We start from the raw sequence: 144179 nt of genomic DNA on the forward strand, positions 1-144179 counted from the left end.
CTGTGTAAACACACCCTGTGGCCGTTTTAAGTTAGGAGATTAAGTCCCCTTGAATCCTGAGGGTCCCTAGGGGCAAAATAGCCCACTAGGTAGGTCCAGTAAGCGCCATTGCAGAGAGGTGTAAAAAGGGGCACGGCCTGCACCACCTCTCTTCAACGCAGAGCAGTGGCGCTTACTGAAAGCACCTGGTGAGCTAGTTGGCCCCCAGGGTCCCTCAGGATTGAAAGAGAATTATTTCCCCAACTTAAAACGCGCCACAGGGCGTGTTTGCACACGTCACCTCAGGCCCCGCCCCCTCCCTTCACCACTGTGTAAACACACCCTGTGGCTGTTTTAAGTTGGGAGATTAAGTCCCCTTCAATCCTGAGGGTCCCTAGGGGCAAAATAGCCCACTAGGTAGGTCCAATAAGCGCCATTGCAGAGAGGTGTAAAAAGGGGCACGGCCTGCACCACCTCTCTGCAACGCAGAGCAGTGGCGCTTATTGAAAGCACCTGGTGGGCTAGTTGGCCCCCAGGGTCCCTCAGGATTGAAAGGGAATTATTTCCCCAACTTAAAACGCGCCATAGGGTGTGTTTGCACACGTCACCTCAGGCCCCGTCCCCTCCCTTCACCACTGTGTAAACGCACCCTGTGGCCATTTTAAGTTGAGAGATTAAGTCCCCTTGAATCCTAAGGGTCCCTAGGGTCAAACTAGCCCACTAGGTACCTCCAGTAAGCGCCACAGAGCTGTGTTGCATAGAGGTGTAAAAAGGGGCGTGGCCTCAGAACACCTGTCTGCAACACAGCTCCCTGGTGCATACTGGAGAAACCTGTTGGGCTAGTTGGCCCTCAGGGACCCTCAGTATTGAAGGGGAATTAATTCCCCAACTTACAACTGGCCAGGGGGCGCGTTTGCAGAGTGCTGCAAGGAGGGGGCATGGCCTCCGGCGCGATGCCGGTCTTTTATTTATTTAATTTTTTTAAGAAGGAGGGCTGTGTGGCCCCACTTCTTTTTCAAATTTATTGGCCCTGGGGACCCCAGGGCCTGCACCCTAATGTTTTTTGTTGAAAAAAATAAATTTGGAAGGGGGCCGCATGGCCCCCCTCCCAAGGCCTTAATAGGCCCCGGGGACCCCAACCCCCGGGTCATGGCCTTTTTTTTTCTTTTTTATTCTTTAGGAGGGGGGCTGTGTTGCCCCCCTCCTCAGGTCACTTATAGCCCCGGGGACCCCATCCCCCGGGGCCGGCCTTTGTTTTTTAATATTTTAAAAAATATATATTCATAGAAACACCTAGGACATGCTGGACAAACCGTATGTACCTATCACCATGACGATTTGTGTGATATTCATTAAAAGGCAACTATGCATACAATGAATCCACGTGGAATGTATTTACACCGCTAGTGAAGCTCTGACGTGTCTGACGCCCTACCGTGCCTAATCCCGGCGCCCCCGCCGATGGGTACTCTCCAAGTAGACACCCTTGTTGTTTATTTATACAAACATGGGTAGCTATTGACGGGCACATTTAATACACACGCACACCAAGCCATTCAAAGGGGATTCGACAAAAATGTGACCAAACTATGCAAGAAACCCCCCTCATGGTTAATAAAACACACATCCACCGCCGGATGTGTAATACTTTTTATTTTACTCTCTGGAAAGGAGACAAACCTCACTTGAGAGTCACAGCGTGCTCCTGGCTGAGCCCAATGCTGTGTTACACTCACCAGTGCCCGCCGAGTGCCACACACCTCTGTGTTGTATTCCACCAGCTAGTGCGTATGCTATGACACTCTCTAGCCCATGTGCACTGTAACACCACCCCGTGAATATGTCATGCCACACTTGCCTTCGCACGGGTTATATTGCCCCATCTAACGTGCCTTCCTCGATGCCTATGTTATAATGCACAGCGCTATGCCATACATATCACAATCTGGGATCCATATCTTTGTCACTAACTTTAGAGACTAGTTAGGTTACACAACACTGCCCTGTGCATATTACACTCCAAGGCGCATATCGCATAGCACGCGCTAGTGCCTGTGCTATCTCGCGCTCTCCAATTAATCTGTCATTGGGCAAAATGTATTGCATATTATATTTCACGCCCCGGTTCATCTTATATCACACTTTTTGGTGCATAGTTTATACCATATAATATATCTAGTTTTCATTTTCAATCGTGCTCTCAGGACTATGTTCTATATAACACTGCGCCCACCTACCCTTTTCACAGGCATTACATTTTGCGATGGGGGGTGGAGGGTCAGGGGGTGTTTCTGCCAAGTGAGCCCGGAGTCACAGTCACAAACGTTCTCTTCTTCCTGAATAAAAGTGAGATTATGCTGCATACTTGTTCATATTTTAAGTAGTTCACACAGACACACATTTTAAAAACAATAAAGTTCCTAATACCCACCTTCTCTGAACAGTTAGCTTGCTGCCCCATCCACCTCCTCCCTATCCTCTGATGTCTGAATCCATGGACGAGCCTCCTCCCTCCTGCCATGCATGGTCTGATGTGCTGCCACTGCGCTCCATTTAGCATGATGTACCAGTCCACTCCTCCTGCACTCCATTGTCCAAATCTATGGCCCATCATTGACCTCCTGTTTAGCCTCTGTGCTTAGCTTGCTGCCCCTATTCTCCTTCCCCCTGACCTCCGATGTCTTTGTGCATGCCCCTGCTCCATCCTTTTTGCCCACCATGTTCCATGGACCTGCCACTCCTATCTACTCCGAGTGTTCTGTTGAGCTGCCACTCCCCTCCCACCTGCCTAGCATTGTCAGATGACTGTAACCTGTCCCTGCCACCTCCACCCTGCCTGTCCACATGCCATGCCCCTATCCCCTTCCTCCTGTCCTCCTTGGTCCATTTTACTGCCACACCCTTCTGCCCTCCCTGGTCTGTTGTGCTGCAACTGCTCCTCCTGCCTGCCCCACGTGGTCTGTTGTGAGGCCCCTTCCCCTGAACTCTCTTGTCTGTGCCCAGGTCCTGACCCTCCCTTCTATCCTCCATGGTCCTATGTGCATGCCCCTGCACCCTCCTTCTTGCCCATCATAGCCATTGTGCTGCCACTAACCCTCCCGCTTGCCATGCATGGTCTTCTGTGCTGCCATGGCCCCTCCCATCTTCCCTGTGTGGTCAGCTAGCTGCCCCTGACCCCCTCCCACCTTCCCTCCATGGTCTGTGTGTATGCCATCATAGTCTCACTGTTGCTCTCCATGGTGTGTCTTGTTTCTAGTGCCCATCCTGCCTGACCTCCATGGTCATCTTGCTGCTCCTGCCCTGCCCCCTTGCCCCCAGCCCTCTGTTTCCATGTGCAGACCCCTATTCCTTCCCTCCTGGCTTGTCTGTTCCATTGTAATGCCCCTGATCCGTCCCTCCTGCCCTTTATGGTCTGTTATGCTGCAGCTTTCTCTCCTGTCTGTCCATTATGGTCAGCTAGCTACCATTGCCTCTTTCCCCTCTGTTCTCTGTTGTCCATGTGCATGGTCCTGTCCCCTCCCTATTGCTTTCTATGGATTGTTGTGCTGCACTCCTGTCCCGCATACCCTGTGTGGTGTATTGTGCTGCTGCAAACCCTGATTCCTGCCCTGTAGGGTCAGTTTGGTGCACCTCTCTATGTCCCTCCTGTCCTCTGTTATCCGAGTCCATGTCCCTACCCCAATTCCTCCTGCCTACCATGATCCAATGTACCATACTTGCGAACATTTTCAACTTGGTAAGAGGGAGATTTTGAAAAAAAAAACTGGTGTATTGATTTTCCCCTTTGAGTTACATTGAAAAAGAGGAGATTGTAGACAGGAGACAGATCAAATAAAGCCCATTTGAGCTTAAAAACATCGGACGTTTCCTGGTTGAAACGGGTCTGTTGGCATGTATGGTTGTACTACCACTGCCTCTTCCTTCTTCCCACAATGGTCTATTATATTGCCACAGCCTCTCTTGCCAGTCCTGTATTGTTGGTTTGTTGCCCCTGCCCCCCTTTCCACTGCCCTCCATAGTCTGTTGTGCTGCCACTGCCCTTCCTGCCTGCCCAGTGTGGTCAAATTGTTGCCTCTGCACTCTCCTACCTGCCTTCAATTTTCAGAGTCCGTGGCCCTGTCCTCTGCCTCTCAACAGTATCGCAATGAACAACTAGATTGCTAACATTCTATATTTATTACAAAAGTGTGGAACGCCTGACGTCATTTTGATGTAATCAAAACTGTAATACCTAGAGCATTTCCTTTAGAAATTACATATATGAGAGGGTCTTATTTGCATCAAAATTATGGTTAGTGCTCTAAAAAACTAAAATGAGGACATATTTTCTGAGTTTTCAAATAGCGGCAAAGAACTTTTAAATTATTTGTAAACTTTGTGTTTTTTTATCCAGTTGACCACTTGATTAAATGTTGCACTTAGGGGAGAGGATGTGGTGTTGCTTCCAGAGCTGCAGACTGCAACTGGGGAACCAGGTTGGAGTTTCTGCTTCAGCTCAACATTCTGTGATTCTGGTCAAATCACTTAATCTCCCCATGTCTACAACCAAAATGAATTTGATCTTGTGTGATGTAACCAATGCTCATGTAAAGCACTCCAATACCTGACAAGTCTGCACTATATAAAACTGCAAATACACAAAAAATAAGTGCTTTGCACACTTCTGTCATTGGGCTACATGTGGGCTACATCTGGGTGATATTTGTGCTGCATTTGGGCTCTTTTGTCTCTGGTGGCCATCTTGGGAGATTTATTTGTTATGAAGTTTCTTAATTTTCTCATTTACTGCAGTCTCCTCAGTAGGAAATGCTTTCAGTGTTTGACTTTGAATCCATCAAGAAGGTATTGAGATATGTCACACATTTGCCATAAATTCTGAATGTTAGCACTCTAGTTGCTCATTAGATCACTGTATTAAAGCTACTGCTCACCACGGAAATCTGCTGCTTGTATTAAAAGTGCATGTTTCAGTCTGCATATCAGAATTTTTTAATGAAATAGAAGTAGACTTGAGAAGTCACTCAAAATGTGCCCTAATTTTTCTTTCTTCAGCACTAATCATAATTTCTATGGCAAAATGAACCCCCTCATTGTGTTCCTTTTTAAATTATAGGTTTTAAGTGTTGCCAGTTTATTCCAATCAAGGTGGCTTCAGGTGTGCCATACTTTTGTCATAAGTAAGACAGTAAGCGCTCTAGTTGTTTTTAAGAACACTCTGGGACATTCTGTCTTTGGGCTATACTTGGGCTACATCTGGGTGATATTTGGGCTACATTGGGGCTCTTTTGTCTCTGGTGGCCATCTTGGGAGATTTATTTGTTATGAAGTTTCCTAATTTCCTCATCTACTGCAGTCTCCTCAGTAGGAAATACTTTCAGATTTTTACTTTGGTTCCATCAAGAAGGCATTCAGATGTGTCACACATTTGCCATAAATTCTGAATGTTAGCACTCTAGTTGCTCCTTAGATCACTGTAGTAAAGCTACTGCTCACCAGAGAAGTCTGCTGCTGGTATTGAAAGTGCATGTTTCAGTCTGCATGTCAGACTTTTTTTATGAAATAGAAGAGGAATTGAGAAGTCAAAATGTGCCCTAATTTTTCTTTCTGCAGCACTAATCATAATTTCTATGGCAAAATGAACCCCCTCATTTTGTTCCTTTGTAAATTAAATGTTTTAACTGTTACCACTTTATTCCAATCAAGATGGCTTCAGGTGTGCCATACTTTTGTCATAAGTAAGACTGTTAGCGCTCTAGTTGTTCGTTAGAACACTCTGGGACATTCTGTCATTGGGCTATACTTGGGCTGCATCTGGGTGATATTTGGGCTACATTTGGGCTCTTTTGTCTCTGGTGGCCATCTTGGGAGACTTATTTGTTATGAAGTTTCCTAATTTCCTCATTTACTACAGTCTCCTCAGTAGGAAATACTTTCAGATTTTTACTTTGATTCCATCAAGAAGGCATTCAGATGTGTCACACATTTGCCATAAATTCAGAATGTTAGCACTCTAGTTGCTTATTAGATCACTGTAGTAAAGCTACTGCTCACCAGGGAGGTCTGCTGCTGGTATTGAACGTACATGTTTCAGTCTGCATGTCAGAATTTTTTAATGAAATAGAAGAGGATTTGAGAAGTCACTCAAAATGTGCCCTAATTTTTCTTTCTGCAGCACTAATCATACTTTCTATGGCAAAATGAACCCCCTCATGTTGTTCCTTTTGAAATTAAATGTTTTAAGAGTTGCCACTTTATTCCTATCAAGATGGCTTCAGGTGTGCAATACGTTTGTCATAAGTAGGACTGTTAGCGCTCTAGTTGTTCTTTAGAACACTCTGGGAAGCTGCAGCTGAACACAAAGGAATCAACTGACAGTCTCTGCCCTTGTTGGATGTACATGTTTTACTGAGAATGTCAGACTTCATTCTCACATGACTGAGAAAGATAATGTGAATGTGAAATATGCTCTCAGTTTAGCTTATAGATCACCTTCCAAACCTCTGTGGGAAAAGCATGAGAAAATAGTTTTCTCTCAAACATGATTCATGATATCACAGCAGAAGGCTTTTTCACATGGTAAAATCACCTTAGAACACACCACAATTCCTAAAATGAGTATGGTACCATCAACACATGATTTATAATGTAACTAAAGTCTTAAAACCTTCTATTAACTGCAATGCTTTTTAATGAGGTGCTATCATGTATATTGGCCCCAAGATGGCTGCCAACACTTCTTGGATGAAGTACTGACAGCCAATCAGATCTCACGATGAGATGTATGGTTAGGCTCCGCCCAGATGGGGAGCCCACTCATGTGCACCGGCAGGGCAGCGAAGTGACAAGCACCAATACCCAAAGAAAAGGTAATGAGGGCACTGAATAACACAGGATCTTCTCTTTGTGTCTGGCCGGAACAACAAGGTTAAAATGCCCTAGTTCCAAAATGTAGAATTAGTGCTACAACGGTCTTCAAGAGGACCTGCAATGGATGCCGCTTCTGCCTTCCATACACTGGAGGCTGCACATGGGTCACGCGGTTTGGTCATACTAAGGTGGGACGCACACTCGTTGACCTCTCATGGCACTGCTCTTACCTTTTGGGACAACACTTTCCATTAGCTGTGTTTTCTGACAACGTGTTGCGCCGGCCCCGTACAACAGCAGAACCCATTTAGATCCAAACAGACTCTTCCATTCTCTCACCGGAAGTGAAACCAGGCCACGCGGACACTTTCACAATACAACAGCCGGGAATGCACGTTTCGGTAAAAAAAACACATTCCTTCCTCCTAATTTATCAAATAAACGATTCACTGAAGAACAGGGGCCAGCTTCGATCGGTAAATAGCCGTTACAATGACTTTTTTACTTTGCGATACCATTACAACGCATGCATTACCACGCATGCATTGCATATTGCAAAGTCATAACTATGCATTTTTTTAGAACGTGTGGTCATTTACCACGCATGCCTTTACAACAAATTTTGTTGTAAAGGTATGTATGGTAAATGACCATGAGTTCTAAAAAAATTTAGGTGATCCATGTTGTTGTAAGGAAACAGAGGCAGTTCCGTTTCCTCACAACGACGTGCACCGCCCCTCAGAGATGACATGAAGCAGGAACCATGAGGAGAGAGGAACCACAAGGAGTGAGAGGTAAGGGGGATTGGGCATTGGGTGGTGGTTACTGTTCTAGGGTTTAGGGTAGTGCAGTGGTGTTTGGGTAGTGTAGGGGGTCATGCTGAGGGTAGTGTTTTAGGGTTTAGGGTAGTGCAGTGGTGTATGAGTAGTGCAGGGGGTTGTGCTGGGGGTAGTGTTTTAGGGTTTAGGGCAGTGCAGTGATGTTTGTGTAGTGTAGGGGGTCGTGCTGGGGTAGTGTTTTAGGGTTTAGGGTAGTGCAGTGGTGTTTGGGTAGTGTAGGGGTCATGCTGGGTAGTGTTTTAGGGTTTAGAGTAGTGCAGTGGTGTTTGGGTAGTGTAGGGGATTGTGCTGGGGTAGTGTTTTAGGGTTTAGGGCAGTGCATTGTTGTTTGTGTAGTGAAGAGGGTTGTGCGTGGGGTAGTGTTTTAAGGTTTAGGGCAGTGCATTGGTGTTTGGGTAGTGTAGGGGGTCATGCTGGGGCTAGTGTTTTAGGGTTTAGGGAAGAGCATTGGTGTTGGGGTAGTGTAGGGGTCGTGCTGGGGGGTGTATTAAGGTTTAGGGCAGTGCAGTGGTGTTGGGGTAGTGTAGGGGGTCATGCTGGGGGTGGTGTTTTAGGGTTTAGGGCAGTGCAGTGGTGTTCGGGCAGTGCAGGGGGTCATGCTGGGGTGGTGTTTTAGGGTTTAGGGCAGTACAGTGGTGTTTGGGCAGTGCAGGGGGTCGTGCTGGAAGTGGTGTTTTATGGTTTAGGGCAGTGCAGTGGTGTTCGGGCAGTGCAGGGGGTCGTGCTGGGGGTGGTGTTTTAGGGTTTAGGGCAGTGCAGTGGTGTTCGGGCAGTGCAGGGGGTCATGCTGGGGTGGTGTTTTAGGGTTTAGGGCAGTGCAGTGGTGTTCAGGCAGTGTAGGGGGTCTTTGCAGGGGTGGTGTTCCACAGTTTAGTGCAGTGGTGTTCGGGCAGTGTAGGGGGTCTTGCAGAGGGTGGTGTTTCAGGGTTTAGGGCAGTGGTGTTCGGGCAGTTTAGGGGGTCTTGCTGGGGGTGGTGTTTCAGGGTTTAGGGCAGTGCAGTGGCATTTGGGCAGTGTAGTGGGTCTTGCTGGGGGTGGTGTTTCATGGTTGAGGGCAGTGCAGTAGTGTTCGGGCCGTGAAGGGGCTTGTGCAGTGGGGTATTGTTTTAGGGTTTAGGGCAGTGCAGTGGTGTTCGGGAAGTGTAGGGGGTCAAGCATGGGGTGGTGTTTCAGGGTTTAGGGCAGTTCAGGGGTATTCGGGCCATGTAGGGGGTCGTGCAGGGAGTGGTGTTTCAGGGTTTAGGGCAGTGCAGTGGTGTTCGGGACGTGTAGGGGATCATGCAGGGGGGTGATGTTTCAGTGTTTAGGGCAGTGCAGTGGTGTTCGGGCAGTGTAGGGGGTCATGCTGGGGCTAGTGTTTCAGGTTTTAGGGCAGTGCAGTGGTGTTCGGGCAGTGTAGGAGGTCGTGCTGGGTCTAGTGTTTCAGGGTTTAGGGCAGTTCAGTGGTGTTTGGGCAGTATAGGGGGTCGTGCTGTGGGTGGTGTTTCAGGGTTTAGGGCAGTGCAGTGCTGTTCGGGTAGTGTAGGGGGTCATGCTGGGGGTGGTGTTTCAGGGTTTAGGGCAGTGCAGTGGTGTTTGGGCAGTTTAGGGGGTCATGTTGGGGGTAGTGTTTCAGGGTTTAGGGCAGTGCAGTGGTGTTCGTGCAGTGTAGAGGGTCATGCTGGGGTAGTGTTTTAGGGTTTAGGGCAGTGCAATGGTATTCGTGCAATGTAGGGGTCGTACTGGGGTGGTGCTTTAGGGTTTAGGGCAGTGCAGTTCTGTTCGGGCAGTGTAGGGATCATGCAGGGGGTGGTGTTTCAGGGTTTAGGGCAGTGCAGTGGTGTTCGGGCAGTGTAGGGGGTCGTGCTGGGTCTAATGTTTCAGGGTTTAGGGCAGTGCAGTGGTGTTTTGGCAGTATAGGAGGTCGTGCTGGGGTGGTGTTTCAGGGTTTAGGGCAGTGCAGTGCTGTTCGGATAGTGTAGGGGGTCGTGCTGGGGGTGGGGTTTCAGGGTTTAGGGCAGTGCAGTGGTGTTCAGGCAGTGTAGGGGGTCTTTGCAGGGGTGGTGTTCCACAGTTTAGTGCAGTGGTGTTCGGGCAGTGTAGGGGGTCTTGCAGAGGGTGGTGTTTCAGGGTTTAGGGCAGTGGTGTTCGGGCAGTTTAGGGGGTCTTGCTGGGGGTGGTGTTTCAGGGTTTAGGGCAGTGCAGTGGCATTTGGGCAGTGTAGTGGGTCTTGCTGGGGGTGGTGTTTCATGGTTGAGGGCAGTGCAGTAGTGTTCGGGCCGTGAAGGGGCTTGTGCAGTGGGGTGTTGTTTTAGGGTTTAGGGCAGTGCAGTGGTGTTCGGGAAGTGTAGGGGGTCAAGCATGGGGTGGTGTTTCAGGGTTTAGGGCAGTGCAGGGGTATTCGGGCCATGTAGGGGGTCGTGCAGGGAGTGGTGTTTCAGGGTTTAGGGCAGTGCAGTGGTGTTCGGGACGTGTAGGGGATCATGCAGGGGGGTGATGTTTCAGTGTTTAGGGCAGTGCAGTGGTGTTCGGGCAGTGTAGGGGGTCATGCTGGGGCTAGTGTTTCAGGTTTTAGGGCAGTGCAGTGGTGTTCGGGCAGTGTAGGAGGTCGTGCTGGGTCTAGTGTTTCAGGGTTTAGGGCAGTTCAGTGGTGTTTGGGCAGTATAGGGGGTCGTGCTGTGGGTGGTGTTTCAGGGTTTAGGGCAGTGCAGTGCTGTTCGGGTAGTGTAGGGGGTCATGCTGGGGGTGGTGTTTCAGGGTTTAGGGCAGTGCAGTGGTGTTTGGGCAGTTTAGGGGGTCATGTTGGGGGTAGTGTTTCAGGGTTTAGGGCAGTGCAGTGGTGTTCGTGCAGTGTAGAGGGTCATGCTGGGGTAGTGTTTTAGGGTTTAGGGCAGTGCAATGGTATTCGTGCAATGTAGGGGTCGTACTGGGGTGGTGCTTTAGGGTTTAGGGCAGTGCAGTGGTGTTTGGGCAGTGCAGGGGGTCATGCTGGGGGTGGTGTTTTAGGGTTTAGGGCAGTGCAGTGGTGTTCGGGCAGTGCAGGTGGTCGTGCTGGGGTGGTGTTTTAGGGTTTAGGGCAGTGCAGTGGTGTTCGGGCAGTGCAGGTGGTCGTGCTGTGGTGGTGTTTCAGGGTTTAGGGCAGTGCAGTTCTGTTCGGGCAGTGTAGGAATCATGCAGGGGGTGGTGTTTCAGGGTTTAGGGCAGTGTAGTGGTGTTCGGGCAGTGTAGGGGGTGGTGCTGGGTCTAATGTTTCAGGGTTTAGGGCAGTGCAGTGGTGTTTTGGCAGTATAGGAGGTCGTGCTGGGGTGGTGTTTCAGGGTTTAGGGCAGTGCAGTGCTGTTCGGATAGTGTAGGGGTTCGTGCTGGGGGTGGGGTTTCAGGGTTTAGGGCAGTGCAGTGGTGTTTGGGCAGTGTAGTGGGTCATGCTGGGGGTAGTGTTTCAGGGTTTAGGGCAGTGCAGTGGTGTTCGTGCAGTGTAGGGGGTCATGCTGGGGTAGTGTTTTAGGGTTTAGGGCAGTGCAATGGGGCAGTGCAATGGTATTTGTGCAATGTAGGGGGTCGTACTAGGGTGGTGCTTTAGGGTTTAGGGCAGTTCAGTGGTGTTTGTGTAGTGTGCAGCACATGCGCTGCACCGCTAGACGAGACCTAAAAAGCATTCCACCAAGATGGCTGCCAACATGAAGTTTTGGCAGCCAATTAGAGCCAAGCTTGTGCTTGTGTAGTTAGGTCCCGTCCAGATATATAAAGGGTTTTTCCTTTAATATCTCAAAAACTACTTAACGGATTTACACCATTTAGAACAAAGGGCGCTTTCTGAACCAAGCGCTACCTTTTTGCCAAATTTGGTGTAATTCCATTCAGCAGTTTTGGCTGTAACCATGTCTAAAGTTTCCTATGGGAAACATTATTTTCCGACCTCGATTTTTTTAATTTCTCAGAAACTACTGAATGGATTTTCACCATTTAAAAAAAGGTCTCTTTCTGAACCAAGGGCTACCTTCTTGCCTAATTTGGTGTAATTCCATTCAGCAGTTCGGTCTGTAGTCGTGTCCAAAATTTCCTATGGGAATTAACATGGAGAAAACATGTTTTGGGACCCCCATTTTTTCTCGGCCCCTGCTTGGCGAATCACCCCGAAACTTTCAGGATAGGAACTGACCGGAGCGGGACCAACATTTTGAAAATTTTGCGAAGATTTGTCAACCGACGCCAAAGTTATTGGGAAAAGAAAAAATGCTTTTTGAATAGAAGCAAGGTCCTAACTATAACTATCTACTGGCGACCGCCAGTAGATAATAAATATATATATATATTCACTGAAAAAACCATAGGTTTTACAGACATTATAGTTAGGTATTAGCATTTAAAAAACCTTAGAAATTCACTGGAAAAACCATAGGTTTCAGGGACGTTATAATTAGTTGGACATTTGACTCATATAAAACCAGAGAAATTCACCCGTTATAGTTAGTTGAGCTAACTATAACTCGAGTGCCCGCTATGCACTGGTGATGACGTCACATATTACATCACTCATGACATGGTCAGTGAGATCACTGATGACAACACTGATGACATCTCAAATGATATCACTGATGACATCACTGATGACATCATCCAGTGAGTGTGTGTTTCTGTAAAGTTTAAATATTTTTCATATATATCTATGCCAAGGTGTATTGAAGAAAGAGTGGATTTACAAGTGCCTGAATGGATTATTTAGTAGGTGTGTGACTGACTGTATAAGTGAGTGATTGAACATGTGTTACTGAATGTATGGGTTAGTGATTAAACTGTGTGAAAGCCTGTATTAGTGTCTCAGTTGGTGTATAAGCGGCTGCATGGGTTGATGAGTAGCTACATGAGTGTCTATATGGGTTATTGATTTGTTGTCTGAGTATCTGTATGAGTCAGTTAATTTCAAAGGTTTTTTAAATGCTGATTCCTAACTATAACGTCTGTAAAACCTATAGTTTATTAGAGAATTTCAAAGGTTTTTTAAATGTTAATTCCTAACTATAACGTCTGTAAAACCTATGCTTTTTTTCAGTAAATTTCAAAGGTTTTTTAAATGTTAATTTCATATTTTAATATTTATAATACCTATAATTTTCTAATTTTTTTGTAATATTTTGGAACTCTATTATCCTTTTTTTTATTTGAAAAATTATGTAATTTTTATATCTTCAAAAAAAGGTATGTATATTTTTTTGGGGAGGAGACTCTCGTACCGGTAGTGTACCAAGCTCCATCACCACGCAAATCCTATCCACCATATTGCAAAACTTGTTAAGGATCCGCATATGCGCATTTCGTATCCGAAGGCTTCATAACACCGTGTCCCGCCTAACATCAAATACATATAAGATTGCACCAGATCCTAGTTTGGTATGCGACGGGTGCGTGGTACCAATCCGTGAGTTACGTCATATACGTATAGGGTCGCGCAGGCTGCACGTTCCGTATCCGACGAGTGCACGCTGCCAGGCCCTGTGTTACGTCATAGACGTATGGTATCGCGCCAGGTACGCCATTCCCTCGTATATTTTTTTATGTCTGAAAACTATATCTAAATAAGTTTAGAGTGTATATGAGAGCAAGCGATAATCTAAAATATTTTCCACATTTATATATTTCTAACTGTAATAAACTTATATTATGGTAAATATATTTTCTCAAAATCACGTCGGATGCGGCCTCCTTGCGCGCTCAGTGCGTGATTGCCATGTGACCTAAAAAAAAGCTTTTGATTGGTTCATAACATTTACCATTGTAACAGTTGGAGGACCCCACCCATTTTAGTCATTCTCTCTACACCATTTGATGAGAGACACCTCTTCTGCTTACAGAGCTTTTTTGAAAAGGTTTTGCTGTGCAAACATATATTATAGTACACACAACATGCAACGGTCATTTTCATCAATAATCATGCTCTGTACAGTAGCCTTCCACGTGTGATAGCCATGCATCTGAAACGTTACATCAAAAAACAAATGTGTGTTACACGATGCCCCTGGTGTGTGTGTGTGTGTGTGCATTATTGTGCTGCCTTTCGGTCTGGGTATTGGTGGCTCAAAGGGGTATCATCAGCCACGGGCAGAGTGCACATCCTAGATCACATGTGACAAACAGTAAAGAGTAATGTGTATATTTGTGTTGCAGTATGCTCTGTTGTCATGCTTTATCAGTATAGTAGTGTGTCATATGTGAGACTTTCAGCTTCAAGTTTGACATGCATTGCTTGACTGTAATGAGCTTTATCACTGTGTATGACGTAACCTCACTGCTGATTCTCCCTCCATCCGAGCACATTCACATGTGTGTGCTTCACGATACCAACACTTTCAATAATATCGCACACCATTGTCATGCGTGTCTGTGCATATCCACCAGCTTGACAACGACATGCGATTTTGTCCATTCAAAGTTTTCGGACAGCATCTCATTAGCGATAGTTGCCGCCCTCCCGGTACATGCTACATTCATGTAAATTGCGGATTGTACGACGTCAAAACTGCAAAAGGGACACACACATAAGTACACTTCCTGCCCAGGCAGGAACTGACCAACGCCAAGTACCCCGGAATAATTATTCACACCCCTACGCTGGTCTGGCGTACTCAAGCCCAGCCCACTTTGCGTACATATACATTTTATAACGACGACGCCACATGTCCCAGTTCTTCCACACTGCTTCAGGTGATATGGCCGCATCCACCTCGCATATCACAATGCGCAATAAAAAAAAGGGATCCATGAGGTGTACATCATCCTGGCAATCAAAACTACATCTGAATTGTGAACCCTGCTGGCCGTCATGTTTGGATACACACCAATGACAGCAAGTGAGCAGTGGGGCCTGGGTGCACAGGGGCTGCAATTGAGCGCGTTGCGGTGTGTGGGATGGGGTGCATCAGCCTGGGTGTGCAAGTGCAAACAAGCGATGTTGCCGTGCGTAATTATGTGATCTCTGACCTCATTCAATCACATCTCTGTCCCATTTTAAGGACCTGCTGGACCGTACTGTAGACCTGAGCCAGTGGGCAGCTCTACCCTACAGACACGTGGCGTTTGCTTTTGGAGAACTGTCCTAAGCTGACTACTAAGTGTACATGCACACAGGCTTGCGCCACTGCATTGCAAGCGCACATTATGCTTCTAGCATGCGCTCTGTTCCTTTATATGTGATTGTTGGCATAGCATATTATTATTTACCCTTGTGTATTCTCGTGCACTCCAACTCCTCTTTGAACCACGATTACCACTAACAGTTGGTAGATCGTACTTCAAGAAGGAAGGATGCACTCAACTGGTGTTCTCTCTTAAGCTTGAAATAAACCTTCATTCACCTTAAGATGTTTCCACCATTATATTATTTCTCCCTTTTCAAACACTGAGTTAGTTGCACAAAAAAGCACGCAGCAGGTGCTCAACCGGTGATGATGCTCTGGCCTTTCTGATTCCTTCCATCGTGGTATCAAGACACCCTCCCAGACGGGAGACCTGCTGTGCCACCCTGAGAGGCCCCCCGGAGTCGGAGCTCGCACCGACACGTCGTTGGACATACCGGTTGTGGCAGGTGAGCAGTGAATTCTCGGTGCGCAGGAGCTGCATTTGAGCACAGTGCGGGGGAAGGGGCTGGGGTGGAGCAGCCTGAGTGCACAGGTGCAGGCAAGCGATGTTGTCGTAGCTAATAATATAATCTCTGGCCTCATTCATATCTCTGTTTCATTTTAAAGACTTGCTGTACCGCACTGTTTCTCGCGGACTCCAGCATCCCAGACACACTGGTGACGGGAGGTGAACAGTGAGGGCTGGGTGCAGCAGGCCGACGCTCTGTCTCCTCCTCCCTCTGTTCTTTTGACTCTCCCTCCCCTTCTCCCTTCCACCCACTTGCTCTCTGTCCCATTCTCACTTTCTTTCTTTCATTCTGACTACCTTTCTTCTTCTCTTGGACATGGCACACGTACTTATGTTTCTTGTTTCTCTTGCAGGCTTTGTAAGCTGCTTCAGGAGGAGTCCCACCCGTTTTACTGTTGTTTGTTACGTTTCCATTTATCTGTGTTGTTTTAATAAAAGTTATTTTTTTTACCAATAAATAAGTGAGGGTATGGGTCTTCTTTTTCTGACAACACTTGTCTGTAGTTTATTGTGAAAATTGGCGGTTGATAGGAGGTTATGAGGGAAAACATTTGTAATTTTGCGGTGCACCTACCAAATATAAACCAACAGACTAATACATAAATGAAGCCTGGGTAATTCTACAACAGCAAGGGTTCTATGAGTGTATGACTTTATAAAACCATGAGTACTGCCCATGTGATTACAGAACCAATAAGGCAATACCTAGGGCCACTGAGGCTTCAAGGACTGGCGAGGCCTACCCTGCATATTTAAGTAAAGCCCCGGAGGTTGCCGATCCCCGGTCTTGAGTTGGCCTAGAAGCCCCCCGAACAATTCGTAAACAATACACGATGAGGTGTTGATCCCCTAGTCTGCGAAACGTCTCTGTGCCCTCCCGCGCCTCATATACATGTGAGATTAAGGTCCCCAGTGCTGCAGAGACCCCACAATATAATAATAGGATTGGCCGCAGAACATTACCCACCAGTATGCTCATTTAAATGAACCAATGAGACCCCACTTCATTTATTTTTCTCCATTTTTACCATCCGCTTTACGAGGTTTTCCTCCTCTCGCTTCAACGAGGCAAACAAGAATTTACTATCACAGGGTGGAAGCCATGCTCCCGCCCTGTAATAGCTAACATAAATGTCCCGCGGGTGCACGCTCCAGGACATTGTATGAGCTGCGCCTGGGAGATGGCGCTCCATAGAGCCATGATGCATTGGTTACTGCATAAATACACAATTAGTATAAACGCTTACTAACACTACTTGCACACATGTAGTACAACAACCAGAGTGTAGTGAAGAGGCAGAGGAAGCCCAAAATCAAATAATATAAATCCTACCAGAGGTAGGATCACATAGCTCGATGAGCCGAAGACCCTGGGATGAGTAGAAACAGCTTCACCAGTGATGACATCAGTGATGTCACTGACCATGTCATGAATGATGCAATATGTGACATAATCAGTAGTGCATTGCGGGTGCGCAAGTTATAATTAGCAGAAATAACTATAACGGAGGAATTTCTATGGTTTTGTACGAGTGAAATGGCCAGCTAACTATTACACCCATGAAACCTATGTTTTATTCTGTGAATTTCTAAGGTTTTTTTTAATGCTAATTTCTAACTATAACGTCTCTGAAACCTATGTTTTTTCAGTGAATTTCAAAGATTTTTAAATGCTAATTTCCAACTATAACGTCTCTGAAGCCTATGGTTTTTTTCAGTGAATTTCAATGGTTTTTTAAATGCTAATTTTTAAGTGTGATAGTAGTTATACCTATTTTTTTGTACTGATTTTCTACAGTTTTTTAACTGTTTATTTATAAATATTTTATTCATTAAATTATATGATATATTTTTAAGTAAATTGCACACAAAAAATTTCCCAAAAATTCAAACTGAAATATTGATTAATTTTCTTGTTTTAATTTTTTATTTTAATACATTTATATTATTTTCTTTTTTTTAAAAATCAAATTTTTTTCGGAGTCGCGCACTCAAAGTGTACACATCACGGTGGGTGCGCGCATTCTAGCCGCCATTTTAGAAAAGTCGTGAAGGATCCGCGTACGGTGTGCGACGGCTGGGTGTTTTTCAGTTACATCATATACATTTAATATTACGTGATGTGCACGATTTTAGAAAAGTCGTGAAGGATCCGCGTACGGTGTGCGACGGCTGGGTGTTTTTCAGTTACATTATATACATTTAATATTACGTGATGTGCACGATTGGTATGTGACCAGTCCGCGACTCCTGCTCCCGCGCATTCGCGACACATGCGTATTATGGTACGAGATGCTTGCACGGTTGCGGATCCCGCATGACGTCATATACGTGCTGGGGTGCACTGGGTGCGCGCCTCCCACAAAAAAAATGTATGTTCCAAAATGATATGTATGTGTCTTTAATATACATATTAGGGCAAGAGATTATCTAAGATATTCATAAAAATAATATATTTGTAATTATAATAAACATGTTATTTTTAAATATATTTTCGTGAAGTCGGGTGCGTGCATCGTGAGTGCAGAGAACCGGGTCAACAGAGCTGCTGTAAAGCCAAAGAAACCAGGTCAGCAGAGCAGTTGTAGAGCCAGAGAACCAGGTCAGCAGAGCTGCTCTAGAGCCTAAGAAGCAGGTCAGCAGAGCTGCTCTAGAACTAGAGACCCAGGTCAGCAGAGCTGCTTTAGAGGGAGAGAAGCAGGTCAGCAGAACTGCTTTAGAGCCAGAGAACCAGGTCAGCAGAGCTGCTCTAGAGCCAGAGAACCAGTTCAGCAGAGCTGCTTTAGAGCATTAGAACCAGGTCAGCAGAGCTGCTCTGGAGGCAGAGAACCAGGTCTGCAGAACTGCTTTAGAGCCAGAGAACCAGGTCAGCAGAGCTCTTTAGAGGGCGAGAACCAGGTCAGCAGACCTGCTTTAGAGCCAGAGAACCAGGTCAGCAGAGCTGCTCTAGAGCCAGAGAACCAGGTCAGCAGAGCTACTTTAGAGCCATAGAACCAGGTCAGCAGAGCTGCTTTAGAGCCAGAGAACCAGGTCAACAGAGCTGCTCTAGAGCCAGAGAACCAGGTCAGCAGAGCTGCTCTAGAGCCATAGAACCAGGTCAGCAGAGCTGCTCTAGAGGCAGAGAACCAGGCCAGTAGAGCAGATTTAGAGCCAGAGAACCAGGTCAGCAGAGCTGCTTTAGAGCCAGAGAACCAGGTCAGCAGAGCTGCTCTAGAGCCTAAGAACTGGGTCAGTAGAGCTGCTTTAGAGCGAGAGAACCTGGTCAGCAGAGCTGCTTTAGAGGGAGAGAACCAGGTCAGCAGATCTGCTCTAGAGCCAGAGAACCAGTCCAGCAGAACTGCTTTAGAGCCATAGAACCGTGTCAGCAGAGCTGCTTTAGAGCCAGAGAATCAGGTCAGCAGAGCTGTTGTCGAGCCAGAGAAACCAGGTCAGCAGAGCTGCTTTAGAGGGAGAGAACCAGGTCAGCAAAGCTGCTTTAGAGCCAGAGAACCAGGCCAGCAGAGCTGCTTTAGAGCCAGAGAACCAGGTCAGCAGAGCTGCTTTAGAGCCAGAGAACCAGGTCAGCAGAGCTGCTCTAGAGCCAGAGAACCAAGTCAGCGGAACTGCTTTAGAGCCATAGAACCGGGTCAGCAGAGCTGCTTTAGAGCCAGAGAACCAGGTCAGCAGAGCTGTTGTAGAGCCAGAGAACCAGATCAGCAGAGCTGCTCTGTAGGCTAAGAACTAGGGGTCAGATGTAGGTAAATGTGAAATACCGATTCCTTAATACCTAATTTTACCGATTCGGTATTAAGAAATCGGTATTTCCTATGTAGGTAAAGATTCGGTAAAAAATACCGAATCCTTAATATTCCTTATTACGTAATCGGTAATTGAGATCCGGTAATAAGGAATACCTACCCATTCCTTTATATGGGCTTGGAGGCCCATAGGAATGAATGTGAAGACGTTCACTATTAGCGATTCAGTATTACCGAATCGTTAATAGCGGGAGGTATTTCAAGGGTGCCAGGGTGTCCAAAGGACACCCTGCTGCACCCCTGAAATGTGCATGTGTGCACATGTGGCACACATACATGCCCTAAGGACATGGATGTGTGCCACATGGCACATTAAAAAAAGCAAAAAAGTGCTTTTTGCAAGGAAATCGCTACTTACCACCAACTTGAAGTTGGTGGTAAATAGTGATTCCTTAAGGCTGAAGTGCACTGTTTTCAGTGCTTCCTACATTGCATTTAAGGAAAAGGTATTACCGATTCCATAAATGCAAGAGCAATAAGGAATCGGTATTTATCGATTCCTTATTTACCGATTTCTTACCTACATCGCACATGGCTAAATACCAGTCAGTAACGCTGAAATTTACCGAATTTTGCCATTACCGAACGGTATTTAGCCACCTACATCTGGCCCCAGGTCAGCAGAGCTGCTCTAGAGCCAGAGAACCAGGTCAGCAGACCTGCTGTAGAGCCAGAGAAAACAGGTCAGCAGAGCTGCTTTAGAGGGAGAGAATCAGGTCAGCAGAGCTGCTTTAGAGCCAGAGAACCAGGTCAGCAGACTGCTCTAGCTGACACTGACTGACTGACACTGATTGACTGACACTGACTGACACTGGCACTGACTGACACAGATTGACTGAAACTGATTGACTGCCAATGATTGACACTGATTGACTGACACTGACTGGCTGACTGACTCTGACTGACACTGATTGACTGACACAGACACTGATTGACTGACACTGACTGACTGACACTACTACTCTCTACAACTCACTCTCTACTACTCAATCTCTACTACTCTACTACTCTCTACTACTCACTCTCTACAACTCACTCTCTACTACTACTCACTCACAAATACTCTCTACTACTCACTCTCTACTACTCACTATCTTCTACTACTCTCTCTCTCTACTACTCTCTACTACTACTCTCTACTATTCACTCTCTACTACTCACTTTACTACTCTCTACCACTCACTCTCTACTACTCTCTCTCTACTACTTACTCTCTACTATTCACTGTGTACTACTCACTCTCTACTACTCACTCTCTACTACTCGTTCTCTACTACTCACTCTCCACTACTCACTCTCTACTACTCCCTCTCTACTACTCGCTCTCTACTACTCACTCTCTACTACTCACTCTACTACTCTACTACTCTCTACTACTCGCTCTACTACTCACTCTCTACTACTCACTCTCTACTACTCTACTACTCTCTACTACTCTCTTTACTACTCATTCTCTACAATTCTCTACTACTCTCTACTTCTCTCTGCCACTCACTCTCTACTACTCTACTACTCACTCTCTACTACTCTCTGTCTACTACTCACTCTCTACTACTCTCTCTCTACTACTCACTCTCTACTACTCTCTACTGCTCACTCTCCACTACTCACTCTCTACTGCTCACTCTCTACTACTCTCTACTGCTCACTCTCCACTACTCACTCTCTACTACTCGCTCTCAACTACTCTCTACTACTCACTCTACTACTAACTCTCTACTACTCTACTACTCTACTACTCTCTCTTACTCTCTCTACTTCTCACTCTCTACTACTCTCTCAACTACTCACTCTCTACTACTCTACTACTCTCTACTTCTCACTCTCTACTACTCACTCTCTAGTACTCACCCTCTACTACTAACTCTCTACTACTGTCTACTACCCACACTCTACCACTCTCCCTCTATTACTCTCTACTACTCTCTACAACTCACTCTACTACTCACTCTACTACTCACTCTCTACTACTCTCTCTCTACTACTCTCTACTACTCACTCTACTACTCATTCTCTACTTCTCTCTAATAGTCTTTCTCTGCTACTCTCTCTACTACTCTCTACTACTCACTCTCTACTACTCACTCTCTACTACTCTCTACTACTCACTCTCTACTACTCTTTACTACTCACTCTACTACTCACTCTTTACTACCCTCTACTACTCTCTACTACTCACTCTCTACTACTCTCTACTACTCATTCTCTACTACTCCACTACTCTCTACTACTCACTCTCTACTACTCACTCTCTACTTCTCACTCTCTACCACTCACTCTCTACTACTCACTCTCTACTACTCACTGTTTACAACTCTCTCTCTACTACTCACTCTCTACTACTTTCTACTACTCACTCTCTACTACTCTCTCTCTACTACTCTGTACTACTCCCTACTACTCTTTACTACTCACTCTACTACTTACTCTACTGCTCACTCTACTACTCTCTACTACTCCCTCTCTGCTACTCTCTCTATTACTCCCTACTACTCTCTACTATTTTCTACTACTCACTTTCTACTCTCTATTACTCACTCACTACTCTCTACCTCTCTACCTCTCTCTACCTATCTCCCTACTACTCTCTAACTCTCTACCTCTCTACCTCTACACCTCTACCTCTACACCTCTACCTCTCTACCTCTCTCTACACGCACACATATGCACATATATATGCATATATATGCATATGCATTTATATATGTATGTGTGTATATGTATATATATACATACATATATAAACATATATAATCTGCATATCTATATAAATACAAATATAAATGCATGCATACATATACATATATGCATACATATGCATGTTATGTACATGAAAATTTGAAAACACTAATACAAGCAAAGCTAAAAAGCCACCTAATTACAAACAGAATTGCTTTAACTTAAACGAGGGCGAAACCTATTCAAAGTGCATGTTTCAGTCTGCATGTCAGACTGTTTTTTTGAAATAGAAGAGGATTTGAGAAGTCAAAATGTGCCCTAATTTTTCTTTCTGCAGCACTAATCATAATTTCTATGGCGAAATGAACGCCCTCATTTTGTTCCTTTGCAAATTAAATGTTTTAAGTGTCACCACTTTATTCCAATCAAGATGGCTTCAGGTGTGCCATACTTTTGTCATAAGTAAGACTGTTAGCGCTCTAGTTGTTCTTTAGAACACTCTGGGATATTCTGTCATTGGGCTATACTTGGGCTACATCTGGGTGATATTTGTGCTACATTTGGGCTCTTTTGTCTCTGGTGGCCATCTTGGGAGACTTATTTGTTATGAAGTTTCCTAATTTCCTCATTCACTACAGTCTCCTCAGTAGAAAATACTTTCAGGTTTTTTACTTTTATTCCATCAAGAAGGCATTCAGATGTGTCACACATTTGCCATAAATTCGGAATGTTAGCACTCTATTTGCTTATTAGATCACTGTAGTAAAGCTACTGCTCACCAGGGATGTCTGCTGTTGGTATTGAAAGTGCATTTTTCAGTCTGCATGTCAGAATTTTTTAATGAAATAGAAGAGGATTTGAGAAGTCACTCAAAATGTGCCCTAATTTTTCTTTTTTCAGCACTAGTCATACTTTCTATGGCAAAATGAACCCCCTCATTGTGTTCCTTTTACATTAAACTACTCACTCTCTACTACTCACTCACTACTACCCTCTACTACTCACTCTCTTCTACTCACTCTACTACTCTCTACTACTCTCTGCTACTACTCTCTACTACTCACTCTCTACTACTCACTCTCTACTACTCTCTACTACTCTCTCTCTACTACTCCCTCTCTACTACTCACTCTACTGCTCTCTACTTCTCACTCTCTACTACTTTCTACTACTCACTCTCTACTACTCACTCTACTACTCACTCTCTACTACTCTACTACTCTCTCTCTACTACTCACTCTCTGCTTCTCACTCTCTACTACTCTACTACTCTTTACTACTCCCTCTACTACTCTCAACTACTCACTCTACTACTCTCTACTACTCTCTACCACTCACTCTCTACTACTCACTCTATTACTCCCTCCTACTCACTCTCTATTACTCTCTCTCAACTACTCACTCTCTACTACTCTCTAATACTCACTCTCTACTACTCTCTACTACTCACTCTCCACTACTCACTCTTTACTACTCGCTCTCTACTACTCTCTACTACTCTAATACTCTCTACTACTCTCTCTACTACTCACTCTCTACTACTCTATCTACTACTTACTCTCTACTACTCTACTACTCACTCTCTAGTACACACTCTACTACTTGCTCTCTACTACTCGCTCTCTGCTGCTCTCTACTACTCACTCTACTACTTACTCTCTACTACTCCCTACTAATCACTCACCTACTCACTCTCTACTACTCTCTACTACTCACTCTCTACTACTCCACTACTCTCTACTACTCACTCTCTACTACTAACTCTCTACTACTCTACTACTCCCTACTACTCTCTCTCTAATACTCACTCTCTACTACTCACTCTCTACTACTCTCTACTACTCACTCTCTACTACTCTCTCTCTACTACTCACTCTCTTCTACTCACTCTCTACTACTCTCTACTACTCACTCTCTACTACTCTTTATTACTCGTTCTCTACTACTCTCTCCCTACTGCTCTCTACTACTCTCTACTACTCACTCTACTACTCACTCTACTACTCACTCTCTACTACTCACTACTACTCACTCTCTACTACTCTCTCTCTACTACTCTTTACTACTCTCTACTACTCTCTCTCTGCTACTCACTCTCTACTACTCACTCTCTACTACTCTCTACTACTCACTCTACTACTCACTCTACTACTCTCTACTACTCACTCTCCATTACCCACTCTCTACAACTCTCTACTACTCACTCTCCACTACTCTCTACTACTCACTCTCTACTCTTCACTCTCTACTACTCACTCTACTACTCTCTACTACTCACTCTCTGCTACTCTCTCTACTACTCTCTACTACTCACTCTCTTCTCTCTACTCTCTATTACTCATCCTCTACTCTCTACCTCTCTACCTCTCTCTCTACTAAACTACCTCCCTACCTCTACCTCTCTACCTCTACAACTCTACCTCTCTACCTCTCTCTACCTCTCTCTACACGCAAACATATGCACATATATATATATGTATATATATGCATATGCATTTATATATATGTATGTGTACATATATACATACATATATAAACATATATATAATCTGCATATCTATATAAATACAAATATAAATGCATGCATACATATACATATACATTTATCCATGCATATGCATGTTATGTACATGAAAGTTTGAAAAACACTAATAAAAGCAAAGCTAAAAAGTCACCTAATTACAAACAGAATTGCTTTAACTTAAACAAGGGTGAGACCTATTGCATCTTCAATGCGTGTTTACTTTGGTTCCATCAAGAAGGCATTCAGATGTGTCACACATTTGCCATAAATTCTGGATGGCAGCACTCTAGTTGCTCATTAGATCACTGTAGTAAAGCTACTGCTCACCAGGGAAGTCTGCTGCTGGTATTCAAAGTGCATGTTTCAGTCTGCATGTCAGAATTTTTTAATGAAATAGAGGAGGATTTGAGAAGTCAAAATGGGCCCTAATTTTTCTTTCTGCAGCACTAATCATAATTTCTATGGCAAAATGAACCCCCTCATTTTGTTCCTTTGCAAATTAAATGTTTTAAGTGTTACCACTTTATTCCAATCAAGATGGCTTCAGGTGTGCCATACTTTTGTCATAAGTAAGACTGTTAGCGCTCTAGTTGTTCTTTAGAACACTCTGGGACATTCTGTCATTGGGCTATACTTGGGCTACATCTGGGTGATATTCGTGCTACATTTGAGCTCTTTTGTCTCTGGTGGCCATCTTGGGAGACTTATTTGTTATGAAGTTTCCTAATTAACTCAGTTACTACAGTCTCCTCAGTAGGAATACTTTCAGTTTTTTACTTTGATTCCATCAAGAAGGCATTCAGATGTGTCACACATTTGCCATAAATTCAGAATGTTAGTACTCTAGTTGCTCATTAGATCACTGTAGTAAAGCTACTGCTCACCAGGGAAGTCTGCTGCTGGTATTCAAAGTGCATGTTTCAGTCTGCATGTCAGAATTTTTGAATGAAATAGAAGAGGATTTGAGAAGTCACTCAAAATGTGCCCTAATTTTTCTTTCTGCAGCATTAATCACAGCATTAATCATACTTTCTATGGCAAAATGAACCCCCTCATTTTGTTCCTTTTTAAATTAAATGTTTTAAGAGTTACCACTTTATTCCAATCAAGATGGCTTCAGGTGTGCCATACGTTTGTTATAAGTAGGACTGTTAGCGCTCTAGTTGTTCTTTGGAACACTCTGGGAAGCTGCTGTAGAAGAGAAAGGAGTCAACTGACAGTCTATGCCCTTGTTGGATGTACATCTTTTACTGAGAATGTCAGACTTCATTCTCACATGACTGAGAAAGATAATGTGAATTTAGAGAAAATATGCTCTCAGTTTAGCTTATAGATCACCTTCCACACTTCTATCGGAAAAGCATGAGAAAATAGTTTTCTCTCAAACGTGATTCATGATATCCCAGTAGAAGGCTTTTTTACATGGTAAAATCACCTTAGAATACACCACAATTCCTAAAATGAGTATGGTACCATCAACAAATGATTTATAATGGAACTAAAGTCTTAAAACCTTCTATTAACTGCAATGCTTTTTAATGAGGTGCTATCATGTATATTGGTCCCAAGATGGCTGCCAACACTTCTTGGATGAAGTGCTGACAGCCAATCAGATCTCACGATGAGATGTGTGGTTAGACTCCGCCCAGATATATATGTGATTTTACATTTGATTTTCTCAGGAACTACTGAACAGATTTATACAATTTAAGCAAAAGGCACGACTCTAAACCAAGGTCTACCTTTCTGCCAAATTTGGTGTAATTCCGTTCAGCAGTTCGGGCTGTAGCTGCGACTAAAGGTCCCTATGGAAAATTGCATGGGGAAAACAAGTTTTGGGACCCCCCTTTTTTCTCGGCCCCACTTGACAAATCACCCGAGACTTTCAGGATAGGAGCGGACCGAAGCGGGCCACGAGTTTTGAAAATTTTGCGAAGATTCGTCAACCGGCGCCAAAGTTATTCCAAATAGAATGTTGCGGATTTCCTATGGAAAATAGGTCCTTACTATAACTACCTACTGGTGACTGCCAGTAGGTAATATATATATATATAACACCAAACCTCTCCAGAGAAGAAGTACGCCATACACCTTGGTTGATGAAAAAATAGGCAATTTATTTCACATCTTGTATTGCAGCAACAGACTTTTTTGCCTTTGAGATGTCATCAATGATGTCATCAGTGATGTCACTGCCATGTCATGAGTGGTGTAATATGTGACGTCATCAGCAGTGCATTGCGGGGGCGTGAGTTATAGTTTGTTGAACTAACTATAACGGGGGAATTTCACTGGTTTTGTACGAGTGAAATGTCCTGCTAACTATAACTTTCTCTAAAACCTATGGTTTTTTCAGTGAATTTCTAAGGTTTTTTTAATGCTAATTTCTAACTATAACGTGCCTGAAACCTTTGGTTTTTTCAGTGAATTTCAAAGGTTTTTTAAATGCTAATTTCTAACTATAACATGTCTGAAACCTATGGTTTTTTAAGTGAATTTCCAAGGTTTTTTAAATGCTAGTTTCTAGCTATGCCTACAGAGGTTGGACATCTGAAGAAAGAAGAAAAAATGCACAGAAAGAAGCAAAACAAATGCAGAAAGAGGCAACAGAGGAGCAGAAAGAGGCCTTGTTGCAAAATCATCCAGTGCCTGAGGCCGCTGCAAGGTCCATTCCTGGTTTTACCTTTGACCGCGCAGACCGCACAGACTGCAGATCACAGACCCGAAACGAAGGAGGAGAGGCTGCCGCGGTGTCCGGACATTTTCAGAAGCCGGTAATGACCGCAGCACTAGAGGGCTTTGAGGACAACCGAGAGCAGCCCGCAAGCGATAAAGCGGCAAGCAGCAACCGCAAACTCACAACAAACAGGCGGTACTGGCTCCCATAGCCTCGGCCCCTTGCCTCAGCCCCGGTCTTTCTTACACCCTGCTTGCCTGTCAACGCCTTTCCCTTGTGTTTCCGGAGCCAAGCGTCTCTGAGTTTCCTGAGCCAAAGCGTCCCTGCGTTTCCTGAGTGAAACAGCTCCTGACTATTGATACGAATAACTTTATTCGATGTAGAAAAACATCATAAAAGTATAAAACAAGTTAAAAAGGCTCCTCAATATTTACACACTTTGTACAGTATAATGAACTAGTGGCCACTTTCCCCAATGTAGCCATACTATACCTTCGATGAAAAATATGACATACATGATAAAAGTAATACAGTGGACAGATTACAGTACATTTAAACCCATCCACATCAGCTGAAATAAAATGAGGTTAGCTCACAACAGACTTATTTATCGATTATTTCATTTTGATAAGCTTTTGTCTTATCCTCCATGCGTTTCCAAGAAACTTTGCTGTACCACAGATTACGCTGGAGATTAATGTCTCGTATGTTAAAATAAGTAGAGCCACCCTATAGGATGAACAACCCAGATTGATACAGACTGGTTTTAACCACCTTGACCTCACTTGACTATATGCCCTACAAGCAAACATAAAGTGTGCAATGGATTCCATGGGGGAAGCACAGCCCGGGCAGCCCATATCGTTTTCCTTCTGGTCACTCCAGCCTCTTTGAAAATCGCGGAGAGGAAGTGTGTCGTACCTAAATTTTAGGTAAAGCACCCTGTCTCCCTGGGACTCAATGAGGTCCAGGAAAGGTTCCAATCTGGGAATAGGTTTAACATCTAGGAATCTCTCAGAAAAAATACCGTTCTAGTTCTTACTAACAGTGGCAGAAACCCAGTCCCAGTACAGCGTTTTTACTAGATGTTTAGGCGGAGGCATCTGGCTCTCCCATGCCGAGTCCAAACCGATTGCACCCAGTTTTTTCAAATTGGACACCCAACCAATTGCACCCAGATGTAACAATTCGGTTAGGCCAGAGGTATAGTGGCTTAAATCAGAAGACCTCCTGAGCCGGGTCCAGTATAGCAGGGGGCGCAGCCTTGCCACTTCATTTATAGGGTGTCTCCCAAGGTCGTAGCGGAGCGGAACTAGGGAGGTCGACAGAGGGAGCGAGACTAAATCTCTATAGAATTTATTCTCAGATCTTACTAGCTCAGAAAGATTTTCGAAACCCCACAGTTCCGCCCCATAAAGACACGCAGGCAAGGCCTTGCCCTCGTATACTTTAATAGCTGGGGCTACGGGCCGGCTATAGGAGAGTCTATGGTGCCTGGATATGGCTCCTGAAATCCGTTTATGGTTTAAAAGCATTTTTGTCAGATGGGGAGACCACTTCATTTTGTTATTCACCCTTACCCCTAGATAGTCAAATGCCTCCCCAAGCTCCAAAGGGCAGTCATTCAACTTGATGTTGTTCCTGAAGCTTTTTGATGGTGCCAGAGCCATTAACTTGGTTTAATTACCAGGCCTCTGGCTTCACAGAACTTAGTGAATCGATCAAGGAGTTTCTGCAAGCCCATGGGGCTTTTTGAGATCAGGAGGGTATCATCCGCAAAAAGTACAGTCGGTGTTTTTTCCCCACACAGGGTTGGGGCATCGGCCATGTCCTCTCTCAAATGGTCCGCCACCCCATTTATATAGAGAGAGAAGAGGGTCGGCGCCAATACACAACCCTGGCGGACCCCTCTCTGGACTGCTATTTTCTCAGTCAGCTGTCCCTGGCCGCCCCACCTCACTCTAGCAAAATTATCTTCATGGAGACGTTTAACAAGATTCAAGATCAGGGTAGGGGTGGGCGGAATTTGCGTAATCGCGTTACGCAAATCTCCGCAAAACGGTAAAAAATCTCCGCGAACGCGCAGAAATTCCGCGAACACGCGGAATTGCTTGTTCGCGATACTTTTTTTCCTGTTCGCGATCGCTGTTTGCGTGCTCGGGGTGAAATATCTTGCGAACACGCATATTGAGACCGCGAACAAGCAAAAATTACGCGAAGTCGCGGAACGCAGATTTTTGGGCAATTTCGCGTTCTCCGCGGAACGCGAAATTACCCAAATTCCGCGAACGGAACGGAATTTACCGCCCAGGCCTAGATCAGGGGAGGGATTCCAAGGTCCAGCAAAATCTGCCATAACTTGGAGCGGGGGACCAGGTCAAAAGCTGCTTTTAAATCAATAAATGCCAAGTACAGGCTACCCTTCTCGATGATTACAGTTTTCCAGTAGATCAGGCAAAGTCTAAATACCTGGTCCATTGTACCAACGCCACATCTAAACCCTGCCTGGAAATGGGACAACACACCCTCCAAAGCGTCCCTGCGTTTCCTGAGTGAAACAGCTCCTGACTATTGGTGTTTCTGGCAGTGTTTGTGAGGGAAGGAGCTGCCTCCGACTGACAAGCCACGACGGAGAACGAAAGACAGGTGTGGAACCCACTGCAAAGTACTGAAGTGTACTATGGAACGGTGAGAGGCTTGGCGGCGTGAGGAGTGACCACGCTTGTGGGCTGCCTGTGCCAAGGCGCGCGAGGGTCTCCTTTTCACGCACAGCTGCCAGCTTTACCATATCTCGGCAACAGCCCGTCTTGCAACATTGTATCCGGGAGAAGAATTGTAGGCTTGCGCAAGTTGTTTTTTGGTTACACCGCAGGCTGTAATCTATTTACGTTTTGCGTTCAGTATTGTGAATGCTCCTATTAAGTCCTGTCCAGCTCTTGCGTCCAGTCAACTGTGTCCGAGGGGCAGGAGCAGTAACCGCTGAAAACGCCGAGGACGGCCCCTCAGAGAGAGCTGCTACCAAACGCAATTCTGAGAGCCAGCTTACGGACTTTGTTTCCCCTCTCGCTCCCCCTGCAATCCTGCCTTTAGCAAGTGGCTGCGGGGGTCGAGCGAAGTAAAAACAAGTGTAAGCGACCGCGCTCCCGAGGGACCCGGGGACTTGGCAGCTGGCGGTCCCTCGGCTCAGAGGCAGTCAGAGTCGGTCAGAGGTTGCTACTCATTGGAGACTGCAGGTTGCTGACAGCTCACGGACAGCTCACGGACATTGGATTGCCGCGGCAGCGGACTGGTTTCCATCGGTGAGTGACACAGGGAGTTCCTCCCCCCTAATGAAGTAGGGGTAAAACGTAAAAACGTTGATTAAATATCAGCCTCGTGTTCACTGCTCAGAGAAGGACGTAGAGAAGGACGCATTAAGCCCTAAGACCCAAAACTCCAGGCGCGGACACTGTCAACTTGCTTTCCATGTCTTCTGACATACCGCAGACGCAGCAGGATTAGCGCGAGGAGAGCGCTCAGCCCCCAGCCTAAGCCCCAGTCTTAACAGGAGTTTAGGCGACAATCAGGCTAGACAAGCCAGGGGTCTGGGGAGACTGACAAAACCGCGAGCTGTGGACCACGTCTCGCTCCCTGTCTCCTGTCCCCTGCAGTGGGAAGTGAAGTGAAGTGAAGTGAACGCGAGCTAGCAAGGGGTGAGACCGGGCGCAACCCTTCGCAAGGCCGGATCGCTCGATTACACCGCTCGGCGGACCTTAAAGAGTTCAGATGTGTGGCTTGCAACGGACCTGAAGGAACTGCGAAGTAGGGCTAAGTAAAGCAAGCAGGGCAGTACAAGGCAAGGCAAGGCAAAGTACAACGCAAAGTAAAACACTAAATAAAGTAAAGTAAAGTAAAGCATCAAGCACCAAGCATTACAACCTAGCAGCCGGAGATGCGTTCAGGAAAAGCCAGAGGAGCGCCTCCATCCAAATCAAAGCACAAAGCTAAGGAGGAACCCATGGTACTTACTACAGCCCTTCTTAGCAGGCCATCGTCCGGATCGGATCCACTATGTGTTAGAGATCCAGACTTCTTGTGCGAACCTGCATCCTCGAAACTCCTTACAGCCTCTGCCAGTGCAACCCAATTTGAGTCAAGCATTGAGTCAATAGCGATTCCGAGTAAACATACAGCATCAGCCCCAGACGCCAAGTGGAAAAAAGGCACCATAGCTTCTTGTATGACCCAAATAAGGTCCCACTCAAGCCAAAACAGCAGTAAACGGGCCCTGATTACTGACTTTCTAAAAATCGCCATCAAAACTACCTCGGAAAATCAACACTATAATGACCCCAAGACTCTGAATTGCAAAAAATTAACTCAATCCACCACAGCCTCCACAAGCGAGACCCTCACGGGTCCCTTATGGGATGGAACAACCATAAGGAGCGAGGATAACAGGAGTGGCTGGGTTGCCACATCCAAAACAACCACCGCAGTCCCAAGCCTCCAAACTCTATCTTCTAATGCACTTCACCCCTCGGATTCGCACCCTAAGCCAACGCCCGTCGTAATTGAGGCCTAAATTCATCATCATTTTCAGTCTCTCCCAGCACCTCCCTGCTTGCAGTCACCACTCTCACCCTTATTCTTATTAGGCTCTCAAGACCTCAAAAGCCTCAATGATGGCGCCACCAATCTCCAATTAACCTCAAATACTACGAGTCCACTTGGCAACCTGATCATGCTATCAGGCGGCCGCCACCTCGAGGCGAAAGAGCCTACCAATCTGAACTAAGCCTGGGCAAAGCACTACGCTACGCTCGCGTAGTTTGCGAAGTTCGCGCTACTTCGCACAACGCGAATTGTACGTAGCACAGTGTGAACACGCGTAGCGTAGTGCTGCGGTCATTTTTTCCTCGCTCGCGGTCCTCAACGTCAAGTTGGCGACCGCGAGCAAGCAAAATGACATCCCGGCGAGACTTTTTCCTTGTTCGCGATCAGCAACATCAAGTTGGCGATTGCGAGCATGGAAAATAAACCTCCCGGCGAGATTCCCAACGCGAGGGGGCCAGGTTTCTCATTGCGAGTGGTCGCGTATGCTCGCGACCGCCCGCGATGAGAAACTACCAGTTTGCGTTGAGAAAGTTGCCGCTCCAGTAAAAATCTACTCGAGCAGCAGAAAACTACAGCTCGCACTGTGCAAGATGCCATTTTCAATGATTGCACAGTGCCGGGTGCTTGTCCGCACTGTGCAATCATTGAAAACGACATCTGGCACAGTGCGAACAAGGTACTACGCAGTTCGCGAAGTGCTACGTGTAGCTCGCGTAGTGCGAAGTGCACTTTGCGTAGCTTCGCGAAGTGCTACTTCGTGAACTACGCCCAGGGTTAATCTGAACACAAACAGCAGAGACAGGCCCGTACAATTGTCGTACCAGCTGGAAGCTGTACAAAATAAATATCAACACACTAGCCAATTTGAACCACTGGAGGAGTCGTTTTTTCAGTTCAACACATACAGATCCACCCCCGCTCTGCTACTCTCTCAATCCAAGGGCACAAGAATACGGGACCTATCTAGTTCACCACCTAGAAGCCCGAGTCAGAGCTATAGGCTCCCAGCCCCCATCAGTAACATGGAACACCATGCTCAGGTTCCCAATGAAGAAACCAGCTGTTCCCCAACATCTTTTGTCTGGCCACTCCTGCTCAACACCTTAGACACAATCAGCAAAGCTATGACCCTCCACACTGACAAGCTTGACACTGAAGTAGGTCTTTAAAACATTCCAGCTTCTCACGTCCAGGGGATTGAACAAAAAATACATAGCTTCAACGAGATGATCGTGAAGGTACAGTGAGACCAAGAGACCACTTACCAATAGCGCCACTGCACTCAAATTATTGACAAACTTGCCGCGGTTCCAATCTTACTGACAGACCTTTTGGGCACCACCAAGGAAGCCCTTTTAAACAATTCTCCCAAGGCAGGGAAAGCTCACGAGGACCTATGGGCAAAGGATACGGCACGCCCTAGGCCCATGGAAGGACAACTTATCGGCAGCATGGGCCCATCTTCATCGTCAATCTTAGAAAATACATTTGCACCTTTGGCCACAAATGCCCATGATAATTCCAATACCTCGGCCTCTCAATTTTCCAACAATCATGACTAATCTCTTGGAAGGCCGATTAAACCAACCAAGCCACTAACTAAGCGGGAGAAAAAACATCTTAGAAAAGCGAGAAAAAGCAAACAACCAAGTCATTTAATTAACGAAATTACTGTCCAACCAGCAGAGGGAAGGAAACAAAACACTAATGATGAGATCCCAAATATTTTGGAAGCAACAAGCAGCAAAGAATCCCTAATTGCCCCACTTGATTCCTTCGCAACACCCAGTAGTCCAAATTATACCAAAATCAAACAAACGTTGCAGATAATCTATATAGTTTATTTAAACCACCAACTAAGAAAGAGAAGCAATACCTTAACACCTTGTTTAAACAAACAGTAAATTCTGTATCTTCGTCCAGGACCGAACCGCACTATCCAACCACAATGTGCCCTAGTGAGGAGAACATGCCAAAGGACAACGCCTGGAAAGACTGTCATAACTTTGGAAAAATCGGAAAAAAAATTGATAAGCCAAGTCCGGGATGTAACGTCACCACAAACATAAAGGCTAATAAAACTCCAACACAAGACCGTACTAATGTCTCCCCGTACTTGCCGTTGACGCTTCCAGGGCCTACAGAGCGAGCAACCAATACGGAACATGGCCCGGACTGCGTGCCGCAGTTTGAGATCTTCCCAAACAATGAAAAAGTGGACTTTATCCCCCACTATGTCTCAAGGGGCAACCATGACTTCCTTAACAGAAGTGTTCTGTTGACGTTATTCAAGGCACTGCCCACTCTGAGCCACATTAACTCCAGGGACATTGAAAGCATAGGGTTCTACCAGAATCAGCATTCAGTGGAACTCCAAGAATCAACCACCGCCACGTTCACCGACTCCCTCGTCATTGAGCAAATCTGGCAGCAGAGGGTCCCATTTGAAAAATGGGGCATTGAGTTAAAAAAGATTGACCCTCCACGTTATCCCAGTCCATTACACATGCCCAAACATCCAGCGGGCCTGTTAAAAGGTGCCAAAGGCCCGGATAATCGAAGTCCTCTTTCCGGCATAGACTCCAAGGCCAGGACAATCACAATCACCTTTGTTCACCCTGAAGTCGGTCAGCCCACTGGACCCTGGCACTTTAACAAGCCTGGAACCATCCAAGCTGGGGCATGAAAAAATCCACAAGTTGCCGCAAATTCAATCAAAGGCTACCAAATCTGCTCCTGGAACGTGTTTGGCCTCGGGACGAAATTAGAAGACCCTGACTTCATGGAGTTTATTATACAGTATAAAATACTCCTCTTCCAGGAAACCTGGCTATTAAAATCTACTCCCCTAGTAGGTTATAAGGAATTCCAGAATCTGGCCATAAAGGGTCCTAATCAAGGGAGAGCAAAAGGGGGCCTCTCCACCTTCATTTCAACCGATATTTCTGGACTCGCCGTTGCTATAGACCTTGATTCCCCCTGGCTGTAATGCGTCAAACTTGACACTCCGACTTCGACCAGTCTACTGATCATAAATATTTACATTCATCCCGCGTCCAAACAAAAATGGGCAAGCATTGATCACTTATTAGCCTCACTTGCCACTCTAAAACTTGCTTACCCCGACGCTAACATCATTCTGTCAGGGGACTTTAACATGTCTTTACTGCAAGAAACAAATGGCACCAGGTGGCACACTCAGGCTAAAATTTGACATGACACTCTCGGCAAGCAATGCGTAGTTCACCTGCATGACCTCTCACTGCAAATGCTTAATGGGCACAGCCCGACTGACACCCCAGCGGCATACACAAGGGTCACCAAAAAGTCAGCCTCTATCATTGACTATTCTTTCATAGATCATAACCTCGCTCCCCAGATTACAAACTTTCAAATTTTGGACAGAGCAGAGAGTGACCATCAACCACAATCCTTCACACTCCTAAGAAATAATACAAATCCAATTCTCATTAACGCAAAGTCTCAAGAACTCCATTGCTACAATCTCAAACACCTCATTTGGAAAAAGGATAATATAAGCGACATTATGGAAACATGCATTAGCACCTTGGAGAAATCCAAATTCGAACCATCCAGCATTTGGGCCTGGGAGTCATTCAGCATTGAATTAAATCAAAAATGGTCTAAACCGGCTACTGGCAAAAAAGCAGGTGAACCGTTGGGGGCAGCATGGTTTACCAACAGCCTCAGAATTCAAAAACAACAACTGAACAAAAACCTACAAAAACTAAGAACACAGGGCTCACCTTCTACTAAAGACCAATTGGTTTTAATTTCCAAAGCCAGAAAAGATCTTAAAAGAGACATCATGGTGGCCAAGAAAGTATTCCAGGAACATCTCTGGCCGAAACTCCATTACTCTTGCAGACAAAGAGACTCCAAGCTTTTCTGGGAACCAGCTAACAAACGGCAGGAACCGACATTACAACTCGGACATTATGGAGGACACATGGAGAGCCCACATTGAATCACTATATAACGAAATCCTCCCCCCCGGCATTGTTGATTGCGGCCTCCAACTTAGTAACGGAGCTACCGTTAGAGATTTAACGAAACACGACTCTCCCTCTGATTCAGACTTTCCCCCACGGATCCTTAAAGAACAAGTACTGAAACAAGTACTGAAAATAATAAAAAATATTAAGATCTGAGGGTGCCCCTGGGCCTAACGGCCTCCCAAATGCCTTGTTTCGGCACAATCCACCATTCTGGGCAGATCATATGTCTCCTCTTTTCTCGGACATTCTAACTTTTAACATGATCCCTGCCTCTTGGAGGGGAAGCATTCTAAGCCCAATATTTAAATCGGGTTCTCGTTCCGATCCTGCAAATTACAGATTGATCACGTTAATTGACGTGGAGGCTAAAATCTACGCATCAAACTTGCTGGTAGATTTAGAGTACTGGGTGGGACGAACAAACCTTATTCCCCCAACGCAAACCGGATTTAGGGCTGGGCTGACAAATATTTCCACAGTAGCACTCATGGCCAATCAAGCCCTTAGAAAATAAAGACCTCTCTACGTATGTTTTATCGACCTGAAAGCGGCCTTTGACAAGGTTTCAAGAGCTAAGCTATGGGTAAAAATGCACAACTGGGGTGTCCCAGCTAAGTTGCTGGAGGCCATAACCAATCTGTACTCCCATACGTGGGTCCAGATTAGGAAAGGAGATGGACTCAGTATTACTAAGAAGATCCACACACTCAACGGGCTAAAACAAGGGTGTGTGTTGGCACCGTGCCTTTTTAATATTTACACCGCTGACCTGGATGAGCACCTTCGGTCTGTCCAATGTGACCCTCCGAAACTTGGAACAACACCCATACCCAGCCTTCAATACGCGGACGACATTGTCTTACTGGCACAAACTCCAATTGGTTTGCAACGATTAATTACTGAACTCGGAGCCTATACCACCTCGGTCCAATTGACCATCAACTACAAAAAAACGAAGGTGATGTGCTTCAACAAACATCATAAAGCCGACCGCAAATTTACTTGGACTTTGGACAAGCGACCTTTGACCGAGGTGGATTCAAACAAATACCTTGGCTTCCAAATTTATCGCAAACTCATCTTCAAGATTCAGCTGTCTCAAGGTCATACGAAGACAGCTGCAGATTGCCTTCAAAATTTTAAAAAATAAACTTGCAGGCGGATCTATCGTGCACCTATTAAAGGTTATAGCAGCAAAATTCCTGCCTTCTATCTCATACGGTACAGAAATCCTGAATGGTAAGGACGCTAAAGGCTTGAACCTGGAACAATCAATCCTTTTTAAGAAGCTGTTTGCAATCCCCCGCCACATTCCGCAAGCCCAAATTCGACTTGAGTATGGTCTAAAAAACCAGATCCCTGACAAACAAGGTACACTAGTCAAATATTATTGGAGGATACGGGATGCAGAGGAAAACACACTTGCACATTATTGTTGGGCAGAAATTGAAAAGCAAGCCAGCTTCAAAAATTCCTTCTTCAAAGCTCTGAAGGCCTCCCTCTCAGCACTAAAGTTAGAGGAGGCATGGCTAACAGCTCCCACCCACTTCAGCTTTAAATTATTGGTCAACAAAGCCATAAAACGGCATTCCATACTATTAGACAAAACTGCCTTAGCAACAAACAAACATGCCTGGGCCGTGATTCAGTCATACCAGAGGTTGCAACCTCAATCCTACCTTCTAGATCGCTTTTCGCACCAGAAAAAACTTTTTTTCACTTTGTTAAGGCTTGGGTCATACCCATCAAAGGACCTGACCCCAAAATGGAAATATGTATGGCAATCAAAGGAATGCCGCCTGTGTGGAGCTTGGGATGAGTCCTTACTGCACCTACTATGCATCTGCCCTGCTTTGGCAGAAACGCGCAAAAAGGGCCTTCGGGAGCTCTTTAGGAAGGAACAAATAATAACTTATAGAGCTGCAGTGATTCACTGTCTCATGGGCTCATCTATCCCATTGTCCTGCAGAGTCATAAACTTTTTAAAAAACGCGGAAAGGGACCTGGCCAACGCAGAACCTGTTAACCAACTCATGCAGTATTAGAACATCTGGCTTTGAAACCATCCGAAAGTTTTGCTTACATGTTAACTTTTTATATTTTTTTATAAAATAATTATAATGTAAATACTTGTAAGTTTTATTCATGGTGGTTTTTCCACTCTTTTATGGTTTTTTACAAAATCAAATAAAAGTATTCTTCTTCTTCTTCTTCATCCTGTGCCCACAACTTTTTAAGAATGGTACTGGTGGTAACTAACTCTGACTAAACAAGCCTAGAGCTAGTGCTATGCTAAAAGACACTTAGAATACAGTGAAAACACCTATATACACTAGGGAGCACTATGCGTTGGGGTACCCCTGTGATTAGCATGACCTCCTCTGTAAGTCCCTAGTACATAATAGGGTAGGGTGGTACGGGGCGCATTTGTACAGTGGTGAAGGGAGGGGGGTGCCCAAGGTGACGTGTGCAAACACGCCCTATGGCACGTTTTAAGTTTTTAGTTGGGGGATAAAGTAACCTTCAATCCTGAGGGTCCCTGGGATCCAACTAGCCCACCAGGTACCTCCAGTAAGAGGCACAAAGCTGGCTGTCCGGGGGCCATCACTGGCTCCAGGAGGGGGGCTGCGCAGCCCCCCTGCCAACATTGTCAAGGCCCTGGGGAGGTGGTGGTCCCTGGCACTCGGGGTTCCGTAACGGACTCTCAAATTTGCATAATTAGTGCCCCGGGGAGGTGGGAGTCCCCGGGGCGTGTGGGGGGCTAGAGCCCCCCACACAGGTATTTTTTTATTTTAGTTTTTTTTTTTAAAAGCCCCGGGGAGTGGCAGTCCCCGCAAATATTTTAGAAAAGCCCGGGGGTGGCGATCCCCGGGGCTGCGGTGGGGCCATAAGCCCCCGTAAATATTTTTGAAAAGCCCCGGGGGGGTGGATGCCCCGGGGGCTGGAGGACCCCTCTGGGCCCCCCATTACAATATAATCATTTCCCTCGGGACTTGTCCCACCCAGGGGCTTCAATTAAACGAAGCGCGGGAGCCCGCTCTTCATTTAAAAAAAAAGAATTCTGCCAAAATTCACGCTGGGTGCGCAAATCTCACTGATTTCTTTTTTTAAAAAAATGCTTTTTTTGGCCCTGGGGGTCCTTGTGGGACCCCCTGAGCAGGCCTAGGGAGTCAGGTTGTTTCTACCCTGCCCCCTTTCCCTGTTTTGCGCATTTGTTTTTCTGTTTTCTGGTGCCTCGGTTCTACTGAGGCACAAGATGGCTGCCAACACTTCCTGGTTTGGAGTGTTGACAGCCAATTAGCATGAAGCTCGTGATCGGGAGGGTGCGTGGATCCACCGTGGCCATTGATATCACTATCTTTATTTCTTAATTTCTCAAAAACTGAACGGATTTACACCATTTTTAAAAAGGTCGCTTTCTGAGCCAAGCAGTATCTTTTGCCAAATTTGGTGTAATTCCATTCAGCAGTTTTTGCTATAACTGTGTCTAAACTTTCCTATGGGAAATTGATTTTTTACCTCTATTTTGTGGTTTTCTCAGGAACTACTGAATGGATTTACACCATTTAAAAAAAGGTCACAGTCTGAGCCAAGGGCTACCTTTTGCAAAATTTGGTTAATTCCATTCAGCAGTTCGGACTGTAGCCTGTTCCAAAATTTCCTATGGGAAATAACATGGAGAAAACACATTTTGGGACCCCCTTTCTTCTCGGCCCCCGCTTGACGAATCACCCCCAAACCTTCAGGATAGGAGCTGACTGGATTGCCCCACCAGTTTTGAAAATTTTGCGAAGATTCGTTATCCGTTATTGGGAAAAGAATGTTACGAATTTCCTATGGATAATAGGCCCTAACTATAACTACCTACTGGCGACCACCATATATTCACTGAAAAAACCATAGGTTTCACACATGTTATAGTTAGCTGGACATTTTACTGATAAAAAAACAATGAAATTCCCCCGTTATAGTTACTGTAGGCAACTATAACTCACGCGACTGTAATCCTCTGCTGATGCTAATACTGTATTTAGACACTTATTTGCCCATGTCTTCTTCCATTAAATTTTAGCTATACATATATTACAAATATTTTTTTTTCATAAAGACACATATGTCATCATCAGAGGATTACAGTCGCGTGAGTTATAGTTGCCTACAGTAACTATAACGGGGGAATTTCATTGGTTTTTTATCAGTAAAATGTCCAGCTAACTATAACATGTGTGAAACCTATGGTTTTTTCAGTGAATTTGCAAGGTTTTTTAAATGCTAATTCCTAACTATAACGTGTGTGAAACCTATGGTTTTTTCAGTGAATTTGTACGGTTTTTTAAATGCTGAGTTATGTATTTATGGTTTTTTTAAGGTTTTTCACCGTGCGCGCATGGTGCGATTCGCGCACCGTACGCGCGCTGTTGGCGCACGGTGCGCTTCGCGCACCGAAGGCCCACGTTTCGCAATTCGTGGAATTTTTCCGTTTACACCATACGCGCACGCTACGCGTACTCCGCGATTTTTTGTAAAAAAATTTGAAAACATTTTGGCCCTTAGGGGTCTTTCTGGGACCCCCTGACAAAGGCTAGGGGGTCAGGAACTGTCCACCCTGCCCCCTTTTCACGTTCTCCACCTTTGTTTTTTATCCCCTCACACTGCGAGAGACAAAATGGCGGCCGACACTTCCTGGTTTCAACCGATTCGAATGTATACTAAGATCTAACAACCAATCAGAATCGCACTCGCGCACGGCAGCGTGCGCGTACGGTAAGTTTTACCGTACGCGCACGGAGCGCGCCTATAGATATATATATGCTTTTAAATGCTATTTTCTCAGGAAATACCGAACAGATTTACACCAGACCTGCAAAAGGCACATCCCTGACATGAGGACTACCTCTCTGCCAAATTTCAAGAAATTCTGTTCAGCCGTTCGGGCTGTAGCTTGGGCTAAAGGTCCTATGGATAAATGCATGGGGAAAACGCGTTTTGGGACCCCCCCTTTTTCTCAGCCACCGCTTGACGAATCCCCCCCGAGACTTTCAGGGAAGGAGCGGAGCGGAGCGCCCCACCTATTTTGAAAATTTCGCGAGGATTCGTCAATCGGCGCCAAAGTTATTCCAACTAGAATGTTGCGGATTTCCTATGGAAACACGGTCCTAACTATAACTATCTACTGGCGACCGCCAGTAGATAATATATATATATATATATATATATATATATATATATATATATATATATATGTGTGTGTGTGTGTGTGTGTGTGTGTGTGTGTGTGTGTGTGTGTGTGAATTAAACAAAACAAATTTTACAAATCAACTACAAAAAATGTTTAAATTACCAAATTAATTACATATAAAATACCTATAAAAATACATATTCTAAAAATCTTATAAAAATGAAAAATGTATATATAATTATATATATGCAAATAATATAAAAGTTAAAAAAATATTAGGCATAGATGTATTTAAACAATATTAAGAAATTATTTAAGTCTTGAAAAAATAGATATACTATTCCCACTTCAGTTTATACAACAGTAGTGTAATCGTAGGCTTTCAGAAAGGTTACTTTTACTATTCTCACTCCAGTCTGCGCAACAGTAGTGAAAGCATTGAACCTCGGAGGGGGTAATATTTACTATTTCTATTCCAGCATTGGGCTTTGGAAGGGTAAGATTTCCTATTTCCGCTCCAGTTTGTGCAACAGCAGAGAAAGAGTTAGATTTCAAAGGGGTAAAATTTACTATTACCACTAAAGTCAATGGACTGCGTTTCTGACCGACGTATTATGATGTCGGATTCAGACAGCCTTTCCAAATCAGTTTGTCTGACACCGAACGGCTGTCGGAAATTAAATTTAGGGTACCCATGGGACCCCTCTTTGCAATCATGCAAAGTGTGGCAGGCACCATAGGGTGCCCGCCACAGGGAGCAAGGTTTTCCGCAACCACCTCTTTTTTCAATTGGAGCCTGTGTTGTCGGTCGGAACACAGGCTCCCAAGTCAATTGGAGTCCGACCGAAACATCGTAATCGGTCGGACTCCCCGAACCCGAATTGGTCAGAAACTATTCCAACAAGGAGTCGATCTCAATGCTTTCCGACTGACATCGTAATGAGGCCCCTAATATGAAACATATTAACCCCGAAACTGTATATATAAAATAAAAAACAATTAAACAATCTGCATGTTTATTAAACATTTTTAAATTAACTAAAACAAATAGTATAATACAATTTACATAATTAATAATCAATTAACTAATTAATTCAAAAATAAATAATTATTTGTTAATTCATTATTACTTAGTTAATACCCATCCTATACCTCTGCAAACCTGGGAAGCCACAATTAAATATAACTAAATTAAATCAAGATTACATATTGTACATAATTAATTATCAATTAAATAATAATAATAAGTTATTACTAATTAATTATTACTTAATCAATGTCCCACCCTATATCCCTACAAACCTAGCAACCCACTACAAAACTATAAATTACTATTACCAATTATATAGCTATTATACAATTTACATAATTAATAAATTATAAAGTAATTACTAATAAATGAATAAATATTTATTAGTTAATTATTACTTAATTTACTTCCCACCCTATTCACCTACAAACCCAGCAGCCCACACGGAATATATAACTATAAAGTATATTATTTGTTGTCAATTAATTATTACTGAACAAATGCCCCACCCTTTATCCTTACAAAACTAGCAACCCACTACAACATTATAAATTACTATTAGAAATGAAATTAAAAATTATAAATCACATAAAATTACAAACTACGTTGAAAAGTGTTATTAGCACTTATATAAACAATAATAACACATAAAATAATATATTAAATAAAATACATTAAGAGAAAGAAAAAACAATATTTTTTAAACTATATTATTAAAAACATTATTTAGAACAATATTCTCAAAAACTTTCTTTCTTACCTGAAAAAATCTATATTCTTCACAACGATATTTCTTCATCACAATATTTTTACATCACATTATTTTTTTCTGATATTTCTGTGTCCTGATATTTACAATTCAATATTTTGTCCAAATACCAATCTCCCTGCACAGAAAAAAGGAGTAATGATGTATCTCTCTGTTGGCAGTGCTCTTATATCCGTGATCAAGGTTTGTGCTATGTAAAACTGCCAAAATGAAGATGTTCATTCTGCCTGTAACCCACATTATAATTTCATGCTCCAAGAATAAAGAATACATGATTTATCTTTGAGGTCAGAGATATCTATCTAGTGACTGAATTCCACAGAGTGAAACTAGAACCAGTCAATCAATCAATTAATCAATCAGGGGATTATAAAGCGCGCTACTCACCCGTGAGGGTCTTAAGACGATAGGGGGGAAAGAAGACAGCTACGGATCAGTCGAACAGCCAGGTCTTGAGGTCCTTACTGAACGTGTGCAGGGTTGGGAGCATCTGAGGTTCACCAGGAGCTCGTTCCAGGTCTTTGCTACGATGTATGAGAAGGCTCTTCCTCCGGTCTTGTTTCTGCTTATGCGGGGGACTTCTGCCAGGGCGAGGTCGGCGGAGTAGAGGTTTCTCTTGGGCACGTGGAAGGAGACTCTCTCGTTGAGGTATTTGGGTGCGATGGTGTTGAGGGCTTTTTAGGCGTGAGTGAGGAGTTCGAAAGTGACTGTTTTCTCGATGGGGAGCCACTGATGGCCGCGTAGATGTTGGGTCATGTGCTCATGTTGAGGAGTTCCGAGTACGAGTTTGGCTGCGGCGTTCTGGATGGTTTGGAGTCTGTGTAGGAGAGTCCTGTTGATTCCGGCATAGAGGGTTTTGCCGTAGTCAAGTCTGCTGGTTATGAGTGCATGGGTGATGGTTCTGCAGTCGGAGGGGATCCATTTGAAGGTGTTACGGAGGATAAGAAGCCAGCTGAAGCTGGTGGAGGTGACGGCGATGACCTGGTGGTTCATGCAGAGGGAGGACTTGAGGATGATCCCGAGGTTCTGGGTGTTGTTGGTGGGGGTGGGTGGGGTCCCGAGGGCGGACGGCCACCAGGTGTTGTCCCAGGCCGTGGAGCAGGGTCCAAGGATGAGGACCTCGGTCTTCTCCGAGTTGAGCTTCAGACAGCTGTCCCTCATCCAGGCTGCTACATTCTTGATTCCTTCCTGGAAGCAGAGTCTGGTGTCATCTGGATTGTTCATGAGGGAAAGGATGAGCTGGGTGTCGTTGGCGTAGGATACAATGCTGAGTCCATGTTGTCTGACGGTGGCGGCGAGGGGGCATGTAGATGTTGAAGTGTGTGGGGCTGAGAGATGATCCCTGTGGGACTCTGCAGTTGATGATGGTGGGTTCCGAGAGGAAGGGAGGGAGTCTGATCCTCTGCGTTCGGCCAGTGAGGAATAATTGGATCCAGTCAAGGGCGGTTCCTTGTATCCCTACGTCTTAAAGTCTGGCTGTGAGAGGGCGGTGTGAAACGGTGTTGAAAGCTGCAGAGAGGTCTAGTAGGATGAGGGCCGCCTTGTGTCCCTGGTCCAGTAGCATGTGGATATCATCAGTGGCGGCTAGGAGGGTGGTCTCAGTGATGTGATTTCTGCGGAATCCAGATTGGGAGGTGTCCAGGATGAACCAATCCTCCTTTTTGTTCATTATAACATATGAGCCCTTTCAAATATGAAAGTTTAAGGGTGTGCATTGTAAAAAACCTCTTTTGTTTGTTTTCATAGCCTATAATGTTGCTCCATGTATAATAACAATCAAGGGCACATATAGGGTGCACATGCCATCTGACTTGCCTCTTAGTTCACTAAAATAATTTTCATCAAAGCAGGGCAGGAATGTTTCTCATTTCATATTCAAAAACTTCACTTTGAATAAGTACTTCTCACTGCAGAAATAATCTGATATACGAAGGTAAAACAATCCGTCATGTTCAGTTCACTTTTTTGAATTTTGAGGACATCTTTCTTATTCTAACATGACGATTGCTGCGTGATTTACATGTCAAATATTTTAAACGCTTGGCTCAGTCAACGGCTATTAGAGTCAAAACCGACCATTGACTGACTCTGGCATGACTCTACCTCTTACTTTGTTGACTCACCTACCTTTATATGAGAGCATCTTGAAATACATGAGCTCAGGATTAGGGGTGGATGAAATATTCCGTTCCACCCGCGGAATTGGCAGAATTTTGACAACTCAACAACAAAAAAAGAGAGAAAGAGTTTTTTGGGGAATACTCACATTCCCCTAAAAGTAATCCTGATAATCACAAGAGGGAGTTTTCCCAGCAAAACAGCAGGGAATACAAAAGAGAAAAAAAGAAAGGAAAAAGGTTATTCCTATTTAAAAAAGAACCCTCACTCATCAACCTAGTTGGTGTCATGCTTCATCATCGGGTTCCCACCCGAGCAGCCCAATGCCACTGGGGTGTGCTTCGACGTCTGATTACAGTGGAGCGGATTGATGTTTTATGACAAAGTGCAAGTGTGTGAAGAGGAAAAGTGAATAAATGTGTCTTTATTGTTCCCTAAAGTTTATATAATGGAGCAATAAGACAAAAAGAGAAGGTGATGCATTTGTGGGTTAGATTGACCTATAGCATCTGGACAGTGAAAATAGTTAAAAAGACACAGTCTACATGATTCAGCCTCCGATTGTCAGTGCGAGGCTTTCTTCACGACCACAGAAGTAACATGAGGGGTATGCACACATTAAGGTGCACCCGTCTCAGAGTCACACAAGCACTACCGCCTACTGATGGTACTCCTTTCAGCCTTCTGTGAAAGAAGCAGTTATCGTGAAAACAAATGTGTACAATCATTTGTAATATTAGTATTACATTGCGATATAGGATTGTACAGCACAAATCATTCCTTGATCATCATCCGCATTCCTACGGACAAGGTTATGGTGGTAGATGTACACAACGTGCATACATGCCGTGCATATAGCTCACAATGTGATTTAGTGGATTCAACTCACGTAGTGACTAAAAGGTTAAACCCACGCAAGGGAGTAGTACTCAACCCCCTTAATTTTGATATAACATACCCACACTTTCCAAACATGCATGTGGATGTCCGTGCGCTCATCATTAGGGAGTCTAGCAAAGTATGCAGATCATACGTTAATCAGAAAACACACGTAAAACAAGTACAGCTGTACTTGTGCCTGTATAAATACAAGACAAACATGGAGGAGCGTTATTAAAAACAAGGAGATCCTTGGCTTACAGATGACTAAAGTTAGTCGGGCCCCATGGAAACCACGGGGTGCATCGGTTATTGTCAAACCCTGTGGGGTAATGGATAAAAAACAATGCGTGTCATCCTGTTACTTCTCGTGCCTGGTCAAAACTTAGTCAAGATCGAGGTGGCAGCAAGAAAAGTCAAGATTACTTACTTTGTCAAACCGGACTGCCCACCATCCTACCTACAGACCTTCAGCGCGGAATCCCGAGGATACATCCGTCCGGCGCTTCGGCGTTTTTAAGTGCTATACTGGACGCGTGTATTTACACTTCCTCCTAGGTGACGCGGCACGCGCCCCCATGTATTGACGTGGTAGGCGTTACTCGTGGCTACAGGTGGATCGGGTTCTCACGAGTCAAAGTAGAAATGGTAAAAAAACATGGGAGTTAAGTAAGTTTTGGCAGATAACAAACAGACTCAGTGATGGCAAATTCAAAAAATGGAACTGATAATGGTGTTTTTATAGTTTTTGGGGGAATTATCACCTTTTTCTTGACACAAGCCCTTTATTTGGTGAACTTTAGAGCGCATGTTCATACGAGTGTGTCAAAAAAGTTATTTCATCAATTTTAGGAAATGTGACACTCGGGGGCTGGGGATAAATTGTGGCATTCTTAGAAGTAAACATTAAAAATACCCATGTGAGGAGGGATTGCCTGACGACCCGTGATGGTTAATTCTTGACATGAGTGTGCCTTATGTATGTTTATACAGTTCGTATAAAGGTAGTTCGCCTTACAATCAACCCCTTTCATCAGGTCATGCAATTCCTGTTCATGGGTGGTTCTTAAAGTGCCATGTAGTGTAATGGGGCCAGTTTCGTTATCTAGCCCACTCCAGGGAAGTGGGTCAATTCTAGGAACCTCCCCAGCCAAATTATACCATAAGTAGCATCATGTTACACAACCTAATTTCATGGAAGCACTATTTTTGTTTCAGGGAGTTCCACAGGAAGTTGTCATTCAAACCTTCCTTGTGTGTTGACAGCCTATGTACCCAGCGATGTTCTTTCTCAAGCAGGCGTTGTTGGATATTTTCCTTTGCTTTCACCGTCTCTATGTTAGTCCACCGCATGTCATTAGTGGTGTGGTTAGCCTGAAAGAAGTGTTCTGTGAGTCTGGTTGTGATTTTTTTGCACCTAATCGTGCTCTGGTGCTCACAGATCCATTATTTTACCTTCCTGCCTGTCATGCCTACATAACGTAGGCCATAAGGGCATGTTATGAGGTACACCACATTATTTGTGTTACAGTTAGTGTGTGCCCTCAAAGTCCAGGTTTTATCAGGTTCCAAATTTAGTGTTTTTGAGGCTGTTGTCAAATGGCACAGGCTGCAGTTCCCGCAGGGATAATGTCCAGTGATGTTAGGGAGGCCCCATGCATTTAGTACCGTGGGGGTCATATCCTTTCCTCCAACCCTAGGGCAGATGGCAATGAGGGAGTCCTTTAAACCTCTTGCTTTTCTTAAAGAGACCAGGGGTTTCTCTCATTTCAAGTTGCCAGTCTGGAGGATCCTCCATTGTTTGTTAATTGATTTTGTCACCAGATTGGAAACCGTGCTGTATGTTGTTACACAGGTTAGTGGTATGTCCTTGTTGGGTGCGTTTTTTTCTTCCAAAAGGGTCTCTTGTGGTTGGTTCCTGGCCCGTTTTTTAAATTTGTTGAGTATTTTGTCAGGGTATCCCCTAGAGGATAATTTCTTGAAAAGGTCAGCTGCTTGTGTCTGGTAATCTGAGACTTTGCTGCAATTTCTTCTCAGACTTAGATATCGCCCATAATAGAGATTTTCTCTGAGGGCCCTAGGATGAAACTATCAGACTTCTGGAGGTTGTTCTTGGCGGTTGGTTTGTGGTGGGTCTTGGTTTCCAACCTGCCACTCTCTTTGGTGATGGTTATATCTAAAAACACCATGGTATCAGTATCCATAGAGTGGGTGAACCTTAGATTTTTGTCACTGTTGTTAATCCAGTTAAAGAATTCGGACAACACCTCCTTTGATCCTTGCCAAATGACAAGGACATCGTCAATGTATCTCTTCCAGAAAGTGATATGGGGGCTAAACGGGTTGTTGTTTTTAAGAATGTATTTCCTTTCAACATTGTAAACGTAAAGCTCTGCCACACTGGGGCAAAAGTGCTCCCAATGGAAGTCCAGTTGGTTTGGAGGTAGAGGTCACCCTCAAACTCTAAAAAGTTCCTTTTGAGTGCCAATTTGGCGCACTCCAGTATGAAGTGCTTGGTTGTCTTGTAAGTCCATTCTGTCTCATTCGGGCCTCTATTGAGTACTTCCAGAGTATCGTCTTGTGGAAGGCTGGTGTACTGGCTCTCAATGTCAAAGCTTACAAAAATGGTAGAATCGTCAACAGTAATCTCCTTCAGGAGATTAAGTAAGCTTTTTTTTTTGAGTTTAAAAGAAAATTTTATTAAAGAACAAAGAGGTTCATAACATTAATAACATACACTTATAAAAGGAATAAATTGCTGAAAACTTCATAAAAGCAAAAAAGAGATAGAAAAAAGGAAAAGAAAAGAAGAAGAAAGAGAGGGTTGTTACCAAGAACATATTACAATAATACATGGGAGAAAAAATAGCAGTTTAAACAAAAATAATTTCATTATTAAAGAATTAATAATTCAACAGGAGGCAGAACAGAAATGATAATCAACAATCAATAATAATAACATTTTCAAGGAGGTTTGGAAACTTCTTCATTGCAAGGATTATGTAGAGGAAGGCGTTGGGCTGACATATTCAGAAAGGTAGTAATGGGTAACCATAATAAATCCCGTTTAATAGCAAGAGTAATGGGATGAACAAAAGCCCTATCTAGTCTATGATTATAGCAAACCCCATACCACCAGGCTTGAAAGGAAATATTTGAGGTATCTTTCCACGCTTTCGTGATTTGTTGAAATGCTACAGCTATAAGGAGATCAACAATGAAAGTGGTAACGTTAGAAGAGGACCATAGTTGTGAAATGCTACCAAGAAAAATATGGGAAAGAGAAAAGGGGAAATTGGAAGAGAAAATGGTATTAATTTGTTGTCACACTTTACCCCAGAAAAGATGAACAGCAGGACAAGTAAACAACATATGTTTAAGGTCGGCAACCAAGGCCGAACAGGACCAACAGGTAGACGGGATAGAAGAATCAATTTTATGTAGTTTGGACGGGGTAATTAGAAGTCTATTATATATAAAAAATAAAGTTTGAGTTGTATTCGCTGCTCTAGAAGATTTCCTTATTTTGATCCAAATGTTATCCCAGGTAGATATAGAAAAAGAATCATCTAGATCTGATTATCAAGCACACTCCACAATAGATTTCTCTCGAGGGGCAGATGAATCCGGCAATTTTTTATAAATCGGAGAGGCGGAGGGGGAAGAGTGTAAAAATGTTAAAGTAATGGGAGAAGAATTATATTGTATAGAGGAACAAGTAAGAGTATCATAGGCATTTTGAGCCGCCGTCCTCAATAATGTATATTTGGGATTAAGTAAGCTTTTAGTGTCTTTTAAATACATCTCAGTGTGTTGTACTAATGTTTTTAGGAAAAAATCACTGAAACGTGATAATGGTTCCAACAATTACCCTATCCCCGAGACGATGGGTCTACCGGGGTTGGAAGCTTGTTTTCTTCTTCACACACTTGCACTTTGTCACAAAACATCAACCTGCTCCGCTGTAATCAGGCGTCGAAGCACACCCGAGTGGCATTCGGCTGCTCGGGTGGGAACCCGATGATGAAGCATGTCACCAACTAGGTTGGTGAGTGAGGGCTATTTTTTAAAAAGGAATAACCTTTTTCCTTTCTTTTTTACTCTTTCGTATTCCTTGCTGTTTTGCTGGGAAAACTCCCTCTTGTGATTATTAGGAATTTTGGCCACTCCACATTACTCTTTGAGTAGAATTCCTATCGCTCAAGTATATTTTCTAATTAAGAGGCAGCAAAGTCAACTCAAATGGCAGCATTATGCATGGTGGCGTTCAGGCTGATATTCAGTGCTGTTTGAGTTACTGGTGCTAAAATACAGCGTGAGCAGCACATTTTCTGCCCATTGTCAAAAAGCAGCTGAATCTGGCTGAGTTTTTCTGTAACTGTGGAATTCCTTGGAGCATAACTCTGCAAGCTCCGCCCAATGCTATTCAGGATATGTGCTGCACAAAAAAGAAAAGATTTTGTGCAACGCTCATCCTGAGCTCAAGCATTTCAAGGCACACTCAGATGTGCTGATGCAGCCATGAGCATTTGTATGAAAAAGGTTTTCTTTCAAGTTGCTCTCATAAGTGTCAACAAAGTTATTACCACATCTAGGAGCACCTTGAAATACCTGAACTAAAGATGTACACTGAAGGCAAAGGAAGAATAATTGCGGGAGGCAATCAGCGTTCATCAGGTGAAGCAGTAAAGGAAGTGGCTAGCATGCATTACAAGACGGAACACAATTGTAAGTGTGTCTCTTTGTGGATGTTTATGATTCTATGAGATGGGTTCTAAATTGTAAGGAGGAGATCCCGAGCTGCCTTGTCTGGTACACCATCTCCCTTTAGAGGTCAGACTTGCTTGGCAAACCAGAAATGTTATGGAATTTTTAAGGAGTTTTCCTTCATAAATGCAAATACGAACATTATTTTTGGTCCATTTGTCACAGAAACAGTGCTGAAAATTGAACCAACACACCAATTTTTAAAACAATTATCTGGGGGAGAAATACCCCGAACCGCCCCTAAGAGACATCACTTACCTGGAGCTGGAAGATCTAATCAACAAATAGCAATCTAACTTGCACCCTTGAACTGACACGGAAACCAATGTTGTATCTCATTTATATGTATTTACCATTATGATAACCATTATTGGAATTGTTTTTCAAATCCAGAAATACATATACTTGGAAAACACACCCTAATTATCAGGTTATACAAAGTCCCTGTGGTTTACCACAAATTAACAAACAAAGTCTGTATACGTCACTATAAAACAGCTGTTCTAAAATGTATAAAACAATCCACAACTGTAACGTTAAATGCTCCAAATCAGCTTGTTTTCAAAACTCGTTCTCCCAGAATTCAATTGGAGTCTTAAAGTATATTTCTAAATCTTATTTTTTTTTATTTTTTGCCAACAAATACCCTGCAGAACCAGTGCAATACATACATTTCCATATTATAATACTCTAAAAAGATCAATGAATATATCAACAATGGGGGATATTTACAATGAAGTGGCAGAGCCTGCCGATAGCCTCCTGGGCTTAACGACACACTGACCAATTCGAAAACGCAAGGCCGCACCATATTTACAAGAATGTGGTGCAGCCTTGCATTTCCCCCTGCATTTTCACCTGCTTAGTGCCAAAGAAGGCACCCTTGCACCAGAGTGCGAGGGTGTCTGTGTGCAGGGGAGGATTGGTTATGTCTACGAAGGTGTCCCTTCCTGCACAAATGGCATTTTGTAACTTTCATGTGTGCTGCTTCATGCAGCACACATGAAAGTTACAAAATGGCATTTTTTTTAAAAGGTTTGTTTATGTACAGGAAGGGACACCTCCCTGCACAGCAACAAACCATGGCAGCACACATGGAAAAAGCAAAAACGAGGAGAAATAATGCATTTCTCCTCGTTTCGCCAACTTAAGACCAGCATTTTCGTGGTCTTAATTTTGGCGCTGCCTCCTATGCACGCCACACTTGTACATAGGGGGCAGCGTCAAATACAATGGGTGTTGCGGTGGAACGCCCACCACAACACCCACTGCAGGTCCCTTTCACGCTACACATAGTGTGAAAGGGTGCCTTATGTACAAGGCAGCATTAAGCCAAGTTATGTGGCTTAACGCTGCCTTGTACATAAAGCAAGGCCCCTATCGCCACGGAAATGTCACAAAAAGTGACGTTCCTGTGGCGATAGGGGCTTGTACATATGCCACGGAAACATTTGTCGCAAAATTTAGATTTTGCATGTCCTCCTTCCACATAGTGTATATTTTACTAAAATACAGCAGCATGTGCCTCAACTCTCCAGTGGTTTCAAGACCGCATGACAGATCATCTACGAGAATTATAACGTCTGATTTCCACTTTTACATTTTAATATGCATCCAAAACATGCGTTATAGTATATAATGCTGCACTGTATGTGAGTTAATCTCACAAAATATTTTTAATGAGCAAATCGTTTCAATTCAAGTGTTGCCTTTGTCATCTAACCATGTCTCTTTTCTACAGATGTATTTCAATTTCATTGCAGAATCTTTCCCCTTCCATTTCTGAAATATATGCCAGTCCCATTGCAGCAGGATAGATTGCACAAATCTTACTAAGATACTACATACATTGTCCATTTTATGAAAAAGACCTCTATCACTGTTATCAAATAGGACAGGGCTTCACTTAATAATTTATATCTATTTGTTGATAACGAAATTCTTTTTCCTCTTGTAAGCCATAAAGTTTTCCTGTATACAGAAAATAAATAATTCCTTGTGGTCAGATCTTTACAATCTTTCATCTTATCTAACTTTCTCAAAATACAATCAAAAAAACAGGCTTTGATCACTGAAGACTCTTTCAGACTTTGTTAGGGGGATTAAATTTTTCAATAACTGCCGGTTTTCGGCAAACCAAAGCTTCCCTTTTCAGTTCTCGTTTGCATTTCTCTCTGAAACTAATCCTTCAATGTTTTTCTTTCCTCATGGTAATTTAAGTAATGTTTTGTCATTTCCTTTAAAGATTAAGATCACATTTGTAATGGAAGATTTGTAAAATATATAACACATCTACATTTTAATTGCAATAACTATATCCAAATGTATTCTACCTACCTACATAAAATTCACATTTGTCAAAGATTTTCTCTAAATTACTTCTGATTAAATTTGAAATATTGTTATTGGTGGTGATGCTTCAATAGTCCAAGCTAGTCTAACATTCTTCTTAAAAAACAGACTGTTGGAACAATTGTCAGATAGTCCCAGTACTTCACATTTATCTCTATGTAACTTGTAACCTGGTGGTTTAGGCTCTTTAATACATAAAATTAACGGGAGGGAGGAACTTATCACTACAAGTCAGGTCTGGCCATGTACTTTCAGTCTGTTTGGCCTCAGTGCAGCCCTCCGCTTGGTGCACAACGACATTCTATTCCACTGTTTCACTGCAGAAATGGACAGCAATTAGCAGTTAAATCTTTTTCTGACAGTTTGTACCATTTGGGTGAAACATGCTTCTTTTCCTTCTTAAGCCAACATCATTGCATTTTGAAGGCCTCAAAATATATATGCAGACTCCACTCAAATACACCTAAACCCATAAAATGATAAGTGTTGGCTTTAAACACGGATTGATCTGCTCTGTTCATATTCGTAATTTAGTGAAAGCAACAGGCTATGCATCAAACACACCAAAAAATGAAATCCTAGGGCCTTTTTAAAACTTTGGCAGTCTTCCAATGGTACAACCACTGCGGTGGTCCCAGGAAGACCACCACTGCCGCTGTGAGCCCGCCAGCCATATTATAAGTTAAATCCAGGGCAGGCAGGCGGTGCGGCGGCGGTCTCATAGCGGCAACAGTTTTAGACACATAGGAAAGCCATACATTTAGTTGCCATTAGAGTGCCTGGAGCACATTCCTGCATGATGTGCCATGCACCTTGTCCTGCAGAAATGAGGGTGCATGCCCAGGGGTGCACAAGATGTGCCCCCTGCACACACATCAGGTTCAGATTTGGCCAGGGCCCTGTTAGGACCACTTTACTTGCATTGGTTGTGGCAGCACCAGGACCACCAGCATATTTAGGGTGTGTTGCAGACCCCCACCTCAGCAGAATCCTTGATCCTGGCAGAGGCGCCGGTCTCGTGACAGACCCGCCAGGGTGATGGCAGTTGGATTGCCACAGCGAGTATGGCGGTCCCAGGACCGCTGTACTCGTAATAAGGTCCTTACTCTTAAAACCTTGAGATTGCCCCTCAAAACTGTGCAATCTTCTACAACTTCATCTAGAAGCCTTCTATTTAGATGAAGTCAGGAAACCCAAATATTGGAAAATATCATAAATTGGAGAATTAATTTGCTATGTGTTACCATTACCAACTCAATAAGACAATCGTGCTAAGTTACAACAATTTGAATGTGAATTTTTATATTGGGGCCTGATTCACAAAGGTAAACTTACAAGATTACACTCTTTCAATATTCACAAATCTGCATTTTGATAGTAAGTTTATGAGTGCGAAGTTGGATAGAGAACTCCACGCATAAAAGATAAGGCTGTCTTATCTTTTTATGTGCAAAGTTCTCTACCTCAACTGTGGAGTGTCCACACTCATAAACTTACTATTAAAATGCAGCTTTGTGAATACTGAAAAAGTGTAAACTTACCCAAAGGTGTATATTGACCCTTGTGAATCATGTCCTCGTTTACCATGATCCAAGCATCAGCCAATTGCCCTGAGTAATGTGTTTTAAGTTGAAATAACTAAAATAGGAAGAAAACAATGACAACAACTCCCCGTCAATTAGGAAAAACAAGAAAAATGTAATAAACAAAAAGACACAAACAAATTTAAAAACACAAGAAAGGAACCAGAGATACAGATATTTACATTGTTAAAGCAAATAATGACATAAAAGGATAAAACAGAGTCAATCCTCACAATAAATTGGGACCTAGGCACAATTTCATGCTCACAGAGATGGAACAAGGGGAGGGTAAGCACAGCAGGTGACACCAGTAAAAACCATTTACTTTAGCTTTGTTAATGTTCTAATTTTCAAAATACTTTGTCTATGAGTAGAATAAAGTACCTCAAGCTCAATCTCAATCACAATGTACTCTTTTTTTGAAGATGAATTATAGCCTCTACTTGAATCTTGTGTCACTGCAAAGTAATTAGCAAACATTAATATTCTGCTCTTAGCAACTCCTCAAATGTAATGTGAAGATACTACACCCTTTAGGAGGGTTAATAACAAATGCTGAAATATAAACAAAAAACATTAAATAGTTCAAAGTTCATTTCCACCAACTTTCAGAAACACTTCTCTGCATTCCAGCTGTCCTTCAAGCAAACCCACAGCAAGCAACTCTTCTTTCCAATGAACAATACTAAATCCATATAGCAAAGTCCTGGCTACTTCAACATTGTATCATGATTGCATAGCAAACATGTGATGGGTATCTGTGGGAAGTGATACCCAGACATGTAAGGAGGCTGCCGCATCTCCAAATTATGTGAAAGTTCATGGACTGCTGGGATAAATGGTTTGTTGTCAGGGTGCTACTACATTTTGCGCTGTCTATGCATTTAAAGCCTCAGTCCAGACAATGCTGAAACTCTGCAGGAACTGCTAGCTTGTGGGGTTGGAGTATCAGCCCCCCCCCAACTCCCTGCGCTCTTTGAATCCCAGGCAGAAAGAAATAACTCTACGCCTGCTTCATGATACCAGGTCCCCAGACATGGCTCTCACAAGGATCAGTGTAGTCCACTCACAACTGAGCAGCTGGATCTGCTTCGGAGAGTGGGGTTCTTCTTCCTTTGGTCTCTTGCAGCAGTAAATAAGAGGCCGCCCTCCTGACAACAAGAGTGAAGTTATAGACCCTCGATAGCTGTAGAAATTAGTTATTTAGTATTTTCCCCTAACAGTCAGGATCTTCTTTCTTCCTTCTCGGATTTGATCAATTCTGAAATGTTCTGACGAGGTCGAAGTGAAGTCCTATGTATATGTATTGCCTAATCCTGGCTGAATTCCCATGAAAGTCTAGCCACTCTATTCAACACTTCCTCTTTCACCTTACTGTACACCATTCCCATAGTCCATCATGCAAGATATTCCTGGTCAGTCTCCCGTTTCAGGAACTTATGTTCCCCCTATAGAAATGAGGGAACACACCTACTTCCTGTTTTGTGAGCATCTTTTACAATTGCCGTGGGCTACAGTGAACAAAGATGTATTACAGTGAGATCTCTTAGATCGAATAGGTTTCTGTTATTTGTGTCCCTAATTAGGATTTTCCCGTGACAGGAAATGCTAGTGCAGAAGACCATCAGTTCCTGTCAGCTTCCATATTACTCATCTGAGCTATGTTGTCAGTGTTTCCACTAAAACAGCCTTCCTGCTCTTATATATGTCTGTATCATCCTCAATATTTCCTGTATGGCATTTCCTCATTTTAACAGTCAGTAGAATTGGTTTAGTTACAGTTGATTCCCAGCCAACATAAAGTACACCTTTTAAAACTAACTTTTCAATTACACTTATTAAAAACCAAAGTCACTATTGAATTAGATTATTTATAAAATAGCGAAGTAAAACTTTAAAGTAAGTTTCTCTCATTTTTCCAGGTGAAATTGTAAAAGTGACTTTTATTCACAATGAGCCATGTTATGGTAAATATAATTTGGCCTATAAAATGGAAAATAGTTTTTGACAACTGTTCACTGTAACAGCATACATTTCTTTTCTATTCAATATTTACAATTTGTATACATTAAGCAGCCACTCAACCTAGGGGTGGGGGGTAGTAGAGTTTATTTTTAAAGTGCATAGTTAATGAAAACCTTTACAACAGTAATAAAACCAGAGAAAATATTGAAAAAAGAAAATAGAAAATATTCTATACGATCTTTGTCACAACCGTTTCTCATTCGTGTTAAAAAGCCCTAAAGTAGGAATAAAGTGCTATGTGTGCTCATTCAAATATAAACTTAGATCGGTAGTTGTGATAAGGCTACAGTACTGACCTCGATTATCTCTGTGCAATTTTGATCAAAATCGCAGTTTATTAAAGTGTCAGGGCTCTGCAGCAACAGTTTTGACTAGACACGGTTCGTGTTTTCAAACTCCTTCATTGGGGGCTTGGCAAAGAGGACAGTCTGGGACACACTTTTGCATAGTGCCCTGCTACTGCTCTGTTGTGAGCTGCTATGGAAGAAGGTAACCAAAGAAGGGGAGAGTAGGGTGTATGCCATTTCAATGCTATGTCAAGACTGTGCAAAATTCAGTAAGGTAGCCATGCTCATCTAACTGTCTGTGGAAAGTAAATTGAGGTCCTCAACATTTTTCTTGCACATTTTATCCTCGGCTTTCGTTTCAAAAGCATTTTTTGGGGGGTTTTGCTCAACTCTCAGGTATTTCACCAGCTTGCAGTTTAGCTTTGGGCCTGTCTACAGTGGCGTAGCTCCCTGCTGTTAAATATCACTCTTATTGAGATTTTGCAATCCTCCACTATGTATTTACACAGGCAAAGTATGTGGAGCATTGTTTCAGGACCCTGCTACCTTTCCTCAGCGCTTCGCCATGGCGGCAGATGAAGAAGAGAGGAAAAGCACCCCAATCATAGTTCAGAAACCTCCCTTACTGAACAACATAGCAATGCAAGAATACAGGCCTGCAGAATCTGTGGGGCGCCTGGCCTAAATGGCCTGAGAGCAATACTATTAAAAAATGATTGAGTGTTCTGGAGTAGCTATCTAGGCAGAACATACAAAACCTGCCTAAGGGAAACCAGGGTTCCAGATTCATGGAAAGGGGCAATTATACATCCTATTTACAAGAAAGGCCCATATGGAAACCGTGATAGTTACCGTATGACTGCACTCCACTACTACTTGAGGAACTAGAATTCTGGAGAGTGAAATCAGATTTAATACCCTTAAACCAAACAGGCTTTCATCCAGCATCGAGCACCATCAAAAATTTGACAGCCTTGGCCATGCTGGCAAAAAAATGCTCAAGGAAAACATTATCCTTATACACTTGCCTTGTAGACTTCACTAAAGCACTTGATTTAATCAACAGGAGCCGCCTTTGGAAAAAACTAGTTGAATAGAACATCCCTCTGAACCTGTTAAAAGGCATACAGCTTCTGAACTCAGACAACTGGGCGAGGGTTACACTCAGGTGTAATAAGAGTCTAACATCTAGAATTCTGTTAGATAGAGGTGTAAAACAAGGATGCGTGTTGGCCCCGCCTTTATTTAATTTATACTTGGCAGATTTGAGTGCCCAACTGGATTTCACCCGCTCTCATCCTCCAAAGTAAGGTCAACAACTAATAGCCACATTACTATATGCAGACAAAATTGTTTTATTAACTCTTTCGGGAGCAGGCTTGCAAAATTTGTTATCCTCTTTGCATCAATACTGCTTGACCAATGAGCTGACCACCAACCTTGAGAAAACAAAGTTAGTCATTTTTGGAAATAAAACATGGTACTGTGGGGGAAGCCCCGTGGGCAGAAGCGGAAATTATAAGTAACTAGGTGTATGGCTGCAAGACTGCTGGTCCCATTGCCTGCACCTAAACACACTGAAAGCAAGGGTGGCATCACAAAGTACAGCACTACAGTCCCTGATGCTTAAATTGCAAAGTCCAACTTGGCAGTCATTGCTTACAGTGATAAAGGCAAAGTTCCTACCAACGTTGACATACGGCCTGGAAATCCTTCCCGAAAAATTTGCAACCTGCTTGAATATTGCACAGAGCAAAGTTTTCTGACTTATCTTCCACCTGCCACAAAGTCCCTCCCCGGTGCAAATCATATTGGGATTTGACCTCCAGGCCCAAGAATTGGTACAAAAAGGGTATTTCCTTAAATATGCATCATTATTTAGCCAGGCAAAACCACACAAACTGAGAGCATTGTTATGGCAAGTTGTATCAAATATGCCCAAATGCAAATTTCTGGTCGGGGAAAATGCAATACTGTGCAATACATTTCTAAAGGGCACAACTACCTTACAAAGGCGTCCCAGGACAAACAGAAAAGTTCACCCACAAAGCCATAGCAAAAGAAAAACTATGGTTAAGAAATGATTATAGCAGAGTCAATTCAAAGCATTTGGTCCTTTTCTTAAAGAGATTTGGGAAGGGTTGCTTCTCAAAGCAAGAGGAAGTGCATCCACAGTCTGGCCGTCAGATAGGCGAATGTCTGCAACACTGTGAGGGCGGAGATGTGGATGGTGTGGGGCAGCAGTATTAAGCTGCGCCATGCCTTGTGGCAGCAATGCCATGATGATGATCTGCAGGGTAACATTTTGTGTGATGCATTTTCCTACTCATTCACAAAATGCTTGTTTTGCATATTTTCAGAGCAAATGGTAACTCACATATAGCATTGGTGCAAGCTACAAAATACTGATGAAGGCTACGCCAGGGCCCTACCTCTATGTTTGGCAACACTAGAAACGTGTTGAGATTTGAGGAGAAACCACACCAGCCACCACGTGATAAAAAGTGGGCTTTGGTATTCAAAAGATATTATTAAAGACATATGACTGTTGTCTATCTATAATTATTGCATCAATCAGAGCATACAGGGCCATCACTTTCAAGACAAATAATCAGACTACACTCAGATTGCAGAATCATTCAACAACTTTAAGTAAGCAATCAAAGAGTCAATTAACTCCCCATACTCTTTATGTTTCCTTTAGAGATGTTGGTCAGATCACTGGTGAATGATGATCTTGTGATAATGGATGGAGGTAGTGCCAGTGCGGTGATCTGCTGGACGTGTCACAGGAACACTCTTAACATCCAATCCTCTTTATCGCTTGTCAAGTTGTGCAGTGTGAGGCTGGCTTTGCTATGAATGTATTTATTTTTGACCAGTTGGTCACAAGTAGGGCAGTTCAGACCATTTATCTCCCACTTGAAACCTCTAAGATGGGGAGTCCCAGAGTGTTCCTTCCTTTCTCCATTCCTTTTCAAATTAAATTTGCACTTTTTAGCAATTTTGATTCATATCTACAATATTCCTAAATTATTAATGTAACCGTGCATGCAGACAATGCAGTGACACTATGGGCCTGATTCTGATGCGGTTTGGAAATCGTCCTGACCGCATGGGTTTGGTAATGGTTTCCCACCGAATCGAGAGAGTCCAACGGACCGAGTACGATGCATCTGGAGGCTTCCAGATACGATTTGGTTGGACTGCCATTGACTTCAATGGGAGCCTTTGTTCTGACCAAATGCATAGGCTCCAATTGAAGAATGGGGTGGCTGGGGAAAATCGGGTACCCTGTGGCGGGCACCCCCTGGTGCCTGCTACACTTTGCAAGGCTGGTAGGGGGGACCCATTGGTACCCCCACAGGCCTGTTTGGGAAGGCTCCGGGTGCAGGGGGTCCCACTATGGGCTCCCAAAGTCTGATTTCAACTGCCGATTCGATTTGGATGCCGTGATTCAGAAAGGCTGTTCAAATCCAGCATTGTACTCGGTCGTTCAGTAACACGGCGTGTAGAGACATACGATTCTGCTCCGTACGGCTCGGTCATTCCAAATGCCGTCGGGTTTGGATTGGGATATTCCTAACGCCTAACTCACATTGTACTCAGTCAGTCCGAAACCTTTCCGTGTCGGTCGGAATAATACGTTCCCGATCCGATTTGGACAGAGCAAATGCTGTTAGGAGGCCTTCCTAACCCCATCGGAATCAGGCCCTTTATTTTTAATAGAACAACTTGAAAATGCTCCTACTGCCCTTCCCTAGTCAAAGGAAGATTTGTAAATTGTACAAAATTACCTAAATCTAAATTTATGTAAAATTAAGTATTTATTGACCCACATTTAGGTCAAAAATGGCACTGTACAATGTCACCAAAGTTGTTGGGCACTACAGCACAGTCAGGTACATTATTGAGGAATCATAGAGCATTCTTATATGACTGGCATTATTAAATAAGTCATGTATCTTACCCTTCCCTCGGTCTTTTCATTCCACTCTTTTCCACGCTGTCATATTGGTAGATGCTATTGATAAGTCATGTATTTAGATTTTTTTCTGTGGCTTCCAGAAGTTTCTTCTACCTCGAACACATCCAAAATGCTGCTGTAAGAACGATTCTTAATTTGAAGTTTTATACCTTCTCTAAATTATCTTTTCCAACGTGAATACCTACCTGTTCCGAAGAGAATCTCTGATTAAAGGCATGTGTTATGCATAGGATTGTTGCAGGACAATATATTGTGAAAAACAATCTTCAAAAGCTAAAATATAAATAATGCATCCCTATACTTAAACTATAAAGACACAAATATTGATGACAAATATATGTGTAAAATACAATAATGTTGTAAACAAAATATAAAAACTACCAAATATCCCATACATCAAAAGTAAGGAAACATAACAACAATCACAAAAACTAAAATATCGAACATAGGGAAATAGGCATAATGATAAATAAAACAAACAATATTACATTAAATATACATTCACATATGAAAGTAAGGCAAAGCATTTTATATACAATAAATATAAAACAAAAGCAGTAATTATCGTTTATCATACGTGCAAAAAAAAGTCTAACTAGTCTCCAACTAACCTATGTCACTTTTTTTGCAGCATTGTTATTTTTTTAATTGATATCTATTTTTTATACTCTAAAACCCACGGATAAAATGTCAGAAACAGCTAAATACATTGAATCACAAAAAGAGAAGCTGGTTTTAAATGATGGAGGATATGCTTATATTAAGGAAAGCACACTGAAAATGCAAAAATATTATTTAAATGCATGCCATGGCATTGCTCCCACTAAAAATGCAAATAGTAGAAAGTGTTAAGGTAACTTGATCGTTCTCCTAATTTTAATGAAACAGAACTCACAAATATATTACAGGAGCAAAAAGATGCCAGTTCTAGCTCACAAGAACCAACAGGAACGATACTTACAAATATTATACCAAATGTTTCTAAACAAGCAACAGGTCATCTCCCTAGCATATTACCCTCAATAAATTAATTGCCAGAACACGTAGGCCAGCCAGGGAAACATCAGTAGCACTAACAATATTGCTTAGTAAAAATGGCTTTGTTGCAGATGCCATGGGTGTATGCACGTAAATGGAGATGCACCACCCATAAAAAACTAAATGAACCAAGTTACACAAGTATGCACCATGTGCTGGTTTGTGTTACATTTAATTATTCAAGTCACACAAAAGTCGAGCAAAATGAGTTTGCTTGGATTTGTAAATTAAAATTAAATGTTGCCATTGTGGATTGCTCACAAAAGGTGATGCAACAATAATACTAAATCATAATAATATGGGCCTTTATCTATAAACACTGCTGTGTGTACCAAAATAGTTTATCATAAAATTCAACATTGGATAGTGTGGATGTTATTATGTTTTCAACAAGCCAAACTATGCTTGTATCATATAGAGCAAATCATTCACATTGTATAAATCAATTGTGAGTACACAAATATGTTCATATTTTATAACTTTTACAAATCAAATAAAATCATCCCAACAATGAAATCGACCATAAATGTTTTAAATTTAAATGTATTAACATTTAACCCTTAAATATTAGCAACTAAATACACTCACTGTCCTATCCTAAGCAACATTAAGCTAACACTATTACATAGTACCTAAATATCTAAAAATCTAAATTGCAACAATAAAACACACAGCATACAACACACCCACACTTATAATCTAGCTACACTTCCAAAAACATAAACATAAAATACCTACACACTTTAAAACTAACACATATATAATTTTATAAACACTACAATATTGAACTCTACCCACTAATACACACATCTATAAAAATGAAAATGTCCTTATCTAAATCTCACTAATATTTACAGTTAATTTACAAAAAAAACTATATTTATAAACTTAAATAGGCAAAATTGAAAAATATAAAAAAAATGTAGACAATTATAAACATAATTAGCATCAGATTTGTTTTGCTATGCTATACAATGCCTCTTGACAGCCATATAAAAGTCAAGTGTTTATATGAAGTTCTTTCAGGACTCCTTGGTGATATTTTTTCATAGTTCCATTAGCATTTTATTGTTTTTAGCAATTAGGTTATACTTCTGGATGTTGCTTTCCTTTGTTTATATTTGTGTTATTTTTTTGTTAACCCCTTCCCCGCTCATGACGGAGCCGCGGTTGCCGTGTGCTCATCACGGAACGGTTCCGTCATGACACGCCCGTTGGCGGCCGCTCCGCCTACGCGGCGCTGTTTCCCCGCCTGTGCGGGGGGACAACGCAACTGGGCGGAGTCATGACTGAACCGTTCCGTCATGAGCACAGCCCAACCGTGGCTCATGACGGAGCGGCTCCGTCATGAGCACAGCGCCACCGCGCTGCCCCCCCGCACCCCCCAGCACTGCGGCGGAATGTCCGCCGCAGCGAAGGGGTTAATTCCACACTGTTGTTGAGGTTGTTGATCTATTGCCATCTCTTTGCTATTTATTCTTTTCTCCATACAATTAGGTCATCTTTTGAAATTATGTTGCTATTGACTAGAGACATTCAAAACAAGCCTTCCTGATGGAATTCATCATTTTCCGGCTTCATTAAGATTGTCTGTAACACAAAGTAATAATAAAACAATGCCAGCTTTCATATTCAAATTATGCATATACAATATTTTTTGCACACTTTTATTCACAAGTGTATGGTGACATGGAATATAATGTTAAAACAAACTTGAATAGTCAGCATGCATATTTCTCTATACATATCTGTAAAGGTGGACTTGGGAAGCGGGATGATGCAGGTGTGTCATAAATTGACCATGCTCTTTGCTTTTAATAAGGATATGTTTATAGGCATGATACATAGATAGGAGATTGGGAGTAAAATTGATGTTTGGCACCAATTTCATTATATGCACATTATGTTGTCTATATGCAGAACCTGTCAAATGATGGGTGCCGTTTGCTGCACTTCTTGTTAGTAATAATATAAACTACTTGTCCTACAAAACATAATTTTCAATCATGCATATTACAATTTCATATAACATATAAGGGAGATTTGTGCCTCAACTGACATTGTGTTGGTATTATAGGATGGTCCTACATCTTATGATTCAGTTTTTTATTTAATGATGTGAAACAAGGTAAAATGTTTAGGAAATAAAACCTTGCTTAGCAATGTAATTGTTCTTTGTTTTTAAGATAAAAAAGTAGTTTTGAAGTGTATTATTATTTCTACAGCAAGTGTAATAGACTATGACATAATGTTTTGGTTTTTGAAATGTGCCAGGCTAATACATATTATGTTAGTTTTTGAAAGGTACTGTGGAGCATTTCTACACAGATACAATTAGACTATATACACAGAACTCTTTTAGCTAGTCATAGCTGCATTACTTCTGTGTTGCAGCACTAACGCAAAATCAATTTTGCCATACAGTAAGACTTACAAATTCATTTTAAGTGCCTTTGTTTGGGATAGTGAATAGAAAGTAATGCAATGCAGAGGCAAGCATTGCTTTGTGTTAATTTGCATTGGGTAGGTCTTACATGGGTGGAGCATGGATGTCCCTGTGTGTCTACCTCATTTATTTTGATGCCAAGCCAAAGGCATAACTAGTGAACTTATTCATCCGTATCCACGTATGCAGTATTTAGCAGCGCACGTAAAAAGAGGATATTGTCTCTAACTATGGTTTTTCTGCCGGAATCTTTCTCTTCTAGCTCAAAAACATTCCACACCATAGCACAGTCACCCTTGCAGCATGGCACCAGGGTGATTACATTTGGGCCTAGCAGCACAAAGTGGGCATGTGTGAGAATACAACTGATAAGACCAATATCATCCTAAACATGGGATTGCTCACTTCTCTGCTAAGCAATTTTCTGTGCTACATTGCCTGACAGCTCGAGAGCAAAGATTTTAAATCTATAAAGATTTGTCACACTTGTGCTATCACCTAGTGGTGGTAAACTTATGATTGCTGTGACAGAACTGCATTTTTTCTGCGATGTCCCCCACTTCTTTCAGTATTCCCTGCTGTTTTTATGAATCTGAAATGAACTAAAGTACTAAAGTACTAAAATATTTGTTAAAATTTCTATATTTGATTTGCATACATAAATTATATCTAAGTCCCTCGGTACCCAGGGCCTATGATTTAATTGTAACTAGTGAACTGTAGTAATTATTGTGGCACTACTAAAGTGTTAAAGTGAAAACATGTATCCTGGACTGCCATTACAGACTGGCTGGTCAGCTGCTAAACTCCCAAATCGACTTATCAAAATGAGCCTGTTGAAAAGTCTCCTTTTTAATATTTTAAAGCAGTGGTGGGCATAATGTTTCATTTCACCCACTAAATTGGCCAAATTTGGTGAGTAGAGTAATGCAGGGTTTCAGCCAAAGTCTGCCAGTCACTGCATGGTGGGATTTTAGCCCAATTTTTAACGCAGGTGGTTGTGAGTGGTCATGGTCAGAGGGTTGCTTCTCGAGTAGATTAACTACTGCTAGAGTATATTCTCTACTCAAGCAGCACCAAAATCAACTCAAATATTCACGCACTCTTGCACAACGCATGGTGCCATTCTCACTGACTTTTCAGTGCTGATCATGGTACAACCACTAAATTGCAGCACAAACAGCGCAACATGCATATTTTCCACCCATTTGCAGAACTCCACGAAATCTAGCAGAGTTTTTATTTTACTCCACCGGTTCCACCCACCCCTGTTGTAAAGTAACCCTTAATGTAGGATTGAAGTCACCGTAAGCCAGGGTGGATAGTATGCAAAAGAAGGACATGTGTTTTACAAGTTATACATGTATTCACAGTAGCAATTTAAGATTGCCTTTAACAAAGTAGTAAGGATTCAATTCACATTGATTAACATGTCGTTATTAAACACTTACAATTAAGAAAACTTATTTTACAGTTGGATAAACTGAAGTAAATTATTAATTCAAGAAAAACTAAATATATGTATAAAATGTGAAATTAAGTTAGTATTAATTTCAAATTAGATTTCAGAAGTAAAACACTTGTCAACTTTACCTGTAACTTAGGCTGATCCTTCTGTGGGAATGTGTGACTTGCTCTCCGGAAGTCAAGCAAAGGGCCTGGTGGTGAGAGTAGGTGTCCCCTACTCCGAACAGGCTGACCAGGTGGATGACCCCTCACATGATGAGCTTAAAAGGAGCATCAGCTTGTCACTGGCAAATGTGAGTCACACTTTAGCCTCCCCCTCATTTGTGTTGCCAGCCAGGCCAGCATCTCTCACATAAAAGGGAAACATGTACCAAAACCAAGTGATAACTGAATCTGCCATGTTGGTTTGTTACAGGAAAGTGCACTGTGGGATTGTTTAATGCCAAACACTCAGGAAGTGATGCCAAAGTGGTTAGGCTTGTGCCTGGGACTTTGTTCCCTATTAGTCAGCAATTCTCCCCCATCAAGTTGCAAGTGGCAACAAAATATTTGGCAACCGTGCTGACCCTATTCATAACACTGCTTGACCAGTCAAAGATCAGAATAATGACTACACATGCTGAACTAAAGACAGGGTCTCAGAAAGAGGATTGGTTCTGCAGCTGAACGTGGGTTGATAAAAATGTAACATGTTCACACTCGTGTCAAGGATTACACATGTACTCCAAGGGATAGTTGGATGACTCCAGGAAGCAACAAAAATGTAAAACGCTGCATTTGCAAGAGCCCTGCATACCAGTTGGCATTGGAAGTGATGTGCACATTGATGCTCCATTTTGGGAAATGGATTCATAGTCCACAAAGGCTGGCCAATTGGTGTAGTATCCTTGATTGTCAAGAGTAGAATTTTTCAGCAGAAACTAATGAAAAGTGGATATCCACAAAAACGAACCAGTGCCTAACATAACACAGCTACTTAAAGCAATGTAGACACCTTCACAGGCTGTCAACTTTATATTTATCCATATTTATCCTGATGACATGTTTTGGACCTTTGTGAGTCTCATTGAACATGCAATGGTAACTGAGGCTACCAACAGATTGCATAAGCCTGCCTGGCCATCTGTGATGATGGCAGCACAGAATTCCACTAGTAGAGTGCCCTGGCAACAAGCTCCCTTTGACAAGGTAAAACACACAATTAAGTTATAAGTGCAAAGATAAACTATTTGCTGGAACAAAACAGGCCCACTCTCTTGTACCAGCAATCCATCGTGCTCTGTCTGAAAATTTAGATTTTAGCAGGCCCACACAATCATCCTTGTGAAACACTGCCTTGATTGAAATGCAGTGACATCTATGCACTTTGAAATTTTCATAACTCAGAACACCTCATTCTAATTATGAATTTATTTATTAAAATTAAATACAAACATCAGCTTCTTAAGAGATTTATACATCAGCTTCCTAAGAGATTCATCATCAGCTTCTTAAGAGATTTATAATCGGGATGCAGAGCCAGGGTATGGTACGGTGCTGGATGGGAATGTACTGGAGCCTTCAGCGTGGACAAAGTGGTTAGACAGGGGTGTGTCTTGGCTCCCTTCCTGTTTTCTTTATACATAAACAGTGTGGGGGAGGAGCTGGTGGCTACCTCGAAAGACCTACCGCAAATAGGCACACGCCATGTCCCGGTCCTCCTCTACGCCGACGACACAGTTTTAATGGCCTGTACCCCGTTGGCTCTACAGTCACTCCTTACCAACTTTGTGGAATATATGAACAAACTGGGTCTCCAAGGAAACCAGTCTTATTATGAACTATGGTAAGAACAACCAGAAATGCATAAATTTAACAATAAATGAAATAAAGATTAGTTTCATTAGCACTTTTTCTTACCTTGGAGTCCTATTTGACAAACATAGGGCATGGAACAAGGCAATTGAGAATAGGAATAGTCTGTTTAGTAAGGCTTGCTGGGCCCTTAGAGCCTTTGCAAGTCGACTTGGTACTAATCCCACAGAAATTATGTTGAAGATATATAAAGCAAAATGCACTTGTCTAGTACTTCACGGGCAGGCATATGGGGACATAAGAAATGTGCAGAGATGCAAGTAACAGAAAACATTTTTTTTAGATATCTTTTAGCAACCCCCAAAAACACTTTAGCATATGTTCTCCACTCCAAACTTGGTGCCCCTTTCATTACAAATTTAATCAAGTCAGAACCAATCCTGCTGTGGCACAAAATGTGGACCTCAGATTACACAGCTCTCAATCGAGCAATAATTGCAGATTGTTTGAACTCAAGTGCATATAAGTCCATCCCATGGCTAGTGTATGTCCAGTGGTTCCTTGATGATATGGCTCACCCAGAATATTTTGAGAAACCAGAGACATTAGTCACCATCAGCAGAAAAACACTGAAGAGAGAGGTGATGGCTCATTTAGAAAAACTTAGTCTGATAACTGAACTTCCGAAATCTTCTGTTTTACATAATCAACTGATTTTAACTACTTTTATCATGTAGCCTTATCTTAGGACTGTTTTAAATTGATGGCACAGGTTTGATTCTCACACTCCTAAGACTGGATATCTGTTATAGGCTATGCTCATTCCCTACTATTAACAATTGATCAACATATTTGGTAAACTGTCCCTGTAATGAGATGATGTCTCAGAATACTATGCATGTGGTGTCCTCTTGTGTAAATTGGATTCTAAATACAGGAAGCAGTATATTTTTCCAATAATAAGACAGCTACATTTTACACAATGTCGTCCGGTGTATCTGTACCTGCAATCATTGCCAACGCTTGAGATCTGTTGCAGAAAGATATCTTTCCTCTGGGAAGTTTTTTATGCCAGAAAGAAGATGACATCAGGTACTACCTAGACTATGGTAAAGTGATTATGTTCTTAAAGGGACATTAAGGTCTTGGGGAACAAATAAATCGGGAAGGCAACATGAAGAATACTGCACTAATGCACTTTTTAGGATTACGTCTGTATAAATGTGTAACAGAAGCTATGGAGCTAGTTGTCTTTTAGTCATTTCTGATCACGTTTATAATACTTTTAAATGCACCTGAATGAACTTATCCAATTGACTTGTTAAATATTCTGAATTTACGTGTATATTGTTTCTTAATCCATTGCATGTGTAATGAAAGCAAATTGATTGATGCGTGTTGTCCTTTCCCTTTGTTTATTATCTGTGTAAATGCTTTTTAAGGATTTTTTTTGTAACTCCTAATAAAATTATATATGGCTATGACTACACACATATATATAGAATAAGTTGATGCAGACATTTATTGTGTCATGTTTGTTATGTATTTACTGTTTTGCTACAGTTAAAACTTTAACACTTTTATCCTTTGATTAAGCCTGATAGCTCTGCACATGCATCCTCAAATGAAACTTTGTTGTGCGCTGAGGGTCTGATTGACAAAGGTGAATTTACACTTTTGTCTAAGTTTACAACGTTTGGTTATTCACAAACTACATGCGTAATTTTATGAATCCGCACTCCTTATCCTTATATGTGCAGAGTTCTCCACACCCAGAGACTCCACAGTTGGGGGGGAGAACGCGTCACACATAGCTATAAAGGAGTGTCGTGTGATAAAACACAGCATGTAGTTTCCAAATAAAGAAAAGTTGTCAACTTACATAAAATTGTCTCTTTAACTTTGTGAATCTGTCCCTGTTTTAGGTGGGACAGCGAAGGGCACATTTACTATTATTTCACCCAATGCGGTGTATGAAGGGAACTTGCTGCGATGCAAAGGGAGAGAGCAGAAATGCTCCGTATCTTTGTAAATATGGATTTCGCCCAGGATTGGTACACTGTGTGCTGCCTAGGGTCAACGCAGGCACCCTTGCAAGGGTGCCTGCATTACGTGTATAATTGTGTTAGTGACGACAAGAAGGTATTCCAGGAAAAATCAATCCTTAGAGGCATATTACTATTTCTATTTGTGCTGCAGAATGCAGCACACATAGAAAGCGTAATTTACAAGGAAAAATGATGATAGTTCTCGTTACGTCTCTGTTGGGTAGAAGCACTTTCAGTGCACAAACCCGGGCAACACAAGGCAGTGCCTTTAGGTAGCTTTGTAAATGCCAAAAAGTCCTCTTTGTATGGCTGGTGAAAGCTTCATTACACATAGTAATACTAATTTGCCTCTTAGGAATCCCTTCCTGCAGAAACACTTTACAGTTCGTAATGCAGGTACACTTGGCTCATGTTTCAAGGGTAGCCACCCTCAAGTGGGTTAATGCAGGTAGAAAGAAAAGCCAAATATCTTATCTGATAAGTTGTATTTCTTCTCTCCACAACACAATGCAGCTAGTTGCATTGCAGCATTGTGCTGTGTGTGTGGTATGAACTCTTGCCCAATAATCTTTATTATCGTTTGACGGCTTCTTTAAGATAAACACAAATGAAACCTAACTATATATGATGAAATAATATTTTAATGTAAGCTTTTAGACTATTTTTATATAAAAAATAACATTAAAATATATTTCTCAAACAATGCACTTTTTTTCTTCTTTTTTTATTAAATCTTTTTTATTAATTTTGACAATAATCGTATACATTGTACCTTTCTTTTCCTATGCGATCATCCAACTTACTATTCATGAATCAGGGGATTACGAATTACAGTTTCAGTAATGTCACATCTCTGAGTCAGTTTCTGCGCATTTCCAATTCCACCATTGGTGATACACATATACTTCCCCGATACACATTCCATGCCTTCCATTTTTTTATCCCACTTTTTTGGGCAGCCATGTGTTGTGAACACTTCCTTTTCCGCCATCATACACCTATCGAGCTCTCTCGCCCATATCTGAATGGATGGTGCGGCTGCCACCCCCCAATTTCGCGCTTAACTAAGGTATATCCGAGTGTTGTCATCTGTTGCTCGATTTCTGTGAGGTCTGTGGCTGCCCATACATTAAGTAAGCCCAATTGTGGTGTAAGAGCCAACTTCTTCCCCAGTGCAGTTTGAATGCGAGTTGTGGCTCCTTCCTATATATGCTTTACCGCAGGGCAGTCCCAGATCGTGTGGTAAATGGTGGCCACCAGTTTGCACCCCCTGAGACAGAGCTCATCCGTCCTGGTGCCTATTTTGGCCAGGGTGACCCCCGCCCAATAGGACCTATGTAGAATCTTGAGTTGAATTAGCCGGAAGCGGAGGGTAATAGCCGCTTCTCTAGGGGACATCAGAGCCGATTGCCAGTCCTCATTCTCAATAGGCCCCAGGTCATTTTGCCACTTATCTCTAAGTTTTTCGAATGTGTCGGGCAAGATGTTACATCATTTTTTATAGATTAGGGATATGGCCTTCGAGTGTTGTGGCCCGTCCAGCAATCGGTCTTCTAATGGTGACGACTCTGGTATGTTTTTGAGGTCAGTGAAAGCCGCCATAAGGGTGTGCCTAACCTGTAGATAGCTAAACATTTCCCCTTCTTCCATTTGGTACCGCCCCATGAGTTCCTCAAAACTAAGAAGAGAACCCTTTTTGATGAGAACTCCTACCACCAAAATCCCGATCATGTCCCACTTGTCAAAACCCGGTTGGTGCCCAGTCTCTGGGTTTGCCATAGTGGTGTCGCCTTTGTGAGTGTATTTGCTCTTCCTAAACAGGAATTTACGTGGTGCCAGATTCCTACCATGTGGGAAGTGGGCCCAATATATCTGTGGTTCTTGGCTTTGGAGTACAGTGCTCCCAAGTATCCGGACCGCCCAGTTTGGTAAGCATCCAGCACATATGCCAAATCATTAGGGGGGTGATATATCCAATGGTTGACCACTACCAGCTGTGAAGCTCATTCATTAACTTTTTCAGTGCCAGACGAGGGGCCTTGCCATCTCACAACAGCGTACGGACCTCACTCTCCACTGCTGCGAAATATGTATCAGTGACCCGGTTTAGACAGTTCTGGAGAATGTATAAGAAATGCGGGAGAGCCAGCATCTTAAAGAGGGCCGCGTGGCCTACAAGGGACAGAGGCAGAGACCGCCAGTGTTTTACATCTGCTCGCAGCCGGGCCAGCGGATGGGCCAGGTTTCGGCTATGAAACAGGGCTGGATCTGACGTGATGTAAATTCCTAGATATCGGAAACGATCCCTAGCAACTTCTATCATGCAGTTCGCCGGGAGACGAGGAGTCTGTCCCTGAAGCACAAACAATACAGACTTGCTCCAGTTAATCGCGTAACCAGAAGACGTTCAGAACAGCATGTATGGATTTGTAGGGGGAGGCAAGATACAGCAGTATATCATCAGCGCATAATGATATTCTATCCTCCTGATCTATTGTCCATTTCAACCCTCTTACCATTACACCCCAGCATGTCCATGCAGCGAGTGGCTCTAGCATGAGGGAAAATATCAGTGGCGATAATGGACAGCCCTGCTGAGTATCCCTTCGCAGTGTAAAGGCACGGGAAGTATAGTTGTTGACTCTTATTTGCCCCTGTATATCCGTATAAAGCAGTTACACCCAGCCCAGAAACTTCGGGCCAAATCCAAACCTCGTCAGAACCGCGAATAGGTAAGGCCATTCTATCGAGTAGAATGCCATAGAGGCATCCAATGAAAGGACCACTGCATCCTCCTCCATGTAATCTCTACATGCAAGCATGTTATGGAGATAACGGCTATTAAGTGCCATGTTCCTACCTGGCATAAAGCCCGATTGATCCGGGTGAACTAAGGAGGAGATGACTGCGACTAGCCTGGTGGCAAGCACCTTCGCTAATATCTTAGCTTCTATGTTGATCAATGAGATCGGTCTATATGGGCCACAATTGTCCCCAGGTTTCCCTGGTTTATGGATAACTACTATGGTAGCAAGACGCTGGTCTTTGGGCAGATTCCCGGCCTCGTAACTTTCGCTATACATAGCTCGCAAATGTGGGGCTACTTGGGAGGCAGTTCCTTTCAAGAACTCGATGGGAGTGCCATTAGGTCCCATCGCTTTCCCAGATCGAATGTTACTAATGACTTTCCGAATTTCATCATCTGAGAAATCACTATGAGGAGTGTCTCTTTCTGACTCAGAGAGTGTGGGCAAGACACTGTCCGAGAGGAGTTGGCTGGAGTCTTCGGCAGTGTAATTGGTAGAGGGGAAGGATATTTTCTCAAAGTGGTCTGCGAATGCCTCCACTACATCTCTGGGGTGGGTAATTGTCTCACCATTGGGTAGCGTTAGCCTCTGCACCCATCTAGCTCCTTGTTCTCTTCTCTCTAACCACGCCCATGTTTTCCCGGCCCTATCACTCAACTCATATAGTCTGTGTTGTGTATTAAGGTGCTTGGCCATCATATGTTCCCTAGCTTTGAGTTTGTATTCCTCCTGTGTAATACGATGTTGCGTGTCTCCTGTCGGCCCATTTGTATGATCTAATTCTAATTGTTTGAGCTCACCCTCCAACTGAACTAGTAGGCGGCGTTTGTTCTGAATGTACCCTGTTTTTAGAGACAGTGCCTGCCCCTTCAAAACCACTTTTAATGCCTCCTATACAGTGAGCGCCGAACTGACCGAACCTAGATTCTCCCCAAAATAATTCCCAGTTTGTATGCATAGGTCTTCTTTAATGTCTGGTATTTTCAGTAACCATGTGTTGAGGACAATAGTATTTCACGGCTGCCGCTACCCATGCGTGTATTCGACCCTAACCGGAGAATGATCCGAGATCCCCCTCGGCAGAACCTGGGGATGTCTAAAATTACCTATCGAGGCAGTATATGTCAGGAAGTAATCAAATAAACTCTTGTGCGTATTAGAGAAATAGGTGAATTGTGGTTCCTTCAGGTGAAGTGCTCGCCCCACATCCATTATGCCCGTAGCTGTGATAAAATCCGCCATGAGCACATTTGGTTTCGCCCCCAGCCGCTGTGGTTGTCAATCAATTGTGTCATCTATGGTCAGGTTATAGTCCCCCCTAGGATTAGAGTGCCCACAGGAGGATTGGGTAGTATTTTGCTCAGGTCTGCCAGGGCTTTCTTACCGAGTGCCGGTGGCAGATATAGTGAGATTAAGTTGAGCGCTCTTCCCTCCCACTGGGCCTCCAAGACGGCAAATCTTGCACCAGGGTCTGCCCAGGTACGGTGGACAATAATAGCCAGGTTCTTCTTGACTAGGATACCCATTCCCCGAGAGCCTGTGGTGTAGTCAGCGTGCACTAGGAGTGTGTATCCCCATCGTGTAAGGGCTTTACATTTGTTCCCAACTAGATGTGTCTCCTGTAGCAGTACCACATCTGGACACTGACGTTTATGATACTGCTGAACTATCCCACGTTTAATTTTATCACCCATTCCATTCACATTCCAGGTAAGGACAGAGAGTGACACATCCATTTTATCCCCATCATCTAGCAAACGGAAAAGCACAGCATGACAGGCCAAAAGTAGTACGTAAGTTGCATCCGAGACAAGCTGATCTAGTGCAGTCTTACTCTTCTCACTTACCTCATAACTGAGGTCTACAATGTGATCGGTAAATGACAATATACAATTGTTACTGCGTATAGCAACTAAACCTTTCAAAAACAAACCCCCATCCCACCGCCTCATCCGCCCCCTCCCTGCCCCCCTGCCCGTGGATTTAAAACTACCCACTCCCCAACTAGGCAGAGTGCCTCTCTCCCTCCCAAAAATACTGAACGGTGTGGGCTGAGCATGTCCCCATCCCCGCTGGCTGCACTGCATGTCTTATCTACAACAGTCTTACTGCCTTTCGTAGGAATAAGAGGATTAAGAAGCACACCTAGGAATTACATGTGTTCATGACTGGCAGTCGTACAGATACAACCCGGGCAACCCACAGTTTTAAGCAGTTCGCAGGAGCAGTCTCACCATCGCTGAGGTACCTGCACTGGTACCGAACATCATGCCGTCCGGACCCCTGGTGTAAGAACTACTTGCGTGATGACTCTTTCTCCTGCAGGGCAGCAGTGTCTTCAACAGGCGAAGCTCCGTCGTCTTCTCTGTACGACCGGGGGCCTCCATTGTGGTTTCGATGCTGGCCACCCACTCTACGCCATCCCTCCATCCAGTCCCACGCCTCCTCCAGCGAAGCGAAAAACCATTTCTTGACGTCTGATTCCACTCTGATCTTCACCGGAAAGAGCATGGCACACCTTACTTCGTGGTCTCAAAGTTCTTTTTTGACCGCTTTGTGAGAAGTTTGACCTGGATATGTTGGTCACTAGTTGTAGTGGCCACCTTGCACCAGTCCAATTCGACTCTTATGGTAGATCGGTTTAAGACAACCTTTTAAAGAAAGCTATCCTAGTGGTAGCTGTGGAGAGCAGCCTTCAGGCTGAGTCTCAGAGGAATGTAAAGCAGCTTGTTTTACCTTATCATCTCTTGAATTACCAAATGAAAGGACACCACACAGGTATATATATCAAATATATATGTAGTTATTTCTAGACACACTGTACTAATCTCTTTATGAGATTAGAAGCCAGGAACACATTCAAATATCAAAGTTTCACAATAAGTTAAGCACAAATATGGCTGGGGCCTTAGGGGCTTACCAGACCATATACTAAAAAAGAGGTTTAGGAAAGTCGACCTGCTGAATGACAAGGCCTAGGGCCTGTAGAATCACTGGGGCTTCACTAATGCAGTAAAAGCAGGTAAGTAACAGACCCACGGGAGACGCATGCAGTGTGAGAACACAGCCGCGGGTTCCCTATTGATTTCAATGGAGCAAGTCGCGGTTGGATTTTTAAAGTTTTGGGGTACTTTGAGGAAGTCTACAAGCAAGCCACTTACAAGGTAAGTAATTCGAGGGCACCCTAGGGCACCAGAGTGCACGAGTTACCTCACCCAGGGAAGTCGGGTGCATAGGTGTCTTTTGGTGATGGGTCGCGTCGCTGTTTTCTGTGGAGACCAAAGAAGATTTGCTGCTTGCGAAGACTGAAGAAGTGTCCGGTGGAATCCAGGGCTGGATTCAAGATGTAGATGACCTGAAAATTGAAGGGACAGTGTTCACAGTCACTTGCCAGTGACCCTGGGCCAGGAAGATGGATGCCCACGGATGTCGGGTGATTTCAGGTGATCAAGGGTGCTTTGACTCTTCGCTCATGAGGTCCAGGAAGGATCGACGATGACCAGCAGCTGGATTCGTAGTGTCCCATAATGACTGCAGCTGACGGCTGTAACGGCAACCGGATTGGAGCCAACAAGCTTTGGCAACAGCAAGACTTGTGGAAAATGAATTTAGTCTATGGTGCAGACCAGCAAGGTCTGAGGGACTAACCCAGCAAGGGTGAGTGAGGCCAGGCCTTGAGCAACCAGGGGAGCCCTTTTATTTGATAAGAAAGTCAAGTCAAGTCAAAGTATGCTTTATTCGAATTTCATTCATAAAAGCAAAATACAGTTACAATAACAATTACATACAAGATTAAAATACGAGTAAATTGCAATCAGGACGACAGATACAAAGCGTACTTCTACGAATTACTGACTTAATAATACCCTATATAAAACGTACTGTACTATTAGCGGTGAGTGGTATTTTTAAAAAAGGTAAAATGATTAGAAAAAATAGATTAAAAAACCATGATATAGAAAATTTAAATGCAGAAGAATGACGTGGGAGAGAATAGTCGAAGGACTAGCAGTCTCTTCCAAAACAGAGAATAGTCAAATAACTAGCAGTCTCTGTCTGATCAACCACGCCCAGCCTAGGTATTTTGCAGTGGCTACTGAAATCCAGGGCAAAGTGCTAGTGCATATAATACGCAGGGCCACGGTACCACTGGCTGTTCCCAGGTTTTTACACATTGGGGATAGCCAGATACGCCGCGGGACCGTGTAAAACTTACAAGCAAATAAGAAATGGCCGATGGTTTCTTTACTAGTACCACAGGCAGGACATCTATCACAAGATCTCTCTGTCCACTTAGATGACAAAAATTTGAGGGGGAGTGCACCTGCTCTCAGTTGAAAAAGGAGCTTCCTTTCTCTGGGCCTTGTTATGATGTCCCAATATGGTTCTAAACAGGGATACATCTTGGCCTCTAGGAACTCTCCGGTCATAGAGCCAGCACTCGAGTTGCTCTTATGCCGGTGGGCAACCAACTCCCAATAAATGGTCTTAAGAGTGCTTTTAGATGGAAAGATGGCTCTCGCCGGATCGTCCCAGAGTGTGCACATGCCAAGCTCAGCCAGGGATGTCCTAAGTGATTTTAACCATCCTATTTTGTGGTACACATCGGATCGTATGATATCTAAAAAACCCTCCGCGTAGTGGGAAAGCACAGGAGTCGTCCATAACCTGCGCCAATACAGGATCGGACGAAGTTGAACCAAATCTGAGATTGCTCTTCTACCCAGGTCATATTTGAGGGGCAACAATGGGGTGCTTTTAGGAACACCTGTTATTGCCCTAAAGAATTTGTTCTCTGAGGATTGAAGAGCAACAACCTTCTCAAAGCCCCAGAGCTCAGCACCATAAAGAGCGGAGCCTAGGGCTTTTGCTTCGTAAACCTGTAGGGCAGGTTTTACGGGTTTAGTCAGTGATTTTCTGTGCTCTATGCAAATAGCACCGGCCAGTTGCCTGTGTCTCAGTGTAGCAATGTCGATATGGTGCCGCCAACTCTTCTTGCTAGATATATGCATGCCCAAATATGTAAAGGCATTCACTACTTCTAGCGGGCGGTCATTTAAACTGATTTTGGATTTAAAGCTACGGTGGGGGTTAAAAGTCATAAGCTTGGTTTTGGCAGTATTAACCTCTAGGCCATACTCCCCACAGAAATGATCAAAGATAGACAAGGCAAACTGCAATCCACTTGGAGTTTTAGATAGGATGAGCGTGTCATCTGCAAACATTAAAATAGGGATTTTAGTCCCAGCTAAAAAGGGGGCGTCTACTTGAGCAGAAGTCATGCGAGCAACAACGTCATTGATATATAAGGTAAAAAGGACGGGAGCCATCGAACATCCCTGTCGGACTCCCCTCTCGACAGGGAAGTCCGTGGTTACCGAACCTAATCCCCCCCACTGAATTCTGGCATAGTTAGATTTGTGTAGCCTCATTATTAAAGATAATAGGTCGCTAGGAAGACCCTGCTTCTTAAGAACCGACCATAGCTTGGATCGGGGGACAAGGTCAAAAGCGGCCCGTAGGTCGACAAAGGCCGCATACAGGCTTCCTTTACCCAGCACAACCGTCTTCCATTGAATCAAGGTAAAACGGAAAACCTGATCTACCGTGCTTGTGGATCGTCGAAAGCCAGCCTGAAATGGTGAAAGGGCATTAGTCTCTTCCACCCAATCCAGGAGCCTATTGACGATCACACGTCCCACGACCTTTTGAATGGTGTCTATAAGGCTTATTGGCCTATAATTACCCGGCAGGGATCGATCACCTTTCTTAAAAACAGGAATGATTACTGCACCCTGCCAAGATGTTGGTACTGCTGCACCTAGAGCAATAGCATTAATAAGAAGGTGAATATACTGACACCAGCGCTCTTTATCATTTACAAATAAATCAGCTGGCACTCCATCAAGACCAGGGGCACGCCCACAAGCGACCGTATTAAGGGCCAGAATAATTTCAGCTATTCCAAAGGGGTTTGCTTTGGGAAGATCTACACTAGTTTCCTGGGCCAAGTTATCATTGTTTGGTGCGGCATACTGATTTTTGAAGAATTTTATCCATTCTTCTTCAGGCACATTGTTATGTGGGGACTCGGGAAAACCCGATTTTCCCCACCTGACAATGTGCCAGAATAACCGGGAATCCCTGCTATCACTCGCTGCCTTTAACTCGGACCAGTGGTGTTCATCCCAAGCTTTTTTAGCCTTAGATATACTAGTTTTATAGTTCTTACTGGCGGCTTGAATTAGCGCAGATTGCCCCCCCTTAATAGCTTTATTTAGTGCTAATCGTGCATCCCTACACTGTTCATTGTACCACTTAGCAGGCTTAAAGGCTCTGTTACCTTTGTTTTTCACAGGTTTGAGGAAATACTTTTTGATTGCACAAAAGAGGGAGTTATGTAACTCCTCAACCTTATCTAAGCCAATGCCAAGTGAGTTGGACTGCTCTATAGCCAATATTGCTGTATCTACCTGACCATTGATATTAGCAATAGTCTGGTGGTTGATTGCTACGTTTTCCCACTTTAATCTCCGCATATCATTTGTGGGAATAATCCGGGGAAGGGCAGTCACAGGAGAGCCTGAAGGCGGGGTAGTGTGGGACCACCATTTGTGAGTTGTGCACAGGGGGTTGTGGTCACTCTCGATCCTTTCAACAACCTCCATGTCGCAAGTCAGAGGCCATAGTTTTAAACTACATAACACGTAATCGATTCTGCTGTTATGTCGGCCATTATCAAATGTACTTGTCCCATTCCTATCACCACTAGTCCTACCATTTAGGGCTCTTAGACCCTTTTCATAACATAGAGTGTTTAGACCAATGACATCGGCAGTCCAACGCACAACCGGAGGGAGCTCTAGTTTAGGAACACCCCCATTGTCGGTCTTCCTCATCACCAAATAAATCATCTTCATTAATTAGGGGTTCAAATGTTCTGTTAAAATCACCCGCAATGACAATTTTGTTGTTCGGGGAATGAATATCGAGAAGACTATCCAAGGCAACTAAGACCTCGGACCTCCCTCCCCTATTACTCCGGACATAGACATTGTAAATATCCAGGCAACCTAGTTTGTCTAAATCCAACCTAATTAGTTGGATATCATGGTTTTTGGTATCAACAACTTTAACAGCCAGCTTTAAGCACTGGCGGACCCATATTGTTAGGCCTCCCATGTGTCTACCCCTAGGGCCCTTTAAAGCGGGCACAGAATAATTCAGATAACCCTGAGCAAAACATGGTTCACATGTCCAAGTCTCCTGGAATATGCATAGGTCGAATTTATTGACAAAACATGTCCACTCCACAGATTCCAATTTGGAGGTCAACCCAGCAATATTCCAGGAGAATAAATTCCCCGTAATACCCTGAGAATTGGTCGGGCAATTGACTAAAGGTAGAGGATCAGAGACAGTGTGGTCATTAGAACAAATATCTGTACCTACTACCAGTGGTAGGTTTCTTGACTCATTACAAAGAAATAATGTGTCGGATGATGGCTCAGCAGGACTCACTGTCATAACCTTGTTGTTGTTAAGTCAATCTACATCTTCAAGGTTATCTAACACCTCATATCGGGTACTCAACGGGATCGGAAAGTTAGGTTGTATACAAAGTGGAGCCCCAAAGTTGGAGACGGAGCCTGGCCTGGATCTAGGGAAAAAATAGGTTAATTCCCAAGTGGTAATAGAAGACCTCCTATTGTTCATGTGCCAATTTAGGATGTGGCTAACAGCTCTGGGGTCCCTAAAATTGATTAAAATAATGTCCCCGTTGATGTTTTTTGGTATTTTACCCAACCAAGGTAGTCGCCTAACATGTAAGATTTCCCCGTTGATGTACGGAGGAAGAGGGCGGTTTTGTCCTAGCCAATGGATAACCTTATTTTTTAGTTGTGAATATCCTTCTATGGCTTCGTCCTTTAAAATGGGAACACCCGCAAGCACCACTACAAGAGGGACAGCTTCTGGTGGAAGGTCGATAGAAAAAGGCCCTTGTGTCTTAGCCATGGGAATCAAGTTGCAACTTTTACTAACAGGCATTGAACCCCCTTGTAGTGGGATATTTCCCCCCCGGCAATCTCTGTCCTTGTTTAAATGAATTGGCTTAGGAATGGTAGTTCTTCCAGCGTAGTTATTAGTTGCATTATTTGTACTACAATCAGCTTGAGAAACTATCTCATGTAATGGTGGTAGAGTGGAAGGTGGTTCAACAGAAGCTGAAACAGTGGAGAACGCCATTGTTGGCTTTACAGAACTCGCAGATGAATCCCATTTGCCACCCATTAGAGATTCTACTCTCTCCAGCCTTTTTTCAACAGTTTTTAAACTGTCGACAATGGGTAGCATATGAGATTTAAATAATTTATCTATGTTACCCATTAATTCTGCGATAGTAATATCATTTACAAAACAGGATGCAGAGGTACCAGGAAGAGATGTACTATCAATACAGGGAGTAGGGCCTGAATCAGTGTGAGCCAATGTAGAGTTATGGTTGGATTTATTTTTACTTTTATGTAGCGCGGAGTCTATCTTCCTCCTTTTCCTGGGTAGCGGGTGTGACGATTTGGGAGTCCTAGGGGAGATGACATTTTGGGATAAAGGCTCCGTGACTTGTGATAATGTATCAATCGGTGCAACTGGTTCTCTAATTACATCAATAGGAGGAGATAAAATAGTTAAAGGCGAATCTTTAGATAGATCAACCATGATTGGGTTACCAGGGGAGGTTAGGAAGTCATTATTATCCGGGAGACATAAAGTTTCTTGGGGGGAAGGGGCACTCTTGTCTAGAGGTGTTGCTTCATGAGGAGAGGTTGTAGTTAAAGACATGTTTTTAATATGCTCTATAGAGTTACGACGCCTCACCCTTAGTTCAGTAAGAGTGACTTCTCGATCTAACCCTGGGTTAACTTTCAGTAAATAACTGTCAAGGGTACCCTTGGTAGAGTAATTAGCCATGATGGTGAGACTAATAACCCAACCCCGAACATCCACAATCACAAATACTAGAACGCGTCTGTGTAATAGTGTACAAGCACACTAAGCTAATAATAGTCCGCTAATAGTGACAGCCAAGCAAGAACAGTACTAACCAAAGTCAAAGGGGTGGGCCCTGCCCGGCCTCCTTCAGCTCCTGAGGGCTACGGAGGGCCCGCCCTTTGCCCGGGCTTAGCCCGGCGCCACCCGCGCGCGTCCTGCGGTGCGGGAGTATCGGCGCTCCTTTATGCGCCTCCGGGCGCGTGATTGGCGTCGGTGCCCGCAAGGCACTCTGGGGGTTGTGGTCTCTGGCCGCGAGGGGTGGCTACAGCGGCGAGGAGACACACTGCAAGGCGGCGCCCAGGAACGGCGACAGCAGCGCCAGCGGCAGGAGCGTGAGCACAGGTCCACAGCAGGTAGTCGAGGGTCACAGATTTGGAGAAAGTCTTTGGGGACCCACAAGCCAACAGGCAAGTGATCACAAAGACGCCTCTTGAGGAAATGCTTCACAGGAGCCCACGGTCACTTGGGACAGGGTAGGCCTCGGATTTTCACTGCAAAACCTGCCGGAGGCTTGGGCCACAAGTGGTCCAAAGCACAATTTCATAGAACATCGTGAAGGGGTTGCACTCAACAATAGTGCACGGTATGCGGGTATTGCTGTTCCTCGTCACTTGTGGGGTCCACTCACCTTAGCTCTGCTGGGGACTCACAATGGCCATCGAGAAGTCAGGAAATCTACTTCTGGGGCTGCAGGGACTTTGGACTCCACTGGGAGCGGGAAAGTTTGTGACCGTTGAGCAGGGGAGTCACTCCTTGACTCCAAATGAGATTCTTTCATCTTCCAAAGGTAGTGGAACGTCGAAGGTCCAGGATTCTTCTTGTAAAGCTTCGTCCAGGGTTATCTACTTTGCAATGACAAGGTTTCCTATCTTATACTGAAGATAGGGGAGGGACTAGCTCTAGGACCACTCATCTGGGAGGGTCAGGGTCGGGGTGGTTACTACACCCACTTCCCTTTGTCCAGTTTCGCGCCAGAGCAGGGACAGGTAGCCCCTGAACCGGTTTGAGCTGGCATATGCACAGAGGAGCCTACTGCTCCCCCAGTGCAGGACTTCAAAGCACTCTAGGAGTGCACCCACCCAGCCCCAATACACTAAATCCTGTCTTGGAAGGTGGTGACACCTCCCTGTGACAGGATGCCTATTGTTGGGCCTCCTCCACTGCAAGTTTCAGTTAGCAGCAGGAGGGCAGCCCAGTGTCTGTGCTGGTGGCATCCATTTTGTGATGCCAGGGCTCTTTCAGATTTCTACCCGGTTACCACATTAGGCACATGTCGTCCCCTCTAGAAGGGTGGGATCATACTCCCACATCATGGACTGATATGGGGGTATGATTCCAAGTTGTTTGACACCAAACACGACATGTTTTGATGCAGTCATTCCAAAGTTAGCATTTATAATGCACTTAAGAGTATATGGTTTAACCGCATCCACAGACAGCCACAGGGAATAGACCCTGCCAGCTGTAGAGGGGCCCTGCTCCGGCAGAGGCACCCCCTCACATTGTAAACCAAGCACCTTGCCCTCAGGATTGATAGGGCCTGCCTTAGGGGTGACTGATAGGTTTATATGTGTGTGTATGGTGAGATATAGGAACCTATACCTCAGTGAGGAGTGCTAACACTAACTCACCCAGGCTGCAGTAGCAGGCCTGTGGTGTCAGATTTAGTCTGCTTCCCAGGGGTGGCATAATACATGTTTCAGCCCCTGGTAGGCCTGTGAAGTACCTATGCCCTTGGTACCTAGGGTACCATATACTAGGGGCTCATAAGGTACCACAGTATCCAATCACTAGTGCATCTAGTATGCACTCAAAGTTGTTTAGAGAGAACAGAGAGACTGGGGCCCTGATTAGCAGGGCCCCAGCCAGACTATAGCCAGAAACCAGTGTATACATCAGAAAAAAAGTGGGGGCAACATAAGTGCAGATCCTACTCTCCTACATGCTTGAAAACTCCGTTGTTGGGCCTGGACCTTGGCCGTGAAGTCCGGGAAGAATGTGACATCATTATTTTCAATCTAATTGGAGGGCTGGATCTTGCTGTCTGTAGTATGATATCTCTGTCTCTATAATTGAAGACCCGGGCTATGATAGGTCTCGGGGGTGCCCCGGGTTTCGGCCTACGTCCTGGCAACCGATGTGCTCTTTCGATCTAAAAGTACCAAGATAAACTCTTGGGTTTTATGTGGTTCGTTATTAAATCTTCCACGTAGAGATAAGCTGCTGGCCCCTCAGCCCGCTCCGGAACACCCAGTATACGTATGTTATTTCACCAGGCCCGTCCCTCATACTCGTCCAGGTGTTGCGCCATCCTATCCTGCCTGTTCTGTAGCTCAGCCACCTGCGTTTGAAGTTGTGATTTGTCAGTCTGCAGTGACGTCGCAACAATTTTGAGTTCCTTCACCCTTTCATCCATTTTGCAGAAATCTGCCTGTATCAGGGATACTTCTACTGTGACTGAATCAATGGAGGTGCGTACGCCGCTAATGGCTTCCATGACGTCATGAAGTGTGGGCTCCGGCATCTGTTTGGAATCCCACCGTGCTCCCGGCACCTCCGTGAGTTGCAATTCACGGTCCTCTCCGGACTTGCCCCAGGCAAATTTGGCTAGTTTGTTCTGTGCATTTACTTTCGGACCTCTGCCTGTTGCCATTGTTGCGTCATAGTTTTTGTGAGTGGGCAGTGAAGCAGGAACAGGCCTGGTATTCCCTGCCACCTACCCAGCGAGCAATGCACTCCCGCAGTTGGCCTGTCAGGTTTCCATAGGTCTCCTCCTCTATTATCAGCTGTGTTCGAGTGGTCTCTCCAGTAAGAGGCCCCAGCCTAATCCAAGCACACCTTTCAGTTCGAGGTTTTACTCACTGCGCATTAAGTGCTGTGCCTTCCCGTGGACTTCCAGTCAGCCAGGGCTGCGTACTTTGTTATCACAAGGCCAGCTTAGATTGAATAAGGACTTGGTCAGTCTGTTATGTTATGTTAAAAATATTTGTACCGCGCACTTTCACCATCGGTTTCTTGGCGCTGAATGACAAATGACAGGGAGCCAGGATGAGAGAATTAGTCGTATGCAGATTGGAAAAGCAGGGTTTTTAAGAGTCTACGGAAACAGTCGTACTTGGGGCAGATGCGAAGTGCAGATGGCAGAGAGTTCCAGGTGAAGGGAGCCAAAACAGAAAAGGATAGGCCACCATGTTTTTTCCTTTTATACTTAGGGATCTCAAGAAGGTTGAGAGATGAAGATTGGAGAGTTCTAGGAGGGATGTAACGAGACAGGCTTGAGGAAATAAAGGCCGGGGCTGCGTCTGAGAGGGCCTTAAAGGTGGAACATGCCAATTTGAAAATGCAGCGTTTGGAGATCGGAAGCCAATGCAGACTGTGAAGGAGGGGAGTGACATGCTGAAATTTAGGCTGGTGAAAGATCAGGCGGGCGGCTTGATTCTGCACCAGCTGTAAACGGTGAAGATGACAGGCAGGGATGCCAGCGTACAGTATGTTAGCGTAGTCGAGCCTGGAGGTGATGAGTGCCATAACAACTAAGGTCAGGGCTTCTTGTGTGAGAAACCTACTGATCTTACGGACCCGTCTGAGGTGGAAAAAACAGGCTGAGGTGACCGAGTTGATTTGTGGCTTCATCGAAAGGTCATCAGAGATGATCACCCCCAGGCTTTTGACTGAGCGCACAGGAGCCGGTGCGGTCCCCAGAGATGAAGGCCAGAATGAGGAGTTCCAAGGATGATTGGGGCTACCTACCAAGACGAGCTCAGTCTTGGTAGGGTTCAACTTCAGGTGACTATGATACATCCATTCCGCAATGGACAACATAGTAGACTGGAAATTAAGACGGGAGGAAGGGGAAGAATCGATAGAAAAGATTAACTGAAGGTCGTCAGCATAGTTGAAAGTTGTAACTGGCGAGTTGCGGAGAGAGGCTAGGAGGGGTTGGAGGTACAAATTAAAGAGAAGAGGAGATAGTGCAGAGCCCTGTGGGACGCCGCAAGGGAGGGAAGTGTAAGATGCGGAAAAAGAGGAGAGATGGACGGACTGTGATCGCTGGTGAAGGAAGGATCTGAGCCAGTCAAGGGCCACTCCCTGGATTCCGGCATTGCGGACACGGTCGATCAAGATGGTATGATCGACCGTGTCGAAAGCCGCCGAGAGATCCAGAAGGACGAGGGCCTGAGAGGTGTTATTGTCGGCACCCTTCCTAAGGGTGTCCATGACTGCTACTATGACCGCCTCGGTGGAGTGGAGGGGTCTGAAACCCGCCTGCTGAGAGTCCAAAAAGGCAGATTCCTCTATGAATGAACTCAGGCAGCGGGTGACATGGGTCTCCAAAATTTTTCCCAAGTAAGGAAGAAGGGAAATAGGTCTGTAATTACTGAGTGTTAAGGGATCAGTGTTGGGTTTTTTTTAAGATAGGAACGATGGATGCTTGCTTAAAGGAGAGAGGGACCTCCCCTGTGGCAAGAGAGTTGTTGAGAAGAGCAAGGGGGGGGCCTGGACATGTAAGGAAGGCTTCTCTCAGGATCTGAGGGGGGCAACAATCATTAGGGGAGCCCGATCTGACTTTAAGAAGGAGAGAGACGAATTCTTGTGGAGAGATGGGGGGAAACTTAAACAAGGAGCTGGTGTTTTTTGGGGGAAGGAGAGGGGGAGTAGGAGATGCCGGGGTCGGAATGTTGTTTTTTATTGTAGTGATTTTCTCTATGAAATAAGAGTTGAGTGAATCGCAGACGGATTGAGTCGGCAGAGGCTGGGGGGTAACCCTATCCGGCAGGGATAGCTCATTTACGATAGAAAAGATGGTTTTCGAATTGTTGTTGGAGTCCAAGATAAGTTTAGAGAAATATGCCGTTTTGGCTGCCAGGATCGATAGTTTGTAAGACTTCAGAGCCTCAGTGTAGACTAGTTTGAGCTGAGGGTCATAGTGGCGACGCCAGCGGCGTTCAATTTGCCGCAGGGCGAGTTTCTCCACTTTAAGTTGGTCCGTGAACCAGCGTTGAGCGTCATGAGGGCGCTTAGCTTTGATCTTCTTAAAAGGGGCTACTTTGTCACTGGCCTGGCGTAACCAAGTATCGAGATTGTCCGCCTGAACCTTAAGTGTGGTCGAAGAGGTAGGTGCGGTAGAGGCTAGTGAGGCGTAGAATTCGGACAAATTCGCTCTGTTCCAGTTTCGAGCCATAAAATTCTTGATACGGGGGGGGGGACACATAGTGTGTAAGTGAAGGACAAAGGAAATAAAATAATGGTCAGACCAAGAACAGGGAAAAACTGAAGGAGGTGAGATGTCGAGGTCGGACGTCCAGACCTGGTCTAGAATGTGACCTTTCTGGTGGGTGGGAGTGTGAATGTGTTGGGAGAGATTCATTCCTTTTAAAAGGTCTGTAAATTCCAGCGATAGTTGGCTTTCATGGATGTCCGAAGGCCAATAGTTAAAATCGCCAATTACCATAATGTTAGCATGGCTAATTGCCAATTGGGCGATGGAGTCGCTGAAAAGTTTGGGAAAGAGGGGCATATGGTCGGGAGGTCTGTAAACAAGAAGGCAAATAAAAGACAACTTAGGAGAGGTAAATTTTAGAACTAAGTAGTCAGTTTTGGGGATCGGGGTTGCCGTAATCTCGGAAAAGATGTGAACCGAGCGGATGATCGCCGCCACTCCACCACCGGACTTCCCTGCAGGCCGGTTGGCGTGTATGATGTAATATCCCGTAGGGATTGCTGCAAGGATATCAGGGGCCGAAGTTTCTGAGATCCAGGTTTCTGCTAAAAAGAGGATATCGATAGAGCTCTGATGCAGTAACTGGAAGATCTCGAGCTGGTTGCGGATGGGCGACCGGGTGTTAAGGTAATAAATGAGTAAAGAGGTGGTGGTCTGCTGTGTTGGGAGAGAGGGATTGGGGGGAGAATCAAGTGTCGGACAACCAGAGGGAACAAGAATGTCACATGCCTGGGCCATACTTGCAACGCGGACAGGAATGGGTCCTGAGGATTTGAGTCTCAGGAGATCAGAGGAAGAATATGAGTAGAATTGGGCATTATGGCAGGGCCCTGGGCCTGGTCGGCCGCGGACGGGCGCAGACGGGCTTGACTTGTGCGCGACTGGGCTTGACTTGTGCGCGACTGGGCTTGACTTGTGCGCGACTTCGGCGCGAAGTCGGCGCTCCCGCTGCGCTCGTCCGCTGCGCTTCCTCCATACTGCCATTAAATACTAGGGGGCGAGGGAACACTAGACCGCTAACCTGCGAAGGTTTCGTGCAGGGCGGAAGTAGTGTCACGAGCGGAAGTGACGCTCCTCGAACTGACCCTCCGCACAAACGGCACAAGCCGGGGCGGAACGGGGTCACGAGGTGGTGAAAATACAGGTCAGTGCAATGTAATTTTTAAAATGCTTTTCAGCGTGCTCAATTAAAAATAACTGCAACAAAAGACACAAATGAGAGACAGCATCCACAACAGCGCAATAACACGCAGCCTAGCTCGCCGCGATTGTCAAAGGGCCTGGGAGCGAGAGTCTCATATTAAATACTCAGCGAGCTCAGCAACACTAGACCGCTAACCTGCGAAGGTTTCGTGCAGGGCGGAAGTAGTGTCACGAGCGAAAGTGACGCTCCTCGAACTGACCCTCCGCACAAACGGCACAAGCCGGGGCGGAACGGGGTCACGAGGTGGTGAAAATACAGGTCAGTGCAATGTAATTTTTAAAATGCTTTTCAGCGTGCTCAATTAAAAATAACTGCAACAAAAGACACAAATGAGAGACAGCATCCACAACAGCGCAATAACACGCAGCCTAGTCTCTGGGGGTTCTTCACTCTATTTTAGAATCTGGTAGCTCTTTAGGTGTGTGCAGGGGTTTACTTGCGTTGCCTTTATCACACACCCCTATAGGTAGTTACATCCTTCGGCACCAGTTCCCAGGGTTCTGATCCTTCACCTGCAGCACCCTTTCACTGTCTTCAGGCCTCTCTCCACCTCAGAGATCTCCCCCTCAGAAGCTATGTGGTGGCAAACCCACTCATATGCATCAGGTTTTAAGTCTAAGCCACAGCTCCGTAGTCGAGTGGTTGCTAACAACAAGGGGGGGAGGGGGGGCTGGGGCACACACCACCGATCACCTCTGGTCGCTTGCAGTTATTTTCTGGCCCGTCTAGGCCATCTGCGCTGGCTGTGAGGGCTGGGTTCTTGTCCTGTGCAGCAGGGAGGAAGGCGGGGGGGCACCGTAACATGACGGTCCAGTCTCCCTCCAGCAGCGCCTGCCCCGCCGCAGCTCGACAGGCCTCCGGCTATCCGGTACCAGGATATATGCACCCAATCAGGTCCGGCTTGGGCCTAACAGGCCGTCAAAGCCGGGGCCTAAAGTTGTGGTCCTCGCTACCTGCGCTCGCTCCGTTACCTCCAGTCTGTCACTGTAGCTACACGATTCCCCTCGGCTCTTCCACCGGAGCTACGGATTCCACGCCCCGCACTCAGATCTGTCACCAGTAGGGTCCACGGAGTATAGTTCCTATGTTGACCTTGTTCCTGCGACCAGGAGACTCAACGCCGCCATGATGTTATCTGCGCCGCTGTCAGCACAAGTTTTACTTTCCACCCGCCGCAGAGGAGATCAGTCACCCTGTCTTTGGCAGCAGCGGATCGCAGGATCACCCTCATGGTGAGTATTCAGCTTTCAATGACTCAAGATGATTTAGGATATACGGCGGGAATGCGGGAGCCTTACTACTAGCCGCCATTCACTTTGGCTGCTAGCCACGCCCCCCCAAACAATGCATTTTTAAACCTTTCAAGTTCTCCCTCACCAAATAGATTGTGACCACCTAAAAAAAAAATAAACACACATTGGTATTTTATTCCAACATAGGAACACATAGCAACATACATTTATCTTTATTCACTGAAAAAACCATAGGTTTCACACATGTTATAGTTAGTGGAAATTTTACTGATAAAAAACCAATGAAATTGCCCCGTTATAGTTAGCGCAGGCAACTATAACTCACGCGACCACAATCCTCTGCTGATGCTAATACTATATTTAGACACTTATTTGCCCATGTCTTCTTCCATACATTTTTAGCTATACATATATTACAAATATTTTTTTTTCATAAAGACACATATGTCATCAGCAGAGGATTGCGGTCGCGTGAGTTATAGTTGCCTGCGCTAACTATAACGGGGCAATTTCATTGGTTTTTTATCAGTAAAATTTCCACTAACTATAACATGTGTGAAACCTATGGTTTTTTCAGTGAATTTGCAAGGTTTTTTAAATGCTAATTCCTAACTATAACGTGTGTGAAACCTATGGTTTTTTCAGTGAATTAGTACGGTTTTTTAAATGCTAAGTTTTTTTCCCTTATAATAAGCCCTGTACATTTGGTGGCCTACGGCCACCAAAAGCACAGGGGGTGGGGTAAGTGTGGATAGTGTTTTTTTCCATTGTAATAAGCCCAGCACATTTGGTGGCCTTCGGCCACCAAAAGCACAGGGGGTGGGGTAAGTGTGGATAGTGTTTTTTTTATTTTTATTTTTTTACCGTACGCTTACCGTAAGCGTACGGTAAGCGTACCCCGCGAAATTGCCGGAAAAAAAATAAAACCGTTTTTGCACTTGGGGGATGTTTGGGGACTCCCTCCACATGACTATGTGGGAGGGAGTTGTCAAAACAGCCCCTTTACATGTTTTTGGGCTTCCGATTTTAAAAATCTCTCTCAGTGCGAGAGACAAAATGGCGGCCGCCGCTTCCTGGTTTCGGCCGATTCGAATGTTTACTAAGATCTAAGAGCCAATCAGAATCGCGCTCGCGCACGCCACCGTACGCTTACCGTAAGCGTACGGTAAGCGTACCGTAAGCTGGCTCAGATATATATATTGATTTAAAGGCTATTTTCTCAGAATCTACTGAACAGATTTACACCAAACCTACAAAAGGCACTTCCTTGACCTAGGGACTACCTCTCTGCCAAATTTTGAGTAATTCTGTTCAGCCATTCGGGCTGTAGCTCGTTCTAAAGGTCCTATGGAAAAATGCATGGGAAAAACGCGTTTTGGGACCCCCCTTTTATCTCAGCCCCCGCTTGACAAATCCCCCCGAGACTTTCAGGGTAGGAGCGGAGCGTAGCGCCCCACCTATTTTGAGAAATTCGCGAGGATTCGTCGACCGGCGCCAAAGTTATTCAAAATAGAATGTTGAGGTTTTCCTATGGAAACGTGGTCCTAACTATAACTACCTACTGGCTATCGCCAGTAGGTAATACATACATAATATGTATAAACCTATGATATATCATCAATTAATTAAACAGAAAAACTAACTGACTGGACCAGCAAATCCCAAGCCAATATGGCACAGCAGGTCAGCTTGCTGAGAAAAAACATCAGCCCAGCAATATTGAACTTGCTGCACTGTTCTGTCAGTTTTGCATACTTCCTGCAGATACACCAGAACCTTTTCTCAATGTAAACTGTGATCCAGAAGAGGGTGCCCCGAATTTACTCTACTACCTATAGACAACATACGATGGAGGTAGTGCACAACAAGTCATATTCAAACTCCTATCTTCCTCCCTTCAAATTAACTTTTCTCTACTGTTCACTCATAAACAGACCCCCAGGATATTGTTGACTGAGATTACAATTTTTAAAAAATATTTTTTGATTGCTAGGGATACAATACATACAATTTTTTTCGTTCACTCAACTTCTCCTGCTTCGAATGTCGAAGACATTAGCAAATTACGAAGAAAATTACAGAGGAAGGAAAACTAGCAGATCAGCCCTAATATCATTCATTATACTTCGATTGTACAACATCTTAACCTGATCTAATAATATCCATTTCAAACAATTTATAAAGTGACAGTGATAATACAGTATGCACTACCCCAGCATTTTAAACACTGGAAACAGAGAATAAATGAAGAAATGTATGACACAATAAAGTGACATTGCGGATACAGTACTTATTTGATTGAGCTAGCTACCTGCTTGGTAACGATAAAGCAATAGTACGAGGGACCTGATGTTGGCCAGATTGCTGACACTATAAAGTGACAGAGCAAAAACAGTACAGTGATAACTTCCCCTTCCATCCGAGAAATAATCAGAAACACATGTAATATCAACCGGATGTCAACACAGCAATTTGACGGTGCAGATAAATTACGTATGTAGCCCGACTAATTAATATTAGCTAATTACTAAGCCTCAAAGTAAACTCACAGTGCAAAAAACAAAATACCAGCATAACATTGACAAAGAGCTGAGTGAAATCTGTATCCAATTCTCCCATGCTGTATATTCCACAGAGAATGACCTCCATATTGTTTTGTAACTTTGTATATTGTTCACCTAGGCATAATACCAGTATTCCCTTATACTGATTTTCCTCATCTTACTTAACCACTTCTCAAAAGTGAGATTCACTGGAGGCTTCCAATGACTGCTGATAATAGACCGAGCCACCACAGTAAAGATAGAAATAAGTTGTGCACATTGCTTCCCAAACTGTGGGGGATAGCAAAGCCTAACAAAATGGTACTGGGTGAAGATTTAACCTCACGTCCTACCTTTAGTGACATATGTTCAAACTCTGTGACCAAAATTCGGATACGGCCTTGCATGATATAAACATATGACCCCAATCACCCACTCCTTTGTATCTAGGTCACTTTCTGGTGGATGTTCAACATGTTTTTCTGATCTTCACGAGGGTGTAATAGAGCATCCAGGCATTAAAAAACTATGGGGCAGATTTATATCAGACTTGCGCCACTTTTACGCCACCGTTGCGTCACTTTTGTGACGAAGCGGCAGCGTAAACCCTGCACCATGTTGCGCCCCATTTACATTGTGACGCATCTATGGAGATGCGTCACGGTGTAAAGCCCTGCGCCACATGAAACCCGCGTCAGGTTTCATGTGGGCGTTTCTACTCAGGGGGGGCGTTCCGTCGCAGGAAAGCCCCTGAAAAGTGACTCAGTGAAATCTATACGATTTCACTGAGTCACTTTCCCAACGTTGATGTGTCAAAACCCTGCGCCTGCTTGAAGCAGGCGTAAGGCTTGACGCACCATGTTAGGGATAGGGTAGGTTGGAACAGTGCTGGAGTTGCGTCGCGCTTGCGACGCAACTTCAGCACTGCGCCAACCTTACGCCGGCAGATGCATCACATATCTGCTTGTCCTTGCGCCACGATGCACCGCATTGTAAATGCGGCGCATCTGCGGTGGCGCAAGGGCAAACTTGCGTGACGCATCTTCCCTGGCGCATCCATGCTGATTTGCAGGGATGCGCCAGGGAACATAAATCTGCCCCATAATTCTATGGAAATTCGCCCCCCTCAGCAGTAAAAAACACAAACTGGAAAAACTTTGACCAGGTGTCACTAATGATCTCTATCTCTGTGCGATCTCTCTATTTAATATGAATATTTAAGGTTACTAAAGGACTATCCTGCTGGAGTTGTCTATACCGGAAACTCAGAGAATCATTCACTTTTTCAGGCCTAAACAGTTTCCTAACCAACCTGGCTGTACAATAGACTTCAAATAGGGAAAAACTATGAAGGGCAGAGATCATTTGTCTGTAAAGAAAACTAGGAGATACATTGGGGTAGATTTATGTTGCACTTGCGCCACTTTTGCACCGCCGTTGCTTCACTTTTGTGGCGCAGCAGCGGCGCAAATCCTGCGCCATGGTGCGGGGTATTTACAACGTGACGCATCTGGGAGATGCGTCACGTTGTAAAGCCCTGCGCCACATGTAGGCGTTCCAGGGCAGATGGGGGCGTTCCGGCGGGGGAACGCCTCCTAAAAGGGGCTGAGTGAAATCTACAAGATTTCACTCAGTCACTTTTGAGCCCATGCTGCGTCAAAACCCTGCGCCTGCTTGAAGCAGGCGTAAGGATTGACGCAGCATTGTGCAGATAGGGCCCCACAGAGCATTGCTGGAGCTGCGTCACGCTTGCGGCGCAACTCCAGCAATGCGCCACTTTTACGGCACAGATGCGTGACGCATCTGTGCCGTTTTTGCCCCATGGTGCGCCGCATTATAAATGCGGCGCATTCATGATGGCGGAGCTAGGGCGCAAAATAACTGGCGCATCCCTGCTGATATGCAGGGATGCGCCAGTTATTATAAATCTGCCCCATTGTGTGATGTATTGCGATAGGAAATATTTGCCACAGACTTTACTCTATTTCTGTCTAAAAAGTCTCTGATTTAAAAAATATGACTCTTTTCGCACTTCTTGATGGCTGCCAATGAAAGGCAGGGGGAAAAATGGGAGCAGCATTCCAGAAAAGTTTAGGCATGAATTGCTGGTAATTCAAATGTATGGAAAAATTGTCACTTCTCAGCACTAACATTCTGCTGGGTCTCATATAGGCCCTGGTGGAAAACTCCGCTCCGCTTGTGGAGTTTTCAGAATTCAGGCACTCAGCGCTACAAAGAGTAGTGCAGAATTCCTGGATTTTGCCTTCCGGCATGAACTGGAATTTCAGTGTCCATTTGCAAGCTTGAGATTTTCTTGCGGCTCTCACTTGCGAACGGCACTATATTCCCGGGCTCCTAGTGAGCACAAATGAGGTTTTGTGCCCACTTGCACAGCTTCCGGCCGTGGCGGGACCAATATAGTGCCATTTGCGATCACAAATGCACCCCTCAAGTAGCTTTTGTGCTCGAGAAGCAGCAAAATCTACTAAAAAAGAGGTTTTCGAGTGTATTTTTCTCTAAAATGGACCGTTCAAGACCTTTTTTAGTGAGAGGAGTATTTTTTAACTTTATCTTCCAACAGGAAGGAAACGCCCCAGAGACTCCAACTTCCTGCTCATGGTCCAGCAGATTCCTCCCAATGCTTCACCCATCTCCTGGTCACATTTCATTTAGATTTGGAGCTGGAAGGATCACTCTCGTTGTCTGCTGCATATATGCATATATGCCATTGCATTTAAGGACTTTCTATTTGAGATTTCACAAGTAAGTTTTAAAACTCTTGTAAAAGAGTCTTGTTTGTTTGATGGAGGGCAAGCACCAGTCTACACCTACTCTTGCATATCCGTGTCCCTGGAATTGGGGATTCCAGGCACATGGATACGCAAGGGTAGGTGCAGACGCATGGTCCGCATCCCAAAATCTGCTGCCAGTTTTAATGCTGCTCATCGCGTCCATATTACACTGATTACTACAATGTAAACCATCCGCACATTGCGTTTGGATTTATACTTTGTATCATCTGCTTCAGCACCTGTACTTTGGAGGCATTATTCATACCTTGTTTTAATTAAAGATTCTAATCTTGATGTGCCATTTATGCACACAACTTTGAACATTGTACATAGGCCAATATCTGGATAATGTGGACTTTGTATACTTGTTGTTCTATTATTCTCCAACTCAAGTGACTCCTAGCCCTGAAGAAGTTCCTTTGGCAATAAGGAACGAAACGCGTTGGTTGTTTGCAGTTTTTTAATGGTTTCAAGAATAAAAGAAGAACTTTGAAGTATATCTGTTTACTTTGATTTACTTTCATCGAGTGCACCTTCCTTATTTGTGAACCATCCTGGACTCTGTAGCATCTAACAATGGCAGATGCTGGAAGTAGTTGGCCAAAATTTTGATAATGCTAACTTTGGAGTTTCAGTGCTCAACCATGGTCTGCCGTTGCTGGCCGTTTTTGTTTGTGTAAAATCCGGGGCATGTTTGAATGCAGCACCTCCATGCCACCTAATGTAGCAAAAGAGATTTAGCTTTAGGTTGGACCCTGAACCACACAGACAATAGGTTGCACTTTAGGGGCACCATTATTGTGTGGGGTAGCTGTTCACTGTAGATGATAATGTCCTGACGAAGCGCCATGGATCCTTCAGACCAATTTCATAGGCGCAAAACATGTCGACAAATCATTGAGTGAGAGACCAACGTGAGGCCTCCACCTCACAACTATAGGGTATACTGGCCAAATAGTCACCATACACTGGCTACCAGGGTTTCTTTAAAACCCCTAGAGTAGCATTGTCCTTTTATAGGTTTTTATCTCTGACAAGGTGGTCTGCTTATTAAAAGATAGTTTGTGACCTCCCTTATCAGTTTAAACCCACAACCACGTTTTACTACTCTACCAAACTAGTCACCTCACCTGCACGCATCATACAGCATCTCTTAAAAAGATCTCTGCCAAAGTGACCCTTTGGGGGACCCATAGGCCATTGCAGTGCCGGCCCAACGAGAAGCACCATCCTATGATCAAGCGTGACATCCCCTTGAGGATGTGTGAGGGCAACATGAGACAGTCATATTGACTGTCCTCATGATATAAGTCCAGACACACCTGTTAGTAACACTTATTCTTCTCTCTTAAGAACAGAATCCCCCTTTTTTTGATTCTCAGGTAATATTTATTGCCTTGGGAGGATGTGTGCTGTTAAAAATATATGCTCAATTAATTCTTGCTTTTGGCATTGTTGAATTAATGGTAGTGTTTTCTTCGGTGTTACCATGCCTCCTTTGTCCATCAATTGTGTGTCTTTTGTTTTCTCGCCCTAAGTGCGCCAGGTATGCCCAGACGTGAGTCCTGGGCTCACAGTGCCACTGGAATCAAGCTATCTTGGTTGATGAGGGGTAAAACCCCGAAACTGGTCCTAGGATGCTTGTTTCTGGTCCAGGGAGGTCCTGGCTTGGCAGTCCGGGCTGGACTGTTCCCACGAGGCACATGGTCAAGACTTATTTGCATATGACCAGGTCTAAACTGGGGTGGCATGGTGAGCAAAAGAATGATGCATTTAACCCAGATCTCTTGACTGGGGGTGAGGGTTTTGATTTGTTCTGCATTCCATCCATCAATTGTGTGTCTTTTGTTTTCTCACCCTAAGTGCACCAGGTATGCCCAGACGTGGGTCCTGGGCTCACTGTGCCATTGGAATCAAGCTATCCTGGCTGATGAGGGGTGAAACCCCGAAACCAGTCCTAGGATGCTTGTTTCCGGTCCAGGGAGGACCTGGCTTGGCAGTTCGGGCTGAACTGTTCCCATGAGGCGCAGGGTCAAGACTGATTTACATATGGCCAGGTCTAAACTGGGGTGGCATGGTGGGCAAAAGAATGATGGATTTAACACAGGTCTCTTGACTGGGAGTGAAAGTTTTGATTTGTTCTGCATTCCGTCCATCAATTGTGTGTCTTTTCCTTTGTCTGGCCAGTGAGTGTGCATGCTACAGGCCACCATTTGCCTGTGTCCTACATGCCATGTAGCCAGGGGCCATTTTGTGGAGTTTCTGGCCATAGGCCTCCTTGGGCACTGTTGTTGTTTGACAATGCTTGGCCATGTGGCTGGTGTCCATTTTGTGCATTCAGCCAGTGTGCCTTTGCCATAGACTTGCATGTGAACTTTGTTCCCCATGCCTCCCTGCTCTTGGTTGTTGTTTGACCATGTGTCTGGTGGCTATGTTGTGCATCCAGCCATTGTATTTTGCCATAGACTTGTATGTGTTCTTTGTTCCCTATGCCTCTTGGCTCAATGTTGTTTGACCATGTGGCTTGCAGCCATTTTCTGTATCCAGGCAGTGTAGTTAGGTGCCATGGTGGGTACTCTATGTGCCCTTGCGATAGAAAGGTCCATACGTATTTGCACAGCAGCTTAGTGATCTCAGCTGGCAAGACTTGGTTCTGGTTGAAGGTTTCTGGGACCCCAATGAGTCTTAGGTTCGTTCACCTGGATCTTTTTTCCAGGCCCCCTACGTTCTCCTTTACTAGCTGCATGTTTTTTAGATGTCTGGTTGTAGCCTCTGAATGAAGCTTTTGAGTGTCCTCTAAGTAGGTTATCCTTTGCTCGGCTTCCATGCACCTTTTGCTCAATGTTTGCAGCCCCTTATCTATCAAATGAAGACTCCTCTCTATTTTCTGTCATTTCTTGTATACAGCTTTCATATTTTGAACCTCCACCAACAGCTGTTTAATAAGGACACAAAGCGGAGAACTGGAATTTTCAAGATTCTGCTCAGTCACTCCGCTCGCTGCAAGAGATTAAAAAAGAATCAGTTGAGGTGGCATAAAGCTGACTACTTTGTCCTGAGCAGATTGTGGATTGTCTGATTATGCATGCCCTCCATATTTCTGCTTGACTGAATTAAGGAGGCTGCCTGTTTTATTTATGAATTCTCACCATTGTCTGCCACCATATCATACTTTGCCAGGGAAAAATATGTGCTCACATTTGCCTCCTGTGAATCTTGTGTCGAGATTCTGCTGAAAATGCGATATTGTGTTGCACATGTCAGGCAGCCCAGGACAGTGCCTTCTGGCGTAATCATGGAGGGAATTAGTGTCAGGGCAGTTGTATTTAGTTTTATTTTACCAGTGCTGCAATCCTCCTGTCTACTCTTTATGTCAGATTAAGTTCTGAGTGAGCTGGATCCCGAGATATTGTCTGATAGTTCCACCAGGACACTCTTCGATGTCTCCAACCTCTGAGACTCTGATCAGAAAGAGCTTTGCCTGGGTCTGTCGCAACAATGGCTGCGATATCTCAATCCATGATTAAGGGCTTTCTATTTCCTCTGACATCTCCTCTTTTAACCACTCGGTCTCCTGGGATCGGTTCTTCTTCTCACTGCTGCGCCCATTTTACTTTTGCTTATGGAAGCATTTACTTTGACGTGAGTCGGTTCACTGTGCTGGTCTATTTGTGCTGGTCTATTTGAGATCGGAAGACGCATATCCCCCGGACTTTCTCGCACAATAAGACTTCATATCTTGAAAAAGGAGATTTTCTCTTGTAGTCTGTCTCTCTGTGTGTATTCCTTAATCTTACCTTGGTTTGAATTAAAAGATTGGATGAATGTTTATGCTATTAGTGGCAATTGACATGCATTGATATAAATATGTGGATGGACATTTACATTGAACCATACTCCAAAAACACTACAGACCAAGTTTTAAGCATGACTTAAAATGCTGTTTATTTTAACAGACTGACAAATGATTTGTGTGTAATGTACAAATTAGATACATTACATAGTATGTTTCATTGTCATTGTTGTCACGAGAAATAAAGTCCACTTTACAGAAGAGGAAAACCAGTACCATAAACAAATATGTTCTTAAGGAACACACATTTGTTGCAAAAAAAACTATAATTGTTCAAATTAACATTATCTTAAAAGGATGTTTTCTGACATCAGTAGATCAACAATATAAACACCATAACACCGGCTGCGGATGTAATGCAAGTGGATAGCATGATGACAAATACTGAACCAAATACATAACTAGCCATCAGCAACTCAGTAATGGTCGACTCACAAATCTAGATCTAAAACTAGGAAACAATACTTCTTCATCCTCTGATGATGATTCTGCTGGCGCCTTGGTTGTGGCGGTGTTAGCAACTGAGATGCTGCCACTTGTATGTAGATTCAATGCAGCAGCATCAGCAGACTCAAGGAAGAAGATGTAGGCTGCAAGATAGAGACAACATTAGCAAGTGCAGGGAAGCCGCATGAAAATCCATGGTCAGGGTCTGCTGATTTTGAAATTCAGAAACAGCGTTACTGTTGAGGGCACTCATGGTGGAAGTGAAGGAGGCCATCTTGAACTCCATTCTATGAGAGAAAGACTCCATTCCATGATGTAATGACTGGATAGAGGAATTAATGACCCCTGGTTGGGTGCCAACACCAATAGTGCACGAAGAACAAGGCTGTTGATGTTTACACTTCTCCATCATGACACCAGCAATGTCAGTTAGGGAGGCATTAATTATAGAGAGCCAACAATGGGTGTCTCTAATAGCTTCTGTCGAGACCGTGTTGGTGCTGAGACTCCTTCTAGACTGCTGACCAATGCCTCCATCCCAGACTTGACTTCTTCCAACATCCACTGCTCTACCGCCGTAGAAAGCTGTCTCTCTATATAGTGTACTAAAATTAAGTACACTGTGCTGAGAGTCCAGTGGGTCCAGATTGTTACAAAGAGGCAAAAGAAGACAATACTAACGCTCTATTTGGGGTACTGTGAGCGACCAGTTAGGCTTATTAGAGGGTAGTGCTAAGCATGTGTTGTACTCACAGAGGTAATAAATGAGACACGCACTGAAGAATAAATTAAAGACCAATTTTCAAGAATAGCACAGAATTTTATATAATTTTCAGACCAAGACGTCGTTCACAGGAAAATACTTTTCTAGTTATGAATTACGCACTGTGATAGTCTATGGGAGAAAATCCAAAAATGCATGTAAAATCAAACAGTCGGTTCTAGGACTTCACTTCCAGAGTTTAGGGTAGCAGCAGGCCAAGGTCAAATGCTCTACCTGCCGATCATCAGGAGCGTCCTGGATTCAGCTGGTAGGAGGGTGCTGTGGTCGTTGGTAGCGGGTGCGCTACAAAGAAGAAGAGCCACCTAAAAATAGGCTGCATAGGAGGACTTACAGGTACAGGCGGTGAGGAACGCAGATTGTCCTAACCCAGAGCCCACCTGCGAGAGAGCTGTGTCCGAGGTTTCTGGAGATCCACCTAGGATACGCCATTCCCCGCGCAGCGTCAAGTTTCGGAGGCCTTCGACTTCAAGTTCAAGTTCAAGTTCAAGTTCAAGTTCAAGTTCCGCTTCCCGGTGAGTTTTCTCATGGGGGTTGCAATCAAGACGGGTTCTCACTTGTGAGACCTGTATGTTCAAGTGCATGCAGCTAGAGTTATAGGAAATAGAGATCTCAAAGTATTCAAGGTGCACCGATATACCTGTATGAATGTTATTGTCCTAGTCAGGTTCAGTTAGGTTTGAATGTGTCAGGTTTTATGTAAGTTTGTTTTATTATAGTTTTTGTTTTTACAGCGCTATTGTGATTCTTGTTTTTTTGGCTACATTCCAACATGCCGTTATTTTCGAAACTACGTAAAATATGTACCAGAAAAGGTGTACTAGAGGAACCAGTTAACATTCCGCCTAGGGACACACCTGGACATTTCATGTACTGTAAGCATGGTTTAGATGCCGTGTTGTTTTTAGAACTATGGGTAGATTACACAAAGGATTTAGAGACAAAATATAGATGGCCTATCACGGGAACGCGGGATGCGGAAAGCATTATGAAAGTAGAGGAAGAAATATGGAAGAAAAAATCTAGACCTGCTCAGAAGGATGCCATTGAGTTGTGGCGTAAGGAGTCACATAGAAGAACAGAAAAAGAGTTTTACAAAATAGAGAGAAGTAAGGATGAATCTGAAAAAGCCAAAGAAAAGAAATTACGGGAGGAAGGGGAACGTGTAAAAAGAGAGCAGACTGAAAGAGAAATGAATACTGTTGTTGCTGGTATTTACCCCGTCCTTTCAGAGGAACTAGCGAAAGTGACTCCAGTAGAAAGACCCATTAGAGTGCCTCCGCCAGTACCCCGAAAATTAAAAATAGCATCTGGTGGAGAATGCAACAGGTTTATTGACACCTATCTAGAGGAATCCCCACCAGCCTACGTGGACGGATCTTTCCCTGCACCCCCAACGCCAGAACAGCTCCAGGAGCTCAATGACGGCGGGGAGGGGGGATCCGGGACAGCGTCAGGAGGGGTGTCGACAGTAAAAGTAGACATCCCCAAATGTATATATGATCCAGACCCAGGAAAGAGCAGGATGCTTGTGTTTTCACTACGGCTTAGACGAGCAGTCACAGATCTGGAAAAACTACCAGATATGGATAAACATTTAAAGAAAATGTACACATTCATAAGAACAGGGGAAGGTCCTGAGAGCATAGCAGACACTATACAAAATAGAAAAGTGGTTGTTAAGAATTACATCCTTCGCTTCCTAATTAATTGTCTGATCAGAGAAAAAGACGAAGGAAACGGGGATGTAGACCATCGTTATACTGGTTGGAGTGATCGCATAGATGCCGGTCAGCATGATAAATCAGGACAGACTGACAACATGTTGACCAAAATCCGAAAAACAATAATAGCGTCACACGAAGCAGGACCGCACGATAAAGCTGCTTTATCATCTGATGATGAAGCAGGGGACCAAGATAAAATACAATACGTGGGCCATGCCCGACGATTCGAGAAACCTAAAGGCCTGAAATACCGTAAACAGGGAACGGCTATAAAAAAGAGATTTTCCCTTGAAAATTTGTTCCAAATCACCGACAAAGCGGTGAATGAATGGTTAGGTAATGAACAGCCCTTAACCCCAACCGAACTTGAATTAGCACGATCAGCCACCCTGTGGGTATCACAATACGATTTATATAATAATGATGTCGTAGCACAGACGTTTTTGAGCCTTCCACCGAATGAACAGCGCTTAGCTGGTGTTTACATGGTCCAACATTTAATAACGTTATATGAAAGTCAGTACTCTGGTCCTGGTATATTGTATAGGTTGCTGGACGACATAATACTAGACAGATGGATGAACTTGGGTACTGAACTGATTAATGTCATCTTGGATCAGCGACACAAATATATAGTATATGTCACTAGATCCCTGCTTCCCGTTCCACCCCAGGTTAAGGGGCAGGCATACGACAAACTGAACCCCCTACGAGAGGTACATCCTGTAAAGGATGCAAACAATGAACTACAACGGGTGTATGTCTACACCCCTCTGTCAAAATTAGAGATACTGGAAATGAAAAAGATGTTGCCCTCCCATGACAAAGACCCGGGGGGTTTTCACAGGGAATTAAAAGACATTCTCCGCTTAGGGGAATATACATATGCGGACGTTCTAAAGTTATTAAAAGTACTATTGCCTGCTGGTATTTACGAGAAGCTTAAAGAAAAAGACTGGGAGGTGGGAGAGAGCAAGATTAGCTGGGATGTGTTGCAAACAGAAGAAAATGCAAGAGGCCCGGGGGTTGGTCTGGGTCCCCGAGCTAAAGAATTACCTGAACTCCTTGTACAAGTTTTGCCAAGATTATTAATTACCAAGAAAGAAGACTGGGATGCTATTTCAGCTTGTAAACAGAAGCCAGACGAGGACACTAGCGATTTTTATTCTAGGTTTGAGAAATGTTTTACTATCAACAGTGGCCTTAAGCCCGGTAGTGATTCATATCCCCATCTTTTTGTGAGCAAATTAGTAGAAAATTCCATACCTGAGGTAAAGTATAGAGTACTGAAGGTTGAGAGTACTTGGCAAGCAAACAGCCCTTCCCAAATGTTACAGATGTTACAGTATCACCAGAACAGAATTAGAGAGGAACATGACCAAGAAAAGAGATGCATGAAAGACACAAAGATGAAGATGCTGGTGGCCCAATCGACACCGGCAAACACAAATGCAAGCACGAACAAGAATAGCACGAAACAAAATAGTGGGACTTGTAATTATTGCAAGAAGCCAGGCCACTTCGTAAATGAGTGTGCAGTGCTGAAAAACAATATAGCGATAGGTAAAACAAAGCCTCGTCAATATCCTCCCAAGGACAGTAACACACATCAGACATCAGACACGTTTCCACCGCCGCCACCGTCCGTCCATGCACCTGCACCAGCCCGAGCTACAACACAAATGCATGAGCACGCTCAAAACAACTATCCAGAATACCAAGCATATTCATGAAGCTGCCCAGAGAGGGAATTCGACCTGCCCCTCATTCCAGTTCCTGTGGACCAAGCGGGTCCATATGTACATGCACGGTTACTGGGACAAAATACAAAGTTTTTGATTGACACTGGGGCTAGTAGAACTACCATTAGTCATTCCGAGGTGCCCGGGGCACCCCTCTCGGGCTCAAAGAGTGTATCCCTGGGATTTTCGGGTAGACCTATTGTTAATGAGGTTTCAGAACCAGTCTCCTTAGGAGTTGGTCCACTGATACATACTACAGACTTACTACTCACTAAATCATGTCCGGAAAACTTGCTCGGTATAAAAACATTAAAAGAACTAGGAGCAGTAATCTGTTGCTCACCAGAAGGAGTGCGACTGTATTTACGTGATTTCAAGGGACATTTTGTAATGAAAGATATTGACATCAGGCTCCGAGACGTACCACAGCACCTATGGGCACAAGGCCCAACTGACGTAGGTTACATGAACATTACACCACACCAGGTCACCCTAAAGGAAGGTGTAGTGTTACCACGGATTAGACAATACAAAATACCACCCGAGGCTGAAGTGGGTTTACTAAAAATAATAGATGACCTGATTGCACAAGGGGTGGTGATTGAGACTGATTCGAATATATGTAATTCACCGGTCCTTCCTATTCTTAAAAGAACTGACCCCAATATACCACCTGTATATAGATTAGTTGTGGACCTGCGAGAGTTAAACAAATGTGTGGTACCACAGTACCCTGTGGTCCCGGACATCTCTTCGATATTGACTGCCATTGATGCGAATGCTACGTTCTTTACAGTGATAGATCTGAAGAACGCATTTTTCAGTATTCCAATACATCCGGACAGCCAATATCTTTTCGGTTTCAGTTTAAAAGGTCGCAGCTTCAGATTCACGAGAGCACCACAGGGCTTCACGGAAAGTCCTAGCATTTATAGTCAGGCACTGAAAAGACAACTAGACAGTATTCATATGCCTAGCTCTACAGCACTGATACAGTATGTCGATGACATTCTCATCACTGCACGATCGGACCATGATTGTGAAGATGCTTCCCTGATGGTTTTATATTTCCTGGCTGACAAGGGGCACAAAGTGTCCCCTTCGAAGTTGCAATTCTGTGAACAGCAAGTGGCGTACCTTGGGCACTTGCTATCCAAGGAGGGTAGGAGACTGACACCTGAGCGTATACAATTAATTTCAGGTCTTTCACAGCCCACGACACAAAAGGAGGTACGTGCATTCATTGGCCTCACTTCATATTGCAGGCAGTGGATTCCCCAGTATGCTTACATAGCCAAGCCCCTAATACAGTTGACGACACAGGAGGCAGCCTCTACGAAAGTCCTCCCTTGGACACAAGAACACACTGTGGCATTTGAAGAATTAAAGAGAGCTTTATGTCAAGCACCAGTTTTAGCGATCCCTGATTACAACAAATCTTTTATGCTTTTTGTGACAGAGCGGGATGGAACAGCACTATCTGTCCTCACACAAGATCATGCAGGAAAACACAAGCCCTGTGCTTATTTTTCTAGTACATTGGACCCAGTAGCAAATCCACATGGTTTCTTCCTGATTCGATGGTACAAGTGATCATAAATACCGCACATAGTCCTGCACACTTAGGAGAGAAAGCAATGCTAGACAGCCTACAGAATATATGGTTCAACAAGCACCTGCGTGCAGCAGCGAAACAAAAGGTCAGGATATGTATGATCTGTTGCCAATTCAATCCAGGTAAAGGCATTCCGATGGAACAAGGTGGATTCCATCCACCTGACCATCCTTTTGAGGTCCTCCAAATGGATTATATCCAAATGAATAGGTGTAGAGGTTACAAATATGTCCTGGTAGTAGTATGTTCATTATCAAGGTGGACCGAAGCCTATCCAGTCCCTGATTATACTGCTGTAACTACCGCCAGACAATTGGTACGAGAGTTTTTCCCACGTTATGGATTACCGCGTGTCGTATATTCCGACAACGGTCAGCCTTTCTCTTCTGAACTCATGAAACAAGTGTCCCTTCTGTTAGGGTATACCTGGAAGTTCCATTGTGTGCGACATCCTGAAGCAGCAGGCCTTGTAGAAAGACACAATCAGACCTTAAAAATAAAACTAGCAAAGATTTGCGCAGACAAAGGTGTAGATTGGATGGTAGCCCTACCGGTTGCCCTCTTTTACATGCAAATGGTAGCCCATTCTAGAACAGGCTTATCTCCCTATGAAGTGGTTTTCGGTAGACCACCGAATATGTGGGGCACTCGAATGCCTAAAAAAATCACTGATGTTGATAGCAACATGCTGACAGATTACCTGGCTTCCTTGATGTCTGCACTACTCTCTTGTCGTTCGCAGGTTGCCGCCGCTTTCCCCGACAACACCCAGGTCAAAGAATACTCGATCACTCCTGGCGACTATGTGCTGATCCGGAACTTTGATAGATCAAGCCCTCTTGAGCCGAGGTGGAAGACGCCGAAATTGGTATTGCTAACCACAAGGATCGCCGTTAAAGTCGAGGGACGGAAAGGATGGATACATCTTCATCATTGTAAACGTTACTTCGGGAATAACTGTACTCTCAAAAAGAACACTGACTGCTCGGACTTTGAGCCCCTTCTACTAGAGGAGACTCCGCAGCAGAAGTATAAAGCTAAACTTAGATCTCATAAGTCAGAACCTGTTTGATCGATTAAGTCCACTAGGTGGTGAAGCGGTTGAACATGCATTCTGGCTTGCATAAGATCTCGAACAAAGCGAACGAGAGAAAGAGCAAGATGAAAAGCAAATACTGTAAAATATTACGTGGCAGATGTATAGTTACTTTGATTTTTCTATCTCTTCTGTGTATCACGATAATATGTATCAGCTTAATACTACATGCTATTTTTCCTCCTATTGCTTCACTCTTACACTCCTCGTCTAATGATACCACAAAACACACATTTGTGATCTGCCATCCCATGAGTTATCATATCGACTTGCTCTGCGCAACAATACCTTTATTCAGATGCTGCACCATTCACATCAGACTAGTAACGCTACAGACTGCTGGGTCTGTGGCCGACTTCCCCCGTATCAGAAGGTAAAGGGAGTGTTGCCTCTTTTCCCTTTTCCGTTCTCCCATAATGGTTCTTGCGGAGCATGGTTTGCCTTAATGACATCCATCAACGGTGATGCCAAAGAATGTCAAGAGGAGGATTGTAGGGGCGAGTGGGTATGGGGTAACTTAAATAAAGTCATGAACGAAGCATGTTTCCCAGATGAAGAGGGTCTTCCCCAAATGAAAGGTACAGATCTAGAAACTGAAGAGTATCTGCAAGGAAATGCGACCCTCGATTTCATAGTGTTGAACGTAAAGCCCCCACACATGTCAGGTCCATCTTCAATTACTGTTCTGCCAGTGAAAGGGAACTTGTGTGTCGGAAAAGAAGGCTCAGTACATTTGGGGCACAGTGAGTGTGATACTATAATAGTATTCAAAGACAAAGGAAAGTCCTATTTCAGAGCATCACGACACACCTACTTTATTTGTGGCCAGACAGCCTATGTGCAGCTGCCCTTAGACTGGGGTGGGACTGGCTACATATCATTTCTTCTACCACCCGTTTTTTTGGCCCCATCGAGCTATCATCAAGATCTTCGGCTCACACTTGTCAGACACAGACGAGGGCTCGATGCCTCTAGCATTGACCAAACTGAGACAGCTTGGGAGCAATATACAGATTTCAACAAAGGATTCTTTTTCTTCATAGGTCCCGTCCAGAATAGTAAACTTATCCGAAGGTTAACAAGGATTCTAGAAACAGTTGCTAATGTGACTGCATCGGCCCTGGGGAATCTGACCCAGGAACAGTATGCTATGAGACTGGTCGTTCTTCAGAATCGTCTTGTTCTTGACGTCATCCTGGCGGATAGGGGCGGGGCTTGTAGGGTCATCGGTTCTAGCTGTTGCGTTTTCATACCTAATAACGCACCATCTGTATACAAAGCAATAACGAGGCTCCACAAGATTGCCCAAAGCATACATCAAGACCCAGGCACGTGGACATGGTCCAGTTGGCTCTGGGGATTAATATCGGCATGGGGATGGAAAGTGTTGACCGTCTGTGGGTTGGTACTATTAATAATATTCAGTTGTTGCCTATGTCTGCAGTGTGGCCCGGCCATTTGCGGCCTGTGTGCTACTGCATGTGTTCCACATCCCCATTTACAGAGCATTGAAAATGGAAAAATAATGCTGCAAGAACAGATCGACTGTCTCATGAAAATAGATGTTACATAAGGGGTTCACTAGGGAACAAGGAGGGAATGAGGAAAATAAAAATTATGAGGCATGTGTGTCCCCATGTGCCCCCCAACGCTTATGTGCACATGCATGTAACCTATGCATTTCCTCTCCATGGCCTGTCTATCATGATGCTTATACTATAACGTGGCCTGCCATCATTCAGTCTCCCATGAGAGAAACGACAAATCTGTATCGAGGCCTACACGTTTTTCATCATGTTTTCCTGCACCACATAAAAACCCGTGTTTTGTGGCTCAGCCAGACCCGAGAAGAGGTTTCAGGCCTCAGCTGTAGCTGCGTATCCTTGGCCTTGCACACTTGGGCCTCAGCCAAAGGGGCCCTGTCAGAGGTGCCGAGACAGTATTGAGCACGGTTATCTGCTTACTCCTACAGAGCCGCATTCCTGCCTGGAGAAGGAGGGATCAACATAACCCATCAGCAAAGGAGAAAGCCTAGCCTTACTGTCTCTTTTTGTGCGATTACAAAGCTCACGTCAGTGAAAAGCCCATAGCCCCCATGCAAGACATCAGCAGTAAACGAAGAAATAAATGCCACATTGGCTCTTGGTGATGGGCAACCTATGTCACAAATCAGTCCCTGCTCCAGACTTTAGATATCAGATAATACAAGATGTGCTGGTCGCCCTGACACTGAAGGCCTCACTGAAGGCCTCTCTTCCAGACTTCCTGACTGCACAAGCAGCCTTCCCCCAGTCACACGTCAGTTACACGTCATGCTCGAGTTGAGCACAAGTAAGGCAAAGTTCCAGTACAATTCCAGCAGATCACGCAACCCCCTCCAGGTATCCACCCACCTATGACAAAATACCCATTATCATCAAGTAAACGCCCACTAGGACGCCCACCTTCACACCTTCTTACACGCCCACATGCTCTTATCTCATTCTCTTTTGCTCTTTTTGCTTACGTACATTATGGAGATGTATATATACTGTACTCTGTGAATAATGTTTTGAGAATACTTTTGAGACCCTTCCAGATCCCTTGTGGTGATAGTAATATTCTCCCTATGACTCGAGTTATTGGAATAAAGCCCTTTTTGAACCTGATACCACAGACTCAGCCTCTTGCTTTATGCATGATCCTATTGATATTCTGAAATTCAGAGAGCGTAATATTTTATTCACGACAGTTACAAAGAGGCAAAAGAAGACAATACTAACGCTCTATTTGGGGTACTGTGAGCGACCAGTTAGGCTTATTAGAGGGTAGTGCTAAGCATTTGTTGTACTCACAGAGGTAATAAATGAGACACGCACTGAAGAATAAATTAAAGACCAATTTTCAAGAATAGCACAGAATTTTATATAATTTTCAGACCAAGACGTCGTTCACAGGAAAATACTTTTCTAGTTATGAATTACGCACTGTGATAGTCTATGGGAGAAAATCCAAAAATGCATGTAAAATCAAACAGTCGGTTCTAGGACTTCACTTCCAGAGTTTAGGGTAGCAGCAGGCCAAGGTCAAATGCTCTACCTGCCGATCATCAGGAGCGTCCTGGATTCAGCTGGTAGGAGGGTGCTGTGGTCGTTGGTAGCGGGTGCGCTTCAAAGAAGAAGGGCCACCTAAAAATAGGCTGCATAGGAGGACTTACAGGTAAGTCTGGAGGCCCCTCAAATAGGGATCAGATAGCAATGGCCTCAAGGCAATGGGAAAACAGCTGGTTCATCGGTACCCATGCTGGTCCAGTGCCTCTGGTATTCCTGCAACACAGTTGAGTCCTGGTCTCCTCTCACTTTGTCGGGGGACAGATCTGACCCTTTGGAGCTAGTGTACCACTTCTGGCTTGACTGCTGCATCCGCATCGCGGGGGAGCAGCAAGTCAGTAAGTCGGACTCTACAGGTTCGGTGCCTGCAGATTGCAGGGAAGTAGCCCCTCTACTCCAAGGGAGTTCTCTGGTGATTAGCGAAGGCCTGGGCATGCTCCTGGGTGTTTGGAGACCTCACAGCAGGAGGATGAGACAGCACGCCATGTTAGCCGAGTCCTTAATGCAGCCGGCAGGGATTTGTGCCAGAAGTCTGCAGCAGGTACTCGGGTCAGCAGCTATTTGTTGTCTGTTGTCTTTTTAGGTCCATCAGATGTGAAATTCAGGTTCTAAGGGTCCCACCTAAATAACACATTTAGGTGTGTTACAGGGAGTGACAAGTAGTAGACAATGAAATAACAAAGAAAACAAACCCCTGACTTCGGTCAAGCACTTAAATTCCAATAGTCATCCATATTACCAAGCGAGTGCAACATCTTCCAGTATCTGCTGTTTAAAGATACTAGTTTTACATAAAAGTCCACAAAAAAAGAGGAAGGTGCACTCTATTGAGAGTCATACAAAACCAACACTTGTAGTAGAAATAGTTTTCTTCTCTTTATTTGTAGTCTTGATAATAAGCAGGCACACAGCCAATGCGTTTTGTTCCCTTGTGCCTTGGGAACTTCGTCAGGGCTTACTACAGATATATGTATTTCTCTTTGTCACATCATCTTAACATGTGTGATGCATTCAGCAACAGACATAGAAAGCGGGCTAGGGGAGTGCTTAATTTTTGGGAGGAGGAAGGTCTCTCTTCCTACAACAAAACAATAAGGAGGAGTATGCAAGTACCCTTGCAGCTTGGGACGGGGGTGCCTACATTAGCACTGGATAGGCACAAGAGCACAAGTGCAGGAAGAGAGTTAAAAAATGCCATATCTTGGTGAATATGGTGCTATTCATCTATCTCACATCAACACAACTTAACACACCTAAATGCCTTACAGAGATGCGTTGAGTGATTTACTATTATACATAACTAGGTGTGATAAAAATCAATAAAATAACCTAATATCTGTGTGTTTAAATGTGTGCTTCTTTCTACACCACACAAAAAAAACAGTGAAATGGAATAAAGGAGTGAAATGTAGAAAACGGAGATACACATGCTTAAAAGAAGCTAGACACCCAGAGCTTAATGGTACCAGCACTTAATTGTCAACACTGGAGCTAATGACGGTCTGCCATATGGTGGCACTGTTTGACATAGAGACATATATAAAATAAATATACCTCAAAGTGGCTATTACCTACCTTCCAAGCCATTTATACAGCGTTGGGGCCCTTGAGCAGTCTGAAATCTCACATTTGTAGGGTTTCATGGAATGTAGTCGTGTTGGTTCTGTCATTGGTGGCAGTGACTAGAGCACTGGGCTGGTGTACGCTGAAGTGGCCTCACTTATTTTTCCGCAAATTAACAACTGCAGACATCCCTTCACTTTGATGCTAGCGTGTCTGCATTTTCATTAGGAAATCACTAATACACCAGGGGGCTCATTACGATGCAGGGCGGGAAGCCTCCGCCTGACGCTTGTTATCTTCCCGACCGCGTCAGAGCCCTTCCGACCGACTCGGTCGGTTTATAGTCTGACCACCCAATTACGAAGTTCGTAGTCAGAACATAAACCGCGTGGTCATTCCGATTCGGTTCCGACTGACTCGCAGAGTATTCGTGTCATTTGGAACCGCATCATACACCCCTATGGATAGATTTTCCGCTGTTGGGATTATGATGTTGATTTCCAACAGCCTCTCCTCGTCAGCCTCTCTGGCCCCTGAGGCCTACAGTTGATAGCCAAGGGGGTACTTAAGGGACCCCCCTGTAAAACCATGCAGAGTTTTCCGTACACACCCCATTTCCCCATAGTTGCCTGTGTTAGGGCCGGTTGTGGGGGTGAACACGAGCTCCCATAGGGAACAATAGAACTCGACCGAACAGTGTTCGGTCACATCGCAATTGGAGGAGGGTCACGTTTTGCCATATAAATTCCCAAAACAACATTCTGCTCTACCCAGGAAGCATGGAGCCCCCTATTTAGGCCCCACCACATAACCCTGGAAGTTGCATTATCTTGACCATTTCATCTTACATAGTCACTAAGTGCCATAGTAGCTCACACCTCCCTTGATAAATCTACATATAGGCCCAAGGCCAGTGCCTCATTTTATCCTCCTCAATAATAAAATCTACTAGGCCCGCTAATCTCAAACATGACTTTCTCTTGTGCCCAGCACGGCGAGGCAGCCTGGCCAACCTCAGAAACTTTCCACAGTTACAAGAATAGCCTATATCACACATAGACAGGTCCAGCTGGTACATTCTCGCTATTCCATAAGTAGTGTTTGCTTTTCCAAGCTTGCTCAAAACAAAAGCACGACGGCACTTTGGCATGATAACACTTGTTTCCGCTTTCAAATACATTTTCCCAGAAATTTATTATAGAAATATTCTTTGTTTATAAGTTGCGGTCAAGCATTTCTAACCACCCGATCAAACACCTGGTCTACTCTAAGTACCACTTCTGTGTTCTTATGGTACCACTTCTGTATTCTCAGGATTTTAGCAACATCACTGTATGCTTGAGGTCAAGCACCTACGTCAATGTGGTTTGATAGTTCTGCATTAAACAGGTATAAAAGACCTGCACCCCAGTTGGTGCCCAGAACTCTTCTGCAGTGCCATGCACAGCGAGGGTTCCCGGTCGCCCGTATATCTGCATTGGGCCTAAGAAGCCTACTCTCATGTGGTAAAGCCCAATCTAGATTAACATTTTTACTTTTTTAGCATTTTGTCTTATTCTCGGTTTTTCATCCTCACCCAATTCATTGCATTTAATGTACTTTAAAAACAGTAATTCTTGAATGGTTAGTTTTCCCATTTCAGGTTTGCGTTCTAGGCACGTTTATTAATATGGGATTTGTGTTGCCATTTCTGACTGATTGAAATTGTGATCTTAATATTCTTCCTAACCTAATGGATTGATGAATATAATTCATTTTGCTGTGCTAATGACTTAATGAACAAAAGTGCCACTTCAACGCAAGGTCTTCGCTTAACACCTGTGTTCCTTATTTTTAGACAAACTGTCTTTGAGCTGCGGTAGACCACACCAGTAGGGGTTAGATTTAACCTTCAACACAATCCCGCGGTCGGAACCTCCAACCGCAAGTAACTCAGTCCCGAGTCTGTGACGGTTTCGCTCGGCGGCATCGTAATGAGCCCCCAGATGTATAACATTGAAGATGTACACCACATGTTTCTTTAGAATGTTTCTTTAGAATGCCAACTTGTGTTCTCTCCCTGTCACGCAAAAGAACTCACAAAACACACTTTCTGTTGTGTATTTGGTGAAAACTTCAAGGCCATATGTAGAAAGGTTTTGAATTGTTTTTGTGTTACTTTTATACCAGTGACCCAAAATAAAAAAAAATTGTGATTCACAAATCTAGGCAAATTTGTATTTGTATTGGTTTAAAAGAAAAAGTAAAGTGAAGCAGGCAAATTGCAGCTTTATATTACTCAGCCTGAAGGATCTGTTTCATAGGTGCTACATGGTTGTTCACTTCCAGCCACCTATGGTTTTTATGCTAAATCCTATCTACTAACAATAGTCGACGATGTTATGTTATAAATATTGCCACTTGAAAGCAAGCGTTAATAGGATAAATGCTTTCAGCTCTCTTAACTTTACACAATGTGGATGTGTGTTGCATTGTACATCACATATTCAATGTGTCAAAATTACTAAAGTTTGTATAACCATACTATTTTCTACTGGAAGGGTGCCCTTGCTGGACAAAACATATCCTACACTCATATAGACCAATTGATGCCCTTGTCTGGCAGTATCTGCAGCATGTGCTGCACTTCTTCAGCAAAGGGCGCTACACAGTAGTGGGAGCTCACCATCACATCGAACCATGATTGAGGCCGAGGAAGGGTTTGAGAATTGCGGTGACAGAGAATTATTTTTCCTTTCTGCTTGCCTCTAGACATGTCTAAATGCTTCTTCTCACATTCTTGTGGTAAATGACCCATTTTGGCAGAGTTAATGTTAACCCATTAGCAGCAGGATGCTGGTATTTGCATCTGAAAGGCAATCTCTGTCCTCTCACTAAATGGGCTGTTTAACCTGTGATTGCCTGCAAGAAAAAAAGCAGAAAGCCAGGGACTAAATTTTGTTTTGCATTTCAAAGCTCTGCGCTTTGACACTAGGACATTTTGTATCATCATCTCATTGTTTTTTTCAATAAACAGCATGCTGCAGTGTAGGACTTGTAGGTGTGCTTTTAATTGCGATAAACAAAAAGGAATCAAACAAGGGAAACCTGCTGGATCTGGAGGGTTGAGGGGGTCCTTTGAATGTAAAGAGGGTTGGAGGGATATATCCTCCCAAGATAAATCAATCTAACCAAAAAATATCCCACCGGGGGTCATGGGGGTTATTGTCTATAATGCATGGGACACTGTTTAGAGGGGTGGGTCACCCCTCATGGGTATGCTATCTCCGCATGACTAGCTTGTCTATACATGAGCGGGTGTGAAGAAGAGTATATTTGGAGCAACAACCCTTACCATAATGAAATCTACTTATGCAAAGAGACAGCAACGGCATCTGGATAATCTGGCATGGTACTAACCATACCATGGAAACCTTAAAAAATGGCTAGACCAACTCAACCCTTACCTACGCTTTACTATGACCAGCAACAAAGAGAAAATCTCCTTTTTTGATGTAAGCATCCTGGCAAAAGGTGGAAAACTGGCAAGCACCCTTTACACAAAGCCAACTGACCACAATAGCTTATTGCATTTCAACAGTGCCCACCCACAGCCACTAAGAGAATATCTCCCGATAGGACAGTTCCTCCACATCAGGAGAAACTGCTCAGACCTATAAGACTTCAAGGAGGAATCAAAGAAGCTCACAAAAAACTCAAAGAGAAGGAATACCCCGCAAAGATCATTAAACAAGTGCTGAAAAGAGTCCAGAACACACCACAAGCAGCATTACTTGACACCAATGTAAAGCCAGAGACTGACTCTCTGATTTGTGTTACTACATATAATTCCTGTTCCAATGCAGTCAAGCGAATAATTAAAAAAACTAACCCTGGGCGTAGTTCGCGAAGTAGTGCTTCGCGAAGCTACGCAAAGTGCAGTTCGCACTACGGGAGCTACGCGTAGCACTTCGCGAACTGCATAGTACCTTGTTCGCACTGTGCAAGATGTCGTTTTCAATGATTGCACAGTGCGGACAAGCAACCGGCACTGTGCAATCATTGAAAATGGAATCTTGCACAGTGTGAGCTGTAGTTTTCTGCTGCTCGAGTAGATTTTTACTCGAGCTGCAGCTTTCTCAACGCAAACTGATAGTTTCTCATCGCGAGCGGTCGCGAGCATACGTGACCACTCGCAATGAGAAACCTGACCTCCTCGAGTTGGGAATCTCGCCGGGAGGTTTATTCTCCATGCTCGCGATCGCCAACTTGATGTTGCTGATCGCGAACAAGGAAAAAGTCTTGCGGGGATGTAATTTTGCTTGCTCGCGGTCGCCAACTTGACGTTGAGGACCGCGAGCAAGCAAAGAATGACCGCAGCACTACGCAACACTACGCTACGCGTGTTCGCACTGTGCTACGTGCAGTTCGCGTAGTGCGAAGCAGCGCGAACTTCGCAAACTACGCGAGCGTAGCGTAGTGCTTTGCCCAGGCTTAAAAAAAACTGGATAATCCTTACATCAAAGAAACGTACCTACAAGCCCCCACTTTTCTTCTTAAGATAAAATAAGAGCATCACGGATTTGTTGATTCATTGCGACATCAGAAAATCTAAACCCGAACAGCAACTGACTCTTTGGAACCAACCGCGTGTCATGGGACATTACCCCTGTGGCATATGTACAGTATGTGCAATTACCAGACAATCTAAATATATCGACTTGGGACTCCCTACCCCATGGGAGCAAAGAGAACATATGAATTGCAATAGCAATAACATAATATAAACCATCACGTGCCGCTGTAACCTTCAGTATATAGAGATAATAATAATCCACATTTGTAAAGCGCTAACAATCACCCGTAAGGGTCTCTAGGCACTGGGGGCTGTCGGGAAGATTAAGCAAGCTACTGCCCAGAGTCACATGGTGCTGGGCTAATCTGCCACTGGCGCCGGGGATCGAACCGTGATCCCCAGATTCCGGAGTCAGTCGCCCCGGCCACGGCGCCACACCTCTTCCCTCTCGAGATGACAACAAGAAAAATCAAAATCAGAATAAATGAACACAGGAGCACTATATGGTGCAAGAGAACCTCCACAAAATGTACAGCACACCTCCTGGAGAAAGGACATTCTGACATGGATGTGAAATGGACGATAATAGTGAGAATGGACAAGGCCAGTGTTACATTTAAGAAAGTACTCTCGCAGGTGATATAATCCAGGAGTCATAGGTGTAGTTAAGTAGATTTATTTGTCATAAGTTAGATGGTAAGAATGCCCCACCGGGAGCAGCATCCAGCTGCTCAGCCCATCTCACTCAACTGACCCCACTTCAAACCATGCATCCATGAACATTCTGATGACATCACACACACACAGGCTGAGCAGCAGGGAAAAGGAGAAGACAAGAATACCACATCTCCCTTCTTTAAATAATAAAAACAAAAGATACAAAAGAGAATCACAGTAAGTCCTGACGATGACCAGGCCAGGATTACAAATAAACAATGACTAAAATGTAAGAATAAATTCACATACCATTTAAAATAGCATCACATCACTATGTAAGAACTCCAATCATGGAGAATAATTTAAAATGGTATGATTGATTGTATCACACCACATGACAAAACACCACTACACAAAATTCAAAAGGACGTCACATTATGCACTAACATGAAAAGAAACACAATTCCACCTGCACAACCCAATTAAAACAATACACAACCTACAAACCAACCATCACTGCAAAACCTCACATGACAACACATGCGACAATAACCAAATGTAAAAACATCACATGACACTACCATTTACCCATTCACACTGACACACAAGACAATACCTAACCACCATCCCTCTTACAAAACAAAAATACCCAAAATATCACAAGTCATGCCAGTTGGCCAGACCAGCACAAAAAGCGATAAACAGGTAACTGATGGCGCCTCTCAAATTAACCAGGACTGTAATGTATCATTCCAAACTAAACACACACATGAAGAATAAGATACCTCACAACACTAACTAACTATACTTATGCTATAGCATAAAACAACTTTATGGTTAAAACTTTAAAAAGGGTACATGACCACCTGCCCTCAGGGTTCGCGACTCCCTGAAACGCACACTAAGACAACACACGCTTTAAGGGGTACATGACTCCCGTACATTCACAGGACACTGATTCCTGGAACGCACACCCAGATAACACATTACACACTTTAACCGATGCCTAGGCCACACCACTTTAAAAGGGTACATGACACCCTAGCGCTCAACGGATACATGACTTCCTGAACGCACACCTAGACAACACTTAATACACATTAAAGGGATTTAGACCCTTGAACACACATCTAGGCAAACCACTTTAAAGGGGTACATGACTCCCCAGCATACCAGGATATATGACACCCTGAACGCACACCTAGACAAAACTAAATACACTTTTAAAGGGTAATAGACCCCTGAAAACACAACCCTAGGCAAACCACTTTAAAGGGGTACAAGACTCTCCCCAGCGTAACAGGATACATGACACCCTAGAACGCACGCCTAGACTTAACCACCACTAACTTTAAAGATTAAAAAATGCATGCAGACCAATTAAATGAACCCACCGGGAGCAGCATCCAGCTGCTCAGCCCATCTCACTCAACTGACCCCACTTCAAACCATGCATCCATGAACATTCTGATGACATCACACACACACAGGCTGAGCAGCAGGGAAAAGGAGAAGACAAGAATACCACAGCCAGGGCTCTAACAAAGAAAGTACTGACCAAGGAATAACGCTGGGTGTATAAGCTAGAGACACACAAATCGGGATTAAATGACAAAATTCCATGGGGACAACCGAGATACTAACCATTGTAAGCCCCGGAAGTCACACAAATATATTTCTACATATGTGATATTGATTAAAAAGACTGTCAGGCTGAGTAGGGAGTTATTCACCAGCAGTATTTCAACCTGAGTACACCACCTCTGAATATACCAGCGGAATAATAATAATTTTAACAAAATAGAACGCACCTATAAAGGGTTCTATCCAACCAGGACTATGTAGGTACATATTTCTCCCAATATATTTATAGGATGTATTTCACTTATGAGCACATTGTCCATGCACCATAACTTATCCACATCCTATTGCTCTTGAAGCCACTCTCTCAGCATCTTGTCAAAAACCAATGGGAATTGAGAACTTGTGAGGCTTTTTGGTGGTGTCTTTTTATGCCCACATAGCACCTCCATATCAACTATCCTCATTACCATAATACCCAAGGTATTGATTAAAAACCGCACATAGTCCTAACCATTAAACATTGCTCTGCTTAAAGGTTGGGTCATACAACATAATGCCCCTTCTTTTGAGTTCCATTCCGGAGGCCCCCAAGACATCTAACTTCATTTCCCATCAAGCAATGGGTTCCTTTGTAGTTCAACATAACAATGCTGGCCATCCTGCCCACGGATAACGTGGTGCAGAACACACCAGTGCTTACCAATCTACGTTGCTACTTAAACACCGGTGCCTCCCGGCATCTTCCCATTGAAAGCCGGGAGACATGCAGGGCAGTTTAGGCTAATAGCCGGGGCTATTTCCTTGACGAAGTAAGTGGGACGACCAGACTCTGCCAGTCAAATTGACAGGGGTTAGTCTGCAATTTATAAGGTATGATCTTTACTGGCACTCCTGCTCTAATATATGCTGCTCTACTTTCTTTCCACTACCTTTGCCCATAGTGTGTGACCATAGGGAGCCCCACCCCACTCCTGAGACGCTTGAACACTCAGTAAATTTAGATGAGTATTATGGTACGCACCCTCCTGAGCCATTATCATATTGTGTGTGTGTTATGCAGAAAATCCATTCTAAATGTATGTTTTTTAATATTTTATGGTGTTCACTTCATTCTGGGAGTTGTGTTGGCTTCCTTACTTCACATAAAATGCATGATAATGAAATACCAAAATGAGATTACTTGGCTAATTAATACATTGCTTCATAACAGAAGACCCACACAATCAGTGTGGCTGAATGAATTGAGTCATTATAAAATGTACATGTTTATTGTTACTAAGAAGGATACACAGGTGATTTGAAGGATTGTCTGCAATAGAGACATTGTTTAAACTTGCATGCAGTGGGATATGCACGCTTCATTAAAAACCACAGTTAATATATGAATCTTCAATCTGCGCAAATGTCATATGCAAGTTTAACCTTACACCTGCCGTGAATTCTTTTATTGCAGGTGATTCGCCGCAATGACCACTAACGGGCAAGTATTAACACTGCCCCTTGAAAAGTGTGTGGCATTATTCTGACAGGTATTAATTTGACCGATTTATCAGGGAGGTATGGTTTCTGATACCCTGATGAAAGCTCCATACCCTGTTAGGCCTTAGAGTAGGGCTGAAACATGATGGTCTAATAAATAGGGTCATAGGACCATAACAGTCCACAATATCCAAGAGTTATTGTTTTAGTCTCCCCACCAGCTCTACTAATAAAGGGATACCTAGGAGATGGTTTAGCCCAACCTGACCTTTAGGAGTCAGTGTGAACCCAATGATGAAGCATGACAGAGTGTGTGAGGGTTATATATAAAAAAGGATTTTCTTCCTCACCCCCACAAGTCATCCTGAGCTAGCACACCCACGAGGAGTGACCCACCCCTCTACACCATGTCCCGTGCATTATAGACAATAACCCCCATGACCCCGTGTGGGATACGTTTTGGTGAAAGTGCTTTTAATGGTTTCATTATGCTCTCAAAAGCTCAGTATACAATGCGCTGTTGGTTAAAATGCCAGAAATGGCCTCTTGTCAGCAATATGTTAAAAGTTTATAAAGTTGCCAATCGATTCCAAAAATTCTTTGTGTCATGCATAGATCCAAAAGTAAACTTTGTTCCTTAATTTTGTGAGGGTTTACCCTTTCATTCACAACATGCATTAAACCAAGCAACGTGAATCCTTTTTTTATGTGTAGTAGAAGGATTTATACCAACTTCAAAACACAATAAAGATCAACAAAGCTATGACCTGTAGAGCACCAGTGCAACATTCCATAACACAAGTAGTAAGTTAATGACAGGTGGCAGTAGCAGAAGTAACAGAACATGAATCTCTCACACATACAGGACAGGTACAACATGCATAGCTAACACACTAAAGAGGGAGTGAGAAGAGTGTAAGACTTTTGTATGATTTCCATAAATATACAAGATGTACAAATCTCCAGGAAGAATTAACCAAACCTCTTATGGAAGTGACACACATGCATGTCCTGCTATATGAGGATGAACAGTCACCTACCTAGTGTGGTAGGCTTTATTATTGGGCTCCATACCATTCATTTGAAACCATCTGCGAGTAGAACTGTTTACTGCTTGTACTGTCTCACATTCATGGGCTCCCTAGTTTGGGCATGGCTATGTCACTTATGTCAACATTTATATTCTGCCTTTGTTAAACTGTGAGACCTATATTGAAGTGGTATGTGGGTGAGCTAAACTGTTGCTTATTGGTGTCTCCCTACTATAGCATTTAAAATATGGGGGCAGAGCAACAGGCCCTATTTTCTTATTCCATTAATATATGTTTTAGTACCCAAATATTGCCTCTGCAGGGTCAGGTCTCTTCCCTAGGAATATCGGTATCTCACATGAAATTTTGTGAAATAATCCCTGCTTCCTAGGGTGTGTTCACCAGCCTAAAACACAGGCAATTGAGCAAATGTCTTCTGGCCCCACTGCTTGAAGAGGCCTTGTGTTGAACTATGCTTAAAATGGCCACTGAGACTCCATTTTGTGTTGCCATGCTCTCGGCAACCTGGTGAAGGATTGCTTTCTGTGTCCCTGTTAGAACTTGCTTAACGCTGCTTGCGGTTGAGCCAATTCCAGAAGCTGCTTGTGTACCTCGCCTCCCCCCGGTTGTGCCAGAGACTTAGCCACATCCTGTCCACTGTTGGTAACTCAGCCTCTTACACCATCAGATGTGCTCCGTGACCACGCCATCTGGGCGCTGAAGCAAGAGCCTGTGTACATTGTGCAATCAGAGACTGACGCTTACTGGCTACGATTACGCCACCTGAGACTGATGAGAAACTTGTTGGATGTGTAAAGGGTGTGGCTAGTGCTATAATTATGTGCGCGCTGCGGAGTGAAGCAGCAGTCTCCGTAGAATTGTCTTTGTACCATTCTGGGACCCTATCCTTAGCTCGAGCTAATAAATTAAATTTACTTTCCTCCACAGCTAAGTTGTTTTGGTCTCTTTGGTAATGCATGAGTAATCAAGGTGAACCCGTAGATTCTAGGTGTCCCCTGCACCACTGGCTTTGACCCTCCAGTCGGGAGGGGCCTCTTAAAGCCTGTTCTACAATTGGCGCCCAAACGTGGGGTGTCTTTGGTGGTCGTCATCGAGCCTGGTGGCCATGAGGGGTCCGTGATCGAATTCCAAGGGAGGCGCGCCACTACATCGGCTGAACAGTGTCCTTGTGGGCCCGAGGTCTCCGATTACGTGATTCCTCCCTCCTAGGGGCTATCCAACTGCGGCCCCGACTGACGCCCCAGTTCCGGTTCCTAATTTTTGGAGATCGAGACCTTTGTGACACTTGCCGTGCGAGGGAAGATTAGTGGTCAGGTAAGAGTGGGAGTGACCCACTTCTTTGGTGAATTGTATTTGGCTTTGGGTATTGTTCGACTTTTGCAAAAGCCGAAGCCAAGGGGTAAATACAGTCATATGCTGTAACTGTTCGATTGTACCCTTTGATGTTTGGAACCAGTAGACGCGTCTAGAGATGCCTGGATTTAGTAAATTTCAGAAATGGTGTTGTTGTTGTTGTGCACAGGACTCCACATTGGACGAATCTTGTCCGATTCCTCCCTTGGGGACCCCTAATCATGAAGTCTATGTAAAACATGGAATTGGCCCGATTGTGTTTTCCTCACTCTGGCACAAGTATACAAAGGGTAATGCTGAGTTACAATGGCCCATGCATGGTACTTTTGAACGCCCTGTATTAGACAATCTGGAGGAGAAATTGTTTCAAAGAAAAGTTAGATCTGCGATGTTTGATTCCTTTCGGGTTTGACGCAAAGAGTCCAAGCAGAAGGAAATCAAACTCAAAAAGAGCAAGGCTAAAACAATGCGTATGAGTGTGATTCAGAAGGCTCAGAATCATGATGATCAGAAAATGCCCTTGTTCGTCCAATTCCTCAGCCACTCGTTCCTGATGCCCCGACTGTTCAGGCCACTGTACCAGTGCAGGTCCACCCTTCCCCTTCCCTTGTTGCTCCTTCCACTGGTCTCATGCCTGCCCAACCCAATGTGCCTTTAACTCCCGTCACAACTAATCCGTTTCTTGTTGACAGTCATCCGACACCTTCCCCCAGTGCAGGGCTATTAGCAAATGCTTGGTCAGCGGTCCGTGATTATATTCCTTATGTAACTCCGCATAGACCACCCACTCCCAGACGACATACTTTGCGCAGACAGATAGGTAATACACAGGAACAACTCGCTATGAGTCAAAAGGCTCGTATGTGGACGGGAAATGGCACTATGTACACCGCTCAGGATATATGGATGACCATGGATCAGTGGACGCGCATCCAACAGATTGACACTTTTTGTGATATGTGTGACATACTGACCCAAATGTGGGTAGATTTGGTACAATCAGGTCCACCCCCAGATCTGTCTGCTCTTCACAATAAGGTTGCGAAGGGCCTCGCACTATTCTGCGATCTGATCACATTAGTAGCCTTTAGGGACTCTTTATCTGATGCCATGCTGAATAAGGGTTTTCCAATGAGGGAGGTACAGCCTGTTTGGAGGGATCGCGTTGCTGGCGTGGGTGACCAGCCTGACATACCGGCGGGTTTTAGGCAAATGTAGGTCCATGTCCCTTGGAAAATGTCTGATGTCCTCCAGCTTAAAAGCCAATTGCCTGACCCGTGTAAAAATCCAGCGGGTTATTACAAGGAATTGACTCAGACCCTCCAGTCATGCGTGATGACTTTAGCAGATATCGATATGTTAATGGGACAGGTAGTACCGACTGAAGTATGGTCTAAAATACATCATAATGATCAGGCAGAATTTGGCCACACTTGGCAACAACTTGGGGAGGCCAACAGAGCTCGAACTGGCGGTGAGAAACCTGATCCCATGATCTTGGCCCTTCCGGGCCCAGATACTTACCGCCATGAAAAAGATGTTGACACCTCACCGTATTAATTGGGATAAATTAGCTGCTTGCTGAAAAAAGAAAGATGAAAGTGTCTCAGACTTTTTTACACGATTTGAAAGCACGTTCACCGACTATAGTGGACAGGATATGACTTCAGAGGGGGGACAGCGACTGTTTGTGGATTCATTTGTGTCCAATTTGTTACCAGAACTTGGGACTAAGCTCAAAATGTCAGAAAGTGCCTGGCCCATTTCCACCTCATCTGGCATTTTGACAATGACCCAGTATACTGAGAATAGGGAGAATGAAGAGCGAGACAAAACAGATAAGAAGACTAAAGATCTAAAAACAAAGGTATTACTCCTACAGGCATACCCGACCCAGACCCAAAACAGGGGTGCCCCGAAGTTTCAACGAGTTGCTCAGAAACCTGCCCCTGTGACTCCTCGCCTACCGCTGGGGTCCAATCAGTGCGCTTTTTGTCGCCAGGAGGGTCATTGGTGCGATGAGTGTCCCTTGTTGGTCCGGAACCACTCTGCTCCTGCTGACCACTTCACAGGGCAACGACCCCAGAGAGGATGAGGACGAGGCGGACTTAGAACACAGTCACAGGACAGGCGCCCCCTCATGCCTGAGAATAGATTTGATGCCGCCAATTATGAAGATTGCAATTATTTTACTGAGGATTATGAGCCCGAAGAAGGGACGGGGTTTCTGTCCCACTAGGATTGCCAAGGACAAGGAAAGGGACCCGTGCCTATTCCTGTTGATCAGAAGGGACCGTATGTTCACTTTACAACACTGGGTTCTACGGAACCATTCTTGGTCGACACTGGTGCAACCAAAAGTTCTATTGCTAGGTCTAAAGTCCCTGGTGCCCCCTTGTCTAGTGCAAATAACGTTTCTGTGGGGTTTTCTGGTACTCCAGTGTTTAGCCCCGTCTCACAACCACTGGAACTAACGATAGGACCCTACACGGTTGATTCCTTTTGGTTTTGAGTTCCACATGTGGCGAACAGTTGTTGGGTTTAGATCTATTGTAAAGATTACATGCCACCATATACTGTTCTCCTGATGGTGTTTACATTACTATGGACCCCCCCTTCCACACACCCAGTATATTTAGCCTCCTCAGATCCCCTTCCCCAGCAACTTCAAAATGTCCCTCCCACACTTTGGGCCCAAGGTGATACTGATGTAGGCCTGTTGTCCATACCCCCCTTTTCTGTTACCCTAAAGGAAAATGCTTGCCTTCCCCGACTTCCCCAATACAAAATACCCAAAGAAGGGGAGAGGGCATTACTCCAGATCATTTCTGAACTTGTTGACAAGGGAGTGGTTGAAGAGACAAGAGGCAATGTGTGTAACAGCCCAATTTTGCCTATCCTCAAACGCACCGACCCTTCCAAGCCCCCTGTTTATCGTTTTGTCATTGATTTACCCAAAAAAAAAATAGTAGTTCCCCAGTTTCCTGTGGTCCCAGATATCACTGCCTTAATCACTATTGTCCCCCCGTTGTCTGGTTTCTTTTCTGTTATTGATTTGAAGAATGCCTTCTTTAGTATACCCGGTGATGAACAGAATAGGGATCTTTCTCATTGGCAGGTCGCAGTTTCCGGTTCTGTAGAGCTCCACAAGGATATACAGAGAGCCCTTCCATTTATAGTCAGGCCCTCAAGGGCCAACTTGATTCCCTGTCCCTACCTCAAGGTACCGCATTACTCCAGTACGTTGATGATTTGCTCATAGCAGCAGACACCGAGGCATTATCTAAAGAAACTACGTTGAAATTACTCCTGCATTTGGCACAGTTCAATCACAAAGTTTCCCTCTCCAAGCTCCAATATTGTCGACATGAGGTTACCTATTTAGGTCATCTCCTGACGAAGGAGGGACGCCGCCTCATCCCTGAACAAATACAGACTATCAGTAAAATGCCCCCACCAAAAACGCAGAAAGAGGTCCTTGCTTTCATTGGTATCACCTCCTACTTCCGCCAATGGATACCCAATTTTTCTCTACTCAATAAACCTTTGTTGTCCCTCACACTTAAAGATATTCCCCACCCGCTTCCTTGGACACATGAGTGCCAGCGTGCATTTGAAGAACTGAAAACCGCCTTGTGTTCGGCCCCGGTGATAGGCACCCCTAGTTATCAGAAACCCTTCACTCTTTTCATACATGAGTGTGATGGTTGCACATTGGCAGTATTAACACAGCGTTTCAGTGACAGACAACACCCCTGTGCATATTTTTCTGCAGTTCTAGATCCTGTGGTACGCGCGTTGCCCAGTTGCTTGAGAGCAGCAGCCGCATCTGCCGTATCCATTCGCCAATCTGCTGGTCTGATTCTTGATACTGCGCTTATAGTTATGGTTCCTCACGCAGTTGATACTTTATTGAATAGGACAAAAACTCAACACCTTACTAGTGCATGTTTGTTCGGATATGAGTTGACTCTCTTAGCCAGTCATATCACCATCCGCCACTGCACTACACTGAATCCAGCCACATTGTCATCCTTTGTTGATGGTAACACTAGTTCTGATCCGCATGATTGTGTCCTCCGGATGGAGGAAGAGACTAAAAGCTGTGTAGACTTGACTGACACACCCCTCACTGATCCTGATGGTACCCTGTATGTGGATGGTCCTTGTTTCAAACTTCCTGATGGTAGCACAACTGCTATCACCACGTTACAGACAGTGGTGGAGAGTGAGAGGATACCTTACCAATCAGCACAGGCCGCTGAGTTAGTGGCGCTGATAAGAGCGTGTGAATTGAGTACGGGGATGGCTGTCAACATCTACACTGACAGCCAGTATGCTTTCGGAGTGGCCCATAATTTTGGGCGACTGTGGGCTGAGAGGGGATTTTTAACTTCTCACGGTACTAAGATACAACATTTTCAACTGGTCAGCAGACTGTTAGAAGCATTGACCCTTCCTTCCAAGATAGCTGTGATTAAATGTAGCGCCCACAAGAAAGTAACAGATGACATAGGAAGAGGTAATGCATTTGCTGACCAGACTGCAAAGGAAACAGCAAAAAATGTCTCCACCCGTATGTATGTAGCTGGCCCCTCAAATTGGGTACCAGAGGGAGGGATGCATGAGGACACTCTTGAAAATGTGAAGGAAATACAGGCGGAGGCAACAAGAGAGGAAAAGACTCTCTGGGAAGAGCAAACAGGCCTATTAGATGAGAATGGCTGTTGGACACATCTGTCTGAACAACAGCGGTGGTTGTTACCCGATGCCTATGTTTTGCCAGTGGTCACTATGGCTCATGGCCCAGCTCATATTAGTGCAAAAGGTATTTGCAAATTGCTAGCTCCGGTATGGCAAAACAAGCACATCCCAAAATATGCTGAGAGGCTAGTCAGGAATTGCATGATTTGTTTGATGCATAACCCAGGTAAGAGCACACCAACACCTGCTGGGTATTGTTCACCCCATCTTGCCCCTTCGAGGTGATCCAAATAGAATATATTCAGATGGAAAGATGCAACAACCTCCGATATGTCCTGGTGGTTGTGTGTGCCTTTAGTAAGTGCATTGAGGCATACCCCCTTAAGGACAACACTGCTATCAGCACTGCTAAGATCCTGTTGAAGGAATTCTTTCCAAGATTCTGAATGCCCAGAATTATTTGAAGCGACAATGGAAGTCACTTTACAGGAGAAATAATGAAGAAAGTGTGTGTAGGGATGAGGATCAAACAGAAGTTCCATGCCGCCAATCACCCCCAGTCACCGGGTCTGGTTGAACGCCACAATGGGACATTGAAATTGAAATTGGCTAAAATACAGGCTGACACAGGACTGTCTTGGCCGGACGCCCTGCCCCTTGCCCTTTTATCCACTAGAGCCACGGCACATTCCCGAACCGGACTATCTCCTTAAGAAATAGTGTTTGGTCGACCAGCTAATGTTTGGGGAGTGCCCAAAGGAATATTCTGATATTGAATACCCATTGTTGATTGATTACTTACATGAATTGACCACTAATCTGAGTCTTATTCATCGTCAGGTACAGGACATCCTGACACCCAAACCCGAGGGCCCTGGCCACACCATCCAGCCAGGTGATTGGGTCTGCATCCGCAACTTCCAGAGGACCAAGAACCTGGAGCCCAGGTGGAAAGCGCCCCAGCAAGTGTTGTTGGCTACCAGGTCTGCAGTGAAAGTGGCATGAAGAAAGAATTGGGTACACGCGACGCACTGCAAACGAGTGCCTCTGCCACTGCCATACGACCAGTGGGTCAAGGAGGGCCTGGGAGAGGACGAATGTGAACAAGTCCCATGATTTGTACCCTTCAGTGACGCTAACGTGTCCTGGGTTTCATCTGAGCGAGAGGACGATGACATCCTGCAAGCTGCTGTTCCTCCGCGTTTGAGGCTGCGGGACACTCAACAGCCGGAGCCTTTATTTTCCGATCAAAAAACGCCTGGGCTACAAGGTACAACCTTCGACCCAGAAAAAAGGACTGAAGAGACAAAGGTCTCTGCCCTCTACCTTAACTGGCCTGACGTTCACTGCAGGGCTGTGATATTTGCCGGTGGATATATCCGACAGGTACCGGTGCAGCGGACCAGAGTGTGTCAATAGGAGTGCTGGAATCACTGTCTGGTGAAGCAACCAACAATCACAGGCAGCAACTAGGGAAGACCGGGTGAGGCATGACGGTGACAAAGATAAACGCTGAAAGCTTAAAGGACAGGAAAATGAAGAAGAGAAAGTACATAAAGATAATACATGGCCGGTACACGATCTGTCTACTTGTACTCATAATTATTTTACTTGTACTGGCCTGCCTCGGGTGGATAACACACGCTGCCCTTGCAGCACCTGAGTCTCCTACCTCTACAGAATCGCCTCATCAGCATGTGTCATTGCCCCCCCTCGTGCAAACAAGAAGGGCAGAATTTTATAACAATACTTTCATTCAGATGTTACACCAGCACCAGCTTGTGGTGACAACAAACTGTTTGGTATGTGAGTTGCTGCCCCATACTGCGGGCACAGGGATGCTCCTGATTCACCCTCCCTTTTCTCGAGCCGGTTCAGCCTACGGATGTTTTACGGTATTCTTTGACGCCTTCTATTCCGGTAAACCATCTACGCGATCCCCAGGGAAAAATAGTAGCAAGCAAGCATTCACCCACATTTTGGCTACAGAGTGGCCAAATATGAATAGGACTTCACCCGAAAAGGATGAATATGAGAATAACCACGGGTCTTTCTATCCGCTGAGCCTCACCGGCAGTGGAGGGGGACGATGGCTGCCGCCCCTCAGGGACCTCCCTGTCTACCCACATTCTGGACGATACTGCATCAAGAGCAGTGGAACAGTAAGGGTGGGTGAGAGTGACTGCACCTACACGCTCCAGCTTAATGGCTCGAATCGCAGAGCTCTGGTGGCTTCGCTCAATACCTATTTTGTGTGCGGGAGCAAGGCCTACACCTGGCTGCCCAAGTCATGGACTGGCACCTGTTATATCGCTTGGTTGCTTCCCTCAACATACACAGCCGATACAACACACCGCATCCAGAAGAGAGGTGTAATTGACGCTGAAGACACAACTGGCCAAGAATTTGGAGACTTTGCTAAAGGGTTCCTCCCCTTTTGGGGCCCTATGGTCAAAATTCGCAATATTCAACACCTTACAAGAGTGGTAGAGGCCAACATCAACGTGTCTGCCGGTGCTCTCAGTAACATCACTGCTGAACTTCAAGCGGCCCGCCTCATGACTTTGCAGAACCGGATGGTTCTTGACATAATCCTAGCGGACCGTGGAGGAGTCAGGAGAAACTGATCAGAACCAGCTGCTGTGTATATATACCTGATAATGCACCGACAGTTTATCAAGCAATCCAGAAGCTCCATAAGATAGTTTCCGACATCCATCAGGATGGGGGTTCATGGTCCCTAACCGGTTGGTTTTGGGGCCTGGTCTCTCAGTGGGGATGGAAGATATTGATTTTCGTTGCCATCATTGCAGCCGCATTCTTTCCTCTGTGTTCAATGTATGCCCGTGATATGTGATCTCTGTGCCACCTCTTTAACACCCAAGCCAGTAAATTCACACCACCAGAATGCCATGATAATGCTTGAGAAGGAGGTCCTGAATATGATGGACATTGACCTAGGTGATGACTGAAAGTTGCCTCTTCCTTGCAAAACGAGGGACTGTTGAACTATGCTTAATATTGCCACTGAGACTCCAGTTTGTGTTGCCATGCTCTCGGCAACCTGGTGAAGGATTGCTTTCTATGTCCCTATTAGAACTTGCTTAACCCTCTCGCTCCTTGCGGTTGAGCCGATTCCAGAATCTGCTTGTGTACCTCACCCCCCCGGTTGTGCCAAAGACTTAGCCACATCCTGTCCACTGTTGGTAACTCAGCCTCTTACACCATCAGCTGTGCTCCGTGACCACACCATCTGGGCGCTGAAGCAAGAGGCTGTGTACATTGTGCAATCAGATTACGCACCTGAGAGTGATGAGGAACTTGTTGGATGTGTAAAGGGTGCGGCTAGTGCTATAATTATGTGCTCGCTGCGGAGTGAAGCAGCAGTCTCCGTAGAATTGTCTTTGTACCATACTGGGACCCTGTCCTTAGCTCGAGCTAATAAATTAAATGTACTTTCCTCCACAGCTAAGTTGTCCTGGTCTCTTTGGTAATGCATGAGTAATCAAGGTGAACCCGTAGATTCTAGGTGTCCCCTGCACCGCTGGCTTTGACCCTCCAGTCGGGAGGGGTCTCTTAAAGCCGGTTCTACACTTGCAATGATGTGCAGCTCTAGCAGCATGTTTCAATCAGCGAGTCACTGCAATCATAGCCTGCATTAAGAAACAATCCATGCCCTTTCTGCCCAGCCACACTTGCAGCTGACTAGGTCTAGAAAGCAGAAGTTCATGGGCCTTGAGACTGTGAACCACGCGCTCAACACCAAATTATCTCATGCCATACTACCAGTGACAATTGAGCAGTTGTAGTGAGGCAGTAATGGTCAGGTTCCATAATTCAGAGCAGCCCGGTCTATGTTGTTTCCTGTCTGGAAAAGCAGCAACGTGGAGACTGAGGTGAAGAGCTCCTAGTTCATACTGCACCTTTAGCCCTACTGCAAGTGTCACTGACTGCCACTTCATATATAGCTGCCGCATAAACTCTTACATAAAAAGTTTATTTTGGATTGTTTCACTTTAGTACCTCAGATATCGCTGCACTGAGTGGCCTTTATTAGAATTAGTGAACTGTTACCTTGCTGCGGTGACAGTTTAATTAATGAATTAAGAGACAATTCAGTGTTCTGGTTCCTCCTATATAAGCATTTATTTTTATAAATGGATTATAGTCTTTTACACCACACACAAGAGAGATTGTTGTACAGTGCCCATTCGGAAATTAATTATTTGAGGGCTCTCTCAGATGTTATGATCATGGAAATGGAGGGACAGGGAAGAAAAGTCATCACCCAGGGTCACACTGCTTGGTCAAGCTTGGACAACAGGATTGAAACCAGGGTTTCTTAATATACATTGTGCAGTTCCGATCCTCGATGTGTAATACATTCTTCCCCCCTTCTGTCCTGATGACAATTCTATTAGTGACCCAAGAGGCAAGTCGTTTGTCTGTCGCCACCTTTTCAAGGCCTTTATTGCTGTTATTGATTAAGCAACATTATTGTCAATTATCCATAAAGAAAAAAAGATTTCTGTACATTGTACATCCTGAACTGAATTATTTCAAGGTGCTCTCAAATGTGATGGTCACAGAAAAAGAAGCAGCAGGCCGAAAATTCATTGTCTAGGATCACACATTTTGGTCAAGCTGGGAAGCTGGGAAGCTGTGATTGAAACCAGGGTCTCTAGGTCAGGCTCCCCTCAAATAGTTTTTTCCCTTGGTCCAGCAAAATGTTCTGACTGGCCTAGGCATGTTATGCAAGTGCTTTCAAAATATCCTTTGTATGTTTATAGGATAGGGTTAAACCAATTGAAAAGCCCCTATTCATAGAACAGGTACCCCTTGGGTAGAAACAGTGCAAGTTTCCCAGCTTCAGAGGATGGGTAAGGCTAGGTCATAATAAGGACAAGCCTTGCCCATCACAGGACTGGTATAAATCAGGCAACAGCAGTGCAAGCTTCACTTACTTACACAACTAGCATAATATGGCAGCAGCAAAGCAAGCGAGACTTACATGGTCCATCCCACTCCATGCTGAAATGTCCTAGCCACCGCCTTTTGGATAGCTCACTTAGTTCACAGAAATTCTGAGATGACAATTAATGTTGTTAGCAGGTCTTGCAGTATCTGCCTATGGATACACACACCGATAGATCAGCTGAGGAGTTTCATGGTTATTTCAGAGACTTGGGTTTTTTGCAACTGATGATGAAGCCATCACATATGAGAGGGCAAACCATGGGCATGACCTTCAACCATGATGAGCTGGTCATGGTTAACAGTTTGGTTCCACTCTTCGGGACTTCTCTGTTTATGGTAAATTTTAATTTCAGGATGATTATTATCACAGCAGGCATGGGGACATTGCAAGTGTTGTAATGTATAAACATATTGGTGTATGGTTTTTTCTAAAACTGCTAGGTTCAGAAAATTGTGACATTCTAGATCTTATTGTTATGTTTTTTTTGTAATTCGATTAAAGTAGTTTACCTTCAGCGTATTTTTTTCCAAATCACATTTTGAAAAACTCGAAATGCTTCGCTCTTTCTGACACTTTTTAACCAGTTGCACCTGGTCACATTACGTTTTAGAAGTCTAGGAAAGCATGAGAAATGCATTATACAATATTTATTAATATACATTGAGTAACAGCTGTGTGGGGGTTCATCACACTATTATCGGAATTATCTCGCCACCCCCGAGGAAACATCCGCTGCTCTAAGACGTGTAAATCTATGAGCGCATGCTATTCACATTATTGTGCGTAAATCTATGAGCAAGCGTTATTCACTTTAGTGCACACACTACCATGCACAGACTGCATGCATTGACACGTTTGGTGCTTTGTGAATCAGGTGTCAGCTTTGCTTAGGTAAGTAACATGCTAGTCCAACGATACAGACCTATGCTTGGAAGAAGCTCTGTAAGGTAACCACAATTTTACCACCTGTAATATTAGTTGGGCACGTTGGAATATAACGTGATATTTTACCAGATCTGTGCGTCTCCATCGCAGCAGCAATATAATACGGCAATCTGCTATGAAAAAGGCATATTTAATATCAGTGCTTTAAACTGAAAACAAGAGTACCTGTTTGGTCCCAAGATATGGTGGTACTTGCACATCAAGAAGCCTATTTATGAGGCCGTGTGTGTGTGTGTGTTATTCCTGCACCACGCAACATGGAGCAAGAGTAAGACAAACCTTAAGACAGATTTGTGAAGCTCTGAGTGGCTCAACAATCCGGAGTAACGCAATGCAGTGCAAATTGTTGCGGGTGTTACTGTGCCCTGGGAAGGCGTTACATGGGCATTCCAATTCAACTCCTATGGTTTTTGATGCATTCCTAGGCTCACAATAACTTCTAAACTTGAGAATGCCCCGAAATCATACTCTTTCCCAGGGGAGGCGTAACGAGGAGACATATCTCTATTTCTTCCTTTTTCTATGTGTGCTGCAGACCTCTTTCTATGTGTGCTGTGTTCTGCGGCACAGATAGAAAGAGGAATATGTCTTTCAGGATAGTTTATGAGCAGGGAGGTGTCTGCTGGTGCTTGGTAGCCACAAGGGTGTTAAGGTGAAAGGACAGGAATGCACTGCATTGCCTTAAATGTTGTGCATTCCTGCCGTTTACCTGCCACAGAGTGCAACACAGCAATCTAACTTCCTGTGCTGCGCTTCGCTGCACTGCGTGACTTCCCATTGAATAGGCCTGCTAATGTATTGCAGTGATGCTCAGAAGTGCAGGTACTCCATCTTTCAAAATTAAAGAAGTACATGTACTTAATACCGGACAGCACCTGCCCATTTAAAGTACTGGTTTATATACAGATTTGTAGCTTTGAATGAGCTCCATATGACTGCTACATTCATCCAATGATCCTCCTCTGTGCCAAGGGCCATTACTTGTTTTCAACTAAATGCATCTGCCTGCAATGAATGTCCTAACTTGGTAAGACCTTGAGCTAGTTCATGAGCCATCCCCAATATGGGTTCATAACACAAAGCAGTGGTTGCTCTCTGTAGCTCAGTGATCCTTTTACAGATCGGGACCACCATACAATCGCAATTTTATGGAGCTTATCTGCCCGAGGGTATTTATAAAAGCTGCTTTACCATGCATGCACTGCTTGCATTATCTATGCATGTAGGCGCTGGAAGTAGGGGTGCTGCAGCTCTCATAAAATTAACATGCAGGAGTTCAGAAAGTAAATGAGCAATACATATACCTTTACATGTTGCTATTATCACTTTGCTATGCTTCCGAAGACAGAGGTTAAATGTCAGGCTATGTCTTCTGTCAAATTGCTGTTTGTTCTTTTAAAATTGAGAGTGGTGTTTACTTTTCTTTCTCAGAGTGTAAAGGAAGTGTGAAAGGAAAGATCATAAGATGTTATTTTTTTTAATAACTGCTTTTTTTGTTTAAGAAAGCTTTATTGGAATATTTTAATAAGAAGTACATAGTAGACTTATCTGCAGAATAAGATGTTATAGAACAATATACACCAACAAGCATAGAGAAATCAAAAAAACAATGCAATCCAAAACTATAGACATATAATAAAAAATATACTAAGCAGTACCTTAATAATGTAGCATTTTATATTGTATAATTTGTAGGGGATAGGGGTAAAAAAAGGAAAAGAAAGAAAAGAAAGAAAGGAGAAAAGGGAATAAAGAGAAAGAAGCATTAATATCACACAAACTAACTTGTATCAAGTTATTAGTGTGGCTTAACAATAGGTAATGCATATAAAAAACTGCAATTGTGAACACAAAATAGGAGTAATTCATGTTGGCTGCAATGCAAAAGTATTGTCCTGGATCGGATCAGACTTTCTGTTTAAATATGTCGTAAGTTCCACCATCCAGTTAAAGGGACCTTAGTCGCAGTCTTACAGTTACAAGTTATTATTTGGAAGGCAATATCTAAGTCAACAAATTTACCCAGTTTGCAAGGTCTACTCCAAAAATGAGAAGAGCTTCCCAAAAATATAAGTTGAGTATTAAAAGAAAAAGTAATTGAACGCCTTTTTTAGATTAGTTTACATACCACTCTCCAAAAAGCTCTAATTGATGGACAAGGGAAAACATATGCATATAAGGAGCAGGTGTTGTTTTGCATGTCCAACATTTATTTGTTATGGTTGGATTGTATTTGTGAAAAGACGGGGTTAAAAACAACTTATTGTAGCGGTAATATAGGATTTGGGTAGTGCTGGCAATGCAATAGGTGTGATGTGTTTTGGACCAAACTGAATTCCAGGTTTGTAAGGGCAGAGAACATTATAGTTCTGATTCCCATAGTACCTCAATATTAGATTTAGGATGAGCGTGTAGGGAATAATAAAGATGTTTGTATATGTAAGATGATTTGACAGCTAGCAAGAGATTAAACTGTTCAAAGAGCAGAGGAGGAGTGGGTGAGTGTGCTTGAGTAATTGTAGCTATGGACTGAATAAAAACATTTCCTGAGAGATTCATATTTAAGAATGGAAGCAAAAGAGAGTCCCTTTTACTTTGAAGCAGGTGAGGAGTTGGCCACGCAATTTTTCCAAAGAATTGTGCGACTAAAATTTAATGTGTTTGTTATGCCAAATGGAAGATTTCAGAAAGACTTGCAAAGCTGACCATATCCGAGTAAGGATGGGAAATGCCAATTGTATAAAATGTTTAATAGTTGGAGAAGAGAAAGATCTTGAAGGAGGGAGGGCTGGTTGAGAACTGAGCCAAAGAATGAAAAGAGAAAGGCAACATCATTGAATCTTCTAATTTGCGCCAGACAGTATGGGGTGTATTAGTATCCATATCCAAGTGAGGCAAAATTTGTTTCAGCACAAACGAGGCATGATAATTCCAGAACCTGGTGACATTTTTACTGCCCAACTCTTTAGATTTGCATAATGAAGCTAATGATATGCGTGCTATTAAGGTACTTGAAGAACTTCAGAGGAAGCCTGACCTGGAGCATAGATAAGTAAAAGTAATGATAGGTATCATGATCATTTCAAGTGTGGCTAATCTGCCCCACCAGGACAGGTACACAGGAGACCACTTCTCAGACATTTGAAAAAATTCTATGATGAGCATCAGCCAAATTCATCTGCATGGTGTTTTTGATGCAAGTAGAATATTTGATTCCTAAGCATTTAATACAGTTAGAACTCCATTTAATCCCAATGTCAAGAAACATTTCATTTAAGCAATATTTATTTAATGAAAAGACTTCAGGTTTTGTAAAGTTTTATTTATAACCAGATAATTTAGGAATAAGAGATTTAATGAAGGAAGGTATGGAATTTTATGGATCCGATACAAAAAGGACAATATCATCGGCATGTGCAGCAAGTTTAACTTCAGCTTCTTTATATTTAAAACTTTCAAAAGAGGATGAATGACGTAAAGTATGGAGAAAAGGTTCCAAAGATAATATAACAAATAATGGTGACAATGGACATTCTTGCCAAGTTCCCCGTGAAAGGAAACAGTAAGAGGCCTGAAGGCCATTGACAAATACAGAGGTTTGTGGGAAGAATACAGCATCCTGATGTATTTTATTATGCCTCAGCCAAAACCCTGCCATGTTATGTTAGGTTATGTTATGTTATGTTATGTTATTCGGAATTTATAGAGTGCACGGATACTTGATTGAGCTAAAACAACCTGGTCGTGGTTGACGAACAGGCACTAAGCTTGCTGAGATGAGAATACTATTTCTGAAATAACCATGTTTTCAACGACTTCCTGAAGGACAGAAGGTCCTGTATCAGTCTAAGTGCCAGAGGGAGAGTATTCCAGAGGTGCGCTGCATGCACCTGAAAGGAGAGACCCCCTATACGTGCCCGATGGAATTTAGGAATACGCGTGAGATGCAGTGCAGAAGATCTCAGAGCACGAGGTGGGCGGTAAAATTGGACTCTATTCCTAAGATATGGGGCCCCCGAGCCGTGGAGTGCCTTTAAGGCCAAAACCATTGCTTTAAAAGTTATCTTCTTGCGAATTGGGAGCCAGTGCATGGCATTTGGGTGGGAGGACATTCGAGTCCTGGGGCCGAGCATGAGTATCGCCCTAGCTGCTGCGTTCTGTACTACCTGTAGTCGATTTAGCAGGTATTCAGGGATACCCAAGTACAGAACATTGACATAGTCCAGCCTAGAAGTAACAGGACCACAATTTTCCTGTGTGCTACTGACAACAGAGGAAGGATCTGCTTGAGCACCTTAACCCCTTGGCTGCGGCAGGAATTCCACCGCAGCGCTGGGGGGAGTTTGGGGGCAGCGCGGTGGCGCTGTGCTCATGACGGAGCCACTCCGTCATGAGTCACGGTTGAGCTGTGCTCATGACGGAGTGTTTCCGTCACGACTCCGCCCACTGCGCTAATCGCCCGCACAGGCGGGGAATTAGCGCCGCGTGGGAGGAGCGGCCGCCAACGGCCGCGGCATGACGGAACCCCTCCGTCATGAGCACACGGCACCCGTGGCTCATGACGGAGTGGTTCCGTCATGAGCAGGGAAGGGGTTAAGTACTCCAAAGCAGGCGCTCACTACAGATTGAATTTGGGAGTTCATAGATAGATTATCCTCAAGCCTGACACCTACGTTTTTTACCGCTTTCACTGAGGACGTAGGGGGAGACATATCCTGGGGCCATGAATTATACCAGATATTATCAATAGGGAAGCCAAAAAACATAATCTCCGATTTCTCAGAGTTACATTTCAATTGATGTGACTGGAGCCAAGAAAATACCTCAGTGAGGCAGGTGTTTATCACTTCTCTTCTAAAGACTACCTCCTTGTCGCAGGTAAAAAGAAGTTGTGTATTGTTAGCATACAATACTATCTTGGCTCCATGGGCTTCAGCTAGATACAAATTTGAGAACATGCATCAGTGAACCCAATCAAAAGCCTTTTTGGCTAATGGCAGCCATGGGCATAATACTGTTTGATGTGAGATGTAAAATGTCCAAAAAATCTCTGACATTATCAACCTATATCTGTCCCTCACAAATCGCATTTGTTCTAGACCAATTAGATCTGGGAAAACTGGAGTGATTCGAAGAGCTACAATTTTTGCAACAATCTTACAATCTAAATTAATGAAAGACATAGGTCTATACGTAGCACTAGAGAGATGATCTTTTTCTTTTTTAGGTATTAGACACATCATAGCTATTAAAAAGGCACCTCGAGTCTCATTGTGAGAGAGAAAATACTGATGCAAGGAAAGCAAATGTGGGAGCAAAATATTAGAGAAATGTGGATAAAATTCAACAGAGAAACCATCTGGTCTGGGAGCTTTGGGTAATCTACCAAGAGCTATCTGTAATTTGGAAATCATACCACAAAGACATTATCTTTCAGTAAACAATTATTGAAACACCATCTACTAGACCTGGAAGAATCAGGCACAATCTTTAGATATATTATAACTGGTGCCTGTTATGAAATTAGTATGGAGCCAAGTTCAGCGTTGGTTAATGTGGAGATAAAATGAGGTGTGAGAAAATGTGATCTATGCTAGAGTGGGTTTGATGGGCAGGAGAGTAAAAGGTATATGCCAGAGTGACTGGGTGGTAAACCCTCCAAGATTCTACCAATCCTCTAGATTGAATAGGTTGTTTAAATACTTTTTGCATTTTATTAAGGATGCATTTAGCTAGAGATTTTCTGTCAGTGAATGGATTCAGTACCTGATTACAGCAACTATAAAACTAGTGTTGAAGTAAGACTGTATTGTGGTTGATAATTTTTCCCAAAAGTGAACATCAACAACGGTAGGGTCGTAAATGTTGAGAATGGAAATTGGTGTGTGATTTATAGTGGGATGAAGGAGAGACAATCGTCCCTCTTCATCCCTTTCTTCTTTCTTGACCACCAGAGGGAGCAATTTGTGAAAAAATATGGCAACTCCATTCTTGTTTTTACTAGCAGGAGAACAGAATACAGAATACACCCAATTCTTCCATAGTGAATTAATGTCCTTGTCTAAGAAGTGAGTTTCTTGTAACCGAGCTAGTTTGCATTTTAGTCAAAATAAATGAGTAAGCACTTCCTGCTTCTTGAATGGATTACACAGACCTTTGATATACCATGACACGGCTCAAAGATTATTTGGCATATAAAAAAAGTAATTATTATAAATAAGAAAAGTATTTATACAAACTGAACAGAACCAGTAACCCAACAAAATTTATTATGAACAAGTAAGTTTTAATGAAGCCTAATTATAAAAGAGTGGTGAAGAAGAGCAAGGAGAGGAAAAGTTGAGGAATGGGAAAAGGAAAGGAAAAAATCTGGTGAAAGAGAAGATGGTAAGAAGTCAAAAAGGCATTAGCCATGGTGAACAATAAGACAAACAGGTCAACATAATTACAGTGATGGGGTGGTGAAAGGTTAGAAGAAAGACAGACATCCGACACAGAGTCCACTGAGGGCCTGCAGGGAGACCTCCATAATAAACTGTGTAGCAACCAAGATGACCAATAATGGAAAAGAAAACTAAAAAAGACAAGTATAAACTAGGACAATGTAATGTGAATATTAGGAGAACTTGCCAACATATGGGGAACAAGGTGAAAACACTAGCTCAGGGGGAGGGTACATGTATGAAAGAGACATTCAAGACATACATTCTAGTTAGACGAGGGATGCCTGTGTAGGGAAAAAGAGAGCATGAGGAAGTCATAAAAAAGTTTAGATAGAGCAACAACAACAAGCAGACAAAGCAAAACACATTGTGACTGAGAAATCAAGTCTTTCCAAGGTCCATTGTCTCTCCCTAATGCTGAAATATGAATTACTTCAAGTCCTCTGGGGAGTCAAATGATAAGGAATTAATTATGATGATGATGACTTCAGGCACATGGAACAGTGCTCCTGATGCTGAGAACTGTTTAAATAACATACACAAATTGTACAAAGATATTTATGGTTAGGTTAATGGATCTAGGTGTCCCCTTTTATTTCCTACCAACCTAGTGGACCCTAAAACGGAGGTTTTTCTTTGTTAGTTTCTATTAGGATGAACCTCTTAACAGTTCACTCACAACCAACTGTGTCTTATTATTAGATGTTTCTTATTTTGCTATATGTAGATAATTGTAATGTATGTTGCTACCCATCTAGATTTTCAGACGGGGCTTTTTTATGCTTATATATGAATTTGTAGCCTCTGGATAGCCTATGTATTGACCAAAGATTTTCACCTGTTTTTAATTATTTATATTGTGCTATTATGATTGCTATTGCAAATCGAATAAAGAAAAATCTGACTGACTGACTGATAAGGTTCTGTCCTTGTGTGTGCCCTTGAACAGGCAAGGATGTATTAAACCAAAACGGATGTTAATGGATCTGGGAGCAGGGTGAAGCAAAAGAAAGATTTTTTTTTTTGAGTAGCTGTAGCATGGGCCACATCCTGCGCAAAGAATAATTCTGACCTGGCCAAAAGCATTTGTTTCCTCTGTTTGGCTGTTGATAGAACTGTCATCAGATCAGTATATTGTAAGAAATAAACTACATTCTCTATTGGTCAAGCTGATGAGGACACCCCTGAGGATTCACGGCCAACACAGGGAACTCTTTGAAGATTAAGGTAAATTCCTTCCTTGAGGCCAACAATTTTTGGGAAATGCATTGTAAGAAAGGCGATCACGTTGGAGCCCTCAGCATCTTCAGGAATGCCATTCATTGGCAGCTTATTACATCTATTGTGACTGAGAAATCAAGTCTTTCCAAGGTCCATTGTCTCTCCCTAATGCTGAAATATGAATTACTTCAAGTCCTCTGGGGAGTCAAATGATAAGGAATTAATTATGATGATGATGACTTCAGGCACATGGAACAGTGCTCCTGATGCTGAGAACTGTTTAAATAACATACACAAATTGTACAAAGATATTTATGGTTAGGTTAATGGATCTAGGTGTCCCCTTTTATTTCCTACCAACCTAGTGGACCCTAAAACGGAGGTTTTTCTTTGTTAGTTTCTATTAGGATGAACCTCTTAACAGTTCACTCACAACCAACTGTGTCTTATTATTAGATGTTTCTTATTTTGCTATATGTAGATAATTGTAATGTATGTTGCTACCCATCTAGATTTTCAGACGGGGCTTTTTTATGCTTATATATGAATTTGTAGCCTCTGGATAGCCTATGTATTGACCAAAGATTTTCACCTGTTTTTAATTATTTATATTGTGCTATTATGATTGCTATTGCAAATCGAATAAAGAAAAATCTGACTGACTGACTGATAAGGTTCTGTCCTTGTGTGTGCCCTTGAACAGGCAAGGATGTATTAAACCAAAACGGATGTTAATGGATCTGGGAGCAGGGTGAAGCAAAAGAAAGATTTTTTTTTTTGAGTAGCTGTAGCATGGGCCACATCCTGCGCAAAGAATAATTCTGACCTGGCCAAAAGCATTTGTTTCCTCTGTTTGGCTGTTGATAGAACTGTCATCAGATCAGTATATTGTAAGAAATAAACTACATTCTCTATTGGTCAAGCTGATGAGGACACCCCTGAGGATTCACGGCCAACACAGGGAACTCTTTGAAGATTAAGGTAAATTCCTTCCTTGAGGCCAACAATTTTTGGGAAATGCATTGTAAGAAAGGCGATCACGTTGGAGCCCTCAGCATCTTCAGGAATGCCATTCATTGGCAGCTTATTACATCTATTGTGGTTTTCCAAGACTTCTGTTTGTTGTTTAAAAAGCAAAATTCCTTTAGACAAGACTTCAACCTTGGTTACTGTGTCTTGTACTTCACTTAACCATTGTTTCACCTCTTTAACCTGGAATTCAACACTGGACTACTTCTCCTCAATCCTCTGGAGTGTGGCATTAGTTTCCATTACAAAAGGATTCAAATGTCTAATTTCCTATATTAGAGCCTCAAGTTCATCCATGAAGATTTTAAAAAACAAATCCCAATAGCAGGGTAAAAACTGAAGAGGAATTGACATTAACAAGGAATTATACACACAGAAAAGCGCATATCTTCGGCTCTCCTCCCCACAGACGTAATAGGGGCTGTTTAAAACTTTAAAAAAAATCATGTTTATATTTATAGATGGGCCAAGTCTTCTTCACACTTTATTTGAGGAGTCAATGCAGCTCCACAATTCCCCAACAAGTTTTAATTGATGGACTCGTCAGGTTTGATAGTCAGGAGCGCTCTGCCGGTCCAAACTGATGACAAAATGGTGGCCGAGGAGAGTGGGAGTTGGAGCAGGAGGCAATGATAAATACGCCAAGAAGCAGTCACCCACTTCCTGCATGTTCCTGTGCCACCGCTGGACTGTATTTAGGAAATAATAATATTCCGGTCCGCAGAAAGCTCCAAGAGAGGTTCCGATGCGATGGAGAGACTCAGGTGTCAGCAGCCTTGTTACAGGTGGTTTGGCCATGCTCCCTTTTTTAAATAAGTTTTCTAACGCAATATTTAAATACCTGTAAATGAACTGTTCAAATATTTCAAAACATATCACGTTAGGAAAGCACTAATGTAATTCTGCTTTTTTTGTAATGCTGACGTGTGATTAAAACAAAGATTTAATATAATGAAAGCAAACCAAGATACTTTATTTGGTGATCCGCACATTATAAATATTTGCTGAAACTCAGTTTCCACAGATTATCGTTCCTGTGTTATATAGTTTTATAAGTAAAATGTATGTCGGGGGGCGCTAGGTGGCGCTGGACCGACATGGCCGCACTTCTGTGAGGCTCCAGCCGGCCAGGCAAATAACGATCCGGCAAGTCCATCCTACAGGCCAGCAAATGCAGTGATGACCACTTCGGCGTGTGTGGGAACCCCCTGAGCCCACCCTGTGCTAGTTTCGGGAGAAACGGCGGCCGGGAGGCAGAGAAATCGGCTCCTGCAGACCCGCGGCGACAGACCCGTTGATAGGGGCGGAGCGTCGTGGCGGATGCTGGCATCACTACGGGCCGGGGATCCTCGGGGCCTGCTGGGCCGTTGACCGGGGGCAGTATGCCAAGTCTGCTGCGGTCCTGTGCGCACTGGTGAGCGGGACGACATTGCCGGACAGTCCGGTGCTGTGCTGAGCGGGGCAGTGCCTCGTGGACAGCGAGATCAACCTTCACAGGCTGCTGGGAGCGTGTCCGTAGTTTGAGTCGGTGCGGCCATTGAGTGTCGCGGTCGCGCCGGCTCCGCGTGGCTCTGTTGCGACTGGAGGACTGCGGCCTCCGCTGTGTGGCCCCTCGGGTGGCCCCCTGTCTATCCGGATTGGACTGCGGCGGCGGACGGCGATCCCCCCCCCTGCCTCTGCTGGTGCGGAGCCGTGTCTGCGCCGGATCCTGGAGAGGTGCCCCGAGCTGGACGCACTCGCGGTCGGTCTCCTTGCTGGGGTGAGGCACCACGACCCTGCCCGGAGGAGGTGCTTTCCTGCCCCTGCAGCTGATCTGACAGGTGTGTGGCTGACTGTGAGTGACTGGGGAGGCGCGGGAGAAGCTGCGACCCCTATCAGCTGTGGGTCAGAACAGATCACTCGGCGGCGATCCTCTGCTGGGCTACAGCGACTGGTCCCGGAGGGCTGTCGTGGGAGAGTGACGCGGAGTGGAGAGTGTGCGATCTGAAGACTTGCCCGGGCCTCGGCGCTCATAACGTGCATCGCCCACCTCACTCCCTGTGGGTACTGGCCCCATTGACTGCTGCCGCTATGGGCAAGACGGACGCGAAACAAACTACGCTACACTTCAACCCCGCGAAGGGGGGGAAAAAAACACGTGCCCAAAATGCTGAGGGGGCGGAGACGGGTCCCGGCGACGAGGAGGATCTGGACTGGAAATCCTTGCTTGTGGGTATGCAGCGGAGTTTGTCCTCCATTGATGCGAAGATCGACACTATGAATACCAGGCTGGACGCGGTGGTGCAGCGGTTGGACCAGCATGGTGAACGACTCAAAGAGGCGGAGGGTCGGATCTCGGAGCTGGAAGATGGGGCCGGGTCTAACGCAACTAAACTCTCGCAGATGGATCGCCTACTCAAAGTCATAGCGGAGAAAAACGAAGATTTGGAGGCGCGCTCCCGGAGGAATAACGTCCGCCTGGTAGGCCTGGCGGAATCCAGTGGCGGTGGCCGTATGGAAGAATTCATAGAGCGCCTACTGACGGATAAATGTGGACGCGACGCTTTTTCGCCTCAGCTGGTGGTGGAGCGGGCCCACAGATCCTTGGGTCCCCGACCGGTCCCCGGAGCTCCGCCGCGCCCGGTGATCATCAAGTTCCTTAACTATAGAGACCGGGACACTCTGCTGCGCCTGGCGCGTGAGCAGCAACCTATCCAGCACGAAAACACTACGCTCTCGTTCTACCCGGACTTCACCCAGCTGGTGCAGGAGGCCCGTCGCAAGTTTGTGGGAGTAAAGAAAAAGCTGCAACAACGGGACATCCCATATTCAATGCTTTACCCCGCTAAGCTCAAGGTCAACCACCGCGGCAAAGTCCACTTCTTCGGCAACCCGCAACAAGTGGAGGACTTCCTCAAGGACTGAGGGCCCTCCGCGTCTCCACGGCGCAGTCCCAGGGCGAGGTCTGGGTCCCGGTCCCCGACGTCGGCTCCGGACTGATGAGTATTACGTCATGATGCCATAATGTTCATTTTTGTCTTCTCTCCTCTGCGTCCCTCTCACTCCTCCCTTTCTCCCTCTTTGCTGCTCCCCCGTGCCTCTCCCCTTTTCCACTTTGCTTACGCTTCTTTCTGGTTGTTGGAGTGGTCTGGTGGACTTCACGCGCTGGACTGTCGGACTACACGAGAGCGCTTTTCCAGCCCATTGACTTCCGTCTTACTCTGGGGAGGTTGGGGGGGCGCATGGAGATTGAGGGTCTCACTCATGTCGCCAACTGTTCTTCCGGAGGTGCTGGCATGGTTGTTGTGGCTGCTATTTGCCTTGGCACTCCCCCTCCCACCCCACTCTCGCTCCCTGCTCTCAGCGGCGGCGATATGGTGGGTGAAATATCGGGATAGGGGAGGGTAGGTCCAGCTCACTGGTGTTACCCAAAGAGGGAGTACCCCATGAGGATGGCTTTGTTTGATGGGAGGGTCGTGGGGGGTATGGTTCCCGGCAGGATTGGGCTGTCGTGGTGGGAGGGGGAGGGGTGCGGGGGGGCGGGTTGTTGTGGGGATTGTTGGTTGGTAAGTTTTCCTCTGACGAGTTGGTTGAGTCGGATGGAACGGGTGAGGGGAGGGACCGTGAATACAGCATTACACTGATCTATTGGACCAATCACATATATACATTGGAGTTGATGGTTTGGCGCTGCGTGTGGTGGTGCCTGGAGTCGGCAGTATGCCGCCCAGTTGGGCTAGAGGCGGGAGGGCACCTGGGAGGCTGGACATGGCTGAGAGGTGATCCGCAAGTGGGCAATAGGCGCCAGTCTGTGTGATGGTGCAGGATGAGGATATTGCGCTGCACGACCCGCATAGTAGAGTGAATGTCCTGGCCTGGAATATACGAGGGTTGGGTGACCCGCGTAAGCGCCGCCAAGTCCTGGGGTATCTCGATTGCCATCAAATACATATAGCGCTGCTACAGGAAACGCATACGGACCCACGTAGCACACCTTCATTTGCGTCCCGCTGGGCGTCTTATAGCCTATTCTCCTCGTACTCCACCTA

This window comes from Triturus cristatus, chromosome 5_1 (assembly GCF_964204655.1).
Source record: "Triturus cristatus chromosome 5_1, aTriCri1.1, whole genome shotgun sequence".
Classification (NCBI taxonomy): domain Eukaryota; kingdom Metazoa; phylum Chordata; class Amphibia; order Caudata; family Salamandridae; genus Triturus; species Triturus cristatus.